This window comes from Centroberyx affinis, unplaced genomic scaffold (genome assembly GCF_046629955.1).
Source record: "Centroberyx affinis isolate AG114_WGS23_722 - 3 ecotype Tasmania unplaced genomic scaffold, CSIRO-AGI_Caff_v1 ptg000400l_1, whole genome shotgun sequence".
Lineage (NCBI taxonomy): Eukaryota > Metazoa > Chordata > Actinopteri > Beryciformes > Berycidae > Centroberyx > Centroberyx affinis.
The window spans coordinates 185,304-307,199 of NW_027279068.1; the positions used below are offsets into that span (position 1 = coordinate 185,304).

General features: G+C 43.6%; 7 protein-coding genes and 1 long non-coding RNA gene across 13 annotated transcripts in view; 6 read left to right on the forward strand and 2 right to left on the reverse strand.

Moving 5' to 3' along the window:
* The window catches only part of LOC139641799 (KN motif and ankyrin repeat domain-containing protein 4-like), a 12,567-nt gene extending 1,173 nt beyond the window's left edge, over nucleotides 1-11,394 (reverse strand). Inside the window, exons 1-9 of one of the 2 annotated variants that reach the window (XM_071516398.1) lie at nucleotides 11,354-11,394; nucleotides 6,560-6,639; nucleotides 4,982-6,472; nucleotides 3,812-3,887; nucleotides 2,421-2,744; nucleotides 2,105-2,189; nucleotides 1,722-1,941; nucleotides 1,338-1,480; nucleotides 908-1,108 (exon numbers count right to left, since the gene is read on the reverse strand). In XM_071516398.1, coding sequence (XP_071372499.1) covers nucleotides 908-1,108; nucleotides 1,338-1,480; nucleotides 1,722-1,941; nucleotides 2,105-2,189; nucleotides 2,421-2,744; nucleotides 3,812-3,887; nucleotides 4,982-6,472; nucleotides 6,560-6,578 — 2,559 coding nt within the window. In that variant the 5' untranslated portion in view covers nucleotides 6,579-6,639; nucleotides 11,354-11,394. Of the gene's footprint in view, nucleotides 1-907; nucleotides 1,109-1,337; nucleotides 1,481-1,721; nucleotides 1,942-2,104; nucleotides 2,190-2,420; nucleotides 2,745-3,811; nucleotides 3,888-4,981; nucleotides 6,473-6,559; nucleotides 6,640-9,647; nucleotides 9,740-11,353 lie in introns of those variants that run through there. The other variant, XM_071516397.1, reaches the window with a different exon arrangement.
* A 6,198-nt stretch (nucleotides 11,395-17,592) lies between these two features.
* Nucleotides 17,593-21,355, forward strand: LOC139641793 (angiopoietin-related protein 3-like). The gene is made up of 7 exons (XM_071516390.1): nucleotides 17,593-18,099; nucleotides 18,899-19,009; nucleotides 19,521-19,641; nucleotides 20,017-20,130; nucleotides 20,285-20,380; nucleotides 20,629-20,901; nucleotides 21,147-21,355. The coding sequence occupies exons 1-7, from the start codon at nucleotides 17,593-17,595 to the stop codon at nucleotides 21,353-21,355; spliced, it is 1,431 nt and encodes a 476-aa protein (XP_071372491.1).
* A 1,839-nt stretch (nucleotides 21,356-23,194) lies between these two features.
* On the forward strand, nucleotides 23,195-30,504 carry LOC139641789 (phosphoglucomutase-1-like). The gene is made up of 11 exons (XM_071516385.1): nucleotides 23,195-23,452; nucleotides 24,598-24,760; nucleotides 25,256-25,402; nucleotides 25,858-25,983; nucleotides 27,403-27,593; nucleotides 27,715-27,869; nucleotides 28,092-28,207; nucleotides 28,416-28,551; nucleotides 29,394-29,577; nucleotides 29,734-29,862; nucleotides 30,312-30,504. The coding sequence occupies exons 1-11, from the start codon at nucleotides 23,195-23,197 to the stop codon at nucleotides 30,399-30,401; spliced, it is 1,695 nt and encodes a 564-aa protein (XP_071372486.1). The 3' UTR covers nucleotides 30,402-30,504.
* A 2,800-nt stretch (nucleotides 30,505-33,304) lies between these two features.
* Nucleotides 33,305-36,187, forward strand: LOC139641785 (leptin receptor gene-related protein). The gene is made up of 4 exons (XM_071516381.1): nucleotides 33,305-33,422; nucleotides 33,797-33,872; nucleotides 33,999-34,185; nucleotides 34,477-36,187. The coding sequence occupies exons 1-4, from the start codon at nucleotides 33,407-33,409 to the stop codon at nucleotides 34,591-34,593; spliced, it is 396 nt and encodes a 131-aa protein (XP_071372482.1). The 5' UTR covers nucleotides 33,305-33,406; the 3' UTR covers nucleotides 34,594-36,187.
* Nucleotides 36,188-55,253: 19,066 nt separating this feature from the next.
* LOC139641804 (3',5'-cyclic-AMP phosphodiesterase 4B-like) lies at nucleotides 55,254-93,258 on the forward strand. Of its 3 annotated transcripts, none has more exons than XM_071516404.1 (16): nucleotides 55,254-55,301; nucleotides 59,988-60,235; nucleotides 65,934-66,128; nucleotides 66,207-66,243; nucleotides 67,137-67,207; nucleotides 68,153-68,202; nucleotides 77,310-77,422; nucleotides 85,492-85,585; nucleotides 87,484-87,707; nucleotides 87,892-87,990; nucleotides 88,405-88,569; nucleotides 89,390-89,489; nucleotides 89,796-89,950; nucleotides 90,052-90,174; nucleotides 90,298-90,480; nucleotides 90,602-93,258. In XM_071516404.1, the coding sequence occupies exons 1-16, from the start codon at nucleotides 55,260-55,262 to the stop codon at nucleotides 90,950-90,952; spliced, it is 2,250 nt and encodes a 749-aa protein (XP_071372505.1). In that variant the 5' UTR covers nucleotides 55,254-55,259; the 3' UTR covers nucleotides 90,953-93,258. The 3 variants fall into 3 exon arrangements, with proteins under 3 accessions (XP_071372505.1, XP_071372504.1, XP_071372506.1); XM_071516403.1 differs by having other exon boundaries at nucleotides 55,260-55,301; nucleotides 59,991-60,235; XM_071516405.1 differs by lacking the exons at nucleotides 55,254-55,301; nucleotides 59,988-60,235; nucleotides 65,934-66,128; ... (1 more) ...; nucleotides 67,137-67,207; nucleotides 68,153-68,202 and adding an exon at nucleotides 74,683-74,692 and having other exon boundaries at nucleotides 77,244-77,422.
* A 4,613-nt stretch (nucleotides 93,259-97,871) lies between these two features.
* Nucleotides 97,872-106,144, forward strand: fzr1b (fizzy/cell division cycle 20 related 1b). Of its 3 annotated transcripts, none has more exons than XM_071516368.1 (14): nucleotides 97,872-97,936; nucleotides 99,685-99,870; nucleotides 100,087-100,188; nucleotides 100,326-100,389; nucleotides 100,503-100,630; nucleotides 101,051-101,133; nucleotides 101,264-101,447; nucleotides 101,692-101,757; nucleotides 101,861-101,963; nucleotides 102,483-102,664; nucleotides 102,952-103,185; nucleotides 104,087-104,191; nucleotides 104,377-104,469; nucleotides 105,053-106,142. In XM_071516368.1, exons 2-14 carry the CDS (start codon nucleotides 99,793-99,795, stop codon nucleotides 105,092-105,094), a joined length of 1,464 nt encoding a protein of 487 aa, XP_071372469.1. In that variant the 5' UTR covers nucleotides 97,872-97,936; nucleotides 99,685-99,792; the 3' UTR covers nucleotides 105,095-106,142. The 3 variants fall into 3 exon arrangements, with proteins under 3 accessions (XP_071372469.1, XP_071372471.1, XP_071372468.1); XM_071516370.1 differs by lacking the exon at nucleotides 97,872-97,936 and adding an exon at nucleotides 99,151-99,410 and having other exon boundaries at nucleotides 105,053-106,144; XM_071516367.1 differs by lacking the exon at nucleotides 97,872-97,936 and adding an exon at nucleotides 99,151-99,320.
* Nucleotides 106,145-106,157: 13 nt separating this feature from the next.
* LOC139641777 (importin-13-like) lies at nucleotides 106,158-117,694 on the reverse strand. The gene is made up of 21 exons (XM_071516366.1): nucleotides 117,300-117,694; nucleotides 116,491-116,616; nucleotides 115,595-116,244; nucleotides 114,926-115,066; nucleotides 114,685-114,826; nucleotides 114,110-114,276; nucleotides 113,848-113,968; nucleotides 113,563-113,710; nucleotides 112,058-112,239; nucleotides 109,998-110,024; nucleotides 109,687-109,821; nucleotides 109,351-109,497; nucleotides 108,687-108,767; nucleotides 108,381-108,518; nucleotides 108,161-108,257; nucleotides 108,030-108,082; nucleotides 107,874-107,940; nucleotides 107,449-107,507; nucleotides 107,148-107,237; nucleotides 106,539-106,720; nucleotides 106,158-106,279 (listed from the first exon to the last, which is right to left on the reverse strand). The coding sequence occupies exons 1-21, from the start codon at nucleotides 117,366-117,368 to the stop codon at nucleotides 106,183-106,185; spliced, it is 2,919 nt and encodes a 972-aa protein (XP_071372467.1). The 5' UTR covers nucleotides 117,369-117,694; the 3' UTR covers nucleotides 106,158-106,182.
* Nucleotides 117,695-117,930: 236 nt separating this feature from the next.
* On the forward strand, nucleotides 117,931-121,418 carry LOC139641800 (uncharacterized). Its single transcript, XR_011694988.1, has 3 exons — nucleotides 117,931-118,275; nucleotides 119,390-119,713; nucleotides 121,263-121,418. It is a non-coding gene; the product is annotated as an uncharacterized lncRNA (long non-coding RNA).
* Nucleotides 121,419-121,896: the final 478 nt, after the last annotated feature.

The window sequence follows — 121,896 nt, forward strand, 5'->3', positions numbered from 1 at the left end:
TTCCATCCTCTCCTCTGTTCCCCTCTCTGCCTCCCTCCAGGCTGAGAGATAAGGTACTGTTAGCGGATTAGTTCATCTCAGCCCAGAGAGATTTGTCCCACTGTAGCCCTGATTAATCCTGGGAGAGCTCTATTCTGCTGCATCCGTGCTGTCAGTCCTCACACTGTGAGTCAAAAAATATGAGCTTTCATAGACCTAAGCTGCTTTTTGAGCCCAATTCCGTGTATAGAAAAGTAGATATGCCATTTTGTTATCAGTCGTAACAGGATTTTACAGTAGCTATGAATTTGAGTCATCCTGTCATCCCTACAGTGTGTTCTGAATTTAGTATTCGCTGGGGGGCATTCACTTGAAGGTGCTTCTTGTAGTATTATCATTATCAAATTAACTGTAATACTTTGGTATAATTACTGTAAACAATTGAGACCATGGATGAGACAATCGCGGTATTATTAGTGCTTGTGTTCCCAGAATTAAGACATTGTTGCTTCCTGTAGCAGAGGATGTTGCTTCTTCAGCCAAATGTTTTGCTTTATCACAGATGATAAACATGATGGAGATTTTTCCTTCAGCCTTTCATTCATTTCACCATATACCATTGCAAGAAACTCTGAAAGCTTTAGCTCCATTCACGCTGGAAGAACAGCAGCCCTCTTGCTTTTTTGTGCCGTAAAGCAATCCTGCAGATTACCCACGAAATCCAACCTGGTGGTACACAATGTAAAATGCAGTGTAGAGGCCAGTAGTGGCTGCCAGTCTTGCTCCTGATGGTCTTGCTTGTTTATGGTAATTATTGTAATGTCTCAAAATGATGATGATGTTAAAATGCTTCATGTAACGCCTTTGAAAAAGCTGATTGTCCCACATTTGTGCTTTTGCGTGCCTGTACATCTAACCCATACCTCACCTTGTCAGTAAGGGTGAGGTCGCAGTGGCTCCTCTCCAGCAGCAGCCTCGCGATGTGTGTGTGGCCCCTCTCACAGGCGAACATCAGGGCCGTGGTTCCCTGGCCGTCCTGGATGTTGGCGTCCGCCCCACAGCTCAGCAGCAGGCGGACCATCACCACTCGTCCGTGTCTCACTGCCAACTGCAGAGCTGTCTGGCCCGTCTGGGGGGGGTGATAGAGAGAGAAGAAGAGGATGACAGATTGAGATGTTGATGAAGGAACACTGTATCTGTGGAAAAAGAAGAAGCCAACTGGAATACACCCTGCTGTTACTGGTCATACTGGCCTCAGTCGGAGTATCCCCCCACATTTTAGGCAAAACTTGAGAGAAATAAATGTTTTACCACCCCATTATCCCCCATGTTAAATTTTTAACACTTGGCCGTGTTACCTGGCTGGAGCGAATGTTAACGCTGCCCAGCTCCATGAGCCTGCGGACCACCTCCATGCCACCGGGGCCATCGGGGGCCGTCAGCGAGGCCAGCATCACCGCTGTGTAGCCGGCCTTGTTCTGCAGGTCCACATCACTCACGCCTATGGTGTGGAGAAAGAGGTAGAACTCATATCTGTGGATTTCTATATTTATAAGCCTATTTTTCCCATAAGCTCTGGTAACACAATGATTTGTTAGTGATTGAATGCAGGACATAGTGCAAACAACTAGGACCAGTGATCCTTCTCCTCTCCTCTCTTCTATTCTATTCTATTCTATTCTATTCTATTCTATTCTATTCTATTCTATACTGATTCAATGCTTTTTGCTGTAGAAAAGCACCTGTGTCCAGTAGCAGGCTGACGATGCTGTAGTTGCAGTGGGACACACTGTAATGCAGCGCTGTGTTGCCGTTGTCATCAGCCAGGTTGACCAGGAAGGCCAGCAGAGAGGGCGTGGTCTTCTTCACTTCCCTCAGGTACACAGCCACCCGATTGGCCACTGAAGTCTCCTCCGCCGCCACACCGAACCAATTCTGAAACAGCACCACTAGGGCTTTCCTCTGGAAGACAAAGAGAAAGAAGGTTTGCAAAGATGCTATATTTGGATGCTATTTTTGTGACATGGATTTGGCCTAATACAGACTAAATGGAAGTGGGACTATTAGATAATGGGGGGTTCTTTATGTTTGAAAGAAAATATTTGGACGAATCAAGTCTACATACCATGTCATCGTTGGGGTTATCCATGTTGTCCATGTGGTCTCTGAGGAACTGACAGGCCGCCATAAATTCCCCACTCACTGTCTCCCTAGAAGGATGTGTGTGTGTGTGTGTGTGTGTGTGTGACAGAGAGAGAGAGAGCCTTTAATGTCCTTTATAAGAGAAAATCTGCCTCATAGCATTAGGAATATATTCCCAAGAGATGAAAAAGAAACATTTACCGTGGGAGCTTTTCCCCTGAGAGTAAACATAAAAAAAATACATTTACTGGCAATGAAATAAACAAATAATGATAAGGCTTCTGCTCCGATCCCCTCACCTGCCTCTGGTGGTTGTTTCTGAGCCAGAGTCGCTCTCCATCTGCTCCCCTGGGGGCGGGGGCCTCATCTTGGCCGCTCTCTCCGGAGCCGCAGCTTCCGCAGACGCTTTGCCTCCATCTGTCCGCCTTGATCCCGCTCCACCCAGTATCGCCTGTCTGTCCAGGCTCATGTGCCTCTCTCTCTCTCTCGCCGTCTTTTCTGGGTCCGCATCCACCTGGGATCCAGCCATGTCCCCAGGGTTGATGTGTCTCTCCCTCTGCCGCAAATGGTCACAAACGCTCTGGTTCACACAGACCAGCTCTCCGCTTGCTGTTGTTTCATGGCTTAAGAAATTAGACAAAGGAAACCAGGGCAGGAAATTAACACCATGCGGCAGCCAAATGTTGGTAAATGTTGGCGGTGGCATTTGTCTATTTTACAAGCCACTGACCAGTAAAAAGGGCATCATTTTTCAGGAGCATTTCTGTTTGTCTGGTGAAGTAGCGAAAGAGGCTAGTGAATTCTGATCCACCAAACAGTGAGACTTGAGGATGAATATGTTAGAAAGACACCCAGTAAAGGTGAATACCACTCAGTTCACATATTGTTTGCATCCTACAAAAACCTCATATCTTCCCCGTTGTTGTCATCGATAGCTGCCATTTTTCATGGCCAGGCGACAAATCAACAGTGACAGCCAATCAATCACTGAGTTGTCTGTTTTAGAGATACAAGATTTCTGGAAGACACTGATGATATGTTATTCATATTATATGGCCTTGGATAATCCAATCAGTGTTTAGTGTCCAATTCTCCAAAGCTGAAAATCAAAGAACAAAGACAAAGCAAAGAAAATATGTGATGCCTGGAGCTGCTTCTTTTTGAAGGAATACCAGTCAGACTGTTGACTCAGAAGATTTGTCTGATTGTATATTGTAGATCATATATTGTAGTAATACTATCCGTTCTGAACCAAAAAATATGCCCCCCGAGCCCCAAGAAACCATGCTGGAAACTGTCACAGTCACCTTTTCCATCTTTTCAAATTCATTTTCTATGGAGATTTACACCACAAATTAGGGAGTAGAATAAACTAAACTCTTTCATTTGTGGCTATGGGAAACAGCAAATGTTCTCTTGAACTCAGTTATCATAAGGCATGGAAATACTACATTTCAAAGCTAAAATTCAACACTACCATCCATTAACTTAAGACTTTAGAGGCCGAGGCATGCTTCATCATTCAATCTTTAATCATGATGCTTTTTTCTTTGTCAGAACAACACAATACAAAACAACCCAAGCTTCAAGAACCACAAGTTCGTATTTATGTGTCAACCAAAACTGTGGTTCAACCAGTAATCGTAAATCCAAAGGTTGCTGAAGTAAGCAGACAGACTTGTTTACTAACCCGTCATTAACACCAGCGAAGTGTAGGTTTTTTGACATCCGGGCAGCTCCGTCTCTCTTCATGATGGATTTAGGGGCTAGAGAGAAGATACAAACAGGGGATGTAATGAAATATTTTAGGCCAGAACAACTCTAACAACATTAAATGTTCATGAGGTGGTACCATCCTGACTAAATACATATTGAATATGGCTTGTATTTTCCTTTGTATACAACCATTTATTGAGTCATTATAAAAGCTAACTGTGTTGCCATATTGATTATTGAATGTATTGATTATTTTTCAAAAAGGAGGTAGGAAGTGGTAATAGTTCTGTGAATTTTGCACCTTGAAACCTGCATACAAGAGGTGTGTTAGCGATCAGCAAATTTGAAATTTTCTTCTGAGAGCTACTTTTCCCTGTAATTAAGTCCAAAGTGTTTCCGTTCTTGTGGTCTGAAGGTGGTGAGAGGAAATACTGGCTCGGAGTTGGGTCTCCTAGGACCTGAGTCAGGACATTCCAATACAGAAACTGGTTTATGGGGTATAAACAGCAACAAGGTCTCCCAGTCATCAATTAAACCAGACCTACATAAATCCAAAGCTACAACCATCAATTTACACCAAATAGTAAATTGTAGGTCTCAATTTGACAGAGATACACCAACTTGTCCTAAAAAGACAAAGCCTCTTCTAAATGGCGGTGGGATTTTCAGCACTGACTTTCAAACTAGACAAAAAAACACATTTCCCTTTATTTTGAGAACAGCTCAGTGCAGTGAGAGAAATATGCAGATATGAAATGAAACAGACTTCAACAACGCTTTGAAGACATATGGTGTTTCTGTATTGAAATTGAAATGAGCTAGCTGTTTTGAAAAAAATCCAAGGTCCACACTGCTTGCTCTTATTCCTGTATTACTGTACTGTTGTTACAGCTGTAAAGTTGTTACAGCATTATATCTATGGAAATCGTACCTGAAATTGTATGTTATTCTTTACTAGTCAGTACTTTCTACTCTATTTTGATTTTGGTTGATTCTAGTTGAATAGGTGCAGATAGAACCAACTTCATGACAATGTTTTTACGAACAAACCACTGGTTTTCTATATGCATTAATTAGAGTGTTATAAAACAGGCAAGAATTAATCATTAGGTTGATATTAAACACACTCTGTAGACTACTATACCTCCATGTTGAGTCCCTTCTCCATCACTGTGCTCATGGTGGGGGTAGTAGGTGGAAAGGATGTGAACGAGTCCCATCATCTCCTGCTGTAGGGAGTTGACTTTGGGGTCCGGGTGCTCCAGAGGTTTACCCTCCTCTGCTGGCTGCCTGTCTGCACACAAACACTCCCACTGCTGCTCCAGGAGCCTCTTGATCTTCCTTATGTGGTAGGCTGCCACCGCTGAGTCCATACCCTCCGCTGAAGCCTCCTCAAGTTCCATAGGTACTGGTGGACTCTCTCTGGTAGATGTCACACTAGAATTAACCACAGAGTTTTGTTGTTGACTTCTTTGTCCGTTTGCGGTAACAGTCATTGCACTGACGAATGCATCCGAACCTCCTTCCTGGTCTACCACCACCCTCTCTGCACGGACCCACACCCCAGGGTTCCTGATTAGGTGCTCAATCCTCTCCTCTTTCCATCTGCTCTCCTCCTGCTGCTCTCTCAGCAGCCCCAAGGCCCTCTGGAGCTCCAGGCCACTTTCATGGAGCTTCTGCTCCAGCACGGCTACCTTGGCCTGCAGGGACGTCACCGTCAGCAGCTCATCCAGGTCTGTGCTGGTCCTCCACTCGTGTGTTGGGTTAGAGTCATCTTGATTGATGCTGAGGTTTCTGGGAAACATGACATAACCTTCATGCCTCTGCCTTTTGATGTCCGAGGTGGCGTAGTGGGAGGTGCAAGGGTCTGCAGTTCCATTGACAGAGGGAGGTTGGGCAGACAGGTTGAGGCCCAGACGGAGCCTTTCTCTTTCCTCCTGGAGGATGCAGATCTGAGCTCTGAGCTCTGGGATGACCCTCATCTCCATTTCCAGCTCGCCCACACGTTCCAGTGCCTCTGTCAGGCGTCTCAGCAGCCCTGAGCCGTCCTGGTTGCGAGGGTTGTCCAAGGAGTAGTCTATAGGATAGAAGATGTCATCACAGGACGTGTCCCTTCCTCCAAGTTGATCCCTGGAACTTCGGAGGCTGCCTGGGTCGTCGGTGGACTCTGATCCCTGTCTCAGTAACACTGTGAGCGGCAGGCTGGAGGCTCGGAGGAGATGGGGCCTGATGTGTTCCCCTAGGGGCTGCTCATCAAACGCCTTGATTCTGGCCTCCATCTCCGCCAGGGATTTGAGCCCTGTGGGGGAGAGTGGCGACCTGTGGTCGTATGCCCAGGCGGCGTAGCTATGATGGGCATCTGACAGTCGTGACCTGGGGCCTAGAGCTCCAGTGGATCCCCAGGGGCTGGGGCGGTAGCCGCACCCAGAGAGGTTGAGGTGCCTGGGGAGAGTGCTGGACCGGGGGCCCTTGCTTCGGCGCTGGATGGGGACTCTTTTGATGGTGTTGCCTTTCTCTATGTCGTCTACATATTTAAGGAAGTCCAGATCCAGTCGGAAGCCATAGGGTGTTTCCACGGAGTAAGGGGGCTTCCCTGGTACTCCATTCTCTGTAGTTTTGTGAGGTAAACTATTTCCTGTAAACATTAAAACAGTATTTCAGTATCTGTAGTAGTTAAAAATCTGATTCAGTGAAAGACGTCTGTGATGTTAGAGGATTTTACCATTTTGTCCTTCCATCATTTTGCTGTCTTCAGTTGTGTGAAATATTTGCTGTCACATAATCTGCTTGTACCATTGGTATCTGACAAAAACAAACAAAATCAAATCAAACAGAAGACAATGCCAACAACACATGGAAAAGAAGCACAAAGGATTTTTTACAAGTGGCAAAAGTGGTTATTGTTCAGCTATAAACTATCAACATGATCATTGTTTTTTTTGGCAAAACAGAGGTATTTGGCATTGATATTCACTTGAGGTTTAGCTCTGGTATTTTCAAAGGGAGACTCAACCTCAATTTTATGACCGGATGGAAGATCATTATAAACTTGGCAGCAATAATCCCTTTTTGTATTCCATTCACAATCGTCCTCCTTTTCATTCTCCCTCTTATGCGGTGCAAACAAGGACACAGACATTCAAGCATCCAAACACACACAAATGCTTTCTCTTTTCTTCTCTCTCAGTCGCTCTTTTGTCTCTCAAGGCTTTCTCTTTTTCTCTCACTCTCACTACTTCATCCATGCATCAGAGTGCTTGCATACAACAGTGGCAGGCCTGATGTTCACTTGATTACAGCCCTGCCATCCAGGATGAGAGCTGAAAATAACTCTAGCCTGTAAAGCCCAGCAGCTATGGCCAGTGGAACAAAATATACTCCTACAGACATAAATACAGACAACCATTGTTCTGACTCACTACTCCACTTTCCTCCTTTGCTATTCTCTCTCTCTCTCTCTCTCTCTCTCTCTCTCTGCCTCCAACTAGTTGCTCCATGGGTTTCTCTGAAATCTCTGGTTTGCTTTTGCTAAACTCTCTCTCTCTGTAACTTTCTTTTACTCTCTGTCCTCTTTCACTGTTTCATCTCAGCCTTTATACAGTGCGTGGTTTGGGCTTTTGACAGTACATGACTCCTCTATCCTCTTCCTCTTCCTCAACTGTGGGGACTCTCTTTTGTCTCTTCTTATCTTTAATATATATTAATGGAATTACAAGAACAACTAGATATATTGAAGAGTATACAGTCACTGCTCCCCCTGGCCCCTCCCAAACTCTCTCTCTCTTTTCCCTGTTTCTATACCCCTATCCCCACCTCTTCCCTCCTCCCATTTTTTCACTCCTCTCTCTCTCCTGACCACCGGCCTCTGTGGCGGCTCGCTGTCCTCTTGAGGCACCACAGCCACCGAGCCACAGCCCCAAACAATGTCAGCTATGCAGTAAACAGACAAACACCACCAAATGGCCCTGCTGGGAATGAGACCTCCATCATTCACACACTTTCTGATGGGCAGTAATGAACGGCAACAACAGTGCGAATGCTCAGTATTAAAGATACAGCACACATGCTTAATATATGAACACATTTACACATTCTGAGGTGCGCACACCCACATATGTGCATGTTTACTCATAGATGCATGCTGTAGATACACATGCATTCATGCAGTACATGTAGGAGTAGCAGGCACAGTACTCTACATACCAGACTGGGATTTTGGCTTTCTTTGGTGCCAAATGGGTGAAGTTTGCCATGTAGGACAATACAGTTATTACCAGAAAATTGACAATTGCAGGAAAGTATCTGAAAGTCAATTTAGTGTGCTTTTCTGTCTGTGATTGACAACTTACCATACACTGTCTGTATTGTTCTAGTGTGGGGAAACCCCACCCATCTGGTGCTCCAAGGAAGATAAAACAAACACTGAGGATTATTTCTAAATATTGTTTGACCTGGTCTGGTACGTAAAGGATGTAATCCTTCTCACTGTATGGTCTGTTCTCTCAAGAACATGTCATGTATTCTTGACATTTGAGCACATCATGCAAATACAGTATAATCCACACAAGTGCTTCAATTTCCTCCCCTGCTGTTCACTCTGACATTCACTGAGACTGAGAGACTGATTTCCCCCAGCATCTTGGCACAAAGCTAACATGGCTTTACCTCTAAGGTGTTTTTTTGGAGCTGTGATACTGGAGCACATTGAAACCGATACAGTATGTTGTGATGCCAATAGGTTTTTATAAAGTTGAAAGGAGTCTTTCAGCCCCTGATCTGACTAAGTCTAGCCTAGAGTCCTGATGTGGGCGTAAGGCTTAAATGCATGACAAGAGAGGAAGAGACCCGGACACGTGTCTTCATTTTCAAAGCTAATAGATAATGATTCAGTGGAGTGTCTTCTGGGTAGACAGATAAACGAGGAGACAAACAAGAAAATGCGTTTGTTCTGGGGAAATATCTGTTCATGGAGCCAATGTGAGGCATTGCTAAGCTTTCCATCCAGAAAACAGACTACTGTTGAGTGCAAGCTCTGTTGTAATGTGTTGCTTTTTTTCTGTGTGTGTGTATGTGTATGTGTAGGTGTGTGTGTGTGTGTGTGTGTCTGTCCTGTGCAGTTCTGAGCACATATACTGTTCTGACATTACACACAAAATGTCCATCAGCATTGCACAGTAGAGCAGCTGTTACTGCAGACATCTCAATCAATCTCAATCCTTCCCTCTGCTTGATCATCAGGTTCAGCCTGCAGGCTGTCAGTTGGACTTCGACAGGATGGCAACACCGTTATGAAATCATTTCTATCTTGTGATAAAAATGCATTTGAAGAGTTTCATCCCAATGTGAGATATCCACTATCTGGGAAAAAAAAATGTGAGAGCTACCATAGTTCATTTTAGACTATTTCAATCACCTGCCATCAGACATCCAAACCATATACTGTAGCACACAAGACCTCTTTTTCTTACATAAATATAGACATACTCATACATTTCTTCCTGACCTTGCTACCACAGAGGAAACAATATAGCACTAACTCTCCCAAATCTTTGCCTAACTCTCCACAATTCCATGGCACAGGTTTTAATTGTCTGTGCTCAGACCAGCAGGCCCACCTCACAGGAAACCCAAGAAATGAAACGTGAAATATTCACTTCACCCCAAGCAGGCCCCATCCTACTGTACCGCGCCACAGCACTGCTGCCTCTGCACATTATTGAACTCACTCCAAAGTCAGGCTTCAGACTGAATTAAGTTTTTCTGGAGTTTTCAACATCAAGGTTTCCCTCTTATCCAGCTAAAGCTCTCACCCTATTTCGAAGGTCTTAGGATGAGGAAATCTCAGCGTTTTCCAACGGCCATTTTCCTTCATCGGAGTTCTCCTCATCCTCCTGTTCCCACCACAGCTGCCCTCTTCTTCTGGGTAAATGCGTCCCTTCCTCTCTCCCTCTCTCTCTCTCTCTCTCTCTCTCTCTCTCTCTCTCCCGCATCAGCATAAACCTCATAATCACAACATCTCCATCCACTGCATTTTTCACCAAAACCGCAAATTAAATATGAACTCATGACACGGTTGAGAAGGCCACCTCCCTATGTAGCAATGTTAAACGTTGGGGCCTCAGATAAGGAGCAATGGCACTTTTTAGATACGGTTTTAGAATGTACGTCAAGCACCGGGTCATTTTGGTTGAGACGATGATGATACCAGCAACATCAGTTGCAATGCTCATGTTTACACAGTCCTCCTGCAATGAGGACCACACAACTTGTGGTTTATAGTTGATGGCAGTGTGGACATCAATCCATCATCTTTATTTCAAGTTTTCATAGCCCCGCTTGGAATGAACTGAGGAAGAAAAATGAAGCACCGTTCATTGTGGAAAATCAATCATATTGTCCCAACCCCCCACCTGCACTGTCTTTGAAAGTAAATGGTTTATGGACGCCACTATAATGTGTGAATGCCTGACTTCTAAAACTGGAGACTGCTGACTTCCTCAAGTCACGACCTGAACATGAGACGCACCAGTGAGATGTGAAAACTATGTGTAAAAGAGCTTTCTCCATGCACTTTGCCAGTCTCTCTGTTTCTCTCTCTCTGTCTCTCCTTTCTCAATGTCCATCAGCCTGTCTGTACAGTATGTATGTCCACATGTCTGCCTGTCTATGAATGTCTGTTCCCAGAAAATGTATTCCTCTCCTTCAGTTTTGGCTGAACAGACTGTGGTTTTTCCAGCACATAACTCTAAACCTTGTCTTCTGTTCGGAGTTGATTTAGGAACCAAAGCCAACTGTTTGGATTCAAACTCCCATTCCCTCTCTGCCCAATCTGTCTCTTCTTTTCACTTTCAAACTCTCAAATTCTTCACCCGCTCCCTCCATGCAGACTTCCTAGAAGTCCCTCAGGTTCTGTAGTGTGTTTTCTCGGTTTGCTGTGTTTGTATGTTCTTTGTCCAGGGATTTTGGACTAATGGAGTTGTCCTGGTCTTCTTCCAGGAGCAACAGGGTCACTGCTGCACTGTGGCATCTCAGCCTCAGTGTGCGGTACATGGAGCCAAAGCACATAGGATGAAACAGCTGCCAGGGGCTTCATGCAAGGAAGAACAGCATGGTATTTTAACATGGCAAGGTTAAAATAGACAGTGTTCTGCCAGTGTGTGTGTGTGTGTGTGTGTGCACACATCTCTGTTTCTTGCATGTATCAAAGATCATTGGTGTACAGTATATGTAAATATAGATACTAAATGATGATCTATAAATATAATCCGACATTTAATCTTTGAAAGTCACAATTATTCTCCTGCAAGTCTGATTAGTATGCAGCACAGATCCACAGGTCCACTCAAAACAATTTGTTAAAATGCTCTGGAGTCAAAAGCTTTTCTGATCCTGAATTTAGAGCGGCCAATCGTGGATTTGAAGACATTCAAGGTCAGCATTCAACAATCCAATTCAACAGTTCTCCGCCGGGGGGGAACAGAAATGAGATGAACATTAAATCAGAGCTGGTGCTTACCTTGTAATACGCGCTCAGCAGTTTCCTCCACTTTGTCTTGCTGATGGCGAGGGTGTGTTTGTCAGACAATCCACTACAGTCTGGTCTCAGCTCGGTTCAGCCCCGCTTGTCTGTCTGTCTCCTGAGGAGGGAGGGAGGGAGGGAAGGAGGGAGGCGCTGTCAGGGGAGAGTGGCATGCCGAGGCTGTTTGGAAAATGCCAATGTGAAACCCTGCCATAACACAAGCTGGGTGTGCTGTGTGTAAGAGAGCAGAGAGCGGGGAGGGGCTGGCGGACATGCCTTCCTCCCTCCTGTCCAGTGAGACTGGCAAGTGGGAGCCCAGACACACGTAGCCACGCCCATCCCTTTAGCCATCAGCCAATAGGAGTTCAGAGGTGTAGCCAGCCACCTAGTATGGGAGAGACAGCCGCTCGCCTGAGACCCTGGTGACAGCGAGTGAGTTTTCAAAATAAACCCCCCCTGATAGCCTGACTGGTATGGAGTATGATGAAATAACAGAGTCACTTTACAGTGTACCATCTGCATAATCTGTTCATATCACTTAATCATCTCATGTGACACATGCCACGCTCTCTCCCTCTGCGACACACACACACATACAGAAAGTGTAACCCTATCTGATGTTATGTGGTCTCTGTCCTCTATAATCAAGTAAATAGGGGGGAGGGCAGAGGGGTTGGTGCCGTCCATGGGGGTTAATTCTCTCAGTGCATACCTCTCATTCTTCACGGGTCGCCTTTCAACCCGTTACCAGCATCCTCCTCTGGGGCAAATGCTGTCCCGTACTTTTCAAAAGGGCACTGGACAATAAGTAACAACTGCCCCTGTCAAACACTGCCCATCTTCTACCACCAAGCTTAGGGTGGTTAAAAAAAACAAAATGGAAAATAGTCTCTCTGTGTTTCTCTTTCTCTCCGTCTCGCTCTCTCTGTCTGTTTTGTCTGTCTCAGTTTATTTCTCACATTTCATCTCCCTCTCCTTTCTCCCCTTGCAGTCTCACTCATTTTCTTTGTGTGTGTGTGTACTTGCTCCTGTGTGTTGGGGCCTCCGTTTGTCAGTTCAGGCCAAGAGAAATACATTTCCCATCAGCATGTGGAAATGAGCCCTCAAGAAAACTGTCGCTCACCATCTGCAACCAAGTGAGTTTAACTCGCAAGCGAATGAAACCGGGCGGTGTTCATGAAAACTCTATTACACGTAGAGCAGGAGAGCCGCTCGAGGAGCTGTAACCGCTGCCTGCTGCTGCGCCATGTTCGTAAGAAGGATGGAAAAGGAATTAGCGAGAAATGCTCCTTTTCCATTACCCAAGCAGACAACTGACTCCGAGAGGGATTGTGGTTTGACTCAGGGGAGAGAGGAAAAAAAATAGTCTTTATTGGACCAAATGACTGCTGACGGACTGACCACATACTGCAGCGCATAACAGAAAACTTGGCTGAAAAGGCTAAAATGTTGGCCTAGTCGAGGCAGTTTCGGAAGACGATTTGCAGTTGCATAATGAGTTTTGAGGGTAAAGACGGGGTATGAATTTAGTTTGCGATTTGCTAATAAGACTGACATTAGTAGAAAAGGGAGTTGTTATTAAGCTGCATAAATAGACTTGTTGAGCCCACAGAGTTAAATGCATAGGGCAGGTCCAGTGCAGGGTACTTCTTCTGTCCCATTCGACTGGTGTTACTTGTAGAGGCTGCCTCCTGGTGGAAAGTATAACTATAGGAAAGTTGAGTATTGCCAACAGATGGGGAGGTCTTTGAAGCAAAAATCATGCAGTGTATCACATGATGTCTAGAGCTTCCAAAAAAATCACTGAAGTTCAGTTATGTTCAGTCCATCTAAATGTCTGTCACAGCAGACCTCTTGTTTGAAGTCCGTTATGTAACAGTAACTCCTGGGCAGTGGGTTTGCAGGTTATACGTTGTAGCTGCATTGGCCAATTCACAGTGCGTAAGTAGTCATGTAACAGTGACCTATGAGTCCAGACCCTCCTCTAGACCAGAAGGACAAGTGAGCTGACCTAAAAATCACGAATGCAGAACTCTTATGTAAAGCAGCCAGTATTATTTAAAAAAAAATCAACTTCTTTAGGTGTCAGCACATGCATAAGCTAAAATGAGTCCTTTATATTCATGGGAGGATGTCTGGACACATGCTAGCATTGCCCTTTTGTGGCAGTTTTAGGGACAAAATATTGAATTCTGGTCACGCTATTGCTGAGCGCAGTGGTACTTTGGCTTTTGTGGCGCTTGGAACAGCATTTGGTAGCCACACAAAATCTATATTGAATTCAAAGTCATAAAATGTAGGCCTGAAAATACTACAGCATATCCATATAAGCTTATGCTCTACCTGTGATTACATTTTACTGCAAACGTTTAGAATTATAAGGTCTTGAAATGGGATAGCTTGCAGGCGGGTCAGTTTTATGAAAATGAAAAACAGCCCATGAAACATTCATATTTGCCTCATTTCAGCATATTGTAATAAAATGTATAAAACATCTTGACCAACCAAATTGGAGAAAAAGCAGATCCTTCTTTGGCTGGAGCCAGACGGCATTTCAAGTCTGTCAATAAAGTCAATGTCCGTGCAGGTTTTGACAGTCAAGGTATGCCCATTGATAAATCACTCCCTTCACGTGGATTTGTGCTTACAGCTGCATGGCATAGATTTTTGATAGAGTCTTCTTGATGCAAGCTATCACTACTACACTAATAATGTAGGGTTTGGCCATGTACTGTCATTTTTTTTTAACCATGCAAGAAATCTTTAAATCTAAGTTATGGAGGGAATGGTGTATTGTATGTAATTGTGCTTTTGAGGAAAATAGTAATGGAATGCAGTTGAAGAAGAAGGAGAATTTAATTCCAAAACGCTATGTGTTCAATGTGGAAAATAAATGTTAGTGTTGTCTGAAGTTCATTGCTCAATATTTCAAATATTGATATATTCAATAGTGAGTTTTATTTTCATAACCGCAATGGGTCAGAGTAGGTGTTAAATCTTTCAAATGATACTGTACATATCTCACTTTGGAATGGAACTCTTCATTTGGACTGTTCCATCCCAGTTCAGTATCAGCAAGTCAATAGAATTTACTGGAGACTGTTGTTTAGAAATCATATCAGCATCCACAACAGAAGCAATAAGGCTTTAGTATGAGTGTGTTGGAATGTGTGGTGGATGTGCCAAAAATATGCCAGTCGCTCAAAAAATCAATTTGGCTTTGGTCTGCTTTGAACAAACAAGTAAACAGTCTGTGTCTATTGTAGATAACTGGTATTATGAAATTATTTGACTTGTTAGTTATCTGTTTTGTAGCAGCAGCCAAATTGCCTTGCCAAAAACAGTGGAAGAGAGAGCAGTAACTGACAGCTGAGCCTGGCCATGTTCTGCCACATTTGTCTCTTTTGCTGCAATCCTTTGGCTGAAGAAAATTATTTTGCCAAGGAAAATGGTGTTAAAATAAATACTATGTGGTGTAATACTCCAGATTATGATAAAATGAAAGTTTAATGAGCCCTGGGCAATTTGATGCAGTAGCAAATAGTAATAGGATACAAGAAAAATAGAATATAAACAGACAAATAGAGTATAAATACGTATAAACAAGGAGTATAAACTAAAGTCGGCCTATCAACTTCTAATATAAATAAGAATTCAGCAAATGGGGGTTATATAAACATACACCACTGACAATTTCAACAATAGAACATGTTAAGTAGAATGTATGAAAGAAAGGTATGAGACAAAGTAGATTACAGTAATATATTATTTATGAAACAACTGGAGACATTCTAAAAATGTACATAATAATGAGAAGGACATGGGAATATAAAGAAAACAGATATGTGAATTCACAGCTAATATACATGATGTTCAAAATGTGTGTCATACATACACAATCAAACATACAGAATGCAATTGTAAAAAAATAAACAAATAAATAAAAAAGTCCAGGTGTGTAGATGTCCAAGGTAAAACTATACATCTTGTCAATACGTGCATAAAACTCCGGATGGAGGTATCATAAATCACAATATGCATAACGCATGTGCATTATTGCTGTTCACTATCATTATCAGACCATGGAAGGAAGCATAAGTGCACAGAGAAATATGCCCATATTAGAGAAACAGTGCAGATCAAGATGCTCCGTCGCTGCATCAGCTCACCATAGAGGGGGTGGAAGTTCAGCTTAGTCTTCATCCCCTCCTCTGCTGCTGCCTCCAGCCCTTTTCACCAGTTTGGCGAGAAGTGTGACATTACAGTTCCCTGGGCGCCTCTGTGCTGCTCTGCAGCATGTCGGACACATTGCTCCCTGTCTGTAAAGTAATCCAGAATCCAGAAAACCATGGCGTTGTCCAGCTGCATCACTCTGAGCTTCTCTGTGAGCAGCTGAGGGGCTGGATAGTGTTGAAAGCACTGTAGAAATCAATGAACATGACCATGCTTCCAGGCCTCTCCAGGTGGGAAGGTGGAGTCCATCACCAAGGGTCTGAAGTGCTGTAGTCCCAGCTTCCTGAAGGTCTTCATTATGATATGATTGTGCTAAATTACTTACTATACACTGGTTAGATTGGGTGTGTCTGTATTTGTCATGATCAAATGAAGCAAAATGTAAGCCAATAGGTTAATGATGTGAAACCCTGTTTACAAGTTTAAAGTTTGATTCCATCTCCACCCCTTTCCACTACCACTGGCTCACCGTCCCCCTCCCACGTCTATCACACACACGCCCCCTTGCATTCATCATGCCCCCATAAGCCCCTGGTTCAGTGAAGCAAGACTGGTGCTGCTGGTCAGGCAGGGGCTTCAGAAATGTGGGCCATTCTGCCGCCATGCGCTGCCTTCCAGAGAGCGGGGCCTCTGACTGAAGTCAGGCCTGAGGCCAGTGTTTACTGTGTACACATCCTGGGGCCCATGCAACCCTGCTCTCATATGGGTGGTTAACATTTAACAGAGGAGAAGCTAGGTCATCACCCTATATGGATGGGTGGATATAGCCCACCTCATACTCCCACTTCAAATTGCAGGGAATGTGCGTAACAAATGACTCTCATTTTCTTGCAGTGTGTGTGTGTGTGTGGTGGCCAAGTGCTGTTGCAGAAAAGCAGTCACTCTTGCTTGCAGCCAGTGTGATGGTGTTGCACCATAGGGCACTAAAGCATTTCATCTTCATTCATCTTATCAATAAGCAGCAGCAATTTATTCAAATTTATTTATTTATTCAGGTATTATTTCTGTCTTTAAACCTAGAGTGGAAACAACTGTTGTTGATCTTTGTCCTTTTTGAGGAACGAATGAATTGTTTGTTTAGGATAGCATTATTCTCCAGTGACTTCAGATGCATTTAGTTATCTGCTCTCTCTCTACCTCTCTCAGACCAAAATAACCTAAACAAAACATTGCAATGCAAAGCTCATGTAAGTCAGATTTCCTAATCGATAGTATATGTAAACTGGGTCATCTGCTTCCTGTTTAAAAATAAACCAGCCACACAACATAATAATAACTTGTGCACAGAGAAACCAGCAATGGCCTCACCACAGGTAACTATGGGTCAGTTGAAACACTGCTGCACTGTCCAAGCTCAGATGATACAAATGACAGTAGTATCAGTGCTTTTCAAGGGCAAGTGGTTGATAAATTAACTGACTCTCCTCAGAAGTGGCAGAATATTCAGCTTAGTGGGTGCAAGTTCAATAAATGAATTATTTCCCCAACCTAACAGTATTGTGAATTGGTTTGAGCATATGGATTGTGGAAAGCTCACACCTCCACCATCTGTTAAATGATATTAACATAAATACACATATTTCACTTCACCTGGAGATAACTTTATAATTACACAACTCATTTGGGCTCTGCACTTTGTCAAATTATTATTATCCTCTCTAGGTGGCAGACACAGATGAACTGTGACTGAGAGCATTCCAACTGAAGACATCATGAAATTTGAATTTAAAATGGAAATAACCGTTGAAATTTGAAATTGCTGGCTGAATATCAAGCGACAGGCTTCTCTCGTTCAAGTCTCAGCTTGTTGGGCAGGAGGAAACAACATCCTAAACGCAGAGATTGATCAAATGAACAGGTTAATGATTGACCTGACTCGAGACAGCCTATAAAAGCCCAAGATCCTCACCCAGTGTCCCTTTACACAGAGAGAAGACAGGACTGCCAGCTGCTCCCCTGACATCACAGGCACACAGCTGGTGAAGCAGCACTACAGCGGAAATATGAAACTAACGCTCATCCTCTTACTGTGTGTCCTGTTGGCTGCCTGGGCGCCTGTCCTCTGTGGCAAATCTGAGGATCCTCTCCTGCAGCCTGAGGCTCCTGTTGAAACCCGCTCCCGCTTCGCCGCTCTGGATGACGTGCGTCTCCTGGCCAACGGCCTCCTCCAGCTGGGCCAGAGCCTCCGGGAGTTCGTCCACAAGACGAAGGGACAGATCAACGACATCTTCCAGAAGCTCAACATCTTCGACCGCTCCTTCTACCAGCTGTCGGTGCTGGCCAGCGAGATCAAGGAGGAGGAGGAGGAGCTGAAGAAGACCACAGTGGTGCTGAAGGCCAACAACGACGAGATCAAGAGCCTGTCTCTGGAGATGAGCTCCAAGATGGACAGCATCCTGGTGGAGAGGAGCCAGCTGCAGAACAAAGTGGGAGGCCTGGAGGAGAAGCTGAGCAGTCTGTCCCAGGGCCTGGTGACAAGCGAGCAAGTGGTGGAGATCAATGCCCTCAAGGTGAGTCACCTGGGGTCACAGAGGAAACACAGGCTTGGGCCTGCACGCAGCGTTTTGTCCAGATGTCTTGTGAAAAGGCTTCTGAAACATCATTTAGATCATGTGGCACTAAAAACTGAAACCTAGACAAATGAAATCCTTCCAGGTAGGATGGCAGCTTCTCTCCCAGCTCTTCTAAAGTAACATTTCTGCATAGATATAATTATGACAGCAAAACTTTTTTAAGGCAATGCAAACCTCCATTACACTATATTGTAAATGTCGTACTAAAATAAAACCACCAAATACTCTGATGTTAGACAATTTATTTTAGTAAGAGGTAGCATTGTACTATGCTGTTGCATGATGTTCAACATGTTTTCTCAATGTACAATTGCTACAGTACCCACTCAAAATATTATACATGGGACTATATATCAAAATTCTATATATTGCAATACAAAAATGTCACAATATCATGGGGCAGAAAATGAATCGTGATATTAGCTCCATTTTATTCTGCTGTAGTAATCACAAATGAGACTGCTTGCCCATCACAATTTCACAAGCTCTCCATCCAAATTATATTATTGCACTTGGCAAAGACATTTTTAAATTGTTGTTTACATTCTAGCAAGCCAATGCCATTACTAGAAAGATTTTGTCCTACTTTGTTGTCACTGAACTTTTATTTATTACATTGTATCGTGGACCACATATCACAAATCATATCGTGTCCCCTCCCTATTATATATTATATTAAAAATTAAATTAGCATTCTCTAGAAGAAGCCCATTTTTCCCCCTTTTTTCCACATCAGGACGTGATCCACAGCCAGGAGCAGAGCATCACAGAGCTGCTGAGGGCTGTGAGGGAGCAGAGTGACCAGCTCAACCACCAGAGGATTAAGATCAAGCTTCTGGAGGAGAAGGTGCTTATTATGCCGTTACAGCAGTGTGAGGGCAATTCCACCGAAATTGACCTTTAGGTTGTTATTGTGCAAAAGTACACATTTTCCAAAAAATTCCCAAGATTTTCTTTTCAGCTGCTTTTTGAGTTATGAGCTCTCAACATCATCAAATTGCATTTCCTGAGTTGGTTGAAAGAAACTTTTACGGAGTGCTGCTGCTGTACTATATAATTTAAATTCTTAAAGCTTAGAAGTACATGAAGGAGCTGTCCATAACGTTTTTCAACCATCTCAGGCAGTGCCCTTCAATGATATCACAGGATTGCATTTTCCTTGGTCTTGAGAGCTCAAAACTCATAAAGCAGCTGCAAAATATCTGAAAAACTTGGGAAAATGTCTACTTTTGCGGAAAACAACCCAAAGTTAGTATGTGTGGAATTGCCGTTTAACCCACAGAATTTCTCAAGAGTCAATCTGAGGATTATGTCCACAAGATAAAGTGATCTTTTTTCATAACAATTTTCTTTTTCAGTTTACTACCAACACATTTGCCCAAGAGACCATTGAGAGGACGCCTGACATCTTTAACACTGAGACACCGACCCTGACCCCTTATCTGACCACCACCTCCACTAACAGTACACAAATTAAGGGTAAGATGATTCATAAAACATTGAGAAACACACTGAGTGACAGCAGGATTTGTAATCTGTCATTTATTTCAACAAGCTCAAGAACCACAGTGGTAATAAGTATTTTATTTTATTGTGTCATCGTTGCATACTCATCGATGCTTCACATTCACACCTGAGAGCTGCACAGTCTTCTACTGGCCACTAACTGGTTGGGGGTTTAGTGCCTTGTTCAAGTGCAGAAGTTACTGAGAGAGTTTTCCTGCTAGTCTGGGGAATTGAACCGGAGACTTTCCAGTCAGGAGTCCACATCTCTAACCTCTAGATGGCCGTATTCCAGCTGCTAAATTTGAAGCCTCAAGATTGACACTATGTGTGTGGTTGTCCTTCTGACAGATCTGCCATCAGACTGCAGTGAGCTGTTCAACAGAGGGGAGCGAGTCAGTGGCGTCTACACCATCAGGCCCAACAGATCTGAGCCCTTCATGGTCGTCTGTGACATGAGCAAAGGTAAATCTCACAGAAAGGAAACACTAACAAGGGATATGCTTTTGTTGAATCACATTTAATGGAGTCTGTGTTGAGCCCAAGGTGACTCTCCTGCTTAAATCAAGTCATCCACGTTTTCTCTTCATCCCTTCTTTCCATTTCCATTCCACCACAGACAGTGGTGCAACAGTCATCCAGCGAAGGAGGGATGGTTCAGTCAACTTTGATCAGACCTGGGAGAAGTATGAAAATGGATTCGGTGATTTTCAAGGTGAAAGATGCTCTTCTCTACTCTAGACTCTACTCTAAGCACATGTGTGTACTGTTGCCAAACCAATCGCCAACTGCCAAATTCTTATTGACTTTTATTTCTCGTTGTGATAATAAGTTTTGGACCTTTCTAAGCACTGTAAATAAGCTGTGTTCTCATACAAGAATGCACGCACCTCTTCATGTTAGTGAGTGTTAACACAGGCCAATGCTCCTCAGCCCTGACCTCTTGATCTCTCTCTGTTACAGGAGAGTTTTGGCTGGGACTCAGGAAGATCCACTCTCTAGCTGCTCAGGGCAACTCTGTCCTTCACATCCAGCTGGAGGACTGGAAGCAGGGAGAGCGCTTCATCCAATACAGCTTTAACCTGGAGGGTCCTGAGAGAAATTACACCATTCACCTCACTCAGCTGTCCGGAGATCTGCCTGACGCCATGACCAACCACTCAGGCATGATGTTCTCCACCAAGGACAGGGACAATGACAACCACCAGGACTCCAACTGTGCCCATAACTACACAGGTAACACTGGTGCACCCATGCCAAAGATCTGTTTCATCCAAATGTGAAAAAGTAACATTGTCTGAATCTGAATAGATGAGGAAAGATGGAAAGATGGGGGATTCATGAATATATGATTTGACTTTAGGTCCTTACTAAACTATGCAATGAAAGGCTGTTAAAAGGTAATTTGATTTAATGCTATGCAGAAGAGTCATATCAGGGTTGCTTTTTCTGTACTCCATGTGATTTCTGTCACCTTCCAGGCGGCTGGTGGTTCAACGCCTGCGGAGACACCAACCTGAACGGGAGGTACCTCCCCATAAGGCCAAAGGGCCGCTCGGAGCGCAGGAGGGGGATCCACTGGAGGCCAAGCCGAAGGGCCTCCTACTCCCTCAGGTTCACCCAGATCTCCATCCACCCCACCTCTGCTGCCTCTACTTCAGCTTCCTCCGAGACGGGCGCCTTCCTCTGAACCGACGCCGACGATCTCCTGTGAAAATAATCGAAACAAAGCAGCAGAATACAATGGTGTCTTTGGGAAACTTTGGCAAAGCTTCATCTGGGCAGTCATGGTTTAGGAAGGCATGGGCGGATAGGAAGATTAAAGTCGATTACATAGGATGCTGACTCAGCTGGATACTTCTGAGCGGGATTGTGTCCTAAACACAGAGCCAGCCAAGAGAATGAGGAAAAGTAAAGTTCCTTCCTATGCCCATCATAGGCTCTTATATAATAAGAACATCAAAATAAATTGTGAAATCTGAAAGAGAAATATACTGGAATGTAGTTAGAATTTAGCTGATTGTTAAGATCCTCCCGTTATGGCATAAGATGTATTTTCAGTCACTGTATCTCAGAGGTTGTACATTATAGTAGGGGAGAAGTGAATGCACACAGCCATCCATGAGCAGTTTTCACACTGAGTCACATTGACTCTCAGCATACATGCATACTGTATATACTGTATTTTTGTTAAATGTAATATTTTTCTATAACTTAAAATCAAATATAAAATAAATAAAAAAATATATAATGGTGACTTCATGTAATGTTAATATTCATATTGGTGTGGAGGTTGCTGTGAACTTGTGAGTTTGGCGATAATGAGAGAGGATGATAAATGTTTTTTTCAAACTTATGTCTAAATATAATCAAGAAATGTATCCATAGATATGTACCAAATGCTATTTACGGACCCAAATCTACTCTGTGATCTCTTGTCTATTATTATGGGTGTTACCTCATTGTCTAACTGGGGTCCTGGGATTGGTCAGGCTCAGGATGGCCTTATTGTGTCAATAGAGATTTGGTCCAGAGTAATGACATAACAGCAAGCTCATCCTTGGCCTAAAAACATCAAACACCAGCTTTGTTTTGACGCCAAGGTCTAGTTAATGAATGAATGTGTGTACATTACTACATACCCAAACTCCCTGAATGTTGCACTGGGAGTTAACATTAGACTATGGGTAGAAATGTTATTTTATGGCTTAACAATCACTATGCCAATCTCACCTATAGTACTGTACAATAGCAACAGCCCTTAATATACTCTAGGTGGCAGCACTGTTCTTTATCACAAAGACTTACCCTTTCCACACTGACTTGATTACTACAGCAAAGCAAGTTTGGAGAATACACATCTTTTTTTAAACCTTTAACCCCTATAATTAGCATTTGGGATGGATTGCATATTCTATATCAACCATCCGTGCCTCTATTTACTCTCCGATTACCCCTCTCACTGCCTCTTCTCACACTAGGCTTTGAGAAAGGGTAAAACATTAAAGTGATATCCTCTCCTAAAATAGTGCTGAGAGCATCTCAGATGGGAGATGCTGTCCTTCTCTTTGCATATCATCATTCCCAGCACAGCTGCAGCCACACACAGACAAATTGCCGCCATAACACTTCAATACCTCCATCCACACATACACACACACACACACACACACACACACACACACACACACACACGCACACACACACACACACAGGGCCTGTGACTGGGCCTGCAACCTTGACAGTGATCTCCCTGCACATGTGTGAAGGAGCGTCTTCAGTTACTCCCCCTGTCTCTGCACACACATTAGTTTGAGAGGTTATTTTGGGCCTCAGAACTACCCCTCTACCCCTGTACTTCCAGCCTGTGTGACATAATGGGAGGAGCTAAGACTTTTCCCTCCCATTCTCTTCCTATGCACCATTCCCCCTGTCAACTGACGGGGGATTCTCCTCCAAACAACGGGTTCCCCAGCTCTCCACTCTTCGTATCTGTTGTTGTTGTGGGTTGGATCCTCCATTGGATGCCATGGACAACAGTCCTCTGCAGGTGCTGACTGTCCCTACGGCCCCCTACCCTGACCAGAGACCGGGCACCAGCGGCCTGAGGAAGAAGGTCTATGTCTTCCAGTCCAGGAGGAACTACCTGCACAACTTCATCCAGAGTATCTTCTCCTCCATTGACCTGCGAGACCGCCAGGGGTCGACCATGGTGGTGGGGGGAGACGGACGCTTCTTCAACCAAACAGCCATTGAGGTCATTGTGCAGATGGCAGCTGCCAACGGGGTCAGTGTCACCATGTGTGTGGATTTACTTGCCTTGTGTGTGTTTGCGTGTGTGTGTGTATGTTTGCGCACGTGCATGGATGTGTGTCCAAGTGTCACCATGTGTGGATCACTGGATGTGTGTCAGTGTCACCTGCCCCTGTCATCTGTTAGAGGTATTTGTCAGTTGTTGTCATTGGACTACCAGGCACATGTCTAATTAATTACAAGCCAAGTTGCAGCTTTTGACCTCTGCTCATATTTTAAAGGCAAAACAATGGAGATCTCTCAAGATCCTATTCTAGATAAAGCAACCAGATAATGTTCAGGTGGTAAAACTATATTTCTAATTTCTGTGCTATTATGTCATCATCATGTGTATAATCTTTGTGATGAATCCTTTTCCTTGTGAAATAATAGATATTTGCCACCTGTAGTCTTCCTGCAGTATTTATCTATGTGAAACAGGCTGAAAAGTGAGACTTTAAATTGCTTAGTTTCACAGATAACCATTCTATAAATGGGCTCATGTGTTGTGGGGTTGCATGCTGGCATCCAGTTACAATTGCAATTTAGGACTTTGCTGCTGCCCTTATCAAGTGCAAAGTACAAAGGCCCAGTATCTGTGAATAACAGAAACACAAGCAATGCAGTAAAGCAGGGATTGCAAGGGACAACAATGCAAAGAACTGAAAGGGAGACATTACAATGCAATACCATGCTGAGAAGTAAAAAGAGGAATGCTTGCTTTGTTTTTAGGAGTCGTGGTACATAAAGGCAGGGAACCACTGCTGTGTCCAGCTCTGCTTGGACAACCCGTCTTGAAATAGAAATGTATGAAACCTGTTTTGTTATCGACCCCCTGCCAGCAGCGCTAATGTGTTCTCTGAGGTCCCCGGGCTTAAATTAGAGAGCTTCTGATGCTTTCACAGATGGAGGGTATACTTAGAGGGATTTAAAATAAGTTACACATGACAGCACCTGTGCTTAATGTGCTTCAACTGCAGCCCATTAAATGAAATTCTAGTCCCAGTTAGCCCGCGGATGAAGCATGGCACACATAACCTGATATTCAGTTGCATTTTCTGCCCTCCCCTACTCTGATATATTAAGATACAAGCACATGCCCGCCCACTCACACACACACCTGCGTGACACCCTCCTCAGGTGGGCCGTCTGATCATTGGACACCATGGGATCATGTCCACGCCGGCCGTTTCCTGTGTGATCAGGAAATACAAAGCCATAGGCGGCGTCATCCTCACGGCCAGCCACAACCCCGGCGGACCTGACGGAGACTTTGGCATTAAGTTCAATACCGCAAACGGAGGTATGGTAACTGGAGAGGAGGAAGCAAGCAGAGGTGTTGGCCAAGTGCAAAATAGTGTTATGACAGAAGTCAGACAGACATTTCACAAGGTGTGGTTCCAGAAAAGTAGCACAGACACACTATTAAGATAAAGTTTGAGACTTTGTCTGGACATAAAATCTGTGACAGATTTCAAAAAGTACATGAAAGAGATCAGTATAGTGTTAATAGTGGTAATGTGATATGTACAATGTATTCATAGTGTTCTGTTACATCACCACACAGCCATCTTGGTAGGAAAATAACAGGTTATTGTAATAAATTAAGAGGTGATTATAATCAAATGACAGCCACAGCCAATGAGTTGTGTATATGGTAAAGCACCATATTGGTAGGAAATGCATGTGACATAATGGGAATACTATGAATATGCATAGTTATAATTCTGCAGTACAGTACATGTGAATATCTGATGAAGCTGATGGTTTTTCTTCTGCTGTGTAACCCTGCGTCCAGGACCAGCCCAGGAGGCCGTCACAAACAAGATCTTTCAGATCAGCAGAACCATCGAGGAGTTTGCCATCTGCCCCGGGCTCCGGGTGAACCTGGCATCCCTGGGCAAACAGATGTTTGATCTGGAGAACAAGTTCAAACCCTTCACAGGTAAACCATAAACCCATCACTCATAACTTAAAAGCAGGAGAGGATAAATGAGAGACTAAACAGAACCAAATACATGGATGGATACTAGAACAGGGATCAGATTCCCTCAAGCTGTGTTGGCACTTACAGAAATACTTGACAACTGCAAAATCAACTGTAAATTCCCAGTCGATAAATATAACTGAGGGCTCAACAGTAATTAGTGATTCACTGACAGGTATAATAAAAATAATTAGCACAGATAAGGAATTGCATTCTTATAGTGCTGCTCAAGGGTTGCAAGCCTGTATGTGCTGCAGTGTAACCTAAAGACACATTTTTACCATTCTGTCAGTCATTAAATTTGCAGAGCATAAAGAGCTCAACTAAACTCAAGTCTTAGCTTATATGATGATGCATAGGTTCATTGATGGTAAAAACATTTTTTTATTTGGCTTTGTTTGTGGTAATTTCAGTGGAGATTGTGGACTCGGTGGAATCCTATGCCAATCTGCTGAGAAACGTTTTTGACTTTGCTGCTCTGAAGGAGCTGCTGTCTGGTGAAAACCACATCAAGATAAGACTAGATGCCATGCATGGAGGTGAGTGAACTCTATTCCTGTCTTTATTGACCAAGAGCATCTCATCTCACCAAGATATTCTCTGTTCTAAACTACTTCTACTGTTGTAAACAAATGGAGGAAAGACTATCTTCTACAGAGATACTCTTTTTGCATTAAAAGACTCTCTGCTCTATTGGCTTGAATAGAGATTATCTTATTGCTTTGATACTGAACTTTTTTTTTCCAACTTTTGTTTTTTATGATATGCAAAGAGAATGACAGCATCTCCCATCTGAGATGCTCTAAGCACTATTTTAGGAGATACATACCATGTAACCGTGACATCCTGGGTTCAAATCCAGCCTGGGACCGTTGTTGCATGTCATCCCCCTCTCTCTACTTTCAACTATCTAGTAAATCTAGATAGTTTCAACTATCTAGGCCAAAATGCCCAAAAAATAATGTATTCAAAAATATTAAAACTTATTCACAACCCCCTAACACAGGCACACAAAATACTGTCTTAGTGTATTTAGGTTCTTGTCAGAAACCAGGCTCTACATTATACTTGTATTTGTGAGTCATGGGTGTTCTCAGAAGAAAAAAAATGTTTGTGATGCTCACATTCGTCACTTGTTTGCATGAAGTCTGCTGACTCAAAGGTGAAGGACAAGTCAAAGTAAAACAGCCTGTGGTCAGTACACAAGAATCTGTTTGGCCTCTCGGTCTAAAGGCCCTTCATCTCACTATTGCATGATGTTCTGTTGATTCCAAGGACAGCAAGTGCTAATCAATCTTGAGTTGACCCAAGTCAACCCCATCCACCACATTCACAGCAATGATAAAGATGAGCAGAGCGTGTCAGTTTGATATAGAAACCCAACAAAGTTTTCAAAAGTATCATGTTACATGACCTCGGCCTTGAGGAGAGGTGACACAGAGTTGTAGAAACTGTCGACTTCAGAATGATTAGGTTACTAAACTCAAGCTGGTCCCAGATCCATTTAGAGTATCCTGAGTGATAACACTGAAACCTCCCCACCCTCCCACCTACATGTACACACAGAAACACAATAAGCCCCTCTCACAGGAAGGCAAGTCATGACATGTTCTGATATTGATAGGGTTCGTATTTTAACAGGATACCACACACCCCTGTCCCATCTACCACGGTGACCCCTGCCTTTCTCTCTATTTCAGTCACTCTCTTATGGCTTTCCTGTAATTAGGCCAAAGGTACAGCCATATTAATCAAGTTTAAAAGAATTTTAAATGGATTGGAACACAAGATTAAGCAGAGCCACAGAGCTCTGACCTTTTTTCAGTATTTAACAAAGGTAATAAAGTTATTTCTTGTAACTTCAAGAACCACCAGATCCGATTTCCTTGGTTCATCACTAACCCTGTTGTCAATCCAATCTCAGTCTTTTCTCATCCCTTTCTCTGTGTGCTCCCCAGCGGTAGGTCCTTATGTGAGGAGGATACTCTGTGAGGAGCTGGGCTCCCCTGCTAATTCTGCCATTAACTGTGTCCCCATGGAGGACTTTGGGGGTCAACACCCAGATCCCAACCTCACCTACGCTGCAGATCTGGTTGACACCATGAGGGACGGACAATATGATTTTGGTGCAGCATTTGATGGTGATGGGGTGTGTGCATGGATACTTAACCTTGAATGGATACTTGGCATTCAAAGGTCCAAAGGTATGAACTGGGCCTCACCCAAGGCCCTTTCCTCACTTGACTTCTAACCCCTGTCTGGCTCTCTAGGACCGTAACATGATCCTGGGTAAGCACGGATTCTTCGTCACCCCATCTGACTCGGTGGCTGTGATCGCTGCCAACATCTTCTGCATCCCTTATTTCCAGCAAACCGGGGTGAGAGGCTTCGCCCGCAGCATGCCCACCAGCGCAGCCTTAGACAAGTAAGGCCTCGGCCTGGCATTCACATATTATTGTGAAAACCTGTGAGCAAGTTCTTAATCAACAGTTGGGGCCAGGTCAAACCTACAGTACTTTATAGATTTAATCATGCCAATCAAACCATTGCTGTAGATATATAGATGCAATTGCACAAGCACACATTATTGTTACTGTTTCAAGCTTACTGTCCTTCCTTGAATACACTTTCCTTGTATCTCCTGCAGAGTAGCCAAAGCAACAAAAATAGAGCTATATGAAACTCCCACTGGGTGGAAGTTTTTTGGGAACCTAATGGACGCAGGCCGACTGTCTTTGTGTGGAGAGGAAAGCTTTGGAACAGGTATCTCTTCAGAAACTGATTTCGACTACAGAAATTTCATTTTAACTGGACCCATAGTTTGGATAAAAATCCTTGTCTGAATTTAAAATCACAACTAATCCTGGGTATTCCAGGCCCAGGCCCTTGAATTACCTAATAGTTACTGATGGGTTGTTTTTTTGTGCAGTGTAAACTTCATTACAAATCTTCCCATCTTTCCCCATGTCAGGTGGAGACCATATTCGCGAGAAGGATGGGCTTTGGGCCGTGCTGGCATGGCTGTCCATCCTGGCTACTAGGAGGCAGAGTGTGGAGGATATTGTTAAGGACCACTGGCTAAAATATGGAAGAAACTACTTCACCAGGTGAGCTGTAGCCAGATACAGAGGCAGAACAATGTGGGACCTGTAACCTGCAGTGACCTGGTGCTTCAGATGTGTTACATGATGATGTCTGTCATCTTGTTCCTCCTTGCTGTTACATGTGAACACACATACAGAAGGACTTGACTGACATCTAGTGGCAAATATATGCTGCTGCACATTCTTAAAAGCCTTGCACTGTTCCAATGGATGAAAGTTGGAAAAACAAATGAAGACTCAGGCCAGCAGATATATCATTGACTCTGACATTATCACCCAATGCTTGCCTTCATTTTTGCATTGGGCTAGTGTTGGTATCAGATTTTAACCAGAGAAACCAGACTTGTAGTTACAAATAATCTTTAAAAAATAAATAAATAAATAAATAAATAATAATTTTAAGTAAGATGCAAAGAAATTAAAATTTAAAAATCATAAAAGCTCTATAGTGGCAAAAATCCTTTTACGTCCTTTTGTGCATGTCCACAACATACTGCACAGCAAAATTGTCAGTGTTCATTTAACTGAGAGAGTCTAACATCAAAACTATGCCAGTGTTTATGTAAGTCCACATCCATCATAGTTAATTTAACACTGTTAGATAGTTTTGAACACCCAGACCACAACCATTTCAGCTCTATGAGTGGAAAAACAACTCAAACACTCCAATCAACACTTGTCAAATCCAAATTATTGTCACTGAAAAATCAACACTTAACACTGAAAAATGTGTTGTGTACTGGAAAAAATTGATAACAAAGGTAGGCTGAGAGATGGGAACGTATCTACACAGCACATATTCTGTTGCTGATAGTTGTTGTTGTTGTTGTTGTTGCTTGGTCCAGATATGACTACGAGGATGTAGACCTAGATGCAGCCTGTGAGATGATGGAGGATTTGGAGATCATGATGGTGGACAAGTCCTTCGTGGGGCAGAGGTTTGCTGTCGGAGAGAAAGTCTACCAAGTGGAAAAAGCAGACAACTTTGAGTACACAGACCCAGTAGACAGCACCATCTCCAGGAACCAGGTACAGGACAGACACACCTCCAACTGACACTTGTGAATGTGATTGGCCAAATGTTTGCAGCATTACCCTTATTTTGATTGTTTTAGTTATAATGTTAGAGGCTGTGAGGCTGAGATACTGGCCTGCAAACCTTCAACACTATGCTTTTTACTGCAGGGCCTGCGGATAATCTTCTCTGATGGTTCTCGGATCATCTACAGACTCAGTGGGACAGGAAGTGGTGGGGCGACAGTTCGAATCTACATAGACAGCTATGAGAAAGAGCACATTTTGCAAGACACACAGGTAGAGTGTCTATGCGCCAAAGTCCTGATTGAATTTGAGGAAAATAGCCAAGACCTCATATTTCTTTGAATCCACAAACATGTATTTGAATACTGAAAATCTTTAAATGTGGTCAACAGCGTCTCTTACTATAGAGTGTCAATTGCACTGTTTGACTGAGAGAGACAAAGCAGGTATTATCTCACAGATCAGGATCAAACTGGTTCATTAAGAATATGTATCAGCATGAGTATTAAAAAGAAAGTATGTTAATTTGTGCATTTTGGAATGAAATTACCCGTAGACATTTTCACTCTTTTTCACTCACTTTCTATCAAAAGTTGCCTTACTCTTTATCTTTTGGACAGCACTTTATGCCAGTGTGTCCATTGCTGGAGACATGTATCAATGTACTTAGTTTAAATAAATAAGTAAATAGTTTTTAACTCTTTCATCTGTGTTTGGGACAGGTGATGCTGGGACCCCTGGCCACTATTGCTCTGAAGATTTCCCAGCTCCATCAGAGGACGGGGCGAAGTGGCCCATCGGTCATCACATGATTTTTCCCATAATGTTGCACCCACCATCCCAAAGTAATGTCCTTCTTCGTCTTCCCTATGACACGGCACGCCTATGTAGATTTTTGTATCAACCAAGCTTCAATTCAGAATGTATCAATATTTACAACCTGCAGTAGTTTGCATTTTAGGATCAAATATATTCAGTGACTGTAACTGTACCACAATAAACAGCTGCTTATTTTGTTCATGTGTGGTTTGTGAGTTTTTCCCATCAGGCAGCAAGCCAGGCTGAATCTTAAATCATTCAGTTGAAAGTGAATTAGAGTGTTTCCACTATAGACTACAGTTTCTGCTCTGTCTGGTCACTGCTTTTAAATTGATGTCTATGCCATTGATTTCACCTTTATTAGCATCATAGTTCACAGCAGTGAGTCACTGGTAGCATGCAGTGCTGTTTGAAAACACCAGCAATCCTAGAGATGAAAACAACTACGCTTGACATAATGTCCTATTAAAGGCAGCTTGTGGCTGAAACGTAGCGGTTTAATTTCCTATTCTACTGTGAAAACATTCATACCTTTTTCATCTCAATGACTATTGCCACAATATTTTGTAAAATTCAGCTATGCTCACTCTAGATGAAACAGTGTGGTTTCTTGGAAAGCCTTGCACTGCTGGAAGAAAGTAATCAAACTTGTTTATAGCCCAGGAGCAGAAACCAATCTGTCTTCCCTTGAACGGCAACTGTTTCCAGCGTGCGTCCAGGTCCAGTACTCATTTTCAAAGTAATGAAGTCAGTGTGTCCTGCCATAAAGCCTCAAACTATTATTTGATTCATTCATGCTTCTTCATTCAAGGGAATTAATGTTCACTCAGAGAATAATGACCTGCTGAAATTGAAGTCGGATGTGTGGGATGGCAGGGAGCTGGAGGATGAGTGACAGCACACACACGCACACGCACACGCACACGTACACACACACACACACACACACACACACACACACTGTTAATGTTACCAGTTTCTAAAAAAAACACAGTAATGTGATCACAGTTCCATAATAAATTAGAAATATAAGTAAGTATATTTTGATGATGAATTCATGGGTAATTGTGAAATGAGAATGGTTAATCATGGTTATAAATGATAACTTTATTCAAATTGCCATCTGTAAACTACAGTTTATTCTGCTCTTACAATGACACACTTCCCCATGGGGATCAATTCAAGTTTCATCTAATCTAATAATCTAAATGAGACCCAGTTAGAATCAGAATAAATTGTTTTACTTCATATTATTTTGATTCTGCATGCAAAATCACCCAAAAGTGAATGAAACCCAAAAGTGACTGAAAACATTCTGCATTACCGGGCTTCAGTGAACTACAGCATTATGTCAGCAGGTGAAGCTGTAATAGAAAACGTTTTGAAAGGAACTAACCTAACTCTGGTGGCTACATGATTTCCATTTGGCTGTCTGGACAGCAGCTGCATCAGTCCTCTGACAGCTGGTCTAGCTCTGTGATCACTCATGCCCTTTGAAGTACTGTATCCTCCCAGTTTCGTCTCCATATTAAACTGAACCTGAACCCCCACAGGAGGGAGACAGAACAGGGAGTTGTCATGGGTTCATCTGAGGTCGCCTTTGCGTGGGTTTCAGTTTCTGCCGGTGATAGACGGAACATTTCAGTCAGAGATTGCGGCACTACCTGAGAAAATAGTGAAGCATAATGTAATAAATATATGTTCACCTCATCATGGTGTAGTGTAAGTGTCCTTAGCAGAGGTAGCAATTTGGAAACAATGAAAGACGAGAGATGAATATAGCTGAATAGAATTTTGAACAGTATTTTGAATGGAATATGTATATAAAATAATATGGACTGACATTGTTCAGTCCTCCTAACCTCTCAACAGATGTCATTTTCGAGGCCAAAAATGCTGGGATGCATTGGGGTTTTTTTTTGTTTGTTTGTTTTTTCAATTACATAAAAAAAATATTTTGGACAGAGAATGAATGTCCTAATGGAGAAGAGAAAATAATAAAGCATGTTTTTTCATATTTGCAAATTTACATTCATGTCAATAGCATTTTACTTTCAAGATATATGGACTAATTACTGTAAATACAGATTTGCATTTCCTTTGCTAAACTAGTAAAACCAAAGACCAAGTTTTCAAGTTTAGTGTTCAGGAATACTGCAAGAGCTAAGACGAGACAGACTTACCACCATTTACTTGTATACTGTATACCTCTTCCGGGTTATTACATGTCCGATTTCTGCATTTTCCACTCCAAAACAAAACTTTTAACCACCAGAACACAACAACTATAACAACTTAAATCTGGAGTCAATTGGATTTAAGTTTTGGTCGGTTGCTCTATTTTCTTCTCATTAGTAACAGACTAGCTCAAAGGAATAGTTCACCCAAAAATGAAAATTCAGTCATTATCTACTCACCCCCATGCCAGTAGAAAATCGGGTAAAGTTTGTTAGTCAACAGATGGGCAGACAGACAGAGTTAAAAAAACAAAAACAGAAAATAACCATAAAATTGCTCCATGCAGCTCTTACCGCATAATCCAAGTCTCTTGATTATTTCTGAATAATATCATCATGTAATTGAAAATAAAAGCCATTTGAAAAACTTACTAAACTAACTAAATATAGTCATGTTATTATGAAAGCAATTACGAAATAATATTATATATTTTTGTCAAAAATTAAAGAATAAAATCAATCAATTATTAATTTATTATTATATGCTATTATATATTTATGTATTTATTTATGTAACTATTTATTTTACTGACACATATTTTTTTTTTTTAATTATGACTAATATGGTCCTCCTTACAATATGGTCCATTGTCTGCGTAGTGTGCAGAGCGTGAAGCAGAATATTGAGCTACTGTACCTTTAAGAAAATCACCTGATGAGTAAGAAAGAGAAGGAAGTAGGAAGTCAGTCTACCAAGAACGGGAGGTTGAGCACAAAAACAATACACAAAAGACGAAAAGTGGGACAGAAAACTTATTGCAATGGCCGGTGTTAAAGGTAAATAATTTTAAGCGTTATGCACATTACACACTCACTGGGCAGCGTTTACGTTCATTTTACCGACGTCCTCATCTTCAGTGCCTCAACAACTTTGTCAGCCTAACGTTACAGTTTTTAAACAGTTAGCTACGACACTTGGCCTTGCCGAGTCATTTACAAAGCTTTCATTGCAACATTTTGTAGGTGGATATAAAGATTTGTTATGATTATCTAATTTCTTCATTAATTGTTTTATACTTTCACTTCCTACTGGTTCCTTCTATCACAGTCGAAACTCACCCTAACGTTAATTGTTTACTTAGCATGCAAACTGTTACAGCTGTGTTTTCTACAACAGACGTTATGTTTCGTTTTTGTCTCTCGTCCCTCAGCACTAGTTAGTTTGTCCTTTAGCGGTGCCTTGGGGCTGACATTTCTAATGCTGGGCTGTGCACTGGAACAGTTTGGGTAAGTTATTGGATATATCTCAGTGTAAGAGGACCATATCTTTCCCTGTTTCCTAGACTCCTGTTGAGTACAGACTTGACTGGACATGCATTAATGCGACTTAACTCTTCCATACTTGTTTTGCAGGGTATACTGGCCACTGTTTGTCCTGATTTTCTACGTGTTGAGCCCCATCCCCACCTTCATAGCCAGACGCCTCAGTGATGACACTGACTCCACCAGCAATGCATGCAGGGAGCTGGCATACTTCTTCACCACTGGCATCGTTGTATCAGCTTTTGGGCTTCCCATTGTCCTAGCCCGCAAGCAATTAGTGAGTTCTTCCTTCATATGTTCAGAAGTTTTTGGGGTCAGTTTGCCTTGAAACCTTAAAAAGTAAAGCAGGTAAGCATAGGGTGGATGCAATCAACATTTTTTCTGATTTATTTTATCTAGATAACAAACTAACTTTAGTCCATCCTATTTCAGTATTTGTTAGATTTGGTAGAGAGACAATACCTCGGGAAAGAGAGACAATTGTGCCAGCACAGGCTCAAAATTTGAACCTGTGGATGACCACAGAAGATCTTCTGGCCACTCCAACTTAAATAAATCTTTCCTACAGATCCTGTGGGGTGCCTGCGGTCTGGTGATGGCGGGTAACGCTGTCATCTTCCTCACCATCCTTGGTTTCTTCATCGTGTTTGGAGGTGGGGACGACTTCAGCTGGGAGCAGTGGTAGAGTGCCTGTGGACTATGGACGGAGAGACGGGCGGATGGATGGATGGATGGGTTGATGGGTGGATAGATGGATAGGCAGACTGCAGACTGAGGGGCACAATGTCTCCTGCACTCACTGGTGGATGATGCTCATGTATAGTGTAGGGCCCATAATTTCAAAACTAAGGGGCATATTATCAGGCTGATGCTTATATTATTTCATAGGGGGATTTGGGGTTGGAGATAGCACTGTGTCCCCTATTCCTGTGCCTTGTGTCTGGGACCAGAGAGACTCTGACCTCACCATACCTATACCCCTCTTATGCTTTACCCCCATCAGTATCCACCTTAACCCCTTTATTTTAACTTGTCTCACCGTTGTCCCAACCCCCCAATGCACCTTGTTCATTGCAATTATCTGCCAATGCATTATTCCTCAGTTAAACAATATCATAAAGGGATCTTCATAAATAATTCTGTTGTAATCTGCACTGCAACGTTCTCTGCATTCTCTCAGTCCTTACTGTTCATGGGGGAATTGGCTGCGCTGAAATATGGCTTCCTTATTGTAAGCACTACTGCTGTTTCCAGTGTAACGGCAGGTCAAAACAAGTTATCTTGATCCATTCTATCTGACAACTAGTTGTGGGGCTCCTAATCAGGTAAAAATATTGATATTTGTATGGAGATGTTCTTTTTTTTTTAGCATTTTGCTGCAAGACTATAAAGCCTTACTTTTTGTCCTGATGCAATTGTTTACATTCTCACCAAAGATCATTTTAGACTGTAAAATGGAGCATATTCACCACTGAACTGTGGTTTTTGATCCGTGCTGTGCAGCGTCATGATACACAGATGCCAACTAAGGCAACCCAGAAAGCACTGTTTAGTGAACAGTCCAGAGAAAGAAAGATTTGGCATCCTTTATACCTACCTGCAGATGACAAAGAAATTCATAATATTGACAATATTGACATGTTATCAATTTGGGAATCATATTTTTACACATTGAGTGTATATATACATGTATACATGTTTTTAGGCTGTGTCTGTTTTGTCCTAATGGAGAGGGTTTTTTTCTATACACACATTCATAAGTGCCTGTCATACACAATGTATATTTTTCATTAACACAAAAAGCAGTCCGTTTGAGATTTGAGTCAGTTTTTACATGTTGCACCAGTAGGGGCAATGGAAATCTATAATTGTAATTGTATTATTTTTCATCGTTGTCAGTTGTTCAAAGATGTCATTTATTGATTATTAGTGACTTTCTGTTTGTTTCATTAGCCCACTTCATAATGGCTGTTGCTGAAATATTTTGAAATTACAGTCAGTGTCAAACACTCAATTAAGTCTGAATTCTTGATATAACTGCTGATTTCCAATTCCTGATATATGACGGCTTAACAAGGGAAAAACACTGTATGCCTCACAACTGACATGCGTTCAATACCTTCTCTATGGAGAAAGTTTGTTGCTTCATATTTTGTGCCTCCCAAACCCAACGCGTTTTGAAAACACTAGCGAGTGCTAAAGAGCTCTCAAAACTCCTGACTGCATTGTGTTTTCTAACATTAATTAAAGCTCTGTATTGTGAAACAAATGTATCATCTCTGTCTTGCTGTTTACATCTGTTGATGGGAAAAGTGCTGATATGAACAACGAGTCTTGCTGACAGGACTCATAGTCGTCTGTGAAATGGACCGAGAGCTCGATCTAACTTCATTAAAGCTGCACTCCATGCTAGTCCCTGGGCACTGGTGATGGATGATGCATTCAAACAGACACCTGTATACTATTTATACAGTAAAGCAGCTATAATGGCTGTAGCAAACCTCGGTAAAAACATCCCACGAGACAGAGAGAGTAAGGGTGTGTGTGTGTGTGTGTGTTTAGGTCAATACCATCTGGTCCAAAAGAGAGTTAGGCTCTAGGTTTGACTGACAGAAAGTCAGGTGTGAACAGTTGCTAAATATTTTAGATGTCCTGCAATATTCAGCATATGTAAAACAGGGCCATGCTGTTTTGCCTAGTATGATTTTTATTGAAGAACAACTCTCTCTCTCCCTTTCTCTCTCTTCTCTCTCTCTCTCTCTCTCTCTCTCTCTCTCTCTCTCTCCAAGCATACAAACACGGATATTGAATACAGATTGGCAACATTGCTCTTTGGGAGAATGCTGCATAACAAAAGAAGGTTAAAAGCCAACATTATGTATTCAGGTTTTAATAGGATGTGATAGGAATCAACCGTGAAACTGCATACAACTCGAGTGATCTAATTTCAGTCTCTGTTCACCTGTGTTAGGAATGCACTCAAGCTGCCTCCCCAATTTGTGTGTTCAGCCAAGTGCATTTCCACCACTAACAAAAGGAACCCACAATCTGCAAATAAATTACAAACATCTGTGCCTCCCGCCTCCAGTGCTTGCATTTCACAAACCATTAATGAGAGGAAGCATCAGTTTGTGTGGACTGACATCCCACAGAGAGGTTGAGGGTTGTATCAGCACGGCTGTGTGAAACTCACTGATAAAGAAGATTCCCAAGGTGTGTGTCTGCAATACATAATGTCCATACTGTGTGCACTTGGTTTGTGTGTGATTTATGTGTGTGTTTGAGAGAGAGGGCAGAGACAGTGTGAAGAAGGAAGGGGATAGGGGAAAGTGGACGAGTTGATGTATAACGATGAAGGTGGCAAAGAATGACTGGCTGGTTGAGTCCCACAGGCAGGTCTGGTGTGTGCACCCATTGAGGTGAGCTGCACAGGGTTTGCAGGCTAATCTCTGTGCAGGACATTCATGCTCCTTGGCATGACAGGAATCCGCAAGACAACAGGCATCAGAACCAACACAGAGCACGAGGCGTCAGAGAGGGCCTCAAGGTGACTGTGGAGCAAGAGAAACCATCTGTCAACTGTACATGCTACTTGGACAGAAGCTGAGGACTGATCATTTCTGGCTGAGTTGCTTAGGTGAGACAGATATTGAAAGAAACACCCAGTGAGCCCAGGTTACATCACTGACTCTGTCCATGTGCATCAGAAGATATACTGCATCTATAAACCTATAACAGCACTGCCTGGTAGGCTAGCGATGTCTCCTCTGGGGGAGAAACTGCTAGAAATTGATGAAATCATACTTTATTTATACTTAACATAATTTGTGTGAGTGTGTGTATGTGTGTGTAGAGAGACAGAGAGAGAAAGATGAAGGTAAAGATGGAGATGAAGAAAGAGAAAGAGCCCAGGGACACCCATTCATCTCTGTTCCAGGACAGCCGTTGCCTGGCAACAGCCAAGGCATCAAAATTGTTCTTACTGACCGCCAAGTCTGGCCTTGAACACAACACAGCACAACACAATGCAACAATACAACAAAACTCAATGCAACAACGCAACAACACAACGCAACAACACAACACAACGCAACGTTACACAACGCAACACAACAATGCGACAACACAACGCAACAACACAATGCAACAACATAACACGTTACACAACACAACAACATTGTACAACACAACACAACAGAACATTCAACGCAACACAACACAACACAACAGAACACAACACAACGGAATACTATACAACACAACATGACACAACATTCAACACAACACAACACAACAGAACACAACACAACGGAATACTATACAACACAACATGACACAACATTCAACGCAACACAACACAACAGAACACTGTACTACACAACACACACTGTAGGCAAGGCAAGGCAAGGCAAGGCAAGGCAACACACTGTACAACATAACACAACACAACAGAACACTATACAACACAACACAACACAACACAATGGAACACTATACAACACAACACAACACAACACAACACAATGGAACACTATACAACACAACACAACACAACACAACGGAACACTATACAACACAATGGAACACTATACAACACAACACAACACAACACAACGGAACACTATACAACACAACACAACACAACACAACGGAACACTATACAACACAATGGAACACTATACAACACAACACAACACAATGGAACACTATACAACACAACACAACACAACACAACGGAACACTATACAACACAATGGAACACTATACAACACAACACAACACAATGGAACACTATACAACACAACACAACACAACACAACGGAACACTATACAACACAACACAACACAACACAACGGAACACTATACAACACAATGGAACACTATACAACACAACACAACACAATGGAACACTATACAACACAACACAACACAATGGAACACTATGCAACACAACACAACACAACACAACAGAACACTATACAACACAACACAACACAACACAACACAACACAACACAACATAACACAACACAACACAACGGAACACTATACAACACAACACAACACAACACAACAACACACAGGTCCTCTGACGCTGTAGCAGCAGCAGATGGTCGGCCTCTGCCAGGAGCCCAGTGGTTATAGGACAGATGCATACTGTATTTATAGCCAGCTTTTACAACTCCTGAAACTCCTGAAACAAGAAGTTGTGGTCAGATAGGCACAGGGTTGAGGCTTTTGCGCAACTGCTTGGTGAGGTTATATTTGCAACAACACATTAAAAAGTTTTGATTAACATGTAAAGACATCTCACTATAAAAATGAAAAATTACTATGATATTCCTGTAGGGACTTACAGAGTTCTCTGGTACTCAAAAGTGAATTTAGTGACCTTATAATAATCTATGGTATTTTATTTTTTTTTATCTCCCATGCTACTTCTTTAATAGTCCTAAAAAATTCCTATATTAAAGCAATGTTCCTATGGTGACTTTAGGTTTTGCAGTCATATTTGGATAGCACCCCTCTGAATTTTGTTATTGAACAGTTCTTTGTAATGGATTGACTGAATTACAATAGACCTGCAATAAAACTGGGAAAATAAATTAGTCCCACATTTTTAATCAGAAGCAGACAATGTGGATATTCGTCATTACAGTGGTGTTACACTGTAGCTCCACTGCTATATTTAAGGAGTCGTATCACACTGAGATGGGGAGGGCGAGAGAGAGAGAGAGAGAGAGAGAGAGAGAGAGAGATAGAGAGAGAGTGAGAGTGAGTGAGTGTGAGTGTGAGTTGTAGTCTAATTCAGCTGGTCCAACAGGGACAGATCCAGACAATGTCCCTCCGGCTGTAAGTCAAGGGAGGTGAGGAGAGGGAAGGCACGAGGGGACGCGCGCGCTGACAGCCATTGGTAAACGGAAGGATTTGCGTCGTCGGTGCCAAAGCCAATCGATGCGTGTTCGGGGCTGGGCAGGGAAACAAGCGCGAATGCAACGAAGGCAGCCGATAATAAAATCAGATGGTAACCGGAGTGCATCCTGCAGAAGCCAGGGAGTGAAAGAGGAGACCGTATATCGGTGCAAAACTACATCTGCGCGTCGGAAAGATACAACACCAGTAAGATTTTTTTTACATTTGCATGATATTTTAAAGTTTTGCTGTGATATTTACACAGTATCAATCTAAAGTTTATCACAGGATTAAGGGGGTTCGTAAGCTGAGTCCAATGGCTTGCAATGGTTGCACGATTTTTTGTTTTAATTTTTTTTTTACTTTTGCCACCTGAGCTGTAGGTTATTAGGTTACTGGCTATTTTCGAGAAAACCGGTTCAACAGTCTTGAGCTCCACTGAAACGTTTTGATTCAGTCATATCACGTTACGTATTTGTCTGCATGTGTTTCTTCCTTTCTCACAGGACTTTGCATTGTCGGGATCTCTCTTCCCTTCCTAGTCGACTTGTTCATTTTCGGCCAATTTGGTCAGTGTCTGTTATTTTGAAACTGTATTGACACTGTGTACCAAATATTAGGGACACTTCCTCTTTTGATGAAGCACATTGATGAGTCCAGGTAATAGCCACTATCCCTCAATGATTTCCCTTGCTAAATCTATACCAATTACAAAGGAGCAGACGTAGATAAAGAGAAGCAGACCAGCTACAGAAGAGATTTTTAAGCTTTGAAGCAATCGAGATGTGGATTGTGCAAAACTGTTGCCTCACAGCAAGAAGGTCCTGGGTTCGAACCCCGGTCCGTCCCAGGTCCTTTCTGCGTGTAGTTTGCATGTTCTCCCCGTGTTTGTGTGGGTTTCCGCCGGGTGCTCCGGTTTCCTCCCACCATCAAACGACATATGTTAGGGTTAATACTCCTGTCAGTGCCCCTGACCAAGGCAAAAGAACTGGAGTTGGTCCCTGGGACCCTGCGGTTGCCTACTGCTCCTAGTGTGTAGTCAAAAGCAGAGGACAAATTTCCCAATGGGGATAATAAAGAATACAAAAAGATGTCCCTAACATTTTGGATATCCAGTGTATATTATGAGTTATGTGGTATCTCCCTTTGTGCACACAGTGCAGGTGTGATGGTTGGGTGAACTCACAGGAACACAGTAATGGAGGAGGGTCTATAAACCAAGTGATGTGTGTCATTGCCACAATCAATCAGTGTCCATTTGGAAATGGGGTCTGAGTCAAATGAGGTCGGGACAAGGCTGGTGGAAAGCTGCCATCATTTCATCAGAGCATCATTTCTCCAGACAAATGGGACCAGTTTAGGGTCATTATCGCACCCCAAATGAAAAATCACCAGACTATTCCTATAGGGACTTATAGTGCGTCTGTGGTACTCAATAGTGACTTTATGGTGACCTTCTCTTACTTTATCTCTTATGGTATCAGTATAATAGGGGAGACCGGGGATGGTTGTAACAGTTTTGGTTTCAGCATATATAATTCAGTAGTTGTTTGTGCTAGATCTTTCAAACATTGATACAAGCTACAGCAATCTGTCTACTACACAGATTATGTGAGGTAATGTAAAATACAAAGAGTTCCACTGTTACAGCCTACCCCGCTACTGGGGCAAGTTGTTGCACTAACTGGGGATGGATGTAAAAAAAACAAAAACAAAACAAAAATTACTGAAATAATACTTAAAATAATTTTAATGACGAATGTTTATAAACTCAAATTTTCAATAAGATACATTTAAATTATTGTTATTTTTTCTTAAAAATAACTATAACACATATCCAAGTTACTTCATTGTAAATAGCCTCACGCAAGGTGTCCTATCTTTAGAATACATTTTTCTTAAATCTTTCAAAATCTTGTTTTTTGGTCATGCTGTATACTGTCCAGCATTCTTTTCTTCTCTTTATTCTTTTGCTCTATTAATATGCAGCGTATCTCTATATCTCATATTGTCTTACAAGGGAATACCATTAAGTTTACAAATTCATTTGTTATACTAGCCGCACTATTAACTTGAAAATCTCTGTGTCAGCGCCTGAACATGCTGAGACTATTGTCTTTACGGTCAACAGGCAGGCTGGAGGTGACAGTGAATGTGACACTGTGTTGACTCAATATTTGTCTGAACTTTTTATTTTGCAGTAATACATCCATTCCAAAACTGATATTGCCATCCCAGATCAGAGATTATATAAAGTGGGTCAAGCTTTTCTCTGTTGTCAGCTGTGCCACAGTAGTGAAATCTCATTGACATGTCTAAGGAATGCCATTTTACACATCTGAAGTCCAGTGATATTTCCTTTTAAGCCCAGACCAGATAGAGAGAGACAGTGAGCAGCATTTCTGCAGTGGTCTGATCATGTGGTCTGAACTCAGCCGGCCATGGTCCTTTTATTCTTATTCAACATGAGCCGCCCCACCAGCACTGTGAAACAACAGGGGGCATACATCCAACTTCTTGCTTTTGGCTGATGTTTGGCCGTGATAACATTTCTCGCTGGCTGGCTGGCTGAGTGACTGACTAACTAGCTGGTTAGCGGCGGTACAGTTGATCCGGTTGCTATCCTCACATTGTTTGCTACTGTACATTAAGTGAATTTTTTATGATTGTTTGGCTTCCAACTGATGAATGCATGCTGTGCCTGTGTGAGGCATTTCTTTTTTCACTGAATGTTTGTCAAACTGGGACTTCTGATGAAAGGCCAGCTAATGCTGAATCCAGACAGCATTGTGTGTATGTGCATGTGCTGCTTTTGTAAAACAAACTGCAATTGTAATAACAGCCATGCATTGAGAGAAGCATAGCAATTGTGTCAGAGTCCCACTGTGATGAGAAGCCATACAGCAGCTGTCAAACTTTTTCTCTGGGCCTCTGACTTTTTTCACAACTCCAAACTACCAAGAGTATTTCATTCAGTCTACCTTTTATTGCATTGTCTTTGAAAGACTTTGGCAACTTGGCAAAGCCAGCACCTTCATATGTTCCCTTTTGTGCTTGCCAGAAGGCAAGTATGTGTCTACTTTAGTCACTAAAAACTAACATTTTCAGGAGTCCTTGTTGCTGTGTCATGTAGTCAGGGTTTTTTCCTTTCAGAGTTGCCACTGTTGAGTATTGTGTTGTGTTAAGTGATCTATCTGAGGTGTATTGTCTGTCTGTCAGGCTGACAGTCAGCTGCTCCTCCTCACATCACTGCTGCTGTGGTATTAGACATTCAGCTGTGGACAAGTAATGTGGGCTAAATCATTTAGTGCAAATACACTAAGTATTATGTCAGCTATAGGACATTTGTTTTGTGTTGACCTAAAAATAGTAGATTTTTTGTATCACCTCTGACATTTGACATTATTTTCCATTGGTTGTCAGAGGGAAGATCAGTTTGTTCATGTATTATTGAAAGCTGAAAAGAATGATCTATTGGTTTGTATATTTGCAACAAATTGCATACAGACATGAATGTGAGTGTGTGTCTGTCTGTGTTGGCCCTGTGATAGACTGGTGACCTGTCCAGCATGTTGTGTGCCTTCTGCCCAGTGCATGCTGGGATAGGCTTCAGCTCCCGCGCAACCCTGTATAGGAATAAGTGGGTAAAGACAATAAATGAATGATAGAAAGGTGGAGTTTGGATAATTGTTTTTTTCAAATCAAATCTATCACTTAAACATATATTGTTGAGCACTGAATGAAATAAGGGACATGTAGGTAGGTGGACATCTTACATATTGTTTGTTGGACTTGTTGGTTGTAAGGGGGATTTCTGTCAGGCTAGACACCCTGTATGAAAAGGGGGTGCTGGGGCATACTGATCTGGTGAGCTGTACCTCGAGCCAGTAGACAGCTGAAGGTTTTTACAAGCATGCTGACATGCAGGTTGTCAACTGGTGACACTCAGCAGGTGCCTCTCCATGCCCCAGATCCCCCAGGCCCTGCCAAGCCATCTGTTATGTCCTTACTCTCCAAGTCATTTATGATAATTCACCCTAAATCACCTTAATCCATGTACCTAACAGTTTCATCCAGTGAATGGCTAATTGATGAAGTGCTGACACAGGCAACACTTCACTTCACAATACCTCAATGGGCTTTCAGTGGGGTGACCTGAATGTGATTGGTTAATTAGACTGTGAGTGTGTGTGTGTGTGTGTGTGTGTGTGTGTGTGTGTGTGTGAGTGTGGGGGGGCTTGAATCTGACAGGATGGCATTCCCTGTGAGTTATTGTGCTTATTCAGCAGCAGTCAGATCTCCAATCAAACGGTGACTCACACGGATGATAAATGTATCCTGTCCACCCAATTATTTCCCCTTTCTATCTGTTTGAATGGTGTGGCAGCTCTTTGTGTGAGGACCAGCAGCACAGCACTAAAAGCTCATGATGAATTAGCCTTTACCCACCTCTTCCCTCTAATTAGAGCGGAGCGATGGCGGGTAGCGTCCGAGATGAATGCTGCTCTCATTAATATGACCAGAGGAGCGCACTGTGGTTAGCGGGATGGAAGAGGGGGCTGTGACATATCCACATACCTATTATTATTACATGTGCAGGGAAACATGGTATTAATTTCCTATTAATTTCCTTTTCGAGGGTGTGTGTGTGTGTGGAGGGGAGGGGGTGGGGTGGGGTAGAGCATGCTCATCCATTGGATAGTTTTAGTTAAAAGGACACTGAAAAAGAAAGAGAAAGAGAGCGGTATAACAGCAATCGCAGTACACGGCTTGTTTTCCAAGCCAAGCACACTAGGCTGAACTGACACCTCGCCAAATTTTCTAATTCATCAGTTTTCAATTTCTGATGAAGAAAACGGGCAAGTTCAAACTCATTATCACGAATGGGACAGCTGGGCTTGAAATCAGTACCTGCTGCCACTACATGATAACAACAGTTGTAGTGCCAGACTGAGAGAATGACTTTGATATATGACTAGTGATGACATTTACAATGGCAACATGACAAACTCATGGTGTGACAGCAGAACTGAATGGTCCAGTCTCTCTCTCTCTCGCTCTCTCTCTCTCTCTCTCTCTCTTTCTCTCTCTCTCTCTCTCTCTCTCTCAGTACAGTCGGCTAGCAGGTTGCCTGCATGTGGCCTCCACAGTGATGTCATCTTGCAGCTGCCACAAATTTGTGTGTTGTTTCTCTTGCTCCTCAAACTCAAATTCTTCTCTCAGTCTTTGCCTGTCCTTCACACTAGTCTCCAAAGTTTATTTCTGCCGGCATTTGCTTCACTGCTCTGAATGCAGAATACACACAGCACATTGTCCTGTGTGAATATCTGCTGATTTTTCAGCGACAATTATTCAGAGTTGACAAGTGTGGCTTGCAGAGTTGTTTGTTCACTCATGGAACTGAAATGGCTCAGGAGCGGCTGGTCAAAACTATCTAAAAGTGTTAAATTAACTTTTTAACGCTGATGATTTTGCTGTGAGAGGGTTAGAGTCCACCCCAAGGACGTCACCGAGGGTCTGCTTTGTACAGCTGTAATCTTTCTACCAGTCATCTTTGCTAAGTGCTTGGAGTATTGCGCCGTGTGACGGGCCCCTCTATTATCCAAAAGAAAAGTAAAGGAAAATGGATTCTTTAATTCTCCATGCAGCATAAGCTATTCATTGAATTAATGCACTTGTCTCTTTGCTGTTTTACATTGAGATGTTTTGATTTTTAAAGAGCGAATCAGCACTAGATTCAAATTTTTTAAGCTGTAAACATGTTTATATGGCTTTGATATAGTGAAAAGCATTAATCCTGTACTTAATTTAAAAAAATGTTGAATTAAGTACCACATCTGCTTCTAGGGGCAGAAAATCATTGTTCTGCTCTCTATGGGCTGAAACGGTCAACCCTGTTGCACTTCTGGCCGCACCTCAATCACTGATGTCAAGGCAGTATCAAATGCTTCACAATCACAGTAGAGATGGCTGATCCGTTATCACAGACATACACTCCTATTCGCTGTCGCTCCCCACCCTACTTTTCACATCTTTCAAAACTAGGCGGAGAATGGCTGAAAACAGTGTGTTTATGCACTCCTTAAATGTTTTAATCCAATAGAGAAAGTAGCCACAGTATCATTGTCATGAGTTTATGTACCAGATGAAACATGTAAACATGTTGTCCCCCACAGATAATGCAGGCACCTCTTGGGCCAATCAGTAATAAGATGCATTATCTCTCCAAGTTTAATCAAAATTGAACCTCTGATGTAGCACTTACTAGTTTGAAATTTTACTAGTTTTGTCAAAATTGCTGTTAAAAAATTTGACCTTTAATTATAGTGTCCTCATTAGGCCAATCAGTGCAATTTGTAAGGATAGCTGGATGTGTGTAGCAAGTTTTGTGTCAATCAAGGTAACGATGTAGGCGTGGGACCTTTCAAAGTTATACATTTTGACCTTTCCTATAATAAAGCATCTCCATCAGGCCAATTAGTGTAATTTTGTTAAACTCCAGAACACAGTGCCAAAATGCATGATGCCTCCAAGTTTAATCAAAATCAGATCAGTGGTGTTTGAGACAATATGTTTCAGTTAAAATTTTTGACCTTTAATTAGGCCAATGTAATTTTTGAAATGCTGGATGTGTGAAGATGCATCAACCCTGCATTTCCCTACATCCCAACATTTGACTAACGAATGGACCCTCACCCCCACAATATCATTTCATTGTATGGTAGACAAACATAATCTTTCTCATAATAGACTAGGTATGGCTGTGGTGGACCAGGTTTCATCATCCTGTATTTCATGAATATTTTGACTGGGATGTGTGTTTGTAAGCGGTAACTATGTCTGTCCCTCTCAGCGGGATGGCCAAGATGAATAATTGTAGCTGTTGTAATTATTTCAATAAGATAGGATGATCATTTGTAATTGACAGGTGATGCGCAAATAGGTTGTTGCATTTACATAATATTGTCAGATTAATTTGACATGTCTGGCGCAGTCGGTAAATGTAAGGACACCTGCATGAACTGCAACAACTGATTTGTGTGCAGCACTTGCCCACACATACAGTGTGGGTAGGCGGAATAAGATTAGAGGAGAAAACAGAATATGTGCCAAAAAACGCATTCCACTAAGTGAGCAGTGAGTGTGTTTTTTTTTAGAGATAGTTAATCATATTCATTTACACACAGTTGACCAGTCCCACGTCTTGTCACGTCTTGATTGCTGTCATTCTCACTATTGTATGAATGACATCAAGCTGGATGGGTGTAAGCAGGCAGTCGGCCAGATAGGATTCAGAGGCCTTTAGCACAAAACGTCTGTAGGTGAGAAGAAGAGAAGAAGTCAGATGGTAAAAATTGACGAGCTGCTGAAGCAAGGTGTACCAGGGAATACTATATACTGTGCTGCTTCTAGTGTACATCAGTCTTTGCTTGTCGGCACTCATTCAGTGTTAGCCTACCTGCAACTCTTATAGTGCAGTGGAGCCCTATCAGCCAGTCTGCCTCAGCCCGTATCACTGGCTGATAAGCAGTGTTTGCTCATTAATTGTCCAATAATAACACTATAGGCCAGTTTCTATCTCTTTTGTTGAGTGTAGTGCTAGATTAACATTAATTTTCAATGTAGATCTCTGTTGCAAAGAAGTTCTATCCAGGAATAAGAATTACTGTTTCTATGTCAGTAAAAAGTAGCTATGGGTTCCATAGTTTTTATTTAAATCAGATTCATGTAACCTTCTGATTTTCAGGTAGTAGTGGATTCAGCCAGTTTCAGTTTCAGCCATAGTCACAAGATAGTCAGGAAGGAAATGTTCATAGTGTCCTTTGTGCTACAGCAGGTGTGTTTTGCATCATGGGCAATAATTAAATGCATAAATTATAGTGTATTCTGGCCATTCAGCTTACCTGTTTTCTAACTGTTTTATATACTACTACTATTCCTAAAATAACTTTATTTTTATAGAACATTTTCTAAAACAAAGGCTACAAAAAGCTGCACTCCACAATATCACAACAATCAGATTAGTGACAATAAAACAACCAAGCAGTATGAATTAGGCCTATGCAGTTAAAAGCCACCTTGTAAGAGTGAGATTTAAAAAGATTAAAAGAAGACAGCAGGTTTGAAGCCTTAGGGCCTCAGGCAAATCATTCAGTAGCCTGAGGGCAGAAGTGCAAAGGCCTGGTCACTTTTTTCAGTTTTTTCAGCAGTGATTCGGCTGTGTTTCTAGAAGATCAGACATGGTAGCTGGAGCAAAACAATGACCTGCTTTAGAAATGAAACTTGAAAAGTTTAAATCCATTCTGAATTCAACATGCTAGCAGTGAAGGGAGTCCAGTGCTGTATGGTGAAATTTCCAGAGAAAAACATGAACTGATAACATTTTTTCAAAACTTTGAATGCTTTCATTGTTGGGCCAAGGAGTAATTAAGCTTGATATTAACACAGTTCATTACATGATGTCTTGTGACATTTTGTTGTAAATGGGCTGTAGTGAGCTTTGGCTGATTCTACACCAAAGTGCATTGGAACTGTCGAATATAGACGAACCAAAAGCATTGCTAGCCTTTTCAAGGTTAACAACTATATCTTAGAGATATTTCTGAAATGATAAAATTAGATTGTACAATCTTTCATATTTGTTTATTGAAGCTTAGCTCTGAGTCAAAAATAACCCCAGGTTCTGTGCTGAGCGTTTGACTTTGGAGGAAAGACAGCCAATGACTCCGGACATTCACTGTCTTTTAGGCTATTTTTAAAGAGGCATAGACTAGTGGTTAGGTTTTACTGGCATTCACAGTTGTGTGTCATCAGTAGAAAACTATGGTCATGTGTTCAAATTGCTATGTTCCCTAATTTAAGTTTATGAGGTGTGGATAAGGTAGGACTGTTTTGTACAGAGCTATAGTGTCTTGTGGACAATGGTACCCACATTTCTATTTAGCACTCTTAATTTGATCTAGAGATTGAGCATCTGAGGTTTCACTGAAAGGATCAAACATGTTCAAGTTTTGGGAATTTGCTTAATGAACACAAAGTATGTCTCATGTTCTTTTGCTTTTTGGGTCTCAGTGGTTCATTCATTTTAGAGAAGAAAGAATGCAGAGCAGTCACTCTGAATTTCACATCATGTATGTGACGAGCGAAGTTAATTCGTTGCGGTCATTGTGCACAGATGGTCTTGAAAGCTTTCATTGTCGGGCTGGGGAGTAATTGAACGCAATATTAACGTAAGTCAACACATGATGTCTTGGACCTCCTTTGTGGTGACACCACAAAGGCTACCTTTGTGTGGGTGTCCAGTGACTTTAAATGTATGACAGCTACTGACTCACCCTCCACAGCTCTCCATTGTGCATGGCCGCCATGTGACATAGATTGACTTGTCAGACAGGCATTTTTTCTGTCCACTACCAACGGATGAGTGACGTCACATCCAAACAAGTATTGTCTGTGGATCTGGAAATGTAGCCAGGCTGACCTCTGGTGTAAAATGTATGCTGGCAACGCAAGCTTTGTTTGGTTGTCATGACAATGGTGCAAGCTACAGTACATTCCAGCTCTATCCATTAGTGGTCGACCGATATGGGTTTTTCAATGGCTGGATGAAGAAAATATGTTTATGTTATGTAACGTGTTTAACAACGGCATACCACAGGCTCACCAACAATAAAAGGCTTCACAATTACACTTGTCCACAACCATCCCAAATGACAAATCTGATAAATGTTTTAGGACCCCAGCTCGTCGGGAGTAGGAGTGGGGGCTGGGGACGCCATACAATAGTTTTTCGAGCCCTGTAAGCTAGTTTAGCTGGTTGAATGCTTGCTACCGTTACAATTCTCAACTAACGTTATTCGCATTTTCTCACTAAAAGACCAGAATCAATCTAATTATACAGACAGTAAACATTGTATATGTTATTAAGAGTGGCCAATTAAATAAATATTATATGTATTGATATTAAATGTATTGAGCTTTGAAAGCTAGGAATTTAAGTCTTACCTTACTTGGTTGAGGTGACCCAGTTAAGCTGCATCTGTAAAATGTGTGTTTCAAGACTTTTCTCTCCCCAATGCTCTAGAGACAGCATAGAGCATACACACACACACACACACACACACTCTGACACACACACTCTGACACACACACAGACCTTGGATAAACGCATGCTGCTTCCTCTAGCCACACAATCCCACACTGCAGAGGATGCAGATTCACAAAAAGAAGAAACCTTTTGTGTTGTCAACCTTTTTTGAGAGCGAGTTCATTTAGATGTAGCTAGGAAATGGCTGCCTCAAGGCCAAGCCCGCCCATGCCCTTAACATTGTGCTAGAGTTGTAAATTAGACAAAAGCAGTGTGTGCTTCGGTTAGTTTTGTTCCCTACTGCTGTGACGGTACAAGCCTCGCACAGTGATCCTTGGGGTTCACTTGTCACTGTCTTGTGACCGTGCATTCTGCCCTGCTATTTCAAAGTGCCCTGTTACTGTGGTTACTGTCTTCACATCCACAACCAATTACTTGTAGAGGCGGAGGCAGCCGCCATGGGGACGACCTATTGCTGGGGTTACAAGGATGAGAGGTCACTTGAGACTTGCTCCTCCAAAAAGAAGAGGCAGCAACCCGCCACAGTGGGCTGCAACACTACAACATTTTCAATTCAGTGCCTTTTGCCCAAAGATCTTCTTAGGTCTTAAGGCAAATTTATGGTTTCTGCGGTGTGCCTGGTGTTTGCGGTGCGGAGGGTCTGTGCGGTGAGTGCTCCTCTCAAAAAATGAAACTCTGCAAAGGCCTCCGCAAACGCCGCACTCAGTTCAGAGGCTATGAATGGTTAATGGTTGCTATGTTAGTTGGTTACCAGGGAAGTAAGTCTAATCGAGCCAAGTGACAGCTGACAACCAGCAAAAATGGACAATAGGAGGAGATTCTGCGCTCTCTGTGAACACCGCGCTGCTACCGCATTTACCATGAAATGCTGTGCCTCTGCGGAGAGAACGGTCTTGCCGTGAACACCGCAAACACCGAGCACACCGCAGAAACCATAAATTTGCCTTTAGTGCTGTCTTGGGTTTTAGGTTTGAAGGCTCTTCAGAGTCTCACAGGCACGTCCCTTCCCTCCATGTCTTGACGAGCCGTATTAATATTTGCGTTGCATCTGTTTCATCCTGATACAGACTAAATTAGAAGATTCTTTTCACCCGGACAAAAGAAAATAATTCCACATAATAGCGAAAGCTTCTTGTAGATGAAGAACCTTAGCTTCAAAAGAAATGTTTGTCACAGATGTGTCCTTTTGAAGTGTGTTGTGATGTGCTTTCAATCACTCCTCCCCATGAAAAGGATGATATTCCAAAGGCTGTGTTAAGATTGTGTAGATGACGAACACTTTACACAACAGAAACACAGAAAATGGTTCAAAATGAGGCAAAACATTGGCAAAAGCTGGTAAAGCTTAGTAAGTCAGCTATCCTACTGTAATATCATGGCAGAGACCAAAACATGTATAGTGAGACAATATGTATAGCAAGACTATGTGCTAGAGATTAGGGGTGCAACGGATCACAAAACTCACGGTTCGGATTGTATCATGGTTTTGAGTCACGGATCGGATCATTTTTCGGATCAGCAAAAAAAAAAAAAGGGTTAGGGTTAAATGCACTTTAAAAGTAGGTAGGTAGCAGCACAAAGCAACAAGCACTTTAAAACGAATGTACCACTTTAGGACTTTATTATATTATGTATGTTTGAATGTATAAATGTGATAACTGTTTTTGCTGTTCTTATTTAATGTTCTTTATTTTATATATATATATATATATATATATATATATATATATATATATATATATATTTTTTTTTTTATTTACTTATGTGTGTGTTTTTGTGTCTGTTCTTAAGAGCTGCACTGAGGCAAATTCCTATCAATTGTGTTGACATGACAATAAAGTATTGAATTGAATTACTTTAAAAATGTGCTACTTTGGCTCTGATGCAGCCGCCTCTCTCTGTCTGTAGTCACCACTCTGTAGTCTCGCTCAATGTAACCAATCAGTAACCAATCAGATAGTGCTGTGGGCGGGGCCCACAGCACTATCTGATTGGTTACATGTCACGAGTAATAGCCTATCAACACTGAAGGCTCTGCCACAGACAGGCAAAGAGACTGGAGCTTCTCTGAGCGGAGCTGTTATGTTGAAGGGAAGGCAGCATATTGCTGAAGTTGCAATAAACATCACAATCTTGTGATCTATTTCAATGATGACAAGCATGCCCAGTTTCCCAGTTACACCACTGAAAAGTCATAGCCTGAAGTCATAGCCTACGGGATTTCACTCAATGGAGGCGAAAGCGACGTCTTTTAAGTCGCTCTTCCTTTTTTTTCTTCCCTAACGCAATCATTGTGCTTCAGAGTAAAACACAGCACACATCTGTCTTGTCTGTATCTTTTCACTGCAACTCTGCATCGAGATTTAGGGAATTATTACTTTAAAAAGTAACAGCAGCAGTAAAACTGTATTTCACACTATGATGGTTAAACTTTGCAATTAATCCATGGTTCACATGCGTGCCGAACCGTGGGGGGGGGTCCGTATGGATCACGGATCAACTATGGTCCGCTACACCACTACTAGAGATATAGAGATAGACAAGACAGTTACAGTGTTAGTTTTGTACATTTATATAATGAATTTAATTTCACTGGATTTACTTATATAATGTAACATATGACATTTTGGTGTAAGTGCCTTACAGTGCCATGAGTGCATAAATGTTTATCACTAGAGGGCCCAGTGGAAATCAAACCTCACATAGTGACAGTGACATTCACACCCGGTGAATGTCACTGTCACACTAACACACCCACGCACACACACACACACACACACACACACACACACACACACACACACACACACAATACACAAACACTCACATATTAACCCAAATTCAAGTAGGCAGTGTATAATATCAAGTATAATCATGCAAAGGCCACAAGCGCCATGGGTGTATCAATACAGTGGCAAGAGTGACTGACACAGCAGCCAATGTTATTTCCCAATACGGTCAGTTCATTATGGAACAGCCTGACCGGGCTGTGACCCTAACACCTGAGCATTTATTGAAACTGTACTTTACAATTTCATTTAATGGGGAGTGTATATCCTTGGTATTGATTGGGAGACACAAATAGCCCACTGTAGGTTTCACTGATGACTCAGTGAGCAGAGGTTCCAGCAGCATTCAACCAACACTTAATGATCCACTCTAACTCTAACATTGTATTTTTTCATTGAACTAGTCAGCCTCTTGGAGACACAAAAACCTTTAAGAACTAACTTTAGAAACAATTCACAATAAGTGGTCTCTTTATGTCATATCGGACTATATCAATCCCTTGGTTGCTGGTTACAAACACAGTTACAGTGTATTGAGCCTTTTGACCAGACCAGTGGGCCTTGGTGTCTGTGAGGGCACCCCGACCTTTTTGGACCTTTCCTTTGATGATTAATGCTAAGAGTCTCAACTTCTAAACCTTTGAAACTATTGTCGGATCTCAACCTAACATCACTGGACTTATCTGACATGACTTGACATAACCTTTTTCCACCTGTCCTCTGTTCTCATTTCCTAATGTAATTTTTGGCTCGCAGGTCCATTCATCCAATGATAATTTGTAGGAGCTTGACCTTTATGGAGGTGCATGGGACTTGAGAGAAACCTTTTAGGGAGACTATTTGACAGATTGGTATTTGAAAAAGATTTTCTCAATGGTTTATTTTTTTTTCTTTGAGCGCGCATTCAAGTGATTCATTCTGAGGTGCAGCAACAGTATCTGCAGTATCAGGATCGCTGCCAATCCAGCTCTCAAGTACTCAGACTGGCAAAGGATGCTGTCCTGATATTGATACATTAATGATATGCGCTTTGGAGCAATGTAAAACCTTTCTGATGGGAGGAAAAATGACTTCTGATGTGTAAAAATGCTGAAATGCTGCACTAATTTGTGAAGTTCATAAGCTCAACAACTATTGTTTAGAAGAGGAGCCTTGGCTTCAACTTGAAATCCCTGTATCATGAAAAAAGAAGGGTTTTTCTGTTTTCTTGAAACCTATAATGGATGCATCCATGCAGCCTCATACATTATGGAGTAATTCAGCGTACAGGCAGCTGGAGAGGCTACCTTACAGATGCTCACAACACACTGGAGCTTGGTGCCATCCCCTGCCGCTTCCCCGCTGCTTCTCTTCTCGTGTCGTTTTACTTCACAGTAACCAAGAACACTGGGAGGCCTCACATATAGATGTTTTTTTTGAGCTACAACATGATGGGGTTGTTCCTGTCACTGAGAAATTCACTGAGAAATTCTCTTTTTCATGCTGCTTGACTTAACAACAGCTGGGAAGCAGCAACAATTGTCTCCTTCACCAACAGCCCTGCACTTTAACACAGCCGCACAATGGCTGTCAAAGGGGGGATCAATAGCGACATGGCATGTATTGATTGATTGCTGTCACACAGATTAGCCACCCGTGCCTGCCTGTCGGTTGTTTTCCGCCAGCTGAGGTCAATCTATAATTGATGAGCAGTCATTGCATTCTGAGCAGGCTGACAGACAGGACCGGACTACTGGAAAAGACCTTTAGGCACTTACATCATGTATTGAGCTGGATAGATGTCCACAGTGACCCATCCTTTAACCCTGAGATATCTGGCAGCATTCATAGCTCATACCTTTTAACCCCTTGCAGCCTCATTTCCCCGTAAATTTGCCCTTAAGCAGCTTCAAAGTTCGATTTTTATCCGTACTGTACGACAATGTCACATACATATTCTGTATCTGCTTATTCCAGCACTTCACTGAGTGAAATATTCAAACCCAAGATACAATTTTGTTATGTCTGCTCCATTACATAAAATCTAGATGTCTTACGCATCATTCTATACACATTTCCCTGTAATTCAGCCTGACATATTTGATGTCTTTGGAAACCTTGTGATCTTGACTGGAATTTCAAATAAAGTTCAGTGAGTGTAAACAAGGCTGGGCCTTGCAAAATGCGTCTATATTGATGGACCCTCTGGCAAAACCGGCAGGGTGGAAAAGGTGAAGGTAAAATTTAGGATAGGTTTTCCTCATATGTAACATAATATCCCAATCATTTTATTTCCGTGCGAACAGCTTATACCAGCTCTTGCAAACAGGATATTTGAGAAACGTAATAGGTAACCGTTTTATTTGGCAGTATCGTATCGCAAATTCAGGAGAAGAACTTTTGTAACGGTTATCTTATCATTCTGCCCCCCTCCTCCTCCTCCTCCCCACTTCATGTGCAGGCGGACTAGGCTGCCCAGAGGAGGAGAGGCAGCACAGGAGAGCTGTGTGTGCGGAGAGAGGATCAGAGAAAGAGAGCGAGTCTGGCTGAACATCACTCAGGATGAAGAAAAGCAGGAGTGTGCTGGGGGTTACACCAGGCGATGTAAGTATTGATTTTTCCCTCCATCCATCCATCTATCTATCCTTCCATCCAACCATGCATCCATCCAATTTTGCACAGCCACTGAGTGATTTCCAAGCCTTTTTTTACCCCTAATTCTGCGTCTGTCCCATAAAGTTTACTACCTAATTTTCCTTTATTTTTTTTGCAATGTTCACCTTCCCCCTGTTTCCTCCATGTGAACAGAAATACAGCGAGGTCTAGTGGGAATACAGCGAGGTAGCGAGGTGCAGAATGTGTGAGCGTTGGACGGTGACTCATAAACAGATGACTGTACTGTACACAACAGACGGCTCTCCGGCAGGACAGACTGCAGAGAGGGAGGTGGGGTGTGTGTGTGTGTGTGTGTGTGTGTGTGTGTGTGTTGGAGTGTGTGTGTTTTGGAGTGTGGGGGGGGGTGGTGGATGAATGAGAGCGGTTCAGGGAGAGGATGTGAGAGAAAGTGAGAGAGAGTTAGGGAGTTGGGGGGTTGGGGGGGAGATGGGGAGTTTGGGAGGGGGTGGAGAGGATGAAAGGTGTTAAAAGACAGTTCGCAGGGGGAGACATTTAGAGGATGGAGAGAACGAAAACGTGGATAAGAGGAAGAGGGACAGAGATCTGACGGAGAGGCCCATCTGTTTCTCCTCCAAGCCACCAGTGTTTATGACTGGACAGGCAGGCCAGATCATTTACTGTGACACTGTCCAGAAGGAGCTCACAGGCCAAGATACTAAAAAGTTACCTGATGTTCATTTGCTCAATGTTAAACAAACACAAACACACAAAAAAACAAATTACACTACCAGTCAAAAGTTTGGACACACCTGATTGAATGTTCTATGTTTTTCATTCTCTTAAAGCCATTTTGATCTAAAGGCTTATGCTTAAATGCTTGAAATATGTTTCTTAGACAAATATAAATAGTGAAGTTGATGCCTATGTATGAATTTCTTTCCAAAGCCTTTGCCTTTCCATCAAGGTAAAGGGCGGCTGCTTTAAAGAATCGAAATAATTTGTGCTATTTCATAGTTTTGATGTCTTTACTATTACTCTAAAATGTGGAAAATAGTCAAAATAAAGAAAAATGTGTGTGTCCAAACTTTTGACTGGTAGTATAAATCCTCTAAAAATTTTACTATTTTGTGAATAAAGGGCTGAAGATGGCTAATAATGTCAGAAATACTCAATAGTGATTTAACTTTCATGCCAGCAGTCCTTTTAGTGAGTGGTGTCTCATTTTTCAAAAGGTCTGGAATGAAAACCTTGGCACTTACATTGCTAATTCCACTCCACTGGCATGATTGAATGTGTGTGCAGGCTTGATTCATATTTTGAGCCCTCAGCATAATATTAGACTGACAACCTCCATCCCTACCATATTCAGTGTTTCTCAAAGCCACAGTTGGCCACAAAGCACTGAATAAGGCAGATAGTGCATGTTTTCTAATTCTATTTATTCATTCATGTGTCTTTTTAGTTGTTGATTTTCAATCCAGTCTCATTTTTTCTCCATTTTACAGAAATGCTGAATGTGAAATGATGATACTTGTGGTTCTGTGAAGACATAAGCCCCGCTACACACACTGAACACCCCTGACGGTCCACTGAGGCCATTCAGATTTCATCGCCCCTTAATAATTAAAGCAGACAGCTGTTCTCTCTCTGTTGACCCGCTCCATCCAGGAATGCAGGCACTACATCACGCCGTGTTCCTAAAGCCTCCCTCCTAACGCTATCTCATTTGTTTCACCTTGTTTAAAAAGAAGGGCTATTTGGAAGCATCCCAGAGAACGGCGGAGTTGTTAAAGCTTCGCAGCCAAGAAATCCCTTTCATCTTTATCTTGAGAACACCCACTCCACCTCTGTTTGACATTGGCGGCACAGTACCTCCATTTTAGACTGATTGTGTTTTACCTTTCATCGCAGTTCCTGTCCTTTCATGATCGGTGCATAAAGTGTTCCGGCACAGCTCAATATGAGTAGGGCTTCTAAAATTACAGCGTCCTTGTTCTTCTCTTGGCCTGTGTAGATGCATACTGAAAATACATAAACAGTAATTCCTTTTCCAAATGCTATTCAGGAAATAGAGAAGGAATCAATAAAGAACTAGAATTACATGTCCAGATGTTAGAGACGCGATCAATACACAATTAATAGATAAACATGGCCATAATACTGTGACATATTGACAGGATGCCATTTAGATCTCTGGTTATGGCCCGGCGTGTTTGACAAGAGCGATTGCATAAGGGGGAAGAAGTCCCGGATCAAGGTGAGGGTAGAGTTGTGTTTTGCCAGATTCAATTGCCGCCCCTTTCCCGGGACAGGGAGAATGAATCAGACAAATTACATTTCCTAGAAGGACCAGGGGAGTCAGCAGAACCGTGTTTACCGACAATCCAATCTCTGTCTCTGGTTTCTCTAGCTGTCATCCTCTCTCTCATTCAAAAAATGTTTCCGGCCTCATCCTGTTCTTCTCATCATTTAGTCTCTTCTTTTTTTCTCATTTTCAATCGGCTTTTTTGGCATGGCAAGTCATGCTTATGTCGCCAAAGCTTACGTATATAATGGAGGCAAAAATGAATAATCAAACAAAATTATTATAACAAACTGTAAGAATAACTGTAAGCAAATGCAGATCCAACTGATTATGTAACATAAAACATAGAACTGGTACCCTCCCTCTGGCAATTGAGGTGGGCAGGTTAAATTCTGTTGATGAGGAGGAGTATGTGGACTTGGTGCTGTCCAAGATGAATTTCATTTTTTGTTTCATTGTATGTTATATGAGGAACTAAGACAGCTTTTATTTGAGAAAATGCAAAACAAGAAGCCTGAGTTGTTGTGGTTAGGAGATGAGGTTAAGTTGGAATGGTTATTCAGAGAGGAAGTTTTTAGTGTGGCCAGTTTCATTGGGAAAGCATGGAAACTGAGAATGGAGAAGCTGCTTATTTGAATGTATGACTTTGATTTGTATGTTTTGATTATTATTTGTTTCTGGCTCTTGTTTGTTGGGTGGAACGCAACGCCTCTGTATCCCATCTATAATAAATAAATTGAATAAATCTCATCATGGCAGTCCCTCAGCTCATAGCAGGCTGCAATGCAATTTGCAGTGAGATTAGTTTTTTGTTATTTGATAATGTTTCAAATTCATTGCATTTCTGGATTATTTTCTCATACTTCTCGTACTTTCTCTCTCTCTCCCTCTCTCTCTCTCATTCCCTCCCCGATCCGTCTATTTCTTGCCATTACTGTCTTGTCAGTCACTTTCAATAGGGAGGGGAGATAGGGTGACTGTCTATCTCTCTACCTCACCCAATCACTTTGCTCTCTCCCCACATTCCACTCACTCACTCACTCTTTCTCCTCCTCCGCTTGCTGCCTCTCTATTCCCTCCTCCCATCTCTTGTGCGTTCTCTCATTCCTGCAGGTAACTTTTGGTATTTTTTTTTTTACGTTGCCTCGAAACGCTCTTCTCACAAGGGAACGATGGTTACAGAGGCCCGTATATGTCCCACTCACTGTCAACCATCTATCCCTCTCACTCCTCCTCTCTGTCTAACTATATCTCTTCTCCCCCCACACACACACACACACACACACATATCAAACAGACAAACACGGATCTTGCTGGTTCTAGGAATTCCTCGACCCTCCTCCACCTCCTCCCCCGTTTCATCATTTCTCCGTATCTCCCCTGTTCATCCGGAGCTGTCGGTGTGTTTCATTTACACTTGCATGCGGTAAAGCGCGTAAAAGCAGAGGGTGATGTATGCCGCGCACCAGCAGCCGCCACTGCTTCCTCTTGTTTACGGCCAGTCATTACAGCCTTACTGGGGTCATAGCACTCCACCAGACACATCACACACACACTTTTATATTCCGCACCGCTCCATAAAGATGTCAATGGGCAGCTTCGGTCGTCCAGGGCCTGAAATAGGCTTTGATCAAACAGTGAATTTTATCCCTGCCTAATAAATAACATAAAAAAGGGAAATAGAGCCAATATAGGGCACTTAAAGCAGGGGTATTTACAAATCAGACTCTCCTGTGGTATTCTCCTGTTTTCCTGGAACTGAAACTGGAATTTTATCAGTAGCTGCAGATCGTTTAGTTCGTCTTTAAACATTATAGTTGTTTTAATCCCTGTAGAGTGACTTAAAAGAAGAAAAGAGTGTTCCCCTTTGATGATAAAGCTGTCATAGTTGAAGCTTAGTCATTTCCTTGAAAGGCTATGTCTTTTCCTTAATGTTTTGTTTTCTTTGTTCATGTTTATACTGTTAAGGACAGTTGGGCATTTTAGTTTCCTCTCTGGAATTGATTCATTTCATCTCATTTTGACTTTAATCCAAATCAAACAGTACAGTAGAAGAGAGGTTATTACTGGCCAGGTCCTACAGTGCCCCCTACAGTTGTATTGTTGGAAATGTAGAATTGAAAGAGATGTATTCTGTGAAACTCCCATAGCCGGAAGAACTTTTGTATTTAATCTTTGTTTGTGTGTCACCATCATAACAATTCTCTAACAGTCAAATCTCATTTGAATTCAATGCAAGTAGACATTAACCTTCCACCAACATTTCACATTCAACATTCAACATTTTCTTCACAATGACTCACCAAAATCTCACCACAAAGTATAATCTTTGGGGAATTTATTTTTCCCTTTTGTCTCCTGCCTCTCAGGAGAGCGAGGAGCCTCCCGCGGGACAGTTCTCCACCGGCAGCACCCTGGGGGTGGAGCTGTGCAAAGTCCACAGGCGTTTCTCCGGCAACCTGCAGCTGCCCCCGTTGTCATGGCGACAGGCAGAGAGGGAGCGGGACAGGGGCAGGTCGCTGACGCCCGAAGAGGATACAGGGACCCGGATCAGACCCACCAGCCTGCCCATCGTCTCCCTGCCCCGCATCGACATCACACAGGCCGACCCAGACAGGTGAGGCTGCAAACATCCAGGAGATCAGTACCATGTGATGTAGAGTGGTGAAGTAAAACCTCTATACTGTATTTATGACAGCACTACTGCTCTGCATGTGGCAATGAGGTACTGCTGCTGGCAATGAGTTAGTTTAGTTTTTATTTGTTAGAAATGTTTAGTTTTAGTTAATATTTTTGGTAGAGGTGGTATGTTTTAAAGGTATGATAGAAATGTAGAACAGGTATGATTGCAACAGTTATTATTTAGCTCAAAATAATCTCAAACAGGAGTCTGTTTTTTTCTCCCAACTATTTTTGACCTGGGGTCCTGACAAGTTGGTGGCCTAGTTCAGCAAACATAGCCATAAATTCTCTGCCCAAAAATTCATTCTCTTTTTTACCGACAAGATGGGTGGACACAACAAAAAATTTCATGTATGTTTTTTATTTTATTTTAGTTTGTTTTACAAGTTAACAAGATAGTTTTAGTTCAGTTTCACTTAAGTCTCATTTTTATTTTTTTTCAGTTTACAACAATGTTTTTAACACGTAGTTTTTGCCATAGTGATAGTTTGAGTTTGTAAAAATACGATAATAACCTTGGTTCTCTGGAATTCAAATTTTGCTGCACTTCTCAGGCATCAGCAAGCATTAATGTAGGAAATATGCATGATTGGGAATTTCTATCATTATTGTATGGAAATTCCCCACATAGATCCATGTATGAGTGTTTTTTATTTTCTTTTGTTTCTTTTCCTCTCAATTACTCTGACTCACATGACGCACAGGACATTATCTGAGCATGGGAACCCTCCCTACACCTGTTGTCTATTGACTGTATCATCATCTGTTGCTTTTATCTGAAGCACACTCATACTCTGCTCCACTGCTTATTAAAAGCATGGAGCACACTCATCTGGAATAAGGGTCAGGAGCTGGGACAGTTTCACTCTGTTTATTACATGTCACTATGGAAGCTCCACAGCTGTGGGTATTGGTGTGTGATTTCCCAGCTGTCAGTGATTAGCCAATCAGCCTGTATGATCTTTGGAATCTCGGCACAGGATGACATCGCAGTATTGCCTTATGAATATTGCAGAGGGGCTTGTCTGAAAGGAGATATCCACCAATCACATCAATCCCAAACTTCTTCTGAATATAACTTCAAAAATGTGTTAGTGTAGTGTGATGAATGTGATATTGCGAAGAGATCTCATCTTTAAAAAGGGCAAGAGATACTTTATGTGGCTTGATCACTGTGCAAGTCAGTACATATTAGCGAGATACCAGTGAGAAAAGGCTCTGATTTCCACACTTGCTGCAAGTGAAGAGTGGTTGATTACTGGGAGGGTATCATCACTCTCCCACACCAGACTCCAGTAAACAGCAGTGAACCAGGAGCAGCCAATGGAGGCCAGTGGGGAAAACAGGGAGTTTGGGCCAGAGCAGTCGGACTCATGTAGGGTCGTTCCTCCTGTCGGCCAGAGAGCTTCACCTCACAGCTCACCAAGACGCTTTCGCAAGCAGGTTCACAAGTGTCTCCGCCGACACAGGCGCTTCACTGTAGCTAACACCTGGTAAGGAGTGTATGTGTGTGTGTGAGAGACAGAAAGAGAGAGAGAGATTCAACCATATTGGACGAACAGTAAAATAACCTAGTCAGTTAAATTAAACGTAAAAGTTTAATTTAACTGACTAGGTTAAAAGTTCTGTATGGCACGTGCATGATGATGATTCAAGCCTGATTTGTTAACTCACTCAGACTCTTGTTTATTTAAAGTAATTGAGCCAACCATATTCCTGCATGCTGCCCCAGGAGAAGTTAGAGCCCAGTGGACTGAATTGTCAAACAGATGCATTGGTATGCAAAAACACTGGAAGTAGAGCCTGGCAATAATATATGAAGAGTGTGCTGATGCTAATAGGCTGCAGATGTCTAGAGCCCATTACACAGTGGGGAATTTGATTAATTAGGACCAATGTATTGAATAAGTCTTAATCGCTCCAAATACGGTGTTGCTATCCAAGTACATGGAGCTCATCGCTACATTTATTTATGCGTTGAAAACTTTGTTGTGAAATGTTTGAATGATGAAATGGTGACATACAATTGAACAGAGTGGAGCTAAAATGTTTTCCATCTGAGGTGTTTAATAGTGTACAGTACTTAATAGAAAGGTTATCCCCCAAAGCCGTCCTGTTTCTTTCCCTCTCTCCTCTGTTCTGTTTCTACTCACACAATAATGGCAGACTCTGGTTCCTCTCAGTCTTCCAGACGTCACCCAGTCACACTCATAAGGTTTGCTTTTAGCCTATTTCAGCCTGGGCCCCCAAAAACCACTGTCTTCTGCCTGAACTTTAGTATCTATGTTAACACTGGGCTATTTTATAATGATAGCAGTCGGACAAAGAAATAGTCATCATCCTAAATTGGCTTGTTGGCTTATCACTGTCCTCACAATTATTTTCATTTCCCCTGTGAATTGAGGGATGATTGTATCTCTTTGCTTGTGTTTGGCTCAGGATGTATTACAGCCACTCAGAGTGCGTGGCACCTTGCCCCACTCCCCTCTGCCCTACTAGCAGCTCCTCCTCTGACCGTCTCACCCCTTCTCTCTCTCTCTGCCTCGCTTTCCATTTCACTTTTTTCACTGCAGGACTGAGCCGCACCCTTGCTGTGCTGCCCCAGTTACATCTTATTCACAATGCATGCACAGCTCCTGCAAGTGAGGTGAATGGCTAACGAGGCCAGCCCAGCGGAGGTCCATTTGAATAGTTTGGTTGAATTTTCTAACAATGTGGAAAAAGACTTTGTTTGTCTGTGGCCTTCAGCCTCATAATGCAGCATTGAGCGAAGGATGCACTTCTATCCTTTTTCCTTTGTTCCTCATCTCTTTCTGTCACTCCTTCATTTTGATTGTTAGTAAAGGAAAAGTAACCTTCATGCAAATTGACAAAATCAGTTTTATCAACAAAATTCTAGCAAAGCTGAAAAAGTTGATTTGGTGTCCGATATATTCCATTAATTCGTTCTTATCAAAGCCTTCAAATTTCAAAATTCACTTCTCCTGCTGGAACCAGTTTTAAGTGGATGTGATGCAACATGGGAACCACAGTAGAGGTGAAAGGGCAAAGACATTCCACTGTTCTTTGCTAACATAGATTACTTTTCTGACATTTTGAAACTATCTTCCTGGGAAATATGAGGAAATATGTATAGCACCTTAGAGCTCACTTAACAAACAACCCAAATCTTCAGCTGATTTGGGATGGATTTCCCCCTGTAATACCTCCCGTTCCACAGAACACTTTGCTATGTGCATCGATGGGACATCATTGGCAGCCGAGCCAAGGGAGGGTGGGATGATGAACACATTGACTAATCTCCAGCACTTAAACAGAAAGGGAAAAGGAGAGGCGGTCAGATAGACAGAGTGAGTGAGAATCCGGTCCCTGCGTTCCAGCCCAGATCTGCCCTTCAGCGTCTGCCAAGCCTACGTTGTTCCAGCACGTGGCCTGGTGCTGGACAGAAGGAGGGCCTGTCAGTGTGTGTGTGTGAGCGAGTGTGTGTGTGACTGAGCGGTCACAGTGTCAGTGTGTCTCGGTGTCCGGTGAGGAGGCGTAAGGGAGAGAAGAATGTTTCGGAGGTCTCCTAGATGCAGGGTGGGGCACTTTGACTTCAGCGAGGAGGTGGTCAGCACAGCTCACCTCTCAGCACCCAGGTGACTCCGCAGCACTCTCACTCTTTTTTTCACTTTTCTATCTTTGGGATGTATCTTTATAAGCTTACTTGTTAATCTATACTGTCTTTCTCTCCGTCTTTCTTCTCCCTCTCCTTGTTACCGCAAACAAGGGGGCCTTTCTTTCTTTCTTTTCTCTCTACATATGCGTGTATTTTAGAATGACTGCAGCTGGTGGATCGCTACATGCAATTGATGCATTACAGAAATTGCATGCGAGTCTCCAGTTATTGAATAAAGAAATGGTGATGTGTACCAGACCGTTGCTGTGAGCAGGACTCACAGAAAATGTGTGTTGTTAATATACTGCGGTTTAGTGCGTGTGTCAGATTAAGAGATTAGTGCACTGTAGGTAAAGCATGTTGTTAATGTTGCACATGGAAGTGGGTATTTAGATGACGCACAACGCGACGTGGATGACGTTTACCGTTCTGCATGAGTGCATGTGTGTGTTGCACATTTTCCATGAATCTGAGCTTCTCTCTGGCAGAGGTGTTGGATTGTGAGCGCCGCAGTGGGATATGTGCCGGATAATCCCACATGTTGCTCCGATTACAGAGGCAGCGGGTGAATATGGGGCAAATGCTGAAGTGGCCTTTGGGTCATTCCATTAAAAGATATACTGTAGACTCGCTGATGAGTGGTGGGTACCAAGGGATGTGTTTGACAGAGAGAGAGAGAGAGATAAACACTTCTGCCATTGGTTGTTTTAGGCAACACTGCTGTGGGATTACAAATGTGGGATGTTGCTGTGGACTTCTTATTGCTGCAATAGGAAACTAAAATGCTACAAATAAACACAACACTTTTGGAGCATAATGTCTCTTATGTGGAAGCATGCACGCTCATTTGCTCAGACACACACACACACACATCTACCAACCTCCCTGTGCATATTATCTAACCAACAAACAGGATTTAGAGTATTATTTTTTTTATTCAAATTTTGTGGCATCCCTGCAGGCCAATGATACTCTGACCTTTCCCCTCTAAACCCTGATCCATCTGACCTCACATCTCTGATCCACATCTGATTACACAATAGTCTGCCCTCTCCTCCTCCACACACTCCATGGTGACTAACAGATTATATCCATTTGTATATCTATGATGGCTTAACTGTGTCATTCTCCAGCAGTCTGGGTGGATGGATTGTGCATGTATGTATTATGTAGACAGAACTCATGTACAATGCAGATTTGCGGCTCTTTGGCTCTGGGCATTTCTTCACACATGTGAGGTTTGATAGGTTTACTATTACAACTACTACTGCTAGAATACTAGAATCTATGCCAGATGTCACACCATAGGAGGCTAATCTGTGGCTAATCTGGGAATCGATGAATGGAAATATCATGGACAATCATCCACACTTCTTCCACTGATGAGACAGACTAACACAGGAGCTCACAGTGAAACAAGCCCCTCTCTCACTGAACAGCAAGGCACACTCATCTAATGAGCAGAATAATTTCGGTTTTAGGACGTGAATGGGTGAGTAATCATTTTAGGGTTTATGTAACGTCTCGTTCCTAGGAACTGCATGGATGAAGGTGTTGCGCAAGCCTCTACTTAGCGCCAAGTGTTTAATAGCTGATGACAAATGTGTGTAGATGATGATTTGATCAGGGTAGAAAGGACAAAGGTAATGTTTTATCAGTGTACCTTTTAGCACGCTGTGACGTACAGTAGGTGTTGCTGCTGTAGTGATGCAAGTGAGATGTTTATGAGTGATTTAATAATCAGAATTGATTTCATTTGATAATGTATGTGCTTTCTGAATACCATGAGAACACCGTTCTCCACAGCTTTTCGGCTGCACAGTGACATAAAATATTTCCATTAATATTTTCCATCCTGTAGAGTTATCCAGTGGATAAATTCTCTCATCTGGTCTCTTCTCTTCTCTTCTCTTCTCTTCTCTTCTCTTCTCTGACTGATCACTGTGCATGTATCTCTCTCTCCCTCTTATCTTAGTTTTGAAGTAGAGAATGGCCCGTCGTTGTGCTGCAGCCCCTCAGACCCCCAGGCGTCCCCGGGCTCGGGTCTGGTTTTACATCCCAACCTGGCGAGCCATGGCCAGCGCAGAGAGTCCTTCCTCTACCGCTCCGACAGCGACTACGAGCTCTCGCCCAAGTCCATGTCTCGAAACTCTTCCATCGTCGGTGAACTGTGAGTTGGTTGCATCAATCGTTGAGATGGACCTTTGTGATATATTCACCATGAGCTAAATAGCTTTTCTCATTTCAGGCATGGGGAGGACTTGATTGTGACTCCATTTGCCCAGGTAAGAGTTGACTGCATCATTTCCACCCCTCATTAGCACCATGAATGAAAGGGGAAATTGTGAAATTGTTTGGTTGTTGATTTCATCTTTCATCTTATTCTTATATTATTATTCTTGCCTGTTGGATTTTGGATTCTTTCATAATTAGCATTTTTTGAAAAACTTTTCCCTAGAGCTTTTTCAATTTATGATGTTATCAACATCAAATTTGGTACACAGCTGATTCATAAATGGGCCCAATTGGATAGAAATTATGTCATTAACCAATGAACATGATGAAGGGATTGACCATAACTCATCAAGCAATCCAATCATAACAAAACTTGGCACAACTGTTGAGTAAAGGGGAAGATGCATGTCTGTATTTTAAAGAATTTTCAAATTGACCAATAGGTCAATTTTAAAATTTAGATTAAAAAAAATTTGATTTAAAATTTAGATTTAAAAAATAAATACAAATAAAATACATTTAAATAAATCTAAATTTGAAAATTTAGAATTTGGTGCTGTTTCTCCAGCGCGAAGTATTGGTTAGTTAAGTTTGGTTGTGATTTCTCTCATCTCATAACAGCTTATAATTCTGGATGGGTTCACACTGTCTCAACCTTTATTGAAAATGGTCCCACAAGATTCTGTGCAAATCCTTCCAAGGGTGGCCAAATGGTGACATTTTATCTGTGTCACCATTCGCAGTAATGTTGACACACTGATGGATGCAAATAGGTCCTGTCAAAATGTCCTGTGATGGATATTGTCTCATTATGAAACTTGCTGTGACTGTCAAATCCTAGTGTTTGAACGTTTCTATAAAACTGATGGTTCTGATGGGTACGTAACTTAAAATAACTTTATGTAGTTAATATGTTGCTCATATTACATTCTTATTCTTTTAGGTTCTGGCAAGTCTTCGCACTGTCAGGAACAACTTCACCACCTTGACGAATGTACAATGTACATCCAATAAGTAAGTCATTTCATTATTTTTCTCTTCCTTATATCTTGCAGTAGTGTTTTCTCCTTTTGTGAATGCATGCTGCAGAATGTCTTCAGCTAATTAAGCATCAAAGTTTCCATACTGGGCACATTTTCATTATTAGGGTGCTGAAAGAAAGCCTTAAAGAAAACACTTTATTACCCCAATCTTTTACAACTACTTCAACTCAGTTACTGTGGGATGGCTTCAATTTAACTTGGAATAAATCTCAAATCAAATGAAAATATTACATGTCCACCCTAAAATGGGAATGCAAATTTTATAGGACAAGAATATGTGTCACTGATTCTAGTTCTTTGGGGATAAATAAGACGCTCCCATTTTAGATGTCAACGTGCCTCACTTGGGGGCGCCAGTGCGTCATAGATGTTTCTCAAAGCGGCGCCGCTAGTTGGCAAATTCAGACTAAAGCGGGTACAGACTTCACCCTCAACTCTCCCCAAGAGTCCTGTTCTTGTTTTGCGGGACCTGGTTACATCCACAATGTTGAAATCCTAAAGTGTTGAAATCCTAAAATCGACGTAGCAGTTGGACATGGCATGTGTTTGATGTGTGCCTCATTTGACTGGCAGAATCACATCTAAAGCTCTCTGTGATCACTAACTGGGTCAGAATAGTCACATCGAGCCTGCCAGCGTGAAGACATGCAGTCAATATGACCTCAGATAGGGGGGTCACTGTGAGCTGTAACTGTGTTAGACATGACGCTGTCACATGGTAGACAGTCTGACCATGTGTGACCCTCAAAGAGCTGAGAGAACTGAAGAGGCATCTGTTTCATGTTTGTGCTATGAAAACAACTGCTGCTGAAACCAACTCACACTGAGAAGAATGCACACATTTGTTACATATCAAAGGGTTTCATACACACAGGCAGATTTTCATAGTTTCTGACTTGTTTCTGTCTGGTTGCAGGAGGTCTCCTGCTGCGAATCAGCCTCCTATCACCAAAGTTTGTCTGTCAGGTGAGTTCTGCAAGAAAGTGAATCTACTCACACATTCATTTTGGTAGTTTGTGAGGTTTGTTCATTTCCCTGTTTCCAGGCAGTCAAATGTCAAGCTTTGCTGCTGGTGGGTGAAAATGCTATACCTAAAGATACAAAAAACTAAGATATGGAGATAAGGATCCAAAAATAAATGTGTCCTATATCCTCCAATTTTGAGTTGCATCTTGTTCAATCAAGGCCCGGGCCTTTCAAGTCAGTTATTCAGAAAAAATATCCAACCCTAGAGACACTGAGAATTATTACAATGTAATTGTCAATCGAATTTGTAAAAATGTGTTGGAAGCCTATAGCTCTGAACACCTGTTATAAACCCATTCCTTTATGTAAATACAGTAAGTCAAGAACTTTTATGTTATTTTACAGTAGTCACAGACAGCTGAGCCTCAATCCTGCCATAAATTAAAGCCAGAGCTGGACATTTTACTAGCCTGTGACTAGTATTTCTCAGGATTTACAAAATTATCATCACCATTCATAATTTGAATGAGATCTAATGGAAATCGCATGCAAGTGGCACACAATGCCTCAGTATTCAGGCCACTGTACACTGGATACTTGGAGTGTACCTCTGCCAACACAGTTAGAGCCCTTGCAGCGTAAGTATTCAGCATATTTCACTATATGCAAATGCCAGATAGACTTTGACTAGAACTGTTATTGTACTGTTATAACCCTCTTGAAATTTCCATGAAAACGCTGTAATCGGTGTTTACACTGCGAGCACAAACCGTTTTATCCTTGAAGCTGTCAGGCCTGCAAATAAAAGCTGTAATCTTCATGGTTATCAATTCAGGAAGCTATGACGTGACAACAACAGAAAAATCCCCGCGCGCTTCGCTTACGTAATTACCTGAGAGGAAGAAAGAACGAGTGCGAGAAAAAGAGAATGAAAGAAAGACCAGCGATCTTTGATGGTCCAGATGCAGATCAGGTAGATGTGAAAGAGGGAAGGATGGGGGGGAAAGAAGGGGAGGAGGGAGGGGTGTGTGTGCGTGTGTGTGTGCGTGCATGTGGTTGTGTGTGTGGTTGGGGGGTATTGGTTCCTGCTGCACTGGTTCCTCCGGGGGCCAATTGACGTCAATATGGCCCACATGCGAGTGCTCTCCACTTCCTATCAGCGCAGATGGGCTGTTGGGAGCGTCCCCTGGCAGGAAAAAATACAAGACGACTGCAAGCCTCTTATTGTCCTTCCTCCTCCACACTTCTGCAAAACCTTGACCTTCTATAAAGTAATTGCTGACAAGTGAAGCTCGCCCATTAGTTAGCTACCTGGGAAAAAGGCAGTGAGAAACAAACATAATTGACTCTGATATGCGTTTGAATTTCTTTAGAATATTGGAAAACCTGAGATGCAGTACGCTTGTTTTGACAGAATAATATAGTTTTTTTTAAGTACAATATCTAATACAGTATATTTTTTTTAAATAGCACTTTCATCATCATACAAGAAACATCCACCTGCCGCTAAATAATAGCGATTGTTCACATATTACATCAAGGAGGCTTTAAGAATGAACAATGTCACAGGGAAAGATGCCCTCATATCCTGCCCTATGCTGCTCTCTGTCTTGTGTTCGTCAACTCAATAGAATTTCATTGACCGGAAAAGGGGAACAGATTTTTCCTGTTTTGCGTCTGTGTTTTTTGGATGAGGCAATATTCCCACTGTTAATGAGCAGCGTTGTAGTGGAAAGGATACCTGCGTCTTTCCGGGCAACGGCTCCACATAGATGACTGCTTAAAAGCTTCTCTGAGACTGAATAACTCAATAACTGTTGAGGGAGGAAAAGAAATGGCAGAGACACAACACACACACACACACACACAGGGCGACTTTTCTCAGAGAGGAGGGATGAGGTTAGAGAGAGAGAGAGGGGAGGAGGTTACAGTCGGAGACAAAGATGCCACGGGTTCACGAGAAAGCCAGCGAGAGATTGTTGTCAGAGAGTGAGGTAAAACGCATGTAAAGGTCAGGGAGAGACGTCAGCGTTTTTTGAACTTTTTAATCAGAACAGATATGGGAAAAGCAGCGAAAAAAAAGGTCAAATCGGATGAAATAAACAGAGAGAGCAGGAACGTGAACCGCAGTCACTAGGCGAAAGTGGACAAGGGGGGGGGGGGGTCTGCCGAAATCAGATCAGTTGCAGTTGCGTCACTGTGGGGCTGTTTGCGCTCATTAGCCGTGTTTCTCTAGTAACGTGAGGGGATTGTTATTTTCCGCATGTGAGTTTACAGTTCTACGCTTCGCGCCCCGTCTTGGCCCCATCGCACCGAGTCTCGTGAGCCGGGCAACAAAAGGCTCACTCTCGCCTGACTGATTTAGATTATAGGCTTTTCACTGTATTATGCTTGACAAATTGTACTTTTGAGGGAAAATGCTGCGGTTCTGACGTCTTTGACCGTCATGGAGCGGTGATTAATCTGTAACGGTTATCACTGGTATTAGCTGAATATCGTCACGGATGCTAAGTGCTCCGGGATGCGTGGCTGGGTCGTTTGAGCAAGCAGGGGATGTGCAACTTGTTATGTTCTTAGAGGGGATGGCAAAGTTCAACTGCTGATCTCTGACTGGCCTCCAAAAATGTATGTTTACAGTAGGCAAGTACCAAGTCAGGCATGAAATCACCTCATATTAGTTTATCCCCATTAAGGTCGTATTAATGCCTATGCATGTTTGTCTTTCTTTGTCTGATGCATGCAACATGCACATGCCTCCTTCTTTACATTCACGGCTTTGTTTGTGCAGCTCGCCAAGCCTGTTCCCATGAATTTGGTGCAGCTCAACCCACGTGACTTTGCAAAATGAATTTACTGAGGCAAACTACATTCTGATACACACACACACACACATTCCTTGCCCTGAAACTCCGTAGACACGTGACTTTGTGCGTAAAATGCCCAGGGTGTGGGCCCCACTCAATAAGCATTGCTCATCCATCTTTTGTCTCATTTTGTAAACATGTCATGAAAGTCAAATAATGGGAGACGGTAATCTGAAACTGGTTATTCTGACAGCATAATGAGGCAGGATCGCATGTGTTTATCAGTCTGCAGTTTTGTGGTAAATGCAGATGAGTAATCACTTTTAAGTAAGGGCAGCATTGTTTTTGCACAGGTTTCCCGTCTTTCTTGTGCACATTTGTGCGTATGTGTGTGCACATGCGTGTGTGTACCTCTGGCAAAGCCTCCACAGCCTAATAGCAGAGGAGAAATCCATATATGCTTAATGATAGTGGAAGGTTTTATGTCAGAGGTGAAAACAAATTAATCACAAACACTTCAGTTACTCTATTGCAGTCATTTATTTTGGTAACATTAATTACAGCAAAATTTATTAATTACAGCAAAAAACATCTAATGTCTCCATTCTTACAGCAAAATTAATGAAGCGTTAATAGCCTATTTTTTGATCAAATGTAACTCACTACTTTTTATTGAACCACTCATACTTTTACCGGTTACAATGACTGTGACTTTAGTAAAGTGGAACTGGAGTAGCAGTAATTCTGCTGTTTCCAAGCATTTCTCCTAAAATATTTCATTCAATTCAATATTTCCTCTGCCTAACAGCTCTGATAACTGTTCATATCATTATGATCAAGGTGGATAAACACTGCAGTATTCCTCAGTCTTACAAAGCACAAAGCATTTGTCTTAAACACACAGTCGAGATGTTGGTATTGAATGTTAAACTCTCAGTGGTAAAAAAAAAACACAATGAGGTACTGATCTTCTAAATATGTGCGGGACAGCTCAATAAATATCTCACCACATATCTATTCTCAGAAATCCCAAGTCTTTCACATACAATATAATGTAGTTTACTCCTTGATATTTAAAGTAATTAATACATAAATGAGTGCATGGAAACACAGACGGGCAGATGACCACGCACTGTTTGCCAGTGGAATCGATCGATCGCATTAGAAATTTGTCCTCAGTCACTGCAGCTTGGCAGTCCGCTCCACTCCCGTCCCGTGCAGCGACTCCGCTCCATCATGCAGGACTCTGTGTCTGGTTTTCCAGGCGCCCGCCCAGAGCAGAGGATCCTGAGGGCTGGAAGCGTGCAGCCTGGTTAAGTATTTGAATTATGTCATTGACGTCAGCACAGCCATAAAGCTCGCTGCGGCCCATCCCTCAAGCCGGCCCGTGCCAGCACAGCTCCATGGTGCATTGTGAAGGGGCTGTCAAACAGGCCTCGGCGGGGTGTGTGTGTGTGTGTGTGTTTGTGTGTGTGTGTGTATTACAGTGGAAGTCTGTTGTTTTGATAGGTGAATAGATTAAGCTGTACTTGTAAACTATGAAGAAACACAATCAGCAGTGAGGGTTGTTTGCCAAGAGAATACAAAGAGCGATAGTGTGGTTTCGGGGTTGGACCTGAATGTCCACCACACCACACAGACTCCCCAGAGTTTGCTTCCTTAACATTATGAAACACCTGTAACATCATATCAAAATGCATTCTATAAATTGGTCATTTATTTTAATGAACTTTAATTAACACACCTTATATTTATCTCTTTTTATGATCTGACAATGGGCGTGAGAAACAGGCTTCTGTCTCATGAGAAGTTTTTCTAGGTAATCTGATAAATGTTTTCATAAGATAAGATGAAGCATTGATCTCCGTGGGGACACTGGGCGGTTGCAACGGCGGTTATGGGAGGTTATGGGATTGAGCAGTGAAAAAAGAAAACCGAATATAAGCACATAAATGGAATATTTTTAAAAAAGCTATAAAAGTAGTAATAGTAGTAGTAATACAAGTCATAAAACATTAATAAAACCATAAAAGCAATATTATAGAATATAAACAATTGTGGGGTTATCTAAATACTAAAATATCAAAATGTAAGACTGTAAGAGTAGGAAATACAGGTTACTTACATTCATGGATTTACTTACAGTTGTTACTGATATGTGTTAGTAATAGTCTCAATTGCTTACTTAAATATGGATTTCTAAAAAATAAATATGTTTAAGTATATATAATATACAGTATATGTATAAACTTATTTTCTATATAATGTATATGTATAAATCTAAGTATGCATAAACAGTGTTATAAAATAAAATTATCAATTTGTATACAGGAAGAAATAGTGGAGCCATTATGAAAATGTGCATGTAAATAAAGCGTGAAACTGAGGAAGCAGATATATGAATTTACAGAAACACACATGATGCAAATGATGTAAACTTGTGTTTGCTGTAGTCAAGGAGTAAACAGCATGAAATTGGCTGCAGGCCAGTCACTGATGACTGAGGTATTTACAGTTTATTGTGTTTTCCCGTCTAAACTGAATAACTCTGGGTTGACTCTGTTCACCTGTAGAGAATCTCCGCTTGTGTGTCAGTCTGATCTGACAAACCTCTCTCTCTCTCTCTCTCTCTCTCTCTCTCTCTCTCTCTCTCTCTCTCTCTCTCTCTCTCTCTCTTCTCTCTCTCTCTCTCTCTCTCTCTCTCTCTCTCTCTCTCTCTCTCTCTCTCTCTCTCTCTCTCTCTCTCTCTCTCTCTCTCTCTCTCTCTCTCTCTCTCTCCCTCCCCCTCCCCCTCCCTCCCTCCCTCCCTCCATATACAGTATGTCTGTCTCTGTTCTCTCTGTCTGGACGGGTTGACGCACATGGGGGGATGATACAGTGTTGATTCATTGTGCCCCCCTCTCCCCCCTCGGCCCCACGTGTAGCGCGAAGACAAACACAAACACCGCCGAGTACGTGCATGTATCGGCGTAAGTGTGTGTACATTGCTCGCAATCGCTTTGTCCTTCATCATGCGGTGAGGTCGAGAAGTGAGGTATGCGTTTGTGTGTGTGTGTACAAATGTTTACACTCCAACCGGCATCGATGAGTCAAACCTTTTCTCATTGACCCTCTGTTGCAATTGACTCCTTTATTTCCTTTATTATTATGTCAAATTAATATGGATAAAACATGACATGAGCCACATTAGTCTCACATCAATCGCCCGCGCGTGAAAAATCAAATATCACATGCACAGCGATATTAACACGGGCCCTTTGTGCAAACATCAGCTGTTCTTCAAGGCTGTGTAAGCTGCTGAAACCCATGCTGTATCTCTTCAGTGTGTAGTATAATAGATGGGGCTGCCCAGTTCTGCAGCTAGACGGCGAGGGAAACAGGCTTTTGGGGGGAGGGGGGTGAGAGCACAGAAAGGGGCAGTGTGAGGTGGATGTGAGCGGGTTGGGGGTTTGGGGGGGGGACTGGTTGCCGAGCCCAGCCCCGGTCGTTAGTGCAGTTGATGGCTCTCACAGAGGCTGGTTTGTGGCCCTGTAAGAAGTGGAGAGATGGAGGGAAAAGGAAGAGAGAGAGAGAGAGAGAGAGGGTGGGGGGGGGGGGGGCAGACTGGGTCCGTCTGCACACTGAGGTCTGTTGTCCTCTCAGCAGCCTCCAGCATATGGCCAAAGCATTAGGACTCACTGGAGGAACCGAAAAAAAAAAAAAAAATCGACCTCCGCTGAAAAAAACCAGGCCTGTAGTCTGGAAAAGTACGTCGCGCTCTGTGTTGGAGCAGGTTTTTCAGACTGTGAAAGTGCGTCACACCACCTTTTGACTGGTGACTCTCTCGACTGTAACGTCTCTCGACTCATTTAGCGCCGCATTTATGAACAACTAGAGGTGACGATGGATTCAGCAGTCCCATCTACTCCTGCTGTGTGTGTGTGTGTGTGTGTGTGCATATCTCTCCATTGTTCAGCACTTCAGCTCACACATTGACTGTAACATGAGTCATGCTAAACGGAGGTGGCTCCGGTTTATACGTTTTCATTTTTAGGAAACACAACAGATGAGTGTGTTTAGTTCGGCCTCAATTAAATGGTTTTTAGACTCCTCTGTGTTACGAGGCCGAAGCCAGTAAAGGCTTAGGCTTAGGCTCAGAGAGTCCGTCTCGGTCTGGCCCTGCCATCAAATTCTGGACTCCGTCTGTATACGAAATCGCCGCCCGCTTCAAAATGAACTGAATCCCAGTCATACAGGCGGTGCGGACGATGGAGCCTTTGATGTTGTCGGGACTGCCCCGTGAAAACGTCTAATGTCTCCATATATCCTCATCGGAGGGAACGGGGGCAGGATGTGGTCGCACCTTCTTGGCACGGTCTCCTCTACCCCTATGGCTCAAGGCAGCCGCATGCTGGTGTGTGCCTGGTTTTCAACAGGCCGCCGCCTTGTGAGCGCGCCGCTTTGATGTCGTACTTTCTGCTCCGTGTCACTGACTTTAACATGGATGGGATGCCAACGGTTCCTGTGAATAATTTGGGTTATGAGGCTTAGGGGCCAATGATATATTGTAGCCAAATTCTCCAACCTGGGACTCAAGTTAAGGGAATTCTGTTAATTCTGCTCTTTTGACATGAAGACCCAGTGGATAGAAGCCCGCGACACTCTGGGTTCCAACCTATAGTTTCTGAAACAGTGCTGTAGACATACGGCGTGACGTCCAACAACGTAGTTAAACCTATACAGTCGCAACATGTCTCTCCTTTGTGATTTAGGAGAGTCGCTGTCATCACGTTGTGCTGACACCTTTCATTAGCGAGAAGAGAGACTCAACTGCACAGTACACCGCATGTGATTTCGTTTGAGTTCTTTGTTAAACGCCAGTGGTTCAGAGCCTGTATGCCGTCACTGCGCTTTGAAGTGCTTTGATCCACTATATTGACGTAAATTGGGGAGCAGCACGCTGGCTGTCCTGTTGTGCTAAGCATATGGGGTAAATCTCTTCCATGTGTGAAGCCCTATGAAGTAGAGATCAGTGTTTTCCACAGAAAAAAGGAAGGTGGGGAGGTCCAGATGCGTTTGGTGTTAGCGCCCTCCTGGCAAAAATTAGTTGAATCAACATATAGTCTCCCTGCTTTACGTCTGCATACTGTACTGGGGCTGTATCTGTAATTTGCTTCCTTTTTGGTTTATCATCTCAAATCCCTTATAAATCACCACACTGCTTCTAGACCTTGCGTGCCTTCCACACGCGGGGTCATAACTCCCAGCAACACGGTTGTTTCGCCGAATGACAGCTCCGATTGTCTCTGGCAGTCACTCCATCATTCATCTATTCCGCTCCGTGTTTTGTGCGAGTTCAGGGCCAAAGAGGAAGCGCTTTGGTTTCTTTGGCACGCAGTCAGACCCTGGTCTGGACTCCCCCCAATTCAGGGAGTCAAAGTTTGCCTCTCGTGTTGCTTGTGCAAACACAGAGTTTGGTGTTTGATATAATTTTTTTCTCCCTCGGAGAGGTTCAGAGAGGAGAGAGCCAGTTCGGTCTAGCGTGGCGGTGCAGGCTGAGTTGCCGTTGCAGCTCGGCCTTGAAGTGGTCTGCATGTTTCAAAAAGGAAGCCGTTACTGGGGAACATCAGAGGGTTTGAAGTTTGGGAAGTTGTCTTTTTCCCTTTCTAGACCTCCTTCTCTCTCCCTCAGTTCTTCTTGTCCCCGTAGTCCTGTTATATTAGATATCATAGTGATGCATCAACCTGCTCCATATTTCAGGATCTTCTGTTGCCCTGCTGCTTGTTTGCTGCTTAGGGGTGAAAACCTCATGTGAGAAGTGTGTGTGTGTGTGTGTGTGTTTGGATGAGAGGGGGCTCACTGGCACATCAACAGCAGGAGGCAGCAGACCGCCTAGTTCGCACGGCAGAGTTGGGGCAAGAGAGCGGGAGTGAAAGGGGGAAGAGAGAGCTACAGAGAGAGAGAGAGAGAGAGACAGGGTGGGGGATTGAGACAGAATGGGAGGGGGCATGCAGCGAGCACGAGAGTGAGGGAAAGAAGGGGTATTGACAACGGAGAGAAGGAGCTACAGAGAGAGAGACAGCAAACGGTAACTCTAGCCTCGGTCTGTCTGAGAGGACGACTCGCCTGAACTTTCTGAAGTGGTGGAGCGGAACAGGATGAAGGAGCTGTGTGTGCACACCTCCTCCTCTTCCTCCTCGTCCCCGGGACGTCCCGTGGGGCAACCCTCTGTGACCCTGGGACCCCCGCTCATGGTGCCGGGGGGCTCTGCCGTGGATATGGCTCCTCTGGGTCCTGAGTACGTGTCCATGTGTCTGTTGGCAGATGAGTCCTACCAGAAGCTGGCTATGGAGACCATGGAGGAGCTGGACTGGTGTCTGGACCAGCTGGAGACCATCCAGACCTACCGCTCCGTCAGCGACATGGCCTCCAACAAGGTACGAGCATTTACCTTATATACTGTATATATACTGTATATGTATGGACAAACAAAATGGTCATCTGTGGGAAGCATTTGTGATAACATTACCTGAGCCTGGAAATAGTTTAAGTCTATCCACCGTCTGCATGAGCAAATTTAGTGGAGGGATGTGTGTGTGTGTGTGTGTGTGTGTGTGTGTGTGTGGGGGGGGGGGGGGTTAAGTTGCTGCTGTTAGTTGATGTATGGTGGATGTGCATTTGGGCTGCTTGATATGCAAGATACATTTCCCCTCATTCTCAAATCGAAAACATTTTACCCTCATATTTTAGACATTTTTCTGATACTTCTAACTAGAGTTTGATTGCAAACAATAAAATAAGCTTTAACCTCTGTCTCAGCTAATAATAAAGTGTCAAAACAACAATGCACAGGCAGCAGAATAATTCAAAATAAATCCTTTGTCCCCATAATATTCATGTATGATCTATAATAAAGGAGTACTTGGTATAAAAAATAATACATGCAGAAAAATGTTTTTTGGGCAGGACAAGGAATTGAGGATTTCATAGGATAATATATAACTGATGAAAACCTTGAATCTCCAAAAGGTCAAAGAAAAACAGCCTAATTTTCAGCTTGACCGCCATGAATGTTTGAGTTTATCCAGTGGGTTTTGAATGGCTTTCATCAGCCTAAGAGATCAGAGAATTTTCTTAGCCCGTGGAGAAGCATGAAGTCCTTTCATTGTGTAGTGAAAACATGAAACATTTCACACGACAACAGTGATATTATGCTGTGCTTTATAATGATTGATGCCTGTATTCCTAGTGCCTTACAGTGCCAGTCACACTGTTAATGTTAGCTGTGTCAATGCCATGCTCTACCCACTGAGGTCCAGATGACCATAAGACCACCCAGGAACCGCCACCACCACATCACACCACCACTATACAATGTCATGTCTCAACCCACAATTAGCCACGTCTGACATCAAAGACCCCTCACTTAATTAATGGGTATCACAAGTTTAATCTCAAGTCTAATTTTGATTTATGATAGTGGATAGAAGTCATTAGGTTTGTTGGGTGGATACTATTGTCACAGTAGGTGTTGCTCTGTAATCAGAAGAACACAAACATATTGAGACTGGACTGGACATCTGATGATAACTTTATTGGCTTGTGCACGACTGTACAATTGGTCTTTGTTGCAGTAGTTGTCACTCTGCAGGGTGTATGCAAAATGTAAATAGCTTTTTTGCCACATTGACGCACTTGCAAAGCAACAGCCGCTCTTTGGTAGCGAGCTGGCACCAACATTTTATGGATCTCCTGTAAAATGTATGAGCAATCCTTGTTTTGCATAGATCACCACCAAGTTCCTGTTATCTTTGAATAAGATTACTGCCTGTATTCCATGGAAGGCGTTGTTCTCTTTTAATTTTCTTACCACATTCAAATGACCTCACCAGACACAGAGCATGTTAGAGAAAGCAGTGCTATCAGAGTAACGCATGCAGAATGATTCACACTGCATGCATTTCAAGTACATTTAGCATTTCTGTTTGTGTGGTGTGGATGGTGGCACTGTTGCAGTGTTGAGCTTAGTAGGACATGGATCCCACTTTTTCCAGTGACATCATTATAAAAGGTCATGTTTAACTAACAGACACCACTTTGGCCTGACTGTGGTTTAAAATTAACAGTGAAGAAGAGGAGTCATTAGAGGAAAGTTCAGCCTGGCTTAAAGGTTACCCTTTACACCGTGAAAACCTCTAGTACAGTATTTGGTGGACTAGAGTCTAGAGCTGAACGTTTAATTCTTAATATACGTAATGTTGGTGAAAACCTTTCATCATACTCAAACTCAGTAAATCCTGCATACTGACATCTATTTTGATTTCAAAATCACTTTTCTTTAAACAATTTTAATGTTCTAAAAAATGTATGACAAGAAAAACTAATATATAAATAATATATTATCTTTTGTGTACTAATTCACAATGTATTTTGAAACTTAAATTCACTGTACCAAATGATAGGGCATCCATTCTCAACAACTGGCATTAAAGATTGGATAAGTGGAATATTTTACCCAAAAAAAATAAGTTTTTTTATAGATTTTTTATGAAAATCCACTTCCTGAATTGGTTGAATCGAAAGTGAATGAACACACCGCAGTACTACTGAACTAGAAAAACGGATTACTTCCCTTTCCGTTGATGCACATAAATGTTTAACCTTGCTGGTTTACAACACCTTGTCATTTGTGCAGACCTCATCCCCCTGTCGCTATATACAGTATTACTCAACCCCAACGCAGACAGAGGAGACAGTATGGCGGCGTCAGAATATAAACTCCCAGGCTGGTGTTGTCCGCTTCCTTCCAGTAGTCTACACACACACAGTGGCGATACAGCGGTGCTGCGGTCTGGGGGAGGAATGGAGGAGAGGAGGAGGGGAGTCAGACTGTGACGGGTGACTGTGACCGTGACACCGGTTTCCTGTCTCTTTATTTCCTGTGACCCCCTCCCCCCGCCGCCCCCCTCTCCTGCTTCTCTGCTCCCTGGTCACCAGACGACAATAGGCAGCTCTTGGGCTAGGCAGCCAGGTTGAGTCTTTACAGTCAACCGCGTCACTGGGACTCTCAAGACAATGAGGCCGAGGCCCTGCAGGCACACAACATCACAGTCACTTGGTCAGGCAGGCTACATGGCACATTGTTAGCTGTGAGTCATATTCCTCCCATATACATGGCCCAATGCCACTAGTTTTATGATTGACCAATTCTGTATTTTCAGGAATAAGCGCGGAAAGAGTGGAGGTCAAGAGATTAAGATGTCACAATTTAGATTTGCCAATGTGTTCAATTGTTGTGCAGTTGTGCAGGGACCCATGTACACAGTCATTGCAAAATTGGCATCATACATCATTTTCATTCTTGCACCAGTGACACTGTTAATCATCTAGGCCAGTGATTCTCAACCAAGGACCCCAAATTTAGTCAATATTAGGGCCACGAACCCAGAATTTTGTCCAGAATTCCACAATTATCTGTGCTGTAGGTAGAGAGATAACAGTGAAACTATGATCAAAGTAGTCATTCTTCTACATTCTCTAATTGTGTGAAATAACGATTCATCAATTTGCTGGGGACCCTCTGGAACACCCTCAAGGACCCCCGGTGGTCCCCGGACCCCACGTTGAGAACCACAAATCTAGGCTGTGCGTGTGCAGCATCTGCAGGCCTCTGCTCCTGCTCCAGCGTTAACATGACGTGATACCTGACAAGGCGCCCGCTCCTCTTCTGAACCCAAAAGTTAATGACCGCCATTACCGCTCATGCGTGGAGAGGATGTAATAGAGAACGTCGGTCCACCTATGACCAAACCGAGGGTGTCTCCGCTTTCGTTTTCCAAGGGCACAGGTGTATCCGGGGGTTCGGGGGGACCACACACCCTGCCGACCGCCGGCCAGCCTAGTCGCTGTGACCTCAGAGCGGGGAGCTGCTCCCCTGCCCCATCACTATCATTAGCCCCAGCCACACTTCCATTCTGACGTTGGTGACGGCCTTGGACAAACACTGCCATCTGAATCCAGTTAGCAGGAGCGGCGCTTTGCGGGTTAGCGTGCGAGCGAGCCCCCGAGCAGAGCGCAAGCCAGTAGGAAACTTTAACTCACGTGTGGTCACTTCGGCTTTGAAGCGCCGCCGTCTTTCGGAGGGGAAAAAATGACAAAATTATTGAAACAGATGTAGCGGCGGGTCAGTAGCTCTAGCAAGGGTAATGGACGTTAAATTTTAGTGTGGTGATTCCGTTTGACTGGAGGGGCGGTGAGGGGATGAGATGAGACGAGCTGCAGTAGTGATTATAGTGCCTAATTGTAAATAAAATATGTTTTACATCTATAAGCTGCCATTTATCATGGAAATAAAGCATAAAGAGGAAGGTTAATATGAATCTTGTTTTGACTGTAACACTTTTTCTGCATACTCTGTCTAGGAAATGTGTATTTCTAGTGTAACTAAATGGTGAAAAGTCCTTAGGCGTGTTGACACTGTAAACATTGGCTCAGCCTGGGCTTTGTCAGCTTGCATGTTATTGCAAAATGTTAGTAAAACTGTGCAATCAGGCCCATTTCTATCTCTCCATCTCTTTCTGTTTCATCTAAGGTCAAAGGAGCTGTAAGAACTGGGCCAGTGCTTAAAGATTAGTCCTTTAGTAATACATCCATATCATTTTTTAATTTACGTCAGCATGACTGTTTGCTGAAGTTGTAATCTGGGACTTTACCAAGTGCTCAGGTATGTTTGTTGTTTGTTGCCCGAGGCCATGCTAGGCAGCTGGATGTCTACCAGTAAATGACCTCAGCGAGTGAGTCTATAAGCGAAGGAGCAAAGGGAAGTAGGTGGGGACACATGCTCGGGCCTGCGAGGGAGGGAGGAGCCATCGATCTCAGATAGACTGTGGAGGCCGGTCAGTCAAGTCAGCTTTATCGCTATACGTTTCCTGTCTGACGCCACATCAGAGAAGAGAGTGCACAGAGGAGGCAGGCACAGTCTCAGACACACTGAACCGGGCTGTTTTCTCTCTTGGAACTTTACAGGCTTTCTTTACCTACAGTGTTTTGGCTTTGCTTGAGTGACAATGGGACTATGCTGTTCTGAAAAGAGTAAGAAAAACTTTGGGATGCCTACAAGTTGGAAACTGGTGAGTTGGATTTGGAGCGACTGTGTTTTGTGCTGTAAATTAGTGTAATCTGCCATATGGAGATTGTGGTTGATTGAATTGATTTTATCCTAGGTAAAATAATTTATCTAAGAAGGTACATAGATGAAGTGCAAATATTGTATTTAGTTTGTGTTTTTCATGAATTACATTGGGAATTGTGTGTCTCATATTGGCTTGGTTGTTTTAGGGTTAGGGTCAGTAAGAGAAAGCTTGCACTGTGCAGATATTTGGCTAGAAAGAAAATTATTTCACTTTTTGAGTCTTCAATTGACTTCAATTGATCACAACATGATCACTGGTAAATTGTGTTCTGGCTTTCACCCTAAGACATCAGGGTGTCATTTTGAGCCGTACTGCACAAAGACAGAGCAGCATCCACAGCACGCACCTCTCTCCACACAGTATCTTATCGCCATCTGTTTTGAATATGCAAACTTTCTTTTGGGGCCGTGGCTCATCTTCTTCCGAGAATGACCCACAAGCTTTTTCGCTATATTATGTGGAACTAGATTACCTAAGAAAAGGGCTTGTTCTGAATGTGAGCGCTCTTGGCTAACATAACAGGATGTATGGGTTGACGCCATGCGTTGAGTAATCTACCCTTCTGAGCACACTCATGGACCTGTCATCATGCTGGAGCATATGCCGTGCGTCTGAGCCGAACTGTATGACCCGGGGGGGAAACACAGAGCGACATGTGGCTCTGTCTGATTCATTTCCTAGAGGTCACACAATACACGCCGTTCCCCTGCTTTAAAGAATGAATTACAAGTCCCTTTGAATGGAATAAAGCCGCCTGATTCCAAGCTCAGTTCTTTTTTTTTTCTTTACGAGCTTTCTTTGATTTTTATGGACTGTCTCTGGCAGTTAGATTTGTGGGGGTTTCGAGTGCAGCCAAAGCTTTGAGAGTGCCGTTCAAGTTTCACAGTCAAGTAGAAGTTCGCTGTCTACTTGACAGCTATTAGACAGTTGTGGAGGCCAGAGAGTGCCTGCTTCAGTAAGAAGAAAAAAGGCCCCATTGTGAGAATTAAAAGGATTAAAAAAAAAGCTTGCAAAAAGGCACAATTATGGTTGAAAATTCTTTTCATATGCCATATTATGGTAATTTTGCTCATTCGGGATGTCAAGAAGAGGCAAAAAGATTAAAAGGAAAACTCAAATTGTCAGGAAAAGTGTTTGTCTGCACCATTATTCCAGTGTGTTGAGTATTAGAAATAGGATAAAGTCACGCTGTGGTTGCGCGTTTCTCGATAAGAAAGGCCATTTTGATAATTGATATCAGCAGTGTTGGTCAGAAGCTCCTAACTCAGGAAGTGTGTGCTAAACTACTGTGTGTGTGTGTGTGTGTGTTTTTTTGCAGTGTGTGTGTGTAGCCTAGCTGTGCCTCTATCTACAGCATCTCTCTCTTTCTGAGTCTGTGGTACATGCTTGTGTGTGTGTGTGTGTGTGTGTGTGTGTGAGTATGTGGCGTGATGTGATGTGTTTAGAGGGGGGACCACCGTGAGAACGACTGAGTGGGCCACGTGACTCTGTTGCCATGGCGTTCAGGTTGTCGTGCAATTGGTGGTACGCTGGTGGGCTATAGACTGAGATCTCTCTCTCTCTCTCTCTCTCTCTCTCACACATCTACCTCATCTCCATTTGTGTCTTCCCCTCTACAGACGGCTTGCTGCAGTGAGGCAAAAAAAGTACACGCTGTTTTACTGAAAATATATAATAGACACAGTACGCTGATATCGACAACAAGGTGTTTCGAAACACAGCGTTACCCTGAAGGACTTGCAGCTTAGTGTACTATTCTGATGCAAAAAGAACACTCAAAGCCAAACTAGCCAATTAATGCCCTGTGTCTTGTCGCCCATGTGATGTGCTTTGAAGCCTCACATTGCGCAGTATGCGTTGGATCTGTTCTGCATTACTGAGCAGGGGGAGAGAATCGAGAAGGGAGGGAGGGAAGAGAGAGAGAGAAAGAGAGAGAGAGAGATGGGGGGGGGGGATTCTCCAAGCTCCTGTTTTCTGCAGTGGTGTGCATGGCTTAGTGTTTAGCGAGGGAGGGAAGCAGAGAGAGAGAGACAGACAGAGAGAGAGAGAGAGAGAGAGACTCCACCAGCCTGTCTGCCACAGGGGACTCTACGGCTGGAAGCCCCCCCACCCCGCCTCCTTCCGTCCCCTCCTTTCCTTCCCCTTTCCTTTCCTCCCTCTCTTGGAGCCCGCCTTTCCTCTTCTGCCTCGCTCAGACCGGGCAGGAGACCGCTGGATCTCCTCCTCGTGTCACCGGATTCCAGCGGCAGGAGGAGAGAGGGAGGTTTTAGAGAGAGAGGCAGCAAGGAAGAGAGACGCAGAGACAAAAAGACAGAAAGGGGAAATATTGATCAGAGCCGGGAGAGGGGGATTCCAGCACTCTCTAGCTGCTGGTTTGCGAGCGCGTCCTGGAAAAAAGCGGCCGGGGGGGGCGGACGACACCAGGGATGAGGAGGTGGCCGGGGATGCGGGGGTCTGTCGCAGCCCCTCTCTAGAGAGTTCAGCTGGGGCTTCTTTGTGTTTTTCAAACCGTAGTCGAGCGTCGGAAGCCAGCGATTTGCTGGCGCCTTGAGCTTCGGGCTGCAGGTTTGAGCTCAGCCTTGGGGGTCCACTCAGAGAGGAGCGTACAGGGCTTCTGCTGGGGAGCGCCAGGGGCACAGCACAGCTCAGCACCATGCCTGAGGCCAACTACCTGCTCTCTGTCTCCTGGGGATACATCAAGGTGTGTCCCAATGGAGAGCTGGATTGGAAGGGACTCTGTGTGTGTGTGTGTGTGTGTGTGTTTGTGTGTGTGCGCGTGTGTGTTCGTTTGTGTACAGTTATGCTCATGTCTTGCAGTATGCATTGTAGATGCTCAAATGTCTCAGATTACCCACAGAGATGTTGTTGTGTTTCAGTTACATATCTGCATGCCTCTGAGCAGATTAGCCTAATTCTGTCATCATGCAATATCCAACGCTAGCTGAGTGGTTGTGTGTGCCGAGAAAAATCTACCGCATTTTGTTTTTGCTGGAAAAATTGAACATAAACATGATAATGCGTCTTGTTTGTTTATGCTGAAATGCTAAACGGTCAAGCTTAGCGACTAACTCGAACCAGGACCCAGAAAACATAAACACAGTCCTTATATGGTGTCTAAAAAAACAGAGGCCCAGCTCCCATGGGACATATTCCAATGGAAAATAACAGGAAACACTTTATTCCTCTGCTCGGAAACGGCCACAAAATGCCGGACATAATGAATGTGATTCTCCCTGTGTGTTTTCTAGAAGTATTTTTATTATGCGTCCACTTAATCTTATGTGTTTTTTTCTCTTTTTTTTCTATGACTCCAGTTCAAGAGGATGCTGAACCGGGAGCTGAGCCACCTGTCAGAGATGAGTCGCTCTGGCAACCAAGTGTCAGAATACATCTCCAACACCTTCCTAGGTGAGCATACACACACACACACACACACACACACGAATATGCATGCATGCACACAGACACGCACAACCACTTACACACAGATTGAAGCATGCATTGTACCAAAAAATTGTACACATAAGTCACACTATGCGACATGCATCAGTACAATGTGAGACTTAAACAAGCCAACGTCCTCCGGGGAATGCCATAGCCTGTGTGCCAAGGTCATGAGGTTCCTTAAGCATGTGCTGAGTAGTGGAGAACCTCGTAGTTGGTCTGCACCACTGCTCTCAAACCAGCCTGATCTGGTCTGGAAGAGAGGGAGGGAGAGACAGAGAGAGTCCCCTCGCTCTCACTGCAGAGAAAGGTGGAGGGAGGAAAGGGGGCTGTACTTAGGGAAGACTTCACTCCGGAGAGAAGAGCGGCAATGAGTGGGGGGAGAAAAGTGTTTGTGTGCGCCCATGAGAGTGGCAAGTTGGTGCGTGTCTGTGTAGAGAGCCATGAGGGCCAGATAGACACTGCATTATTCATCAGGAGGACAGCAGTGTTTCCTTGTCTCTTAAAAGCCTAGCGGCGCTTTTGTGACTCACAGCCAGCCAGTCCGCTTCAGTCAGCAACTAAACAGTCAGTCAGCAGCCCCACAGCTATCTAGTCAACAGCCTTTCAACTGTCCAACCAACCCACTATAGCCAGTAACGCAGTCCGCTGGTCAGCCAGGCAGCCAGTCTGCCAGCCTTTCAACCAGCCAGCCAGCTAATCAGGCTTGTGTACGGACTACAGTTAGCAGCAGGTCTGACACTGGGACTCCACAGCTTGTCTGCCTTCTCCTCTGCTTAACTGCGCACTGCGCTGTTCTGCTCTGCCTGGTAAACATGCCTCCATCTTCTCCCCTCGGAAGGGGGAAAAAACCCCCAAAGGGGAACAGAGGGAAAAAGGGAAGGATGGAGCAACACAGAGATGGAGGGGATAATTGAGAAATAGAGGAATGAGGGATGGTGGAGAAATTAGATGTTTCTCAACACTAGAAATAACGTGGTGAAAGAGATTGCCGCGCTTGGGGAGAAAAGACAAACACATGAGGAGAGGAGGCTCAGCTTGGCTTTGAAGCTTAGCACTTTTGTTGTCATCTGCATTGCAGCTAGCACCTGTCAGGTGTAGTGAGATCATTTGTGCCTGTGCCTTGTAGAGAATGCAGCTGAGATATTTATTTTCACTGCGGCGTATGTGGTGCACATACACAGACGGAGTCTCACACACACAAACATGCACACAGTGTCAGCTGCACACAGCATGTGAGAATCCCACTCAGTCTGAAAGGAAGTGGAATCACCTGCACCAAATAAACCAGCATACTTACTACTCCCTCCTCTAAACATTTCTGCCTAATATGAGCCAACTTTCCATATTTCTACGGATTGTTATGGTTTATTGCTCAGACGTCACTCAGCTTCTCAGAATGCATGGGCCATTGAACTACTTTCAGATTTCATAACAGCTCATTAGTTCTTGGTGACCCATTATGTCAATAGAACATTTCTGTCAACATACTGTATATGAATGTTTTAGTATAATTGACTAATTTTCAATTGTTTGTCCATACTGCTGTCAACTGAATGAGATTGTTAATATTGGAGACTGTAATTGAAGGATTGCTTTGCTAATTGAGTAACTGTCAGTGGAGCTAATGATTTAATGTGGTGTCGCCTGAGTGTGAGAGGTTAGAGTTAACTTTGTTTACTCAGTACAGTGGCAACACAAGCCAGGATACTAATCCAGCATCCCTTGGTCTAGTCTGTCTTTTGTATTTGGGAGAATTTGAAACCACTCTCTTACTCCCTTTCCTTTTATCCCCTTTCCTTTCCTTTGCTTCCCTTCTTCTCCTCCTCCCTTGTGTCCTACCCCCTTTACATTTTCCCCAGACAAGCAGAATGAGTTGGAGTTGCCGTGTCCAGTTCCCAAGTCCAGGGAGAGGAAGAGGAGGCAGGGCCACCAGGGGCATCATGGCGGCCAGCAGCAGCAGCAGCAGGGTGGGATGATGACTCAGATCAGCGGGGTGAGGAAGGTCAGCCACACGCCCGGCCTCTCCAGCTGCACCGTCAATCGCTTCGGAGTCAAGACGGACCAGGAGGAACTGCTGTCTAAGGTACGCAGATAAAACCTGGGAAAGGGACAGTTCAGAGAGAAACTTCCCCCTGTCTCATCCTAGCATTAAGACATGGAGAAGATGGAAAGTGATAGACACAGATGGTGAAAATGGTGTGGTGTCTGGTGTTACACTGGCTGAAAACCTTCATTTAAGTCCTCTCTGTCCATCCCTTCTTTCTCAGGACCTGGAGAACATCAATAAATGGGGCCTGAACATCTTCAGGGTGGCAGACCATTCCCACAACCGACCGCTCACATGCATCATGTACACCATCTTTCAGGTCAGTGCCCTCAAAAGCGGGCAAGCTTACACACGCACACACACACGCATGCACATATGGCTATAGCAGGCAAGAGGGCGGTGAGTCACCACCACACAGCCCACTTCAGTGTGTACAGTATGTTCTCTGTTATATTCAGCTGTCAGTATCACTACAGCCCTAAGAACATCTGCTAGATGGAAACAAGCACTTTAAATTGATTTCTAACAGTGAATCATCCTGGCAGCGGCACAGATTGTTTTCAATTTTCTGCCTTCTCTCTAGTACATGAATCACAATTTGCCAATTATTGGCGTCAAAATTGAATTTAAGGCCGGATCATCAATCTGCTTACAGCAACATTTAGAAGTTCTGTAGTTTCTTTCTCTTGTTAAGGTTTTGTTTTTCCCTTTCCTCTCTGTGTGTGGCATGCAGGAGCGAGACCTGATGAGGACGTTCAAGATTCCAACGGACACCTTTGTGACGTTCATGCTGACCCTGGAGGACCACTACCACTCGGACGTGGCCTACCACAACAGCCTGCACGCCGCCGACGTAGCCCAGTCCACACACATCCTCCTGTCCACCCCTGCACTGGATGTGAGTGTCGTTGAATCTGTTCTGGTCAACTTGCTGTTCCTCTGTTATCAGCCTTTTTCATATCTTACTGTCCAACAGCACCTATGATTTAAAAGTGCATCCATGGGTCCGTGAAAAGTCAGAAAAGGTCTTAGAATACATAATCTAAATTTAAAGCCTTAAAAAGAATTAATGTCCTAAATTAAGTTATTAGAGGTTTTTTCACCTTCTGCTGTATGCCCAGTAAACACAATTGGATTTAACAATTAATTTTTTCAGTTTTTTTTTTCTAATACTGCCCATTTATAGTTTCAGAACTTCCAGTAGTAATGTCGAAAGGCTGGTTTTTGCCAGATTTCTTTGGTCATTTTGGTTTTTAAATTGGTCTTAAATTTACTATCAGCATTAACAAAAGGTATTTAAAAGATCTTAAAAAAGTCTTACATCTGGCTTTCCAAAACCTGCAAATACTGTATTTTCTATTTGTTTACATCCTAGTCCTAGTCTCTGAAACTTGTCTTTTGTGGCAGACACAGTAACAAATGTGTGGCTCTACGGTGAACCTTTCTAACCCAATGGTCAGACAGAGGTTTCTAGCGGATAAGGTTACTCTGTATCCTCTTATCTAATAACTTGGGGATTATTGTTTTAAGTTTTGACTGGCACGTACAGTCATAAATACTTTCATGCCACTGAAACTGTATGCCAGACAGGATGACAAATGGAAGGACTGACATCACACCACCGTCTGAAGCCTCACCTTGTTAAGCCAGTTCCTTTACTGTGAAGCTCATCGCTGTATTTATATTCTTTCCTTCTTCCTGCTTCTCTTCAAACGCAGGCGGTCTTCACTGATCTGGAGATCTTGGCGGCCATTTTTGCTGCAGCCATTCATGATGTGGACCACCCAGGAGTGTCCAACCAGTTCCTCATCAACACCAGTAAGTCCTCTTTGGTACTTGTCATCCATCACAAACGTTTACAGATTTCTGCAACACTGATCTATTTAGTCAACATTTTTAAAAAAACAACAAAAAAAAAACAGGCAGAAATGTTTGCATGGTTTAATGGGATTTGTCTTCGAATCATCGTGTGTTTTTAGGGACATGGGATGGTTACCATAGTTACCTGGCCGGAGTTAGAAAGCGAAAGCTCCATTTAATTTCTCTCTTCCTGTCATTTATGCTCCCTTCCTCCCTCTCTCTCTCTCTCTCTCTCTCCCCCCCTCTTTCCCTCCCTGCCTGCAGACTCGGAGCTGGCTCTGATGTACAACGATGAGTCAGTGCTGGAGAACCACCACCTGGCCGTGGGCTTCAAGCTGCTGCAGGAGGACAACTGCGACATCTTCCAAAACCTCACCAAGAAACAGAGGCAGACCCTCAGGAGGATGGTCATAGACATGGTGAGGGAACGTCTGCATATCTTGTCTGATGAGTTTCCCTTGCATTATCCCTCAGTCTTTCCTTACATTATTTTCCTTTTTTCTCTCTTGCTCTCTTCCAGGTTTTGGCAACTGACATGTCGAAACACATGAGCTTGCTGGCTGACCTGAAGACTATGGTGGAAACCAAGAAGGTCACCAGCTCTGGAGTTCTGTTGCTGGACAACTATACAGACAGGATGCAGGTATGAGGCACGCTTGTATATACACACACACACACACACACACACACACACACACACACACGCACATTCACTCAGACGACCAAGACCGTGACACCAGATGCTTAAACGGTTGCTGTTCTGCAGGTTCTGCGTAACATGGTTCACTGTGCTGACCTAAGCAACCCGACCAAGTCTCTGGATCTGTACCGGCAGTGGACTGACCGGATCATGGACGAGTTCTTCCACCAGGGAGACAGAGAGAGGGAGAGGGGAATGGAGATCAGCCCCATGTGTGACAAGCACACCGCCTCAGTGGAGAGAACGCAGGTAGAGAACGCATAGAAGAGTATCATTACAGTACAGATGTACAGTAACTGTTAAAGTCGTTCCAGCTCCCCGCCCCAAGTTGTCAGTGTTAAAATGACATCACTCTCCTTAACTCTTCCAGGTGGGCTTCATCGATTACATCGTCCACCCGCTGTGGGAGACGTGGGCCGACCTGGTGCACCCGGACGCCCAGGACATCCTGGACACGCTGGAGGACAACAGGAACTGGTACCAGAGCATGATTCCCCAGAGCCCCTCGCCTCCCTTCTACACCAGCGACGGGGAGGGCGGCCCGCTCGGGGAGGTGGAGGGCGGGCCGGTGGGGAGCAAGTTCCAGTTCGAGCTGACGCTGGACGACCAGGACAGACAGAGCGGAGAGACGGAGAGCGGGATGATGGAGACGGCCGACGGGTGCGACGGTCAGGACGGGGTCGAAATGGGCACGCGTGACGTCTCCCCCGCCGAGACATAGCTGAACCCCCCGGTGGCTGTCTGGGTTTCGCTGAATTCATTTTATTGCAGTGGAGCAATCCTGCAATCTGGCTCTTCGGAGCTGCCTGGCTAAGAGGGCCTGACTGACTGTGGGCCCCCCCCCTGCAGAGGAGGGTTGGAAACCCTGCGGCAGTTTGTTTTTGAGCCCCCAGAAAGGGCGGAAGAAGAGTGCTGCCTCAATTCGTTAAAGAAGGGACTACTGTAGAACTGCAGAGGCAGAGCTGGATCCTGGTTCTCACAGGTAAAGAAGGTGAAGTGGACGATATCTATCCATGTACTGGGACAAGTAAAGAACTCTGAGCTTGCACTTCAGGACATTTTTTATGTTCATTTAGATTCTTTGTATTGTGTTGGGATTGGACGCCACCTGGTAAAGTGTCCAACCAAACTACTGGTCAACATGTATTTGTAGTAATTTACTTTTTTCTAACACTTGTCTAAAGACGTTGTGTGCCTTTTTTACAACCATGTCTTTTGTAAGTGTTTTTATAATTTATTGGACACATTCATGTAGCTGTAAAAGGTGTTTTCTACAAAGAGGACATATTTGTCTCACACAGTCTTCCTGATGTTCTGGCAATAGTATAAGCTTGTTCTCACAAAAAGTGTTCAGTGGATGTATCTCTAAAAATCATTTGACTTCCCAGCACAATTTGCACTTTGTGTCACAGGGCGAAGAGAGTGTACAAAGCATCAGTTATTTTCCAAGTCACAAGACATTATGTAAACATGTAAAACCAAATATTATTCTATTCGATGTATGTGAATATAGATACAGCCCCTATCCAAACATTTTACTAATTTCCAATAATTCATCACATAAGCAAGTGACTCACTTCCTTATAATTCAGTCTCCCTGAAAGTGGGAAAAAAGATATTTTGTGTTTGGTAAAAATGTCCAAAGTCCAAAAAGTTCTAAAGAACTCCAAAGAATTTGTGATGAAAGCACTTTGACGTATTCACTGCCACCTTGGAAAAGTGTGATGCCATGCTTGACGAGTCTCTAATCGTAACATATCAATCCTCCACGCAGAAGTCAAATTGATCCCTCACATCCTCCAATAGAGTATGGAATCCACTCATTTCATCAAGCAACTCAAATTTTGAGCTGAATCAAGAGTTCAGGCTAATCAAAGCCAACTAAACCAAATTATTTTGAGACCAGAATAAAACGACCTTGTCACACAATATTACGCTGAGCTCTTCCAGTAATCTCAGTCAAGGGGGAATTTCCCAGCTTTTAATTCCTCCTTTCAGTTTATGAGCTCACACACACACCTGTTGCGGTTAAGCATACATTTTCTAACAGCATTCCAATCAAATGAACATACAAGTGACGCGTTTCAAGCTTTGAATTACTGTAGACACATAAAAGAAAACCCATTAGTGATAGAGTAGTCTTATCTTATTGTTTTTTTTATTCCAGCACTTTGAGTCTTTAGACAGTTCTGCAGCTGGTTGCCGATCTGTCCAACACTACCTTAAAGGTACCACATTGTTGTAGTAGTTGCAACCCTCGGAGTAGGGAGGTCAATATAGCGTCACAACATGATGACACTTCTTTTCCAGTGTGGGTGCGTGTGTGTGTGTGTGCGTGTGTGTGTGTGCGTGTGTGTGTAAACGATCACAGAGTCGCACAATCTCTTCTTGCACCCAGCTGTGTCGTGCTGACCCTTCGGCTGTTTGTAACAGTGTATTTATTATCTTTTCCTTGTACATGATAATATTGATATTGATTGATGATATTCACTGTACATTTGGTATTATTTATATGCACTACCACATGTCAAATCCCAGTTTGACTGAACGTGTCTGGTGGTTCTGATTTATTCTTTTTTTTTTTTTTTTTTTTTTTTTTAGCAAGGTGTTTTGCTAAGACCATAACATGAAGTTATGCCGTTCAATTTTGACCTTTTCTTGATGTTCTGATGAAAGAGAGTTAGCAATTTCAAATGTATGTTTTAGTTTGAAATTCCAAAAATGTTTGTACAGAAGTCTTAACGCGCAACATCTCGCTTGAGGTGCTTGGCAGAGAAAGTCAGATGTTTTTTGTGTTTTTTTGTTTTTGTTTCTAGATCCTTATGAAGGCTGGATTGATTGTTACTGCAGTATATTGTGTACGGTGACGGGTCATTGTACAGCTATAAGCATATTTGCTGAAATATATGACATTGTTTCAAATGTATTTTTTCAGTGTTTTCCTCACACAATGTATGGTAAGATGGTGTATGTTGTGCTCAACAAATGTTTTCTATCAGATTATTAAAATGGGCATGAATTACTGAATTCTTTGTTTGATTCTGTATGTTATTCTGGCTACTTAATGCACATACGTAGATCATAAGCATTAGTGAATCATATGATCATGATTAGAGCTTATAACTTTGAGACCACCAAAATGTTTTAAATAGGGATTTGTTATGGATGGTAGATTCTGGTCTGTGGTTGCCATCTTCACATGTTGGAAAAACGTCTGTTTGTTGAAAAGAGCAGTTTTCTATCAACCTCTAAGAGTTCAAAAGGTTTCCATCCCTCCTGGCTGATCATGTGGACAGGGGGTGAAGCTTTGTTTGAATGTTTGATCTACAGTTTACAGTGTGACTGAAAGGCAACCAGCTGTGTTGCCCTCAGCTACCTTCAGCAGCAGTAAAACAACCTCAATCACACACCACCCGATTCAGCCTAATCCCCAGGGCCCGACACAAAAGCGTGATCCTGCATTTATAATTGCCCTTGTGGTTTTTGCATGTCACGGATCCGGTTTTGCGAGTCGGAGGGAATCACTGAAAACGTGAGGCTTCAATCCGGAGTCCAGTCCAGTTGGCTCTGGTGTGGCTGGACACAGAGGCAGCAGTGTAAACAGGAAGGGGCAGAGATAGTGGTGCTATGTGCGAGGCCCTCAGGGCATTCACTCTCCCATGGCCGGCGATGCCTCGACCCGCGGTGATAAGGATCTGAAATACGTGATCCACATGCAGGCGAGTAAAATTAGCATGAACCCAGAGATGACTTTTACAGATTTTAGTTGTGGAATCATAAACAAGAAGCACATACTAATACGCACTGTACAGCACAAAAGTCTTACTGATCTAATCTGAACCACACTACTCATTTTGTGAACAAAGACAAAGTGTGTTATAATTCTATTGTATATATGGTGGTGATTATGGATTTTTGAGGTTCATCCATTGAGAACTAAGGGATAGCAAGACTGCAAAATAGCATCTTGATAAGTATTGTTCATACACACTTACACTGCCATTAATCTAGAGAAGCTCCAGTCCAGAGTTCTGCTGGTTTTCTGTTCTGCCAGGTACTTAATTACATTCAGCTGGCCTCCCAGGTGTAAACAGTCCCTGATTATTCAGCTATGAAAACTACCTGGTAGGATGCAGAACAGGATAACAGTACTCAGTACCAAGAGGACCAGGATTGAGAAACACAGAAATTCTTTAATCTGGATACAACTTGACTTTGTTTAATGTGCTACATGACTAACTAGACAGCAACAGGAAAGCTGAACCATCTTCCTCTTCTTTCAGATTCAGCAAAACTGAGGCGAGCGTTTACTGTAAACACGGGTGCACACGAGGGCGAGCGTTTTCCATGGTGGTCACCAAGGTCCATACTACCATGGTAATTGGCAGAGAGCTTGTTTGAAACTCTATAACAGAAGTCCTGTGGTCTGTTAGCGACTTACGTCAACAGGGAGAGGGCGGGCCGCCCCAACCCCAACCCCAGCGGCAAGGCCTGTGAACTGGGCTCCGTGCGGGCTGGAGGCCCCTGAAGCACGTGGAGCCAGTCGTCAGTCAGTCAACCTCCTTTCTCCACCGGAGCAGCCAGGGCCTGAAAGCGCCCGGGGCCCGGGGCCAAGGCGGAGGGGAAGAGAACCACTTCCAGCAAAACAAACCTGCTCTCTCCATATCCACATTATGAAAACAAATGTCTTCCTGGAGTTTCTCCTTGCCAGCTGCTGTTTGTTTTTATTTGGGTTGACAGTAAGGACTGAAGTCAACTGGCCAGTCAGTGGGAGGAATAAGGGTAATATGGGGCATTCCAGGGTAATTCAGTAGAAGCCCAGGACTGTGGATGGCTGAGATCAGCTTGGAGTGGCTAAGACAGATGGGTGAGGAAGTGAGCGGAAAAAGACAGTTCTGCCCCGCTCTAAAGAAAATGATGAATCTGGAAAAGATCAGAGGAGGCAGTTACTTTCCTCTAAGGGTGTGTGTGTGTGTGTGTGTGTGTGTGTGTGTGTGTGTGTGTGTGTGTGTGTGTGTGTGTGTGTGTTTCATGCACTCTAAAATGCAGGATTTGGACAATAACAGGATGCGTCCCTTCTAAAAAAAATGTCACAAATCATCTGGTTATCAAACAAGACGGCAGTCATCATAGATACGCCAGCGTTTCTCTGTGTGGTTTTGCTCTTGCGTGCAAGCTGACTGTCTCAAATTTCTAGAAATACATGAAATGTGCCTGGCAGCAGTTATATAATCCATAGAATGAGCAAAACCCATGAGAAATGTCACAACACACCCAGAATATGACATGTTCTTTTGACCTTTCTCGGAGGGATAAGACTCGCTCGATATAGATACCAACTCTGAGCTATATGAATCAACTCCTGCCTCTGTGGCAATAACTGAATATTAGTCACAGTTTGATATAAGAGTCCAATTCATGTGCAAAAACTTCCTTACTGACTGCTATAAGCACTAATTAGGAGGTTATTGAGGAAAAGGCCAAAGGTAATAGGCTATACTTCTATGCATGGGCTACTAATATGCATGTTAATAAGCAACTTATTAATAGTTGATATGTTCCCTAATCTAAAGTATTACCAGATTTGTTTATATAATCATAAAATCATCATAGGGCCATTGGATGTGTGTGATATAACAATGATTAGATCCACGTGGATATGAATCTGTGTCTGAAGCAGTTGTCTGTGTCAAATCACATTTGCCGCGATGCGTTTAAGGACATGGCACCAGCCTGACATTTGTGCTGATTCCTCGGGGCTCCCAAGGCAGCGAGCGGCCGGCCCAGGGAGCGTTAGGACACGGAAGGGAACATCCCTGTGGGGACGGAGCCACGCACAGGAACACACTGTCATCCCCGTTCAGCGAGAACACGACAAAAGCCTCACCCCTAGCATCAAGCATGGGTACTCACAAAGACACACGCATAAAGGCCCAAGTGTGTTCCCACGCACACACACACACATGCACACACACACACTGAAAACTATGGCTGACATAGCAGATGAATAGATGTGACATTTGGAGATGGAGGCAGACGGTTCCTCCTGAAAAAAAGATGGAACAATGAATATTGATTATACTGTGAATTATGATTTATTGATGTGACATACATGGATGTGATGTTGTGTTGTAATTGGTGAGACCAGAAACTATTTCCTGCTTTGGCGGGACAATAAAGTCCTATTCTATTCTATTCTATTCTATTCTATTCTATTCTATCACAACACCAGACATTACATACACAATTAAAATGGGAGATAGTGCCACACATGGATCTCAGATTATTCCCTGGCACGGCCATTTTATTGCAGATAATAAAGTCGCAACTATACAAAATGCTGGCTCCTCCTCAACATAAACTTTATCATCAGCTTCTCTCTGTGAAATTCAGTCAGAATATGTATTATGATCTATGTTGGCTCTCCAACAGAGACGGAGAGGTCTACTGTTAAACAAATCATGTGCACAGTAATGAAGTCTGTGTTGTTCTCTTGATTGTGCCCAGATCAATGCTTGTCCTTATTTCACACAGGAGTCCCAGCCAGAGGCAGAGAGAGAGAGAGACAGAGAGAGAGAAAAAGAGAGAGAGAGAGCGAGGGCCGCTCTCTAGCTCTCTGGTGTGTCAAAGTAGTGCGTGGGAGGATATGCACAGCTCTTGCACTTAACATGCTGCAGTGGCACAGCCTGTGGTAGAGAGAGAGAGAGAGGTGGGGAGGAGGAGGAGGAGGCGGGGGGATCCTTGTGTTAACTAAGGGTGAACAAGAAGCCTAGAAAATATTAAACCGTCAAACAAACACACCTCTATAGAGGCAAGATAAACATCGCTGCAGTCAAACCAGAGCTGCAGCTTAGTGCGAACTTGTGAGATGCCATCAGAAATCATTCAGATCTACGGGGCGTTCTGGCAGCTCAGTTGGCTCAGGTGTATTACTGTAACATCCTGGATTTGAAACCAGCCTGGGAGCTTTGCTGCATGTTATCCCCTAAATCATTTGGATCTAATAGGGGCCTGGAGCTTGTATCTTGATTTCCGAGATGCCACCAAAACCGTCTGACACTAATATGGGCTCTGACCCCGCACCTGGTCTCCCAGAAACCCTGCGCTGCTGCTTAAATGATTCAAAGATAAGGTGTTGTTATACGGTAATTTCCTGCTAGATTTCCTTGAACTCAGTGTATCACATACCAGCACTTACATAACCCTCGTGTCTGATGGCATGCTGTTATATCAGAAACAATTCACACGTATTGTCTGTGATAGCCCACTGTCTTTGCCTCTTTATATAGTACACTTTCGCCCATTTTTAATCATACTGAAGCCGTGGATTGTGTTTTTCTGTCGTCATACATGAGATGAGATAAGTCCGGGCTCTATTGTTGTTTTGTTGTGAGTTCCAGTAAGGATCTGAGGGCATCGCAGTCAGCGAGCTTCGACTCGGCTTCCTCTGTGCCCACTGAGCTGCACTGTCTTACAGGAACGATAAGGCTGCAGCGTTTCCCCCCCCTCTGGAGCCTCCGCCCTGACTGGGACAGACAGCTGCTCTGCCCCCCCCCCCCCCAAGACGCTGCCCTCCACGTAGGCATGAGGCCTCCGAACGTGGCCCTGGCTGCACGTTGCTCCCTGGGGCCGATGGAGGATGCAGATAAGAAGCGCTGTTGTGACTAGGCTGTCTAAAACCAAAATGTGGTGATGGTCAGATAGTGTAAGTAATCGTGGTGTTTGTGTCTGTGCGGCTGCATGTATGTGCATGTGTGATGTGTGTGTAGTATATGTGTGTGTATCTGCACATGTGTGTGTGTGTGTGTGTGTGTGTGGGCGTGTGTGCTATGTCAGCCTATTTTGTGTGTGTGTGTGTTTATGTTCGTGTGCATCAAAGAAAGAGACAGTCTGTAAACATTACGTCTGTGTGTGTGTGTATGTAGCCTATGACCTTGTGTAGGTTGAACCAGTTTTGCATGTTAACATGTTAATGAGCGGTGGATTCCTGGCAGTGCGTCAGACAGAGGGCCGGCTGGCAGACGGGCCTACGTGCGGATCAGGGTGCCACCACAGATGCCATGCCCTGTCTCCGCTCTGCCGTGTCGGTCAGTCCCATTAAATCCCTGGCAGGGGAGGCCCAGCTTTTCCTGCTCTCGCTCTCTCTCTCTCTCTCTCTCTGACTCCCTTTCTCACAGCATTTTCCCTGCCAGTGTAGGATGATTGAACCCTTGTCTGTCTGCTGCTGTTGGAAAACTGTGTTCACCTGTACCATTAGCAGGGTGATGAACAATTTAGTAGAAATGAGGGTAAACGTAAGCGGTTAGTCATGCCCAGACTGACCCACTAGGAGCTCTGGGGCAACCGTACACCCCCCCCCCCCCCCCCCCCCCCTCCTCTGCCTCTGCACTCTGCCAGTAATCACCATTCAACCGTGACCATTAGCCTACCTACCATTAGCTACCCCATCAGAGAGGTTAGGCAAACAAGCTGAGATAGTATGCAGATCTGTGTGAGATTTGCATTAGAACCCAGGGTTTTCAGGCCTGGTGGTCCAGGAGACAGAGGGGCATGTGTCCTGCATGTCCTGTTGGTGATGCAGGCATGGGGATAGTATGATACCATTATGAAGTATTAGTCAATTACATTTTCATGTTTTCAGTTAAGCATACTACTAGTGCTTAAACAAACTACGGCTGCTGTTTAGATTCACTGCAAGGCAAAACCCTGAGCAAGACTGCAGGGAAGAGTATTTTGCAGCCCAACACTAAACTATGCACGGTGCACCAGCGACACCGTGTGTCCATGGAGGGGAAAGGGAAACGCGGGGCTCTTTAAAATGCAGTTACTACAAAGCGCCAGCGGGCGTCGCTGTTGAGCCGTGCACTGCGTTGACGGCACAGACAGCAGAAGTCAACCAAAGAATTTCTGCTACAGCTGATTCGGTCGCCATCTTTGTCCCGAACATAAACAACACCGAGGAGTTGCGTTGGCATTTCGCTGTACCGCTGACATCTGGAAGGAAACACCATCAGACCCCCGCCGTAGCGCCGATATTCTCAACGCACGATGATAATTCATTTGGTCACTTGAGCCACCTTGCCAGTCGGGTAAGGAAACCTCGCCATCGAGCAGGGTCGTCAGCTGATCACATTCTGCTCTGGGTTTGTTGTTTGCAGGGGAATGATGCCATGACAACGGTGCGAGCATGATAAGCGCAGTTTGAAACGATTTAGCGAAAAAATATATTGTCATTTCTTAGTGCTTATTTGAATAACTGACGGTAAATGCTGAACACTTGTTTTTTTCAGCCAGCTAACGATAGTAGTAACACAACCCCAAGGCTGGCCACTGACAGGCAGCGACGCCAGGCTAACCAGGCCATTTAAATCTTGGGGACGTGCTAACCCAGCCGGGAGAGACGTTACATAGCACTTGTTGTTTCCATTCTGAAGTGAACCTGTTTTTCCACAGAGATGGGGATCCGCCGTGGGTCTCCTCACCGGGAGGCAGCGGAGGTTTAAAGTGGGCGGGGAGGGCAGCAGAGGGGCCTTGCTGCTTGTCAGTGGTGGCCCTGTAGAGATGGACCAAGAGTACGAGAGGCGGCTGCTGAGGCAAATCAACCACCAGAACCTGCCGACAGAGGCCCACCTGACCAAGGTGAGTTACAGAGCTTGCCTTCATATTGCTGTGTGCTGTAGAAAAGGAAATGTATCCGTGATCACTTTAATTTATCATAATGTTAACAAACACTTATATGTGATAGTAGGATGGCAGTCTATGTGGATAATTTGGTTCTCTCTTATTTGCATATATTCTTTCCCAAACAATATTGGTTGTCCCATGACTATGTTCCTCTCTCTCTGTTCCTCCCAGTGTGTAGGTGCTGCATGCAGTCCTGTCAGTGTCAAGTCAGGGGATCGCTTCATTCCCACTCGTGCTGGAAGCAACTGGAGCATCAACTTCCACTATGCCAATGTGAGCGACTTACACCTCTCCCTATTCACTCAGCTGTTCCTTCGACCTGTCACTCTGTGCAAACCCTTACAGCTTACGCTCCCTCAGTAATTAAGGCTGCGACTGTAGCTGACATAGCCTTCTTTTTCTCTCTGCAGGAGAACTGTCGCTCTCCCAATCAGAACCACAAGGCGAAGGACGCCAGTTCAGACTCGGGAAAAGGTCGGAAATCCTTGTTGTCGGCCTTTTATAGCGTAGTTGTACCCCTCCTGGAGAATTCTAACAGTTGTCATGTTGTTGATGCACTGTCATATCTCTCCATCATGTGTTTCCAGATGCTGTGGCGTATGCTGCTCTGTTGAGGAATGAGTTGCTGGGGGCAGGGATAGAGACTGTGCCAGACCCTCACACGGATGACCGGCGGCATGCGGTCCTCTCTCAAGACTCTCACAGCCTTTTTAGGGTACGAGCCGCGATAATGCCTCGCCATTGCGGAGTGATATGTTTCCAGATAGCTCCTGGTAGTCCGCAGCGCTGCCGTCCTTATGAGGAAGTTGTTACCTTGGGATTAATGATGCTAATGATGGCTTGAAGATCTGAAGCAGATTTTGGTAGATGCTCAAAGACACTACGTGTAGGATTTTCTCTTAATATGTGGATGTGGAATTAGCTGATGACACATGATAAAGCCACCAAGAAACTCAATTCACTGCAAAATCCCTCCCTGTTCTCTGGTAGAGTACACATTAAAATCAATGAAGAGATTAAGTAATGAAGTATTCAGATAGAAGGAAACTCTTGGAGAAATAAATGGTTATTACGATGAAATAATGATTAACTATTTAACAATTAAATTCAATTTGTGTTCGTTCCTTTTCCACAGTACACTGTCCACACTAAGAGAGTGCCTTTCGATAGCGATAACGAAGTCTCACCATACTCCCTTTCTCCACTTAGTAACAAAAGGTATGACATATCTCACTTGCTTCACGCTGAGGAGACATAGTGTTCAGTGTTCAGATTTCTGGCATCCATTTACACCCCTCCCCTCCATCCCCCCCCCCCCCCCCCCGACTCTCGCTCCTCGTCTCTGCAGTCACAAGCTGCTCCGCTCGCCTCGCAAACCGGCCCGCAAGATCTCCAAGATCCCCTTCAAGGTGCTGGATGCCCCGGAGCTGCAGGACGACTTCTACCTCAATCTGGTAGACTGGTCAGCGGGCAACCTGCTCAGCGTGGGCCTGGGGGCCTGCGTCTACCTGTGGAGTGCCTGCACCAGCCAGGTCAGGGGGGGGGGATTTAAAGGGATTCCTTGACATTTTGAGTTTTATTCTGTAATTTTTCTTCAGTCACCACTGAAAGGGAAACTGGGGAACTGTGTTGGTACAGTTAACTGAAAAACAATTCTAAGAAGTAGCAAGATACTGTAATCATGTGGCTCAATTAAAGTGATTTTTTTTTAAGTTTCTAGTATAGCTGGGAATAAAGTGGAAATGGGAAATTGTTCATATTTTGTGTCTCTCATAGGTGACAAGATTATGCGACCTTTCGGTGGATGGAGACTCTGTTACGTCGGTTTGTTGGAACGAGAGGGTGAGTTGGCAACCCCGAATCTGTTCTTAATGTATGAGAGAAAGTGTAACTGTTCATGTGACTGATCCAGTTGTTTGATTGACTTTGCGTCTGGTCTTATCAGGGAAGCCTGGTTGCTGTCGGAACCCACAAGGGCTACGTCCAGATCTGGGATGCAGCAGGAGGGAGGAAGCTAACCAGCCTGGAGGGTCACTCAGCCCGCGTAGGTCAGTCACGGCTGGAGCCAGGTGGATTACAGACTGTTGGTTAAAGGCTGTTTGAGTCTGTTTTAAGGAAAAGAAACGGAATACGCACATGAAAAAAGGAAATAAGGAGAATGGTCAAACAGAGGCTTACGAGAGAGCTCTGTTTTGCACTTTTGTGTTGTTGTACTCTTTTACTCAATTTATGTGTTAAATTCTTTTTTGCATCGTATGACTTTGTTTGGACAGTCTCTTTTTATCCATATAACGTGCAGATATGCAGTTGTAGTTTAACATAAGCCTATAATGGACTTGGTTTTTAAAGATCACCCCCATTTGTTTTTCCACTAGTCTACAAAGCCTTCCAGCTTAAACACCCCTTTAAGCTGGTCCCCTGATATTTTTCTATGAATTACACCAAACTCCCATGTATCCACTGTACCAACAGGCATGTGTCGGTATTATCACGTAAGAAACACCAGATGAATTCTCAGTAGTCACACTGAAATATGAGACCCTCCTCTCTGACACTTTCTATTGAAGGTGCCCTGGCGTGGAACGGGGAGCAGCTGTCGTCGGGCAGCCGGGACCGGGTGATCCTGCAGCGGGACGTCAGAACCCCTCCCTCCGCTGAGAGGAGACTGCAAGGTCACAGGCAAGAGGTGTGTGGCCTCAAATGGTCCCCGGACCACCAGCACCTTGCCTCTGGAGGCAACGACAACAAGGTGAGAGATGAAGAATTCAGACTGACCGAGGTATCATGTCAGTGACTCTAAAAATGCAGTAGCATTGTGCTCTCTAATAGCTAACGTAATTTTTGATTACTGATATTGAATAAAATAACACATTAGATGTTTAGATAACTCAAAGAAGTATTTTAGGCTAGCTTCTTGAGACTAGTTTACAGGACCTGTGATGATAAAAGTGAACTGATTCAAGCATTATCCATCTTGCACTTCCCTTTTTATGCCAAACGTCCCCCTCTTCCTGTTCCTCTTCTTCCCCTGGCCAGTTGCTGGTGTGGAACAGCTCCAGCCTGCTCCCAATGCAGCAGTACAGTGACCACCTGGCGGCGGTGAAGGCCATCGCCTGGTCGCCCCACCAGCACGGGCTGCTGGCGTCCGGGGGCGGCACCGCCGACCGCTGCCTGCGCTTCTGGAACACACTGACGGGCCAGGCCCTGCAGAGCACCGACACCGGCTCCCAGGTCTGCAACCTGGCTTGGTCCAAACACGCCAACGAGCTGGTGAGGAGGCACACACACACACACACACACACACACACACACACACGCACCAATGTACATGCCACCCTGGGGATGCTACCTCTGTACTTGGATATTGGCCAATACATAGTTGTTTTAAATTGCAAAGATGAGTGTAGCCTTGTAACAAACGATGACATAACTGACAGATGACCAATCATTATATGGAATTGGTCTAAATGTAATAAAACGAAAACCCATTAAAACCCATTAATGTAATAAATTGCCAGATAATTTAATCGCATCTTCAGACGTGAAAAGTTAAACCCCTTTTAATGCTGGCTAATGTAATAATGCATTACATTATCAGTCTGAAGATTTTAGTACATTATCTGGCAATTTAATACATTAACAGAGTTTATTTCAATTTAGGCTCACTTAGAGAGAGTTTTTATTACATTTTGACAAGTTACTACATTATCCAACAGTCATTACATTATCAGTTGCCACAAGCCCCACCCTTGCCTTTTCTGTAACATGGTAAATGCTAATCATATTTCTATATTCTGTTGCATCAGCTTACTTCAACAGATTTCGGCTAACAAATATATGCAGTCAGCCTTTTACAATGAGTCGGTGATTTATAGGTACAGATGGATACAAACAACACCCAGAAGCTCCATAAATCTGTGTTCAATCTTGTGTTCACAATGTTTTTGCAAATTAACCTCAAAAAAGGACAGACAGAGCTCTACCCTCAATTGTATTCTTTTGTGTGGGTGTGACTCATCTTGTTAATTTCTTTTCATCCACTCAATAACAAATCTGTGCAGGGTTAAGCATTAAGATGTTTTCTTCTTCATGTTTTTTTTAGGTCTTTCGGCTAAGTAGAAAGCCATTTGTGTTTCACATTTTCAGTCGATTGTTCTTCCCTTCTCCTCAGGTGAGCACTCACGGCTACTCTCAGAACCAGATCCTGGTGTGGAAGTATCCATCACTAACACAGGTGGCCAAGTTGACAGGACACTCCTACAGAGTGCTGTACCTGGTGAGACTGCAGTCATGCATGTTCACTGTTGATGCTACTGTAACTGGACTATTAGCTTATTCACATGTTCAGTTTTTAAAATGCATAGAGAGTTTATAGGCTTCCAGTGTCTTCATCCATACTATTGGTAACTTTGAGCTCTCAGCATTTTTAATATACATGTACCAATTGTATCTTCTGCTCAGGCTGTGTCACCAGATGGGGAGGCCATCGTTACAGGCGCTGGGGATGAGACACTACGTTTCTGGAACGTCTTCAGTAAAACACGCTGCACCAAGGTACAGTACAGTGCCACTTTATCCATGATATACTGTACAAGACTTTTGCTGTTGTCAACAAATGACATGCAGGGTTCCCACAGGCCTGGAAAATCTTTGCAAGTGTGTGGATTTGAGGAAAAATAAGGCATTGAAAGTTTTTGAAAATGAATGGATTGCCGTGAAAGAATGTTTTATAGTAAATACAGCACCCAAATTCATCAATACTTTCTATCTGGACGTCTCTTCATTCTAGGATCAACACTTCACATGCTGATGGATATTTTGTGTTGTGTGTTTGTGTGACTCGACAAGGTCATGAGTAAAAAATGAGGCCTCTATGATGTCTAATTTTGACCAGCATCATTTCTTATCCCAAAACATGCCAATTTTGAGTTTCACCAAACAGCACCTTGAAAGTCATTTAAAAGCTCTTGAACGTGATGTCCAAGTGAGTGTGGGAACCCCGCACATGACGCAACACAAAGAAAACATTCCTTGTGCATGTGCTGTCGTATTAAGGCAATTTCAAGGACAATTTGAGATCAACAAATCTAATTTGTAAATGTGAGATAAACAAATCTAATTTGTTTGTATTCTTCAGGAATCAAAGTCGGTGCTGAACCTCTTCACAAGAATACGATAGTGATCGGCCGGGGTCAGGGCTGTGTCCCGAGGAGCCGGCTGAGCTGTGGAGGAAACGCACACTCTCACCCCACGATACTCACTCTAGCCTGCAGAGACGCAGTCCACCCCTCTCATCACAGCACCATCCCTCAGCGCACCGACCGCCACTACAACAATACTTCTCAATTCCACTTTTTCTACCGAGGACACGGTTCCAACTTCCAACAACGGCTGCCGTCCTTCTGAAGCGATGTCACTGATTTGAAAACAAGCAGCCTAGAGTCAGGACATGCTGTCTGCATACAAAGTCTGTCCTGTTTTGTTTTTCCTTTTCTGTTGTGGATGTGATGGAAAAAATGTTTTATTATATATTAGCAGAAGTATACGTGTACAAGAGTTATAAGCTATATAATGGTGATGACATCACGTTTCTAAGAGGCTCTCCTTTGTAACACAGAGAGAAGAAGAGGCCTGGCTGTGACCTGGCTTGGGGGGATTTCTATATTTTGATAATGTGTGTATATGATCTACGACAGTATACAACAGAAGACAATAAATAAGTGAACACCACCCACAGTTGCTCATGCAGCTGCAAAGAATAAACTGTTTATTGGTGTTTATCAATCATCATAAAGATGGAGGTGTGATCTTGGATCCGCGTGCATCCATGTAGAAGAGCTAAAAAAGGACACTTTGGAACAACTTGAAGTTGTAATTGTCACCAAGACACTTGTCTCTCACTGTATATCGGAACTGACAAAGAAAGGTATTTTATAAAAAAATATTGTCTCAGGCCCATTCATTCCAATATTTGTTAATTGGCAGCAAAATCAAGCATTACCACAATCCACTTAAACAGAAACCCAGTGTAGATGCTACTTCTGTGTATCCACACTTCTGCCTTAATATTTTAGTATTACTTTAAATAGTCCAGTGTCACCCACAATTGAACAATCACATTTGGCTCCGTCAGTCATCGTACAACAGCACCAGGCACCAGCCAATTTATGGTTGCATTCAGATAGTTTTTTGGTAACTTTCCCTCGATCTTTCTCCGAGACTTTAGCTGAGGAAGGAGAAGTCAGAAGGGAAAGCTGGGAGCTGAGGCTAGTAATCTGCGGAGAATCCCGTCCCCTGCAGGCCTCGGCACAGCAGAGAGAACTCCTTCACAATCTCCTTAACGCGACGCTTGTTGGTCTGCTCCCTGGGAGGAAGAAATGGGGATCGATATAGTTTATCAAAACATGTCACCTACACCAGTAATATCAAATAGGCTTGATATTAATGCCCTCAAATAGGATGAAAGGGGTATATATATATTCTGAGTGTCAAAAAAGTGTCAAAAATTAGAAAAGTTGGAAAGTTGGGGTTTCAGTTTCAGGATTAAACGGCACCAGTTCCTGGGACAGGTTAACCCTTTTTAACAAATCAGCCACTGATAGTACTGATAGTTTGAATAGTACCTTAGAAGCTGCTGGCTGAAGGTGTCCTTCTGCTCCATGGAGACCTGGGCAGAGGGGAAGCCCGGGGTCTGCAGTGTCTCCTTCAGCCACTGGGACAGCAGGGCCGGACAGTGTCTGTTCAGACTGAGCAGCACCTCAGAGAAGTGCTCCGTCAGGCTGCGGGGGGAGCCGCCTCCGACCGCCTGCCACAGGAGCAAAGAGAGATGCTGCGACTTTGATTTGGATTTGGATTGCAGGCTAAAAACCTTGAAGAGCCCCTGCACTAGACTTTTTCATATGGTGCTATTGTTCCATCTGTTATATGTAAGTAAGCATTCCTTGAGACAGAAAAGCCCAGTAGTCTGGCTAATAATCATATACAAGCAAGCTGGATAGGAGCTATCTTACCACAAGACCTGTTAAACAGATGCGGTCGTATAGTTCTGCATTCATTCCTCAATTCATAAAAGCTAGTGGGTGGGTGTTCATCTCCAACATCATCTTAGTTATAAATTATTGATATCCCATTACGCCGAAAAGCAGGGCGGTTCAGAAGAAAAATATTTTCATATGAAGTTTCCATATCGTGTCATGCCTATTCCTTCACTAGGTTTATCAGGACATGTTCACCTGGAGTATGGTCTCTGTCAGGAGCTTTCCATCCCTCTGTAATACTTCCCCAATAGGTGGCATGTCTTTACAGCGAGGCAACAACTCTGTCTGTCAGGGACGGGGCAGAAATAACAAAGAGTGTATAAATTGATGAGTTTAAATTATGTGTTTGACAGATTGCGGTGTTACATTTAAATGAAGTGCTTCTTTAACTTGAAAGCAGAGGCAGTGTGTGGTTGTTATTATATTTTTACATTTTGGTTGTAGAAAATTGGGAGTTAACTGTTAAGAAACATTGCATGCTCCTGCCTCAACTCACAAAGAACAAACTGGCAGATTTGACCGTGGGCGTCTCTGGAAATTTGAGTGACAGAACCCCTGGACAAAGGAGAGAAGATAAAAAGAAAATTTCTTAATGATTACTTCACCACAACAGTGGTGCTCTAGGCAGATTTTCAAGATCAGAGAAAAAGAAAAAAGATTTTGAGAGAAAAGTTGATGCAGCATGGTATTTTTGTGGAAAGACTTTATTAAGCTTAGCAAGGTCAAAATTTGAATTTGATAGCACAGATAGCCTCAGACAAATTTAGAAGGGGTAAACTCATGCCATGCCATTCATTCTCATAGTTCCTTTGACATGCTTCTCAGAAATCACTGATCTTCAAATGATGCTATGAATGAGTAAGTCATGTCTGTACTCCATGTAAATGTGCCAGAATGCCATGTACATGTAGTGATACTCACCACAGTAAAACAGAGCTTTAACATCCAACTGGTCAGACAGGTACAGATCAGGCTTCCTTTTAAGAATCTATAGGTGAAAAATATACAAACTGGTTAGGCAAATGTGTCTGTCTGACACAGATCTGTATAAAGATGGACATGTATAGTCACACCAACCTGAGCATGAAGTTGCATAAATGATTCTGCAATATCAGGGTGATCCCTCGGGCCTGTACAATTAACATAACATCAGCAAAGACAAGGATTTGACTAAAAATGTATCTAATTTGTCTTTGGCCCTTTACTACCTTGCTGAAAGATGGCGAGAGTAGCGGATGTCAACACTTCAATGAGGCTTTTGATGGAAGAGATGTGGTGTTCCTCTCCAGCAAATATGTGAACCATCTAAAATGACAGAGAATGACGGATATACAGTATTTCACGGACAGACTCTCCCACAGATTTTTGAGCCGACCGACCGCTCGACCTTGAAAAAACACATTCGGGCCCCGGACTGCGGAGGCGTACCTGACGCGCGAGGTCCAGAGCCGAGGCTTGTGGGAAGGCGCTGTAGATCTGCCCCAGCATCTCGCTCAGCTGGGCCACCATGGGGCCAAAGTCATGTAGGAGGGTTCGAACGGACTTCTCGAATACCCCGCACACTGCCTGGGGGAGGAGGAGCGCTGTGAGAGAGTGTGAGTCAGTAAGCACACACACACACACACACAGAGACACACTCATCCGCCCACGCAAACTCATACATGCACACACATTGCACAACATCATACACATATGTGAAGGACATATTTATGCAAGCAGTATAAACCCTCCTACCTCCACCACTTCTGAGTCATCCAGCCACTTGCTGAGGATGGTCTGGATCAGTGTGAACACTTGCTGCAACACAACCACAACCTGAAAATATGAAATCAGCTTCAGCCTCATTTGTCAGGCAATGTACACACAAAATTGTATGAAGAGCTGTAATGTCTTTACATACATTTCAGTTCATTTCAGCACATTTCAACATTTTACATGTTCAGAAATTTGATGAATGAGGCCCAATGTGAGGGGAAATAAACAAATGTCCCTACTAGCAGGGTTATACCCTGCTACTGGGAGACAGTTGAAGAAACATAATGCTTTTTCCCATACCAATCCCAAAGATAGTTGCCATAGTATACAAGCATAGTGTAGGTAACAGTAGATAGACAGACACTAGAGTAACCGTGTTCATGGAGATATACAATACTACGAAAGTCACATTTTATTAATGGGATGCAGCTGGTTGGTCTTTCTAATTTGGGTGATACATGTAACTTACTTCACTTTGGCCCGCCACTTCAATGCTATTTCAGTCGCTCGCACATTGTGCTTGTTGGTCTTACTCACAGCCACTGACAGGAGGAGTTTTCCAGGTTGCACTATCACCACCAACAGCAATGGAGCCACGCAAAGTGCAGTGACCACACTCCACCAGTCTAGCACCCGGGCTTACCGGGTTGTGTGTGGCCTGGGACGGTGTGTGTCTGCTGGTGGCTGCCCCCTCCAGGCCGTCTGACTGTCTGCTGATGTCTAGAGTGGTGAACAGACTGGACAGCATCCCCAGGATATGGATAATGGACAGTTTGTTAGTGGGGTTGGGCTGTAAAGAGAGAAAGAGGAGGATGGGTCAGACATATAGGGGACCTGTTAAGAAAGTAGGAGTGGGGATATTGTCAAAAGTATGAAATAACTGAATTTTCAAGCAACTATGTGCTTTAAATGGCAGCTTCTGCCTGTAGTGTTGGGGTTGTTACTGAAATAAAGCAATAAATTACACAGTCTGACTTACCTCCTGCTGGGCCAGTGTGTCCAGCCTCTGGACATGGGGGGTGATGAGGGAGTGCAGGCTGCCCAGAATCTCCTCTACTGGCAGGGCAGACAGGAGGAAACCCAGGGCCTGCATCAGCCACATGCACTGGCTGCTCTGCACACAGACACACACAAACATACAGCACACATATACACACACACACATGGTGCACGCAGACATGCATACAGATACAGACACATATATCAAATGCTGTCATCAGAGAGAAGGCTGGTGCGCTCATGTTTCCAGAGTAAGATGGAACTGTTAAGTGTTGAAGGCTGTATACTGACCTTATGGATTTCTTTTACTAGTACATCCTAGAGAAAAAAAAAAACATACAAATTTCAGTAAGTTTAGCCAAGTCAAGTCAAGTCTATTCATATAGCCCTTTATCACAAGCATGTCTCAGAGGACTTTCCAGAGAATGTGTCTAGCTAGGTCTAACTAAACACAATCAATGGTGAACAAAATTATGTAGGACAAACCTAGCGAAAAACACAAGGTAGGCAAGAGCAGATTTAGCAAGACAAACAATCTACCTATTCTACATAGCCTAACCCCCAGCCTTAGACCCTAAATGCACACAAGGAAAAACTCCCAAGAAAAACCTTAGTAGGAAAACTTGGAAGAAACCTTGGGCGGGCTGAGGCAAATAGGGATTTCCCCCCCCCCCCCCCCCCCCCCCCAGGACAGCCATTGACAGGGTCATGGGCAACAATAATGACAGGAGAAAACAGAGAGAAACAAAAAGAAGGAGAAGCGGCAGGGAAGAGCAAGGCCAGCACTGACGACGAAGAGCCAGGACAGCACCCGCCACTGCCAGGTAGAACACTGCACTGGAGTCGGAGAAGAGGAGAGAGAGGAAGCCGCAAATACACACACAACACACCCAGACACACACACACGTACAGAGGAAGGGGAGAAAACAGCTGCACACACAACACACAGGGTCAGAGACACGATAGGTTGGAGCAGCATCAGGGATGGGACTAAGCCCAGCACCGAAGACCATCAGAGTGGGGGCAGTGCCCGTCTGCTGACAGCTAGAAGACTGCACAGGGATCTGAGAAAGGGTGGAGAAAAACCTGCCGCACACACACACACACACACACACACAGAGAGCTGTGCAGAATCAGCACAAAACCCAGACGTATTTGGGCACAGACACGCTCATACAGACATCAGATAGAAAATGATTAGACTCAGTGTAACCAGGAGGCAGCCCTATGCTACGTTCCCAACGGCAAATTTCTATATAAATACTGTCTAGGCTAGGGTAAGAGAATAGACTGTGTCGAGCCCAAGCCAACGGTGCTAAGGTAGGTCGTATGATTGCGAGAATAAGTAGGTTTTGAGTCTAGATTTGAAGATTTCGACAGAATTCGCTTCCCTGACTGTAAGAGGTAGCTGGTTTCAGAGATAGGGAGCTCGGTTGGAGAACGCTCTACTGCCTGCTGATTTTTTCTTGATTCTAGGGACAATAAGGTAGCCAGCATCCTGCGATCGGAGGGCGCGAGGGGCAATATAAGGGATGATGAGGTCGGATAGATATGATGGTAGAGCCAGTGAAGGGAGGTTAGGATTGGAGTAATGTGGTCAAATTTGGACAAAGTTTACACATTTACACTAAACTTTACTCTAGAAACCAAATATAGAAAAACCAAAGAAACCAAAGATAACAACACACTTAAAGGTGCTATGTGTAACATTTTAACATCAATAAGTCATTACCATAATTTTGAGACATTAGTATAATTATCATAAACAGACTTATATTTGCTGAGAACATTGGCAGCCTCTGCCGGCCTCTACACTGCATTTTACATTGTATGCCATCGGGTCAGATTTCATCTGCTGGATTACTTTATGGCAGAAAGGGAGACTGATTTATGGCACAAAACAGCAAGTGAGCTGCTGTTCTTCCAGCAAAAACAGAGCTAAAGCTTTCAGAGTTTCTCGTGATGGCAGATGGTGAAAGGAGTGAGAGGCCGAGGGAAAAATCACTTCCAAAATATTTATCCTCTTCGGTAAAGCCGGAGAGAAAGCAAATGCACATTGAGTGACGTCAGCTCTTTCAATCAATCATGCTCTTTCATGCTCTTTCAATCAATGGGCTTCATGGAAATGTGGTCTTAATTGTGGCCTTTGAGAAGCACTAAGAATACCACTGATGTGAGACAGAGGCAACCAATCGACTCCACCATGGTCTCATTTGTTTACGGAAATCACACAAAGGTATCACAATTAATATGATAATAATGTTCTGTATTGATGTTTAAGAATACTACACACAGCACCTTTAAGACAGCTATAAACACGGTGATATCTAGAACCAAGCTGTCTCTCTGACCTGTGACACTGTCATGATGTCGTGGACGTAGGGGCCAAGGTCTTGTCTGCACTCCCGGCAGATCCTCTTCAGAGTGGACACACTGGACACAGACAGCTCCGCCTTCACCAGGCCCTGGAGCACCATGGGTAATATGCCACCAAGCATCACCGGGTGGTCGGCCAGCCACTCAGCCAGGGATCCTAGAGGGTAGGACAGTTCATGGAGCTAGTAAAAGGGCATATCCAAAATGCCACCAAAGAGGCAGAAACAAGTACAGTGGCTGCTAGAACATGAAAGTTGTGACACTGACTTCAGGCTTCATTTTCGGAATGAAAAGAGAAAAGAAGATAGTCCACATTCTTATGCTTGTAATTGTCTATTTCCCTCAGCAACCTAGTCAGAATGGATCGTTTCCATCCACTTTCTCTGAGATAAAGCGTCTCTATAAGTCAGTTCAGCAGGATCCGCAAAGTCTGCAGCTGACAAACTGCCTTTGAGAAGCAGGCAGATATCATAAAGACAAGGTTCAGGAAGAGGGGTTATACAAATGAACTGAAACTGGTTTTGCAACATTACGTAAAACCAGTGTCTCCAAAATGACATGCAACCTATGTCCCAGTAATTAGCCCCTTTGTTTCCTCCAGTACTCGGCTTTGGGACCACGAATTAGAGAGGCACTCGGTGAGCACAGACCCTAAATTATCTCACAACTCGCGCTCAAGGATCCACCTCCTTGTATTTAAACACCCTCCTAATATTCACCAGATGACTTGCCTCCCCACAGAACTAATACAGGTACATTTATATCCCAAACACAGAATGGCAATTACAGATGTGCATGCTGTGCCCAGTGCAGTTTTACTTCTAAATGTCACACATTCACCCATCCCCAGTCTGGCACCATTTTTAACCTCAAGGGCATCATCATTTGTGCCACAGCCAATGTTATTTACCTGTTGAAATGCCAGTGCAGCTTTGGTTACATTGGTAAGACTAGACTAACACTATGGTTTATTTTGTAAATATTTTGCTTGTATATTGATTTTCACAGTAACTTTGCAGGAAACAATATGCCAACATTTCTTATATCTTCTGAGAATATTATATTAGTGATATTCTAACCTATGTGTCAACCTATCATGGGCTGTTACTCTAAATATAGGGGTGTGGCATCATCATCATCATCAAGTTTGACCTGACGAAGAGCCAGTAGGCGTTTACCACTGTTTGTGTGTATTTGGAATGAAAAGAGGGCTGAATCTATGACTTCATATACAGTATATCAGTGGGAGAGGTAAGTCAGAGGGATAGTGCAAGAGAGGAGAGAGAGAGAGAGAGAGAGAGAGAGAGAGAGAGAGAGAGAGAGAGAGAGAGAGAGAAAGAGAGGAGGTTCAGAGAGATGGACAGGGAAAGAGAGGTGGGAGGAAGAAATAGGAAAAGAATAAAGGATTCAAGAGAGATATGGGAAGAGATGACTGACACTGTTACTGTAAACAGGGGAAGCAGATGTCTGGAAAGGTTACCTATGGTGTACATGACTGTGTCAGCCAGCATGACGTTGCTGATGTTGATTCTGGGGATCAGGCCTATAAGGCCGGGGATAACATCAGAGTAGTTCACATCTATGGTCTCCGCTATGGACTGGAAGCCAAATAACAGCGCCTCGGTGTCCTGGAGAAGGAAAAGGTGTGGGGACAGGTCAAGAGAGGAAGAGGAGGAAACACTCTGGAACAGGTAGGCAGACAGAGTTACTGGACATGTTCTCCAGTTCAGTTAAGTATTCCGATGGGAGCTGGGAATGTCATTACCTGCCATACAGCTGACTGTTGCGGGTCCATCAGCTGCCTGCCCAGCCTATCATAGAGGTTACTGAGGAGCTCTGCCCCCAGCATTTCATACACATACATCAGAGTGTCGGAGATGTCCACTCTGCAATGCAAAAACAACCAGAGGAGCACATAGTTAGAGATACGATTCAAAGCTCAATGTAAAAGAACCAGTTAGATGTTAATAACCAAACAGGTTTTAGAGCTCCTTAATTAAAGACAGCCGTCAGAGTCCCCATCTTACCTGTAGATTCTGAACTGCTCCTTGTCGTCAGAGGACCAGGAGGCGTACTCCTCCTGCGAGGGGTAGTGGGATTTATGCAGCAGCACGTCCACCAGCTGGAAGTAGACTGGCCTGTAGACCTGCAGGTAAACTGCCTGCTTCTCCTCGTCGAACGACAGGATGTCGTCCTGAACATGGGAGGAATAACAACCAAACCATTACAACACAAATTAAAGAAGCAGTGCTGATCTCTGTGTTTTTTAAGACAAATAAGACGCACAATGACATGGTTGCATGCAATTAAATTCTCATATAGACATGTAAGTAAGTAAGAAAAAATGTAAAATCATCTGATGTACATACAAAAAAAATCATAAAGCCCCAGTTTTGTGGCATACAAATATGCACACAAGGATCCCCACTTGCTTGTGTAATAACTCGAAATGAATAAACCGCAATCAACTGAAATTAAAACCAACATCCACCATGGGAAACTTAACAGTTATCTGTACACCAAAGGGAAATCTGAGAAGGATTCAGGGAGTGTTCTGAACCTGTTAACACATTCCCAATCTAACATAATGCAGCCTCCATACCTGCAGAGTGTACCAGAAGGTGAGAGTAAGGGAGCTGGTGGTCTCGCTGACCGGGTAGTGTCCAGGGATGCCAGTACAGAACAGAATCATGTTGACCAAGGCCAGGTATTCTTGCCATCGCTCCACCTGCTCCAACAAAATCCTGTCACACATAAACACATTGAAGAAAGAAATAGTTCAAAAAAGCCCAATAGTGAAGCCAGGTTATAGGATGAGGTTGTGTGTGTGTGTGTGTGTGTACCTGGAGTGTGTTTCCCCCAGAGCAACCGCGATGCGACAGATTCCATGTGAGGTCTCCATGTTTCCATCCTGAGCCGCTGCCTTCAGCTGGTCATGAAGACCCAGCACTAGAGGCATCAGGTTCACCAGAGCATCAGTGTACCTGCACACACGTAATTATGTACTCCCACATATGCAAGCAGCATGAAAATGTATGCATACATACACACCGACAAACCCACACACACACACACACACACTATGACTAATGCTACACACAAAAGTCTAATTATTTAAAGTCTCCATGAAATGAACTGCCATTACTTTTACTTACCGGAAAACACAGTATCTTTCCTCATGCTGCACTGTAAATACAAATTTCTAACCAACAAAACCATCAGGTTTTTGAACAATCCCGCCCCTCCGCACCCCTCCCATCAAATAAAACTGCCTTTCTCTCCCTGACTGATATTCCAGTGGTTTAGACTTTTGAATGATCCCTCACTGCATTATGTCCCGCCCCCAACATCCTGTTTCAACAGGAAATGCATCAAATCCAGGAAGTAAAGATGCCATTTGCTGGGGTCTTTAATCATCAACCAACTTCTGACTCTGACAAGTTCTGAAAATACAACACATACACACTCCACAGTTGTGAGATGTTACGACTGCGCTCCAGCTTACACCTCACCTCTGGCAGTCAGGCTGTGAGATGGCGTTGACGATCGTCTCCACGGCCGTGTCAAAGAGCTCCGGGTTGGACAGCGCGGTGAAGCAGTCCTGGACCAGTCCTTGGCTCTCCCCCAGCGGCACGTCCAGCCCCAGCCAGCTAGACAGGCAGCGCAGCACCCTCTCCTTCACCTGGTCGGGGGAGTCCTGGCTCTGGAGCAGCTGACGCAAGAGGGGACACACCACCGCCCACTCCCCAGCCAGGGCCTCCCTCAGCTGGGTGCGGCGGGCCTGAGCCAGCCGGCTGCTCTGGAACTCCTCCGGCAGCACGGTGAGCAGCTCCAGCAGCGCGAGGCAGCGGGCGTGGGGGTCCTCTTCGGCCGCCGCGCCGGAGCCGGCCGCGCCGCCTTCGGGCTCGGCCTTCTCCGGTTGGAACGCTCTCACCATTTCTGCCACCGGTTGGGGCCAAGCCTGCGGGATCAGGTTAAGAGCCAAAGAGGCCAGCGCCACACACAGCCTGGTCAGCACCATTTTGGGCCCCGAGGAGAAGTGTAAGATGTGGGTGAGGAGCTGCATCTTCAGGCTCTGGTGCTGGTCCGCGTGGAGGTCGCTCCAGTGGCGGGAGATCTTGGTGTGGAGGGTGCTGGCGCCGAAGAACTGAATCTCGGGGAGCTGTTATGACAGAGCAACGAGACAGGGAACAGATCCACACAATACAGACGTTATAAGAGATGTAATAGATGAAATATCCAGCATCTCCCCGTGTATTGCTGCGCCAACCAGCATTCTTTGGGTGAACACTGACATCCAACCCTATCTATCTTAACCACAACGTTGCCCAAGATCCCTTAGCACATCATGTACTTTCTTTTGCAGGAGGTGACAGTAGAAAAAGGTAGAGAACAGAAAGCAGCAGACCTTGTCAGGGTGGAGCAGGGCCCAGCAGAACTGCCACGCTTGTGCAGAGGTCTGGGCCTGGGTCAGCCACTTCTGGGCCACATTCTTATGCTCCATGTCTGGGTCATAGTACAGCTGGTAGAGAGCCTGAGGAGAGGGAGGGAAGGAGGAGCGTGTGAACAGCATGTGAATTTTGATAAGGAGAGTCGCTGTGGATAGAAATCATGATCAAAATCAGCAATGAATGACCCTTTATTTTCTGTTTCAGTATTTTGATTTTGGAGGCATGGTACAAGCATGAAGGTATTATCTCATGCAACAAGCTGACATAGGCTACAGGGAATTGGCTATTTTGATTGTGTGGCCAATCAGTTGCACAAGAGCAAATTTAAATTGCTTGCTGAGCCGCAATCACAGCAAGCACCATACAAATGCACAGAGGTGGATGACCAATTGTTTGAAAGGGGTAAAAAAAAAAATGTGTTGTCATGGCAACTAATCCAGAGCACATGGTGATGGTTATTATTAGGACAGCATATGCTTATAGCTGGTATCATGTTACAAAACGTCCTTAAGCCTAAAAACCCTGTGTTGAACTACAATATCGGCTACACGCTGCCCTTCGCCTTTCATTTGTTGCACGGTTACTCGATTTATTGTGTCAAATATATCCAGCAATTGTGAATTATGAATGTGAATATTAGGTTTTGGTTGGTTATGTTTTGGTTGTACGTAATCAGTTTAGCGGCAGCGTTTCCCAAAGCTGTTACGGAAGCCGCATCTGTAATTCAATAAACAGTAAAGTGGCTTTTCGCTGAGTGACAACTTACCGACTCCACATTCTCCACCGATAAGTCCAACTCCACCGGGCTTTCCCCCGGGTTGGCTGGAGGCTCCATCTGGCGCAGCGTGTGAAACCAAACAATTAGAAGGTTTCCTCCTGTGGTCCCAGGCTATCCTTTAGAAATTAAAGCCTGATTGGTACAAAAATAAATAAATAAATAGAATAAAACGAGCGCTCACTGTCCAGTAGTGTAAAAGAACACCGACAAGGGACGAGGTGGGTCATTCAGCTGTCCATCTTGCTGCTACTGTACTGTATGTGGGCAGTGCGCTCATGCGTGACGAAATACTGACCTCTTCGGGGACTTAAAAGTTGTTGTCTCACATCACTATGAACAAAGATCTGGCAGCTGTGCAAGTATCACTGACTAAACTCCTCTAAAGCCAAATGGTAAACTCGCAGCGAGCCGGCAGCGTGAATGAAAACACCGTTGTGGCTGCAACAGGCGCGCCTGGACGCACCGACAACTGCGCATCTGACGCACCGACAGCTGAGCGGAGTGCGCCACCAAGCCTGCGCGGCGGAGAACTGCGAGTGCTAAAGAGATGATGCCTGTCAGAGGGAAAGATGCTCAAGTGAATTGTTCTGAGAGGGAAAACACAGAGGTGGAGAGTGAAACGTGTACTGGCGGTGGGATCGGTGGCACTTTGCTCATTAGAATAAGGACCGTCTCTATGCCGCTGCCGCCGCCGCCGCCGCCCGCCTGCCATGCAGCCCCACCCCTACTTCTCTTCTGCCCGACTCCCTCAGGATATTTTTAGCGCTGATGATGTGCCCTGTCAAATAACGTAACGGAAACAACCCCGATCTCCCGCAAAGAACGGAGCTGGTGTGGAGAAAGGGCGCACTCGGTCCATTTTCACTGCGATCTCCGGGGAAGGACGCGGCGAATGAGATGAAAATTGCAATTAATTTGGTGTTTTGCGCGCTGGTGGTCCTTACCGGCTCATCGCAGACAAAAGGTAGGGTGTTATCGTCGGTGTGTGTCTGTCTCTTTGTGTGTGTGTGTGTGTGTGTGTGTGTGTGTGTGTGTGTGATGTGGTAAGACTTGACATCCTGCTGACGTGAGAGAGCCTCGTTATTGATTCAGCACATGATGCTCTCGGCAGTGTGTTACAGAAAGTTGATACTGACCCCGCACACTGTTGGCTACATTTGTGTCATTTAGCGTATAAACGGTGTGCAGATTCCTTATTAGCTTCCCAGACCCAACACCTCGACTGGATGATGTGTACAGGTTATCTCCACTCTTCACCCAGTGTATTGATCTAAATTTAATCTATATATACTCATTATTCATTTGGTCTACGGTCCTACGATCCACCAACCACCCAGGCGTTAATAAAGAATAGACCTGATGTTTTCCATTTGTTTTATGTCTTGGATACTTTCTTGCATGCATAATAAATGCACTTGTAATTCAGACCTTTCAGGTTATCTCATTTCCTTAATTACCAGACCTAATTAAACCGCTGTCAAACTGATATATGACAGAATCTCTGGCCACTTGGCAATGCTCCCTTGACCTGATTCATTCAATTCTGGACAGAACCCAAATCAATCAGTCACATAATAAAGTGGCAACATCCTAGAGACAACAAACCGATAATAAACTATCAGAAAAGACCTTTGCCAATAACACTTAAGACTGCATTAATTCTACAAAGATTTAAACGCAAACTGCAAGATGTGTGCTCCTGTTTCTGAACTAAATTGTGATCTTATTTATTATTATTTTACTTATTACTTACTAATTACTTTATTTTCTACTGTATTGTAGGCTGTGTTTTATTGTGTAGCCCCCTGCTGCCATTCATTGGCCAGGTCTCCCTTGGAAAAGAGATTTTGAATGTCAGCGGGATTTCCTGGTAAAACGAAGGCTAAATAAAAAACATATAGGCTATTAAAGAAATACAGTAGCTTATGCTGAATCCATATCCGTGTTCTGATATGTTTGTCTGGAAATTAATCCTATGTCACACATCCAGTCTTGAAGGAAACTGTGAATGTGCTTTATGTTATTAGCAAAAATTGTAACCTTTCATTCCTATAATGGGATTTATCTTTATTCTAAAGGTCTCAGCAGCCCTTTGCCTGCCGTCCTCACCCCAGCTGCCGCCCCAAGCCAGGCTGGAGCCTCAGCACCCCCTGTCCTGCCAGTGGATGCTGGAGATGAGGTCCCACAGCGGGTGCCTGACCCTACAGGCTGGGACGGAACCTCAACTAAAGCCACAACCATTACCAAGGCCGGAGGGATAGTCCAATCAGAGACTGCGACAGATACACCATACAGGAATAAATTGGCGACCACAACCACCTCCGGAGTGACACGATCTCAGCGTACAGCTGTACCAACTGTCATGACTGTTAGCCCAGGTCAGCCCACCGCCAATCTCTCAGGTAATCAAGATCAACCTTTTAAGTGGAGACCCTTATATGATGCACACTTTAACACGATACTCTCTCACATGGTATAAATAACACACAGAGAGGAAATTATGGTCAACATGTTGTCCATAATCAGTTGTTCATCTATACATTTATTTATTTATTTATCTATACATACATCCTCGGGGATCAATAAAGTATTTCTGATTCTGATTCTGATTCTGATTTCCATTTCAGTCTATTCACTTTATTAATATGATCATGTTCCTGAGCATTGTAGCTCATCAGTCTTCAAATAAACCAACCTACTAAAAGTAGCACTGTTTGCAAACACAGACAGACACAGACACACAGACACCCCTCATAGAACAGCATATATAGGGCAGTGGCCTCATGTCTGCCTGGGATGACTAGACTGAGTTAAAAGGTGTGTGTGTGTGTGTGTATGTGTGTGTGTGTGTGTGTGTGCGTGCGTATCTGTGTCTGTGTCTGTGTGTCGCAACATGACTTAAGAGGTGCCCTTTTACAGATCAGATAAAAATAACTCCCCCCTGTTGGCTGTGTCTGCATGTCGCCTCTTTGAGCAGCTCAGAAATAACACACAATGTGACATGACACAATCCAGATCACACTCTCTGTGGCCCACTCTTTAGCTGCTGTCATCGCCTCTCTGTCTTTCCCTGCAGACGTAATGTGCAGGTCGTCGCTTGGCAGAGGCCGCGGTCGGGAGTTTCTCATCACTTGAAAAGCTCCAAATTATATCACCGACTACTTTTTTAATTACTTCATAATTCAACTTTTGGAATGTGACCAGGAAAGTGAGTTTGTTTTATGAACAGTGAGTTCATTTTTGCTGTATTGCAAGTCAATGGAACAAGGACAATTGATGTTCTTTTAGATGTTCTTTTAAAACCCGGCCCAGCATCATACAGTATACAATGACCATCTATCACCTGATGAACAGTGTGTTGCACACCACTGTTGCACTTTGCTGTTATTTAACTTTTTGGGCCCCGCCTGTCAGCTTACGCAATCCCTGACATTTTCCTTTGACCTCCTTTGCCTGCAGACCTGCCACTGACCGGATGCTTTGCTTGTGGCACAAATCTCAGTAAATCCTTCATTCTATCCTGCATGAAAAGTGAAGGAGGGCATCCATTTCTTTTTTTTTAAAGATTTATTTTTGGCATTTTTATGCTTTATTTGAGAGATATAGTGAGAGAGAGACAGGAAGGTATGGGAGAGAGAGCGAGGGGAGGACATGCAGCAAAGGACCACGGGTCGGATTTGAACCCGGGTCGCTGCGGGAAGGCCTGAGCCAAATGGTACGCGCCCTACTCGGTGAGCCACCAGGGCGCCCCGGGCATCCATTTCTGACCGAGATGTTTTACCCATTCTAATGTTCAATCAAACAATAACTGGGGTTACGGGGTGGTGTACCGTGCCTAACAAACTGGCCACTGTATGTATTGACTCTCATCATTGTAGCTTGTAGAAAAATGATCTTTGTATTGTTATAAACTGACACTGCATACTTCCGTCCTTGTCTCCCCACTTTCAGCTGCACCAGACAGCCCTTCATCCCCTCCCACTCTAACAAGCTCCACCCCACTGAGACACATCTCAACCCCCGATGGCACCACCCTCCTGGCCGGAGATCCCCACCCCACCTCCGCTCCTCGCTCCACCCCGTCACCCCAGGGTACAACAACCCCCGGTCCCCAGCCCCTGTCTGAAGCCCTGACCCCCGCCCCCACACAGCCACCCACCTCATGCCGCCCTCACACCTCTGCCCCGGCCCGCGTCCCTGCTGGGCCCACACATCAGGACGTCCCATCTGAGCTTAACGTGGGAGATGAAGGTAAGGTGATGGAAAAAAGGGAGTGTCTGGCGTGTATATGTCATTTATTAATATTAAGCTAAGGCATCTGTCTGTATACTCTGCTGTAGGCTACAAATTTCATTTGCCAAATTGTCACTGTCAGGGAAATGTTTCATGTTTTAACTTAAATGTTCTTTATCTACAGTTTTCACCTGACAACAGCTATATGTTCAATTCAGTTTGCAAGTAAGCAGGCAGTTTAGGACAGCAGAAAAGATAGACAGTATGGAGTAATACATACAATGTATCATACATATTGAATAAACTGTTTTAGGCAGTAAACACTCTGAAGTTATAAGATTTGAGATCAATT

Bases quoted from the DNA above. Each gene is read 5' to 3' on its own strand.
- LOC139641793 (XM_071516390.1), top strand. From the start codon at position 17,593: ATGAAACTAACGCTCATCCTCTTACTGTGTGTCCTGTTGGCTGCCTGG. The intron at 19,010-19,520 runs GTGCTTATTATG...TTTCTTTTTCAG, and splicing joins TCAAGCTTCTGGAGGAGAAG to TTTACTACCAACACATTTGC. The intron at 20,381-20,628 runs GTGAAAGATGCT...TCTCTGTTACAG, and splicing joins TGGATTCGGTGATTTTCAAG to GAGAGTTTTGGCTGGGACTC.
- LOC139641789 (XM_071516385.1), top strand. From the start codon at position 23,195: ATGGACAACAGTCCTCTGCAGGTGCTGACTGTCCCTACGGCCCCCTAC. The intron at 25,984-27,402 runs GTGAGTGAACTC...TGTGCTCCCCAG, and splicing joins ACTAGATGCCATGCATGGAG to CGGTAGGTCCTTATGTGAGG. The intron at 27,870-28,091 runs GTAAGGCCTCGG...TATCTCCTGCAG, and splicing joins ACCAGCGCAGCCTTAGACAA to AGTAGCCAAAGCAACAAAAA.
- LOC139641785 (XM_071516381.1), top strand. The intron at 33,873-33,998 runs GTAAGTTATTGG...CTTGTTTTGCAG, and splicing joins TGTGCACTGGAACAGTTTGG to GGTATACTGGCCACTGTTTG. The intron at 34,186-34,476 runs GTGAGTTCTTCC...TCTTTCCTACAG, and splicing joins TCCTAGCCCGCAAGCAATTA to ATCCTGTGGGGTGCCTGCGG.
- LOC139641804 (XM_071516404.1), top strand. From the start codon at position 55,260: ATGAAGAAAAGCAGGAGTGTGCTGGGGGTTACACCAGGCGAT. The intron at 60,236-65,933 runs GTGAGGCTGCAA...CTCTTATCTTAG, and splicing joins ACACAGGCCGACCCAGACAG to TTTTGAAGTAGAGAATGGCC. The intron at 66,244-67,136 runs GTAAGAGTTGAC...TTATTCTTTTAG, and splicing joins TTGTGACTCCATTTGCCCAG to GTTCTGGCAAGTCTTCGCAC.
- fzr1b (XM_071516370.1), top strand. The intron at 103,186-104,086 runs GTGAGGAGGCAC...CCTTCTCCTCAG, and splicing joins CCAAACACGCCAACGAGCTG to GTGAGCACTCACGGCTACTC. The intron at 104,470-105,052 runs GTACAGTACAGT...TGTATTCTTCAG, and splicing joins GTAAAACACGCTGCACCAAG to GAATCAAAGTCGGTGCTGAA.
- LOC139641777 (XM_071516366.1), bottom strand. From the start codon at position 117,368: ATGGAGCCTCCAGCCAACCCGGGGGAAAGCCCGGTGGAGTTGGACTTA. The intron at 113,969-114,109 runs GTAAGATGGGGA...TTTGCATTGCAG, and splicing joins GAGCAGTTCAGAATCTACAG to AGTGGACATCTCCGACACTC. The intron at 107,508-107,873 runs GTGAGTATCACT...TCCTTTGTCCAG, and splicing joins TAAAGCTCTGTTTTACTGTG to GGGTTCTGTCACTCAAATTT.